Source organism: Amphibalanus amphitrite, unplaced genomic scaffold (assembly GCF_019059575.1).
Source record: "Amphibalanus amphitrite isolate SeventyFive unplaced genomic scaffold, NRLGWU_Aamphi_draft 000874F_arrow, whole genome shotgun sequence".
Lineage (NCBI taxonomy): Eukaryota > Metazoa > Arthropoda > Thecostraca > Balanomorpha > Balanidae > Amphibalanus > Amphibalanus amphitrite.
The window spans coordinates 13,982-153,974 of record NW_024882368.1 but is presented as its reverse complement, the minus strand read 5'-3'; the positions used below and the strand labels follow the sequence as shown (position 1 = coordinate 153,974).

Sequence of the window (139,993 nt, the reverse complement as noted above, 5' to 3'; positions counted from 1 at the left end):
CCTGAAATTAGAGCTGAAGACGCCCCTGGCACACTTCAGCAAACCACGGGTGATAGCCACACTGTGTGTCCAGTGCAGTGCTGGGAGTATTGCGCAGCTCCGTGGGATAGATCGGCGGTTATCTGTGAGATAGTGTTGATCATCTGTGAAATCCCCACGGTTTTTTGTGAGATATTAGCCGGAGGCTACCCTCGAGTCAACGTCTTTATTTCTCCGTCAAAGGAGAACACATTTCCAACTCCCCACTCCGCTGGCGCCGGACCAGTGGAGTGGACAGGCAAGTGCGTTTCCCTCGGCTGTTGGACAGCGTCCTTCTTCTCCGTGCCGTGATGGAGGTGACCAGCGCTGAGCCCGACCTCCCGCCCGAGCTGTCCGGTCCGCCGGACCCCGCCGCGCTCGACTACAGCGGCGTGCCGCAGCCGGTAGCCGCGCTGGTCATACTGCTGGCCAGTCTCTCCCTGCTCGGCGCCGTTCTGCTCGCCCGCTTCCTCGACCTGACCGTGCTCCGGCCGGCCTGGGCCGCGCGCGACCTGCCCTGTGAGAACGCCCTCTGCCTGCTGTTCAGCGTGGCTGTGGCGGACGTGCTCCAGGCCGGGTGTGCACTGGTCGGCGGCCTCCAGCTCGTTATCGGCCACTGGTTCCTGTCGCGGCCACTCTGCCGGCTCTGGGCGCTGCTGGACGCTGTGGCAGGCACGGCGCGGCTGCTGTTCCTACTGGCCATCAACGGCCGCCTGCTGCGCGACGACCACTGGCCGCGCCCGGTCAAGGTGTGGCTCGTCTCGCTCCTGTGGCTGCTGGTAATCGCCGGGTCGTACCTCGCCGTGGGCCCGTTCGGCGTGCGGCACGACCGCACGTGCGGCCTGCGCCACGAGGAGCACGTGCTAGAGGCGTCTCTGTGGCAGTACGTGGTGAGCGATGCGGCCGGCGTGGCGCTGCTGCCGGTGGCAGTTGTCACGTACCTCTGGTACCACGGCCGGACGCCAGGCGGCGCTGACGGCGCGGAGGACGGGCCGGACCGCGGCAGTGCAGAGCAGCTCGACGGAGACGGAGACGAGGGCGCTGAGGACACAGCCGAAGCCGACAAAGAAGAACCTCAGAATGGAGATACAGAAACCCCCAGCCGACCCAAAGGCGATGCAGAGGCGGCCGGAGCCACGGCGGCCGCCGCCAGCCCCCCAGCCAGCCCGATGCCCTACGCCCAGCGAGTGCGAAAACTGGAGCGCTGCGACACCTACACACCCTCCACCTTCACTCTGAAGAAGTTCTGGGGCATGCCGTCGGTGGACGAGTTGTCGTCGAGCTCGGGTTTCACCGGTCTGGGGGAGGAGGACGGGGACGGGGAGGAGGAGGAGGCCGGACGTCACCGCCGGCGCCGGCGCCGGCTCACGCTGCACCAGGTGACGGAGCTGCGCAGCCGCGTCCACCTCTTCATGCTGCTGCTGTCGCTGGCGCACTGCGCCTTCTCGGCGGCGGCGCTGGTGACGCACGTGCTGGCCGACCTGCGGCTGACGAGCGAGGAGGCGTGGCACACCACGGCTCTAGTGCTGGACGTCATGGGCCAGCTGCAGCCGCTGACCACCGTCCTCATATTCAGCTGCATGTTCCTCAGATTCTATAAAGTGCTGTGCAAATAACTTTTGTAAATACCGTATGCATGTAGCAGTTGTGTGCTGGCATCCAGTGCTGTGCAATTGGCCATCGGGACTTTTCGCTACTGAATGCGCATAGAAGGGCTAAAACAAAGCATCGCTACTGACTTTCCTGATACGTGCAGATGCAATTGATAGTAAGCAGGCATTGTTAATGTGTGCTATTGTGTCATGCCGTCGTACAGTTTTGCTGCAATATTTATGATAAGAAGAAAAGACATTTGGTCCAGACTCCAGCACCGTCTAAAATGACATACCTACTCGTATAGTACATAAGTCATTAACGATTCAAAAAGTCCTAAATACTCAACAGAAATACACGAGAAAATAAATAAGTTATCGAATTGATCTTTGATTTACGATGTGAAAGGTCAGGATAGGCTACCTGTTCGCTCAAACGATCATCACGGAAGACCACTTTCCTGTCTCCTCTGATTGCCTGATCGGGTGACGTCAGGGAAATGCAATCAATGATGAGGATGAGAGTACTGATAAGATCCAGACGAGGCCGGTTTGTGCGGTCATCTGCCGGGCACGTGGCGCTGACATCGGGTGAGAAAAGCACAAGTTAAATCCTGGCCAGAGTCAGACTACATACGTGGCTTTCTACATACGTGCGGCAGAGAGGGCCGTTTTTAAGAAATTTGCCGAAATCATATACCAAGTGACCAAGTATATAGAGGATGTTCACTGTTCAAGCACAATCCACCCAGAGCAGGCCCGCAGACCCACTTACTATCACACTTCTATTTCACTCTTTTGCATCCTTTTAAATGAAATCTCAGCTTGAAAGTGGTAAAAATGTGTATGCACTTGCACACTGCAGTGTTTAGCCAGTAAACCACGTGGAATAGCTGATTGTGTGCCCAATCAAAGGGTCAAGACAAGAGGTCAAAGCCACCCGGAAGGCGCTTGACCTCCGGGCCACGCGCCGCAAGGTCGCTCACCCGACTCCCGTGTTACGCACGCTCGTCCAGATGTTGCACTCTGCACAGTGCACAGCTCGTGCACTGACGTCAGAGGCCACGAGTGGTGAGCGGGCAGTGTGTCACGGCGTTTGTTTGATGTGTTGTGGCATTTCCCTGCACGCTGCTAGCTGCACGGGCGTATGTGGAGCAAACGTTCTACATTATGTGAGGCAGCGTTACGCACGTCGCACACTCACATTAGACAAATCACATATGACTATATTGTATTGTATTGAGATAAAGTTCACCTTTTAGATAAAGTAGTTTATTTAGCCGCTTTATCATTTAACCCTAGCGCGTATTGACCTTCTTACATCGTCTAGCGTAACGGGGGGGGGGGGGGGTCCGTTGGACCCCTACCGTCCGGCCCCTGATCGAGCTAGGAGCTTCAAAGAAAACACTAGCGTGCTGCAGTGCACGTGACGAGAAAAGCCGATTATACTCAATTTTAAGGTTCTAGGTCATTGGTTGACCTTCCAGGTAAGGTCAATGACCAAAAGGTCGGGAAAATCGGGACGAGCTAGAACTTTGTTAAGTGAGGTTGTTATTTTTTTCGGGGTCCTGATCACGATTTTCACGTTAGTTTTGATCAAAGATGATGTCTGCATGCATTTGGGGTAAGTCGGGTCAGGTCAGGTCAGGCATAGTAGGTGTCCACCGCAACCGACAGCTTCGAAACATGTCACGCGGGCACCAAAACTTCTTCCCAAATGTACATATGGGTGCCAAATTCAAAATCAGCTCCAAAAACAACCTTTGAAACTTGCAAAATACTAAAGAGTGAATCAAGGTCATCTAAGGTCAATGACCTTGAGCCGACTTTCACTTGACCAACACCCACCATACTGCATGGGTCAAACATCATTCCACATGCTGCAACGTTTACAACAACAGAAATGCTGGAAACGCGCATATAATGTGTGCCGATATACGCCGAATCACGATTCCGGATAAACTTGGTCTCGAGAAACAGGCCACAGGTAGGTCATTTGGGTCAAAGTCGTGACATTTTTGGGTTAGGTGGAAATTGATCAACTCGAGGGAAATGAAATTTCCGTCGCGGCCGACACTGTTTTACCCGAGTTATTCGCGAAAAAAAGCGAGGTAGTACATTCGACCCCCTATAAATGCGAGGGTTATAAATACAGAGATGAATGTAACACGCATGGGTCATTGGGTAGGATAGCACAGGTCTGTTTAAGTGATAAATCCAAAATAAGCTGTTTGGAATCGTCGATTTGTATACAGGCGCTGAGCACCTGCACCCGCCGAGGCGTTCGGCGTCGGGCCGATTCAGTACAGGGTGCTGCTGCGCCGGATGGCAGCCGAGCACTGCGGGTCAGTCTACCTGCCCAGGTAAGCTTCACCGCAGAACGGCCGTCCGAGCCAACATAACGCAACTGCTGTTCTTGTTGAATGCAGTAACGGGCAGACATGTGCATGGATCCAAGTAAAGGATCTATGATCTCAGTGGATCTCAAAGCAAACGGCAAACCTAGGATCTATGATCTCATTGAATCTAACATAGCAAATATATCCTGGATCTACGATCTCAATACGATGTGAAGACAAACCAAAAACAGGGATTTATGCTCCGAGTCGATAATACTACCACAATCCACATGCGACCTGATAAACCATATTCCCATGACGGCTCATGTCAATAAGTGTCACAAAACAATGAATTTTGGTGTGTAATCACATAATATCCCGAAACAGAACCATTGCAAATTGCTACAATTGATTCTTGATCCTGGAATGTTTATAAATCAATTGCAAACAAAAAGTGAGCAATGCTCTTGCTCTGTGATATAATCGCTTCTTAGACAAAAATAGGCTCAAGTCTAAGATCCAAGTGGATCTCCAGACAAATTAGAGAGCTAGCTCTCTGATCCGGGATCCCGTTAATCCAAGATCAAGATCAGTGGGACCAGAGCCGAGTGCGATTTTCACGGATCCGTGCACATGTCTGGAAAGGGACTCTGTATGAGATAGCGAGAGATAAATCAGAAGATCTCTTCATTTGAGGCTGTGACTAGTTACATCAGGTCCCTGATGAATGAGATGCATGGAACCCTCGGTGCAGCAAGGTAAACCCTCGGGCTTTGGTAAATTCATCCAACCGCCCGCACTTAATGTCTGTTCGTCGCTAAGTTCGTTTTTGGAGAACTTTCCTTGGTGTAAAATAAGCCTCCAAAATATACGTGGTAATTGCTTCCTATATGTTGGATGTTTATATTCCGTCTTGCTTAACCCTATTCCTGGCGGGCTCCGCCGGGACAAGAAACTGGCGGGGGGGGGCCGATTCGGCCCCCCCCCTGAGATCTCGAGAACGAAGCAAGATAGCGACAAGCGGTAAACGGCATCGGATACGCACGGTAAAGATCTACAATTTTTACCAAGGTCATTTTCAGGTCATGTCAAAGATGACGTCACAGGGGTCGAAAAAGTCAAAATGGCGGCGCTGGATATGGAGAGTTTTTCTCGAATAACTTTCGAATTAGTCAAGATAGGAACAAACTAAGTGCAGCATCGTGATCCTCTCGTCAATCCGCATCGAATGATATATATGTTGACCTCGAAAGGTCAAGGTCAAAGGTTGACCTCAGGTCACGTGACCTCGAGGTCATCATGTATATCATTCGATGCGTCTTGACGAGCTGACCATCCACGCGTCTGTATCTTGTTCCTGTACGGAGTTATTGGCCAAAAACCTTTGGTGACCTTTGATGACGTCACATGACCTCACAGCTTCCCAACAGCAAAACAGACCTCAAGGTAGTGAAGGTTGATCGTATATGAAGTCATGTATGTTATATGGGGCCATTCCGACCCGTTTTAGTGGTAAAAACAGGGAGTTGATTTTTCCCCGTTGACTTATAATGGGGAGGTCGCGAAACTGACCTGACCTTAGGTCACCGATATCAAAATTCCGAGATATACAAATTGCACATACCGGTACCCTAACTAAAGCCTGAAGAGAAGAAATTGATCAGTCAAAAACTCTAGCTCTGGCGTGATTGCAAACTTTTCTGAGGTAGGGTCACCAAACCGCCTCTGGTGACCTGACCTGAGGTCAGATCAACTCAAAATTTTCAGACATGTTGCGTAGAAGCCTTTTAGGAAAAGTCAGAAAATTTGAGCTTCCTAGCTCAACGCGTTTGGGAGAAATAACCAAAAAACCTCAGGGGGGGCTCCTGAGGCCCCCCGCCAGGAATAGGGTTAAGTATTGGTCGATTTGTTGCATTCCCTTGTATTGTATATAAGCGGCTTGATGAGGATGCCAGATGCCTTATTTCCGAAACGCCAAAAAAAATTGCTTCTAGCTCACAATAAGAAGGTGAAAAATATTCAGTAAGCAGCCACCCATTGATTTTGCTAGCGCTTCTTGCAAGCCTTTTCTGGTTGTTCTGTTTCGTTTGTCCATTTCAAATAAACTTTCTCCGTGAGAAGTTTTGAAAACCTAACTGTTGGCTCTTAAAAATCAAATGTAAAAAGTGTGGTCAAGTGCGAAAATGTGTGCTCCTTATCATGTTTTATCAGTTGACTTCTAGATTACTTCAGTCAAGATAAGTGCACCTGTCTCGCCCCACGCATCACTGCACCTCCGATTGGTCACTTTCACAAACGGTCGTTCAATTCTATTCTAGATTGATGCTAAAAAGCAATCATGTAATAAAATGGATGCACCGGAATGCATGCACCTAAACAGCATAGATGCATGCCCCGCGCTTAAGGAGCACGTGTCATCTCTCTCGTTCCCACCGTATGGCGTAACGTACCCACTCCGCTGCCACACGGGTGAGGCAGCCTGCCAGCAGTTCTCCACGGGTGTTTCACCACCGTGCGCGCGCGTGTGCGTGTGCGTGGTCTCCACGCACCGCCTGGCAGTAACCGACGAGGGAGGCGCCACGTGCAGAGAGTGGGGGAGGGGTGGGTGTCTCTGAGCAGCTGCACGCGCCGTCTGCGGCCGCCCTCCGCACCCTGTCGTCCTCAAATAGACCGGCGCGCGCTCAAATAGCGTCAGTCAGAGGGGAGCAGCGAGAGAAGCAGCAGCGGGAGGCGAGAGAGGAACCGGGAGCACACAGGCACACAGACTAGCGGAAGGACAGACTAGCAGGTAAGGCGGGAGAAGTTCAGGGTCTGGTGGATTGGGTTTCCGTACTTGATACGGCATTTTTAACTGTCCTGTAAGGTTCCATGAATGTTGGGCATTGAGATTCTTCATTTCATAAACTAATATTTCTTATGTCTCCAAACGCAAAGCTTCTGTTGAACAGCTTGCCAATTACCTTCCAGTTTCGCTTTCTTGTAAACAACTGCTCGATTTAAACACGGTTATCCATTACAGTTCAGTGCATTATCAATGGGCACTATCGCGCCGCCATTGAAAAACAACGCCAATCTTGTCTTTCAGCGCACCTTCTAAACTCTCCCTCGTAGCACACCATGAATCTGTTCTTCACTGCCGCCGCGCTGTGCCTCCTCTACACAGCAGGTAAGAAGCCGCTACTTGATACACATGTATAGCGTATTGTTTTGATTTGTGCATTCCTCGACATAAGAATTGAAATTCCTTACGGATGACTGTAGCTCTTACTCGTCGTGGTTTCCAATAAACTTAAATGGAATATATTTTCGAAAATAGCAACAAGCTCCACGACAAAACTGAGTTTAGCTTCTAATCGTTGAATTAAATATGTTACGAAGAAGGTGGTGGTTCCCCGCGGCCCATCTGCCGTGACCAGAGCCGTGACCTGACCGTTGACCGGCCTAGTTTCAGGCTCGGTGTACGGTCGCAGCCAAGACTGTCCATCTGAGGAGGTGGTCACGGGCTGCTTCATCCGCGACGGAGAGTGTGCCTGCGACTCGGGCTGCCCGCCGACCATTTTCCCCTACAGGGATGAGGACGCGTGTCGACGGGCCGTCGAAGGTAAGACGGAAGGAAGGGACCCGTTGACGCGGCGCTTGATGCCCGCCGTTGCTTAGAATTTATGTCAGTAGCTTCATAGGGGGTTATTTCTTTGTATCGCATGCTATGGCTATGTATTGGTATCTTCAGTTGTCTAAAAAAGGCTGGCCCAACTTCTAACCAAAACTCAAGTGTTTCTTTTGGGAGAATAATGGAAATATTCGGGACGCTTTAACATGTTTCTTCAAATGGCTTGACAACTTCAGGATCACTCGACAAACAGCTTTTATTATCAAGAGTTTTAATCCGCGTCTAACGCACGGTGTTTTACGTCACAGTTCGCAACGATGACATGTGCCGAGCGAGGCCGTGCAAGAACAACGGCTACTGCACGCAGAAGCGGGACGGCTACAAGTGCTTCTGTCACGGTACCGGACACTACGGCGAGCACTGCGAACTCCGTGAGTAACACACGGTGCAAACTCGCCAGCACCTCCGTGCGCGCCAGCGATGCGAGATCTTATGTTGTTGGAAAGGCTCTCGAATACGATTTCCTGACTACCTAAAGGTCTGTTTCAGCCGTAGCTCCCTGACAGATTGAAAGCCTTCAGACGATTGCAATTTTGCTTTAAATTGTCATTTTGAACGCACTTATGAATGCAACGTTTCACGATTTACGTCGAATGTGAATAATGTTCTCGCAATGTCAGACAGTTCGCGTCAAGACGACTCAAATCTCCTTGACTGCCGACTAACCCTTGGTGTGCCCGTTTTTCAGCGTGCCTGCGGCCGGCGCGGCAGCGTCTGGTGCGCGACCCTGACTTCCCGTCCGAGTGCATCCTGATGGGTTGAGGAGAGTCCCAGACACAGAACAATCGACGTGTGTCGTCGGAGAGCGGTTCGCTAAACTGCCCCGCGCGGTGTCAGTGATAAAACACTAAGTGTTGAACGGCTGAGAAAGCTGGCGCTATGGAGTGCTGTCCGATATCGAGTGCCAAATGCTGAGGCCAGTTACGTGCTCAGGGGTTCGTGTAAATACCTTGTCGATCTGTCGGTCTGAGGACTGTCAACAGACAGCAGTCCTCGCGCTCACGCCAGCGTCATCAAGAAGGACTTTGGGACCAATGTATAGGAGCAAGTGACAAGTTTCTGAGTCGATGGTGTGCGGACAAAGAAGCAATAGCAAACTAGTGGAAACAAGCAGCCAGCAAATAAGCAGCAGACTCAGAGAAGTGATAACCATCCAGTCATGCTCTAAGTCAATCCTTACGTGTCAACAAACATTACGTCAGCCTTTTTCTTAGGATAGTCTGTACAACAGGAATCCGCCGCGGTATAGTGCTCTTGTTCCTATCAACAATGTGCTTTTTCGTTACAATTCGAGAACTAATGCCTATCTGAGTCGGAGTACCGTACAAAACCTGTATGACTGATTACTGGTTTGTGTGTGTCCTTCAGTGTTTGGGTTTATTTAAATATATGACTTACGTGAACGAAGTTGATCTTTTGCACGGTAACACAATGATAGTGATATTTTGAAAGATATCACTAATGACATAGGTGCGAAGGCAATATACCACACCGTCGCCACGAATGGCACCAATCAACGGTGAAGTAGCTGGACACTGCACGGTCCGTCGAGGCCAACATCACTCGAGAAAGCATCTCCAGCAACAAAGACGGGGAAATTGACATATGAGGCCCAAAAAGAGAGCAGATAGCCTTCTAATCACATGCTAGTCAAGGCCGCTGTCGACCCAGTCTCGTCCTACGCTCTCCACTACGCCACGGGCCCGTCAAACACTATTGCAGTGTCGTACCTACTGACCACAGCCGCAAGGGCTGGTAGATGTGTAGTTCCCATGCATCTCACCGACAGAGGTACATGTGGAACACACCGAGAAGTGAATGTGGAAGTCTCTCTAGTCTCTGCACCACACACCAGAACAGAGCCCAGCGTTTTTACGCCCATATTCGTTTATCTGAACAACGGACATACAGCAGATGGGCGAATGCGACGCAAAAACAGCCTCCAAACTGGGTCGCAGCTGGCGGTGCGAGATTGGAGCGAGACTCTGCGCCAATGTGCAAAAACGGTCACACTGGGAATGTTGGTAACACACAAGGCCGGGCAAACTCGCATGTTGATAAACATCCGGGTTCAATTAACCCGCGCCCGGCTGGGGGTCCTGGATTTCCACGCCCTGCTGGGGGGGGGGGGGTGTCTGAACACCCCCCCCCCCCCTCTAACTCGGCTCCTGGGCCACGTAGCGATACGCCGAAGGCGGCGCTCGGAAAGAGCATCAAAAATAATGACGAAATCACTTCGGTCAATTTTTCGGTCAGGTCAAAGGTCAGGTCACCAGAGGTCATTGAAGGCAAAATTTTGCCGATTTCCAGGTCGAATGTCGACAATTTCCAAGAAGCCAACGCATAACTCGGGAACCAATAGAGCTACAGCGCCGCGGAAAAGCGCATTCGATAGCCCTTTTAACGCCCTTCTGAGTAATTCTCTCAGATTTGACCTAACGTCAACGGTTTTGCCCGCAGGGGACAAAAACTGCAAAAATAGCCGATTTTTTTCGGAAAGTTTTTCTGCAATAAGTTTTGACCCGAGCCTTGTAAGAGCTTACTTTTACCGGCATCGTGTTCCTCTCGTCAAGACGCATCGAATGAACTATAAGTTGACCTTGAAAGGTCAACTTGAAAATTTGACCTCAGGTCAAGGTCATGACCTGACCGGAAAGGGTCATGTTGCATATCAGTCGATCCGTATCGTCGAGCTGAACACATCTAAGGCGTTTTCATCGCTCTAGCATGCCTCTATCAAAAGTTATTTGCGAAAAACTGTTAGATACCATTCGTGACCTAAAATGACCTCAGGGGCATAAACAGGGGTCATGGACACCATTTTCATGTTCAGTGTGTCTAACCCACTTGTAATTCAGTGTTTGGGAGTGTTTATAATGTCTTTCGTCCAAAAGAGGCGCATTTCAATTTTCTCCCATTGACTGGGGAGGTCGCAAAATGGGGAGGTCGCAAAATTGACCAGGTCATCGATATCAAAATTCTGAGATATACATTTTGTGCATGCTATTGCTCTTAGAAATCTCTGAAAGTTTCAAAGCGATCGGTCACTCGGTGTAGCTATGGCAGACATTGAAACTTTTTATGAGGTGAGGTCACTTCAAGTGACCTGGTGACCTGACCTTGAATGACCTTGGTCTGAAATTTTTACAACATGTGTAGAATTGATGTATGATAAGGTGTACCAAAAACGGCGGCGGGAGCGCCGCCGTTTTTGAGATATTCGCGAAAAACCACAAGGGGGGGGGGGTGTTCAAACACCCCCCCCCCCCCCCAGCAGGGCGCGGGTTAACAAGTGGCGGGACAGGATGTGATCGGAGCGCACTTCCCAGCTTTGTGCAATACTGCCGCCTGGTTTCAGACGCTGATCATGATAATTTGTTTTAAGGGCGCCCAGATGGCACCGGCTGTCGGCGCGCAAACATTTTGTCTGAAGTCCGGCCGGTCTCAAATCAGGTGGTCGGGACCACTGCGCCTGGTTAGTGATGGGGCATCCAAAGAGGACGCGTCAGCGATCACTATTCACTGCTGGTCGTAAAACTAGCAATGATCGCTGTTGCTATCCATTGTAATAATAAGTGGCTGTTCACAGTGCCACTCGTCTAGCTGCGAGCAGTCTAAGTTTCGGATCAGTAACAAAGACACCATAAAATATGTGTAGCGTTATAATGTATTCATAAATTCAAGAATTGCTGCCACAAAACGGGCCAAGGAGCTTGCGGTATTTAGTCGTTTGAACCTATATCTTGCTCATGCACACATCGCAACATGTTCATAATGCAGTTCAGATTCGCTATTCTAAAATGTAAGTAATAAGCATATGTTTATACATGGATGAAAATGCGTGAAGATGAGATATGATGATTAATGAACAGCATTCCACAAATATGAAGGCAACTGCTTATCTCTGCACAGTGCACATTGCTACCATTATTATCAATTATGATGATGCTATGCTTTTACAACTACATAGTAAGGTGGAGCGTAGCGATGCAGAACGATCGTTTCATTTAAGCATGGGCTGAACGAAAATGGTTGTGCTTTCTCGGTGTGCCGCGAAAGATGTTGAAATATAACTTCAGTCCTCAACTCGCAAACATATTAAGGAAACGGAAAAAAACTGGCAGTGGTGCCCAAATCCTATGACTGTGCACTTTGAGCAGCGCATGCGACAAAAGCTGCTGAATCAGGGAATGCCGAACAACACAGCTTGGTAACATCTATATGAGGAAAAAACATAAAGCTAGCCTCGCCGGACACTTGCCAGCGTACTGTCAGTGAAAAACAAATGAGGGTTCCAAACCTTGCTCAATAAAACGCATCTTTGGCCCACATCTGAACATCGTATAAGTTATCTGGGCCTTATCTTATTCTATACTACGGTCATTTCCGGCAAAATGTCCATACAAGCTGTTGGTTAGATCTGCTCCCCAGAATTCACTCCGCCTGCCCACCGCGTCGGTAAACCCACCCACAAAGGTTCCCACCCCTCTTTGTGCTACATCAGGCAGTACACTTCATCTCTTGAGACTGCGAGCCTCAACGCTCTGCGCCACACTACGCCTCTCGTTATCAATGTGTTCCTCGCCGTCCCTAGCCGCCTCGCCCTCACCATTCACCTCCCTGTCTGGTGCCCTGGGCTGTTTCTCAGCGGGCTTACCGCCTGAGTCGGCCGCTCCCTCTGCGGGCTTGGAGCCGGTGTCGGCGGCTCCCTCTGCGGGCTTGGAGCCGGGATCGGCGGCTCCATCTGCGGACTTTTCACCTCCGTCGGCGGCTCCCTCTGACGTACCGTCGGCGACTCCCTCTGGCGTACCGTCGGCCGCTCCCTCTGGTGTACCGTCGGCGACTCCCTCTGGCGTGCCGTCGGCGGCTCCTCCTGGCGTGCCGTCGGCGACTCCCTCGGCGGCCAGCGTCCACAGCCGGTTGGTCAGCCGGACGGCCGGCAGAGCGGCCGTGTCCAGACTGAACGTCACCTGGTCGCTGGGCTGCACCGAGACGCAGCCGCGCAGCTCGTCGCCCGCCTCCACAGCGGTGCCCAGACGCACGTGGCCGCAGAGAAGCAGGTACGCAGAGAATGCCGCCCTGCCGCAGCGGTACGTGACGCCGTTAGAAGTCAGGGGACAAGGAGAAACGATCCGCAGCATGTGAAAACTGCGGATACAGATCGTAGAGTGATTGGACATTGTTGGATGACGAATGGGATACCAAGCGCCGAATACACTTGAAGGTATTTGAGCAGAGGGGGCAATAATTGATAACTCAACAACAGTGCAGCCATACTTCTGATAGCAAAACTTCAAAATCAATCAAGCATACGCACCAAAAGTGGCAATCGCTGGGAGAGAAAAAATGAAGCTGTTAACAAAAGGTGAAAATATTTATGCGAAGCGTAGGTATTCCAAGCACACTCACCTTTCACTTTCAAGCCGTTTTTCGACTATCTTCAGCTGCTTCTCACAGTCCCGCTGAGTCGCCCTCAGCTGCTTCTTCAGGTCATCCTCCTCTGCTCTTAAACCATTCAGCTTCTCAGTCGTTCTCGCCTATCGAAGGGAAAATCGAATATGGATAGGTGCCAAGCAGTGCACGGAAGATAAGACTGAATACATTATCAACAGGTATTGATTGCAAGTGACATCTGCAGTGTTGAATATTGGACTTGGGTATACCACGCCTAGAAAATAGGATTATGTTTCCACTTTCCAGCAGTCAGCACTTATATTCAACAGCAATAATGCAAGCTAGATTCTACAGCATGTTAATCATCAGCTTTAACCCGGCAGTTGCTGGGGTATTTCGCCACCCGCCGTTTGCTGGGGGGAGGGGAGGGGGGGGGGGTAAAGGCCCCCAGCCGATAACTCTCGAGAACCAATAGGGGCAGCAAAACGCACGAGGCGGCAAACAAAAGAACGCACGACGAGACTCTTCAGATGAGTATTTGAAAGTTGAATTTCGAGGTCACAGGTTGGGTCAAGCCCGTCAAGGTCAGGTCAAACACCTGAAATCGGGCCCTCAATAACATGGACTTCATAGCCTCGTAATGGGCGCCTCTCGTGATAAACTGTCAAAACTGTGCACAATCCTTCCTAAAAGGCCTAAAGAGGGCCAGATCTATGTAGGGGTCAGTCAAACATAGGCCAGGGTCAACGTCAGGTCAATCAGGTAAGCACATATCCTCGAAAATCAAAACCGGTATTCGCAACATGTTTTATGGGTGATAAAAAGGCTTCAGAAATGTGCTAGTCTCTACTGAACCTACAAAACTGCTATCTCAGTTCAAAGTCCCATCTTAAAAAGGGCATATTTTCTTTAATAATTTCGGTGGTCATTACCTTGTTGATGTCATTTTCATACTTAGCTTTCTGAAATTCTTCCAGACGATTATTGAAACTGCCAATGGTTTTCACGTGCTCTGCTATATTTTTAACATCCAGCAGACCTGTAAAGCAATACCATTGGTTTCATACCCAATAATCATTTGACCATTGTTGACTTTTTCAAGAACAGCATAATATATGAACAAACTCATCAATTAAAAAACAAAAAAGAGCAATGACAGCCTCATAACTGAACTTCCTTATCCATCATGCATAGGTACCAATTGATGCCAAGCAAGACATGATCAAAAGTGGCACCCAAAACAACTATGATGCACCCAGGTCAAAAGCTGACAAGATGGTACTTCATACCATCAACATGCTCCTGCCCAGTTTGCAGGCAATGCCTTGTGGTGATTCGAAGATTATCCAGCAGCTGCTCGATGCTGGATTTGCTCTCTGTTCTCAGTGGCTGGGTCATTTTTCTTAATGCTGTCTCTACAATGTTCATGTCTGCATCCATTTCTGAAAAAATAGAATTGAGTCAAGACTAAGATGGCTTAATATGAAGTGCCCATGTCTCCCGACTCCCTGTACCATGAAATACCTGACTCAGAATGTGAATTGAGAATGTGACCTAACCTGAGAGAATGTGACCTTACTTGAGAATGTGACCTAACCTGAGAATGTGAATTGTGGATGCCCCAGCATAAGCTTTTGCATGAAAGTTTGCATTCTGTATTAATATTTATGCAACGAGCATATGCGCAGGAGCTGGGGGGCACTGGGGGCAGCTTGCCCCCCCCCCCAACCCTGGGGCGGTGGGCCGTGGGGGCGGTGCCATCACAACTTTAAAACGGCATATCACTTTTTTGCAAATGTTTTTTTTTTGCTGAATAAAGCCAGGGGAAGAAAAATAAGTGGCGGTGAGAAAACTAGATTTGGGGGTACCCTATGTTGATCTCTATTATGGTGTGCCCCCCCCCCCCTTCCCCCCGTCGGCCGTCTGAAAGAAGTTCCCGCGCCCCTGCCAAAGAAAATGCAAAAAAGTCCAACTTCTCCTTACAAAGCCATCACTCATACAACCACAGTGATAGCAGCACGAAGACCACCAATACCTAAAAAAAAACGAATATTGATATTGACTGTTGATGAAGCACGATGAAGCAGAAGCATCGTAACAGTACGATCGACCGCTGCATCAACCAATCAATGGAGCACAAGCACAAGGCAATTAACCTAAGACACTAAAGACTAAAGGCACCATTATCAAATAAATCGAAACTTACCGCCCAGCCTTTTTTCTCATTCAAACTAATCTTAAATGAGAACTAGCGCGCCCCTTGCTTTAAAAAAATATAATTCAATAAATTGGCATTCAAATGTTCAAAGGCGACTTGAGTATTTGTAAGTAACGCGCCATAAATGACAACAATAAAAAGAGATGCTACCTATAAATCATTATTGTTTCAAACGCACATTATCACAGCGTCAAAGAGAGGCGGGATCTGCTGTGTTGACTGTTGTGTACTATAGTTTATTATTTATGCACACTGTGGTGTAGTGTTCTGTACAGGGTCTGGCTGGCATAAGTTTTGTCCTATCTGTAAAATGTGCTTTAATTGTTGCTACAAAAACAGCGATGCTCCCACGAAGACGGGAACACGCACGAATGCGTTTTGTCACCCTGGCGGCCGGACTGTGCAGCTCAGACGGCAATTGAGTTTCGATTATTCCCGTTTGAGCTGTGCCTAGGGCCCTAAAGGCTAGAGCAAGAGCATCCAAAGGCTGGCCCAGGCTGGCCGCCAGCTGCTGTTTGTGCAGGTCCTGCTTTATTTCACATTACAGACATGTCCGTGGAAACACGGCTATTCTATGTCCAAGTCGTTGTGCATATACAAATCGAATGGGATATGACAACAGTCACCGCAATCATTCACACATTCACCCTCATCACGTGTGCTAACTAGGACAGCTAAGTGGCTCGCTCGCGGTCAAACAAATGCTCCCTCAGTGCCGGCTTGAATCGAGCCTGACTAAGAGCGCGCAGGTCCGCCGGCAGCTCGTTGTACCCTGACACCGCAGAGTACAGAAAACGGCGACGTCCGGACTCTGACCTGACAGTGGGGGTCACAAGCATGTCATTGTACCTGGTATCCCGCCCGTGTACACTCTGCCGGGTGACTAGACAGGTGGCGAACTGCTGCGGCTCTGACGTGGCCAGCATTTTGTTCACCAGCACGATGGATTGGTACCTGAACAAGCTCTCGGTGTTAAGCCAGCCGAGTTCGTTGATAACATCGCTCACCCGATCATACTTCCTACGGCCTGAGACGACTCGTGCAGCAAACCTAACCAGCTTTTGAAGTCGTTTGCGCTGGGTTACATTGCTAGCACCGTAAACGGACAGACAGTACCTAATAATCGACAAGACGAGCCCCTGCACCAACGTTACCATGACTGTCGCTGGGAGACTGTGTCTACTGTGACTCAGGCCACACAAGGTACCGGTGCACCGCCGCACCACGTCACTGGTATGCGTCACAAACGACATGTCACTGTCAAACCATACTCCCAGGTTCTTGACAGTGTCAGAGCTGGTGATGGTGGAGCCGCAGAAGTTGATGGTAATGGGAGGCAGGCGACGAGTCATCTCCGGCGTGCCGAGGACGATCAGCTGAGTTTTGGCAGCGTTTAACTTGAGGCCGTTCTTGCCATACCAGTTCGACAGAACTGATAGACTGCCTTCCAGTGACCGTTTCAGCTGAACGATGTCTCTCGGCTGTCCGGAAACGTACAGTTGGACGTCGTCCGCGTAGGCGATGATGCCGGTGGAGTTGTCGGTGTAGAGCGGCAGGTCATTAGCATACACATTGTGCAACAATGGCCCGAGCGATGAACCCTGGTAGGTACCGATAGGGTTTAGTAGCGGCTGTGAGAGCGTGTGAGCACGAGACGGTCCGGTAGAGTGAAGCTGCACACGCTGATAATGATTGGCAAGGTAACTCCGGAACCAGCGGGTATCTACACCGTAGAGCTCGAGCTTACGCAGAAGCGAGCTGTGTGGGATACAGTCGAGGCAGCGCGAGCAGTCCAACAGACAGAGAACGGTGACGTCACGCTGGTCCATGCTCCGGAAAACATGATCGGTCAGGGTGAGTAGAGCAGTGTCCGTGGAGTGGTTGGTTCTGAAGCCGTGCTGGTTTGGAGAAAACAGGTGATGAGAAGAGAAATAGGAATAAAGCTGTTCAGAGACGACGCGCTCGGTGATTTTACCAATAGTGGTGAGAATGGAGATAGGCCGGTAGCTGCTAAAGTCGTCGGATTTTGATGCCTTGGGAATAGGATGGACCAGCGTAAGTTTCCACGAGTCAGGTACAGTATGTGAAGCCAGGCTAGTGTTCACAATGTGAGTCAAGACATGGTACAGTGAGAAAAGGCACATTTTAATAAAACGAATGCACAAGCCATCGGCGCCGCAGGCAGACGAACCGTTCATCCGCCCGACAATGGAGAACAGGTACTCAGGCGTGATGGGTGCAACCGTAAACGAGCCAGTCGACACTCGGGGCAGGCGAACCGGCAGCTCGGGTCCGGAGCCGTCTACCGTGCGTGCCGTGTTCATGTAGACCGTGTTGTAACTTCAAAGCGAATGATGCATTGACTTCGCTGTATTGTGAGTGACCCCAAGCAATATCACATCGCGAGCACTGCACAGCTCGACCTGGACAACCGTCCGACACAGCAGTAACCATCAGAATCCCTCCCCAACACTGAGCACTCCCCGCGCCGCCTCGGCAGCGCCCTCGCCCGGGGCGCCGGCCGCCGGCGCGTTCCCGGCCGTAGAGATGCAAACCCGAGCACAGCCCGCGCGCCGCCTCGGTCGCGCCCTCGCCCGGGGCGCCGGCCGCCAGCATGCTCTCGGCCGCAGAGATGCAAATGCGGGCAGAATGGCCCACTCCAACTCCTACACTCTTCCCCTCCGTGAAGACGCAGCTCCCCTGGGGACCAGAAAGAAATAACGTATTAGTGAGGCCAACCACCAACGGTCAGCCTAGACACAAAACAAGGAACGTAATCAGACGGAATGAGGTCCAACGATCGATCACTGTTCAAGTACAGCGCTCAACACCGAGCCATGCGCAACACTGCACTAAAACGAGTCATTAAAAATGTACAAACACAAGCGATCAGGTGGTTTTCGACTCCTAGCAGGCAACGTCCGTTCAGGAAGAGTCTGCCGGACCCCCGAGGAAGACGCCCGAGACCGGGGAGGACGACCCCGAGCCCGACGAGGAGCACCAGATCCCGAAACGCCGGCCCGGTTACCATGATCCCAGACACCCTCCCCCGGGAGACCACCAGAACCCTCGTCGCCGCCACCCCCCGAACCGCCAGGACCCACAAGGTCGTCCGGGGAAGAATCAGGAACATCAACAATGTTCTCCCGGGCATCACTGGGGTCCACAACACCAACACCCGGGGAAGCACCAGCATCCCCACGACCGACACCAGGGGAATCACCAGAGTCCAGAGGGTTCATATTCACATTTGGAAACTGGACAGTTTCCTGATCAGAGTACGTGTCAATCACATGTTCGTCAGGTTCAACAGCTCCCACATCCACAGAGGGGACATCACGTGAACCCTCCAGGTGCTCGGGAAGCGGGTGAACGGACGCAGGGACACCTGACCGCACACTCGGCGCAGCACAGACCAGGTCAGTACTCGCAGAACCAGAAGCTGGTCGGTCAGAAGCTGGCCCAGTATCATCCGAGTCAACATGAGGGTCCGCGCTGGACCCATGAGCAGCCGTCGCAGCATCCTCAGGGTCTGCGCTCGCAGAGTCTGCGATCGACTGGTCATCGACAGCACACACAGGTGTCGATTGCCACGCTCAGTCAAAGGGAGGTCAGTCAGAAAGTCAATCGAGAGGACTTCCCATGGCTCTGACGCGAAGAGCTCGCCCATGGGCGCACGTGGCGTCGGGTTTGGAGCATTACGACCAGTGCAGCGGTCACAATGCGAACAAAACTCGCTTATGTCAGCAGCCATTCCGATCCAAAAGAACCGGATCTGCGCCTGTTTCAGCAGCTTTTCTGGTCCAAAATGTCCACCACAGGGTCCTGCGTGAAGAGACGTCAAAACACCACCCACCAGTCCAGGAGGAATCACCACCTGGAGGCGCTCAGGTTGCCCGGCTCTGCTGCGATACACCCGGAAGAGGGCCCCCTCGATGAGACGAAGACGAGCCCAATGCCGCAGAGCCCCGGGGGAGGGTGTCTGGGATCATGGTAACCGGGCCGGCGTTTCGGGATCTGGTGCTCCTCGTCGGGCTCGGGGTCGTCCTCCCCGGTCTCGGGCGTCTTCCTCGGGGGTCCGGCAGACTCTTCCTGAACGGACGTTGCCTGCTAGGAGTCGAAAACCACCTGATCGCTTGTGTTTGTACATTTTTAATGACTCGTTTTAGTGCAGTGTTGCGCATGGCTCGGTGTTGAGCGCTGTACTTGAACAGTGATCGATCGTTTGGACCATCAATGCATCATTCGCTGTATTGTGAGTGACCCCAAGCAATATCACATCGCGAGCACTGCACAGCTCGACCTGGACAACCGTCCGACACAGCAGTAACCATCAGAATCCCTCCCCAACACTGAGCACTCCCCGCGCCGCCTCGGCAGCGCCCTCGCCCGGGGCGCCGGCCGCCGGCGCGTTCCCGGCCGTAGAGATGCAAACCCGAGCACAGCCCGCGCGCCGCCTCGGTCGCGCCCTCGCCCGGGGCGCCGGCCGCCAGCATGCTCTCGGCCGCAGAGATGCAAATGCGGGCAGAATGGCCCACTCCAACTCCTACATTCACACCGATATTGACAAAATACCGATTCAGTGCGTCGGCGTCCACCTGCTCGGCTGTGATGGGTGGCTTCCCAGCGCTCTTAGAAGCTATGACAGGCTGCACTCCCCTCCACAGGGAGGCCCGTCCGCGCTCTTGAATGTGCCGCTGCACAGCGTCCCTGGTGTCCCGCCGTATGGTAGCCTGCACGCGCCGGTTCAGCTGCCGGTAGTGGTCGCGGTCACCATCCCGCAGCGCCGCGCGCCGCTCCGCCATCAGCTGTTTGGTGGCCTCGGTCACGGGCGGGGCGGTCGGGTTGCGCACTTTGGTCCGTTTCAGGGGTGCCAACTCGTCCAGCACGGGCCGTGTCACGCCGAGGAAGTACTCCCACTGCTGGGCGGAATCCGTGCTGTGGAATACCGGGCTCCAGTCAATGGTCTGTAGCCGCCGGTTCAGCTCCTCGGCGTTAGTACGGCGCCAGCTGCGAGCTGTCACCACGGTCGGTTTAGGTCGGAGTCCGGTCAGACTGAATGTAGCGCGGGCCCAGTTGTGATCGCTGTAGTCACAGTGCAGCGTGCCCTGCCGCTGCAGCGTGCCGTTGCTGCAGATGACGTCGATGGTGGAGCCAGAGCTGCGGAAGGTGGGTCCGGTGATATGCTGCCGCAGGGCGAAGGCATCCATCAGCTGACAGTATCTCCGCTTGGCGGTAGAGTCGCTGGATGCTGCCGCTGGATGATAGCCCAAAGTTCCTCGGGGACTAGGTCCGCATTGTAACCAGGTTCTTCCACAAGCCCGGCATGTCCAATTCGCACCGCCGCACCGCTAGGCCTGGGTACAGCAATGATCTGACGCACCGTCCTGCAGTGGGATGGTGCACACGTAAGTCTGTCCGTCCAATGCCCTATATACCTACCCCAGAAAGATACGGCCTGAGGCTGTCTTAAAAGTACCGTACAGACTGAACATACCTACAAGTGGATGTCAACCGCGGTCTTTTCAGGATGAACACTGACAGCCATGAACGCCAGTGCCGTTACTAAGCGGTGGGCCCACGGCAACAGCCAATCGCCATTCAAGGCTAAACGCTAAACGGCGAGACTATATAGATTATAGAAGTGAACATCACAGTATTGTACTATACCTACACGGCCTTTGGTGAGCTGTATATGGACACATACGGGCTCCAGCCTTGGCTATAAGAAGCTACACGATGCAAGGGGAGGGAGTGGAGAAAGGACATTAACGAAAGGGAGCCAGAAAGGACTGAAGTCAGCGCGGGTGCAAAAGGCTATCTCCGATTGGACAACCATGGACCGGACAGCCACTTCGGCCCAAAAGATCACGATTATTGAACACAAGACGAAAGGGTGTTTTTCTCTCATGACGTCAATGAGCTTCTGAGAAGCGGCCAGCAAAGGCCGAAAGGCTAGGCCTCCTGGAACATTAACGAGGAGCCTGCCATTGGACTATGGACGAGTGATCGGCATTCGGCATGTGATCAAAAGATTCAGTAACACACGTCCGACTATGTCGCGGTATTATCCGTGAGGGGACATTGAATGCAGGCCAATCAGAGTTCATCACCATGTAGATAGCCTTCAAGTCGTAAAACGTAAAACGAAAGCTATATAACGAAAAAAAACTACTACTTCTGTCTATTACGCTTCTCATCGTGTTGAACATAAATTAAAGTACACTTATATTACCAAATCACCAATGTAAGCACAGCGCCTTTCAAGAACAAATGTATAAGCGCAGGTCGGCGACCTGCCGCCGGTCGCACTAGCATCCGAAAGGAGGCTCCCGCCAAAGCACGACACACAGAAGTCCTGAGACGCGATCACTTGACGTTGATCGAGTCGAGGAAGGCGCCACAGCAGCGGAGACACTGCTGGTAGCAGGTCTCGAAACCCTGGTCGCCGTCATCCTGAAACAGCACAGTCGGATTGTGAAGGGAACTCATAAAAAGCAAAAGCGTTTGTCAAGAAGCCTGAAGCCCTACATAGGCAATGCCTACGAACGTTTAGTAAGCAAAAAAAGTGTTCAATCACATAATCGCTAATGAGCGTTATAAGCTCGGAAAGCATTCCTTTTGAGAAAAGGAGAAAAGGTCATTCAGCTATTCTTACCAGGTACCCGGCAAATGAAACACATTAAAAAATCACAGTTCGATTCACAAGCCAGCTTGTTTTGTACAGCTGAACGATATACATTTCCGAAAGCATTAACTCAATGTCTCGCTAAGCCATCTCAATAACAACTTACGTAGTATGGATCCCTGATGATAAGCGCGCCTTCTGGGTCGTATTTGCCTAGCAGCTCAATTTGAGCTGTCGAGTTGGACGGCGCTAGATCCTTCAGCTCTGAGATGTTACTCTCATCCATTCCGAAAATATAATCAAACTCCCTGAAGTCCGAGGTTCTAACCTGTAACGAGATTCGAGAAAATGAGATACCGACTGCCTGACAAACAAGGAGAGGTTTGAAAAGCTTCCTTCCCCTACTTTCAGCGGCAGGGTTGAATGGTGTGCTGTACAGGGCTGCGGAGTCGGAGTCCATCGGAGTCGACAGTTCTGACCGGGGTCAGGGTCTGAGTCGATTTTGGAAACCGAAGTCTGAGTCGAAGCCGGAGTCACCGGAAATTAATAGACTCCGTAGACCTGCCATGGCGGCGGAGTCGGAGTCGGAGTCGGTAGGAGTCGACAGTTCTGCCCGGAGTCGGAGTCAGAGTTCAAGTAACGACCCTGCTCGGTATGACATTCCATCTCACAGCCATGAGCCATCTATTCAACAATTTGGGCATGCTTCTAAAAATACCAAATTATTGACTTAATTATGATAGCTATTATCTAGAATAGCAGGAATTGGCTGTCGAATGTCGATAGGGATAAAATCAATATGTTCATCACAGACAAAATGGAATATGAAGACGTTTTAAGTCTCCCGAAAAAAATCCACCGGTTTCAGCTCGGGCTTGCGGGAAAATGTGCCCGCTCCAAGTTCCAACTGATTCCGATCCGGTGTTGCATCATGCTTCTCCCATCCGTGTCCCGGATTCCGATTTAACCACATCACTTCAACTTACCACCCTGGCTTTGCAGTTCATGGGCACATTGTGTTTCTTCATGGTGGCCTGCGCGCGACGGTCGGGGGCTCGTCCCACGTGCCAGTCGCCCAGAGCGGCGCTGTCCACGCGCCACTGGTCACGGACTCCCCGCTCCTGCAGCGCCTGCGCAAACACCGCCTCAGCGATCGGCGACCGGCAGATGTTTCCTGGAAAAGATAAAACGCTGGTCAATCTGAACAATACATGACATCAACATATGAAGTAATCTTGATACAGGGTGAGTGATTCCAACACTCTGGTTCAGGTTATGGTCACTTCTGGGACTCTGGGGCACAAATGGGATGGGAGGGTTTTGGGGATCCTTATCCTGTCCTTCAGTTATGGGATCAATCTGCTCATTCTGATTCATGATATGTACTGCTCTATTTGTCCTCTTGTTCATTCATTATATTGTAGCTAAGGGTTGTATTTTTCTTTTCTTTTTGAGTTTGCAGCTAGTTCAGGATTCTGATCTTTCAACTAGTAGGTAGGGCATTAGGCAAATTTATGTGTTATGTACCAAAATTAAGAAATTATGTTTAGTTGAGGTGATTTTATGCCTTGAGTCAATGGATTTAAGAAATCATGCACACATATTGTGCAAGGCACAGTATGCAGGGAGGAACAACGCCACACCCATATTACCTATAGGGGACTCGTAATGTGGACAGACATGCCCACCACTCACCAGCCATGATTCGGATTGTGAACAGTGAATGGATGGTAGGTAAAATGTACCTAAAAATTTTGATTCACTTACCCAGACAAACAAATAATGCAGATTTCGTCATTTCCTCTTTTAGTTAGGTTATCAGTGAGACAAATGAATTAAGTGAAATTAGTGAGGTGAGAAAGATATCAATATTGATATTATAGCAAGTCAAAGTCAAAGTACTGGTAGATAGGTACCAAAACTTGAATATGAGACTTATGTTCGTATGAAAACAAAATGTGAATCCAGCCGCTTCATAGATGCGATGATGCGATTAGAAATAGTATAGTAGATTATCTGAGATTATTTCCTTCTCAAACCCAGGAAATTTCGAGCAATCAAATCTAGTATTCTATGACCGTGAATCAAATCCTTGATCAAATCGCTCCTCCTTTGACACGTTTTGTAAGCAGCTCATCACGGTATATGCAGCTCATGAACACTACTTTTCGAATCTTCTGCGGCATATTTGTCGATAGATAAGAAAACGCCTTTGTTTGGCTATGCACCTTGGCTCTTTTTTCAAATTTCAGTGAACTGAGGTGATTTTCTTATAGAAATATCTGTAATTCATCAATTTGTATTTGTAAACATTATCATCCCTTATTTAAGGAGAACTTTTACCGTTTTCGTAAAAACCGTCGAATACTTTATTGGGCTAAAATGTTTGTCTAAATGTACTAGCCAAGTTTCTAGACAAGGATATCGATCAGCTGTTGTTTGGTGTACAAATGGTGCTGTTGATGTCAGTTATGCGCTGCGTTGTCGCTGGGTGGAGAAGTTGAAGTTGCGGTCTGTGTTGGATGGTGGTTGAGTGTTGCTCGTGGTGATTTGTGATAAAGATGTGTACCTATGTTTGATAAGCGTGTATAGCTGAGGCTATCAGCGAAAATAGAGATCATAGTTCAGTGACAATTAAATCGCTTTATTCTGTGGTGTTGGTGTGCGATAAAAGCCGAAAATCACCAGCTTCTGACTGCATGACAGCGTGACATAAAGGTAGGTCATGCCACAGTGTATATAAATAGGTCATGCCATAGGTGTCATCACATTCACAGTTGTAGTGTATTTTTAATTTTTTTAGAAAATGGTTGTTGCTGAATGTCAGATAATGTCCCTCGTAGTGTCACTTGTTTCATCTGTTTTTGCTGAACATTTTTGCCTTGGCTGCTCCGGTAGCCGGTTGGACATGATTAGGCTGTTTGGTGTGTCCCTGCTCTCTTGCCACACACAGTTGCTGAAATTAAAGGCACTTTAATTCAACTTGTTGTGAGGGCAGCACTCGTTACGCTTCACATGTCAATGTTGGTTGATGTAGATGCTCGCTCAGATATTCTGGCTTAAGAAAGAATACAGGGAATAGCCGCAGCCCACAAAGCTGGTGAAAGGGCTGCAAAACAAACCATATGTAGAGAGATTTTCAGAAATCAAGCCAATCACACCTCACCGTGGAGGAAAGACTGTGACAAGCGGACCTGATTGAGTTCAAGATTCTCTCAGGGTATACCAAGATTGACTCAAGGCATCTCTTTTCCAGACAATCAGTTCTGCAGAGTCAATGGATTTTCAGTGACTGACTCCAACTCCAGCTTTCAAAAACCAACTCTGACTGAGCAGAGAACTTACAACTCTGATCAACACCAGCCGACTCTGACTCCACAACCCAGGACCTAATGACATTTTGACAAGAGGGCATGCCAGAAACTAAAGAAAAACAGGTAGAGTGTATGCCAGGTCAAAGTTCTTCTCCAACAGAGTGGTTAGCACATGGAGTCAAACAGATGTTGTGCTCTCTTTTGCATCCTGTATAGACACTTTGGGAAGTTGGTACTAGCTAAACCTTAGTCCAACCCAACCTAACCCACTATCTTTAACCTAAACCTAAACCTCATTGTCATCATCTGAGAATGATGCCAGCTGTCATCCATAATCTGTGCATGTCAATGTAGCCACAAATGCCTTCAAAATTTCCTCTCAAGTCTCAATTCTGCAAAGTGAACCAATATTTCAAGAATACCTACCAGTCCTATCCTCAGTCCTATGTTGAAGAAATTCAGGAAATTTTGGGATGGAATGTCTGGGCAAGGGCATATGTCTGGGTTTTGAAAAAGCATTTCATGTGAGATTGCATGCCTTAGGAAGCATATTGCACCTACAACTTTTGATTTTTGATTTGAAGTTTGTACTCCCTGTGCATCACAATCAAGTGCTGTTTTAGCAAAAATTACTAACAAATACTGCATCATATCAGCTCTTTGGAAGCTGATATGATGCAATATCTGTTAGTAATTTGTGCTAACACTGCATTCGATTGTGAGAAGGTGATAAGGTGTGATATGGGCCAGATAGGACTATAAAAGACAAATCGAAGTGGCTATCATTCATCCTGATTTCCTCACCAAGTGGCTCAGAATGACATCACTTGTAAAGGTATAAGTAGGTAGGTAATCAAGGATTGAGATAGGACATCACTGTATAGGTAATTTTGTGGCGTTTGCCTACTATGGACGTCAAACCCCTTGAGACCCCACTTTTTTGCGATAATTTTTAAATGCGTCAACTCTCGTTGACAATATTCTGGCAATGTGTGTCTCAGAACCTGCCGAAACTTTTATTACTAAGGTATTTTGACGCCAAACGATTATGAAAGGTACTTCTCATTCACTCGTAATGTTAAGGTCAATTCAGGCCCGGGCAGAGGCTTGCGCTCGGCCACACTCGAGCCCCGCCACCAGCGCCATCTGCTCTTAATGTCATCTACCAGCGCCCGCTACCGTTACCAGCTACCGTCCACCATCAAGCCTGAATGGAGCGCGAGACGCGAGTGACCGGTCGCCGGGCAAGGAGCGCCGGAGGGGTAGGGCGGAGTTTAGCGCTGACGTCATTACGTGGCTCCGCCCCACGAGCGCGTAGCCTCTACCCAAACAGCAGATTCGTTCCGTGAAATTTAACATTACGAGTGAATGAGAAGTACCTTTCATAATCGTTTGGCGTTAAAATACCTTAGTAATAAAAGTTTCGGCAGGTTCTGAAACACACATTGCCAGAATATTGTCAACGAGAGTTGACGCATTTAAAAATTATCGCAAAAAAGTGGGGTCTCAAGGGGTTTGACGTTCATAGTAGGCTATTTGAACCATATCCACTATCCAATTTACGACCTACAAGCTGCTAACACACAGGATGTGTAAAAGGCTGTCCTATCAGTTGAACTGTCTTCAACATGGTCCTCTGGACAGGGCTGCGAAGTCGGAGTTGGAGTCGGAGTCGGTCGCAATCGACAATTTTGACCGGAGTCGGTGTCGGAGTCGGAGTCGCCAAAATATTACCGACTCTGACTCCGGGGTCGGAGTAAATTTGGCGTAGCTCAAAGTCATGCCTTACAGCATGTTTGTTTTGGAAATAATACACTCGTTGATGTTTCCATAGCAGATTTTGTCGAAGCTAAGACAATGTTTCTGTTTTGAACGAGCATTTTCAGCGAAAAATCGGAAGACCGGCTGCGCTAGAACTTGCTTATAGCTCTGAATGTCATTTGCAAAGTACCTCTACCTGAGATCTAAGGCCATAGAACGCGCAAATGAATTCAGGGCAATTCAGGGCAAAATTCTGGGCAAGATAAAAAGATCTCTGATAAAATATAAGATAAAAAGAAAACTAAAACTAAACTAGACTAGATAGAAGAAAACTAAACTAGATAAAAAGAAAACTTTTCTATCATAATATGTAAATGTCCGGAGTCGGAGCTGGAGTCGGAGTCGGAGTCGATTTTGGAAGCCGGAGTCGGAGTCACCAAAAAAGTACATCGACACCGCAGCCCTCCTCCTGGATAAATATTTCTAATGTCGTCTCCCAGGGCTCTGTCACTGGACCCGACTTTTTCACAATATTGTTAGCCAGCAATCTTTTCTTGGAGATTTCCCATTCGTCCACACCATTCACAGGTGTGTAAAGCACGACTGCATAGTCTATTGGCGACTCCGACTTTGACTCTGGATTCCTAAAATCGACTCTGACTGACTGGGCAGAGCTCCAATCACTCAGACTTTGCAGCCATGGCAGGCCTGCAGGTCGATTGATTTTCGGTGACTCCGACTCTGAATTTAACTCCGGCTTGAAATCAACGCCAACTCCGACTCGGACTCTGCAGCCCTGGAGCAGAGTGGATGTTGGCGGTAGGAGTGGCTGCTACCTTTTCGTGTCCAAAAGTGTAAAATGATGCACTTCATCTATCGAAAGAATGACGTCACCACCCTGATCGTACATGATTCTGATGCATAAAAGATATATGCAGTGTGTATCACCATACGCACCCGGCACAATATCCACCAGCAGACCGCTGCAGCCGTTTAGTGCTAATACTTACAAATGTGACCGCTGCCCACGCACCAGTAAGTAACACTGCGTTTTGTTTCAGGATCGCCATCGTTCGGCTGAGCCCCGGCACTGCTGAAGCCGTCACACTGCGGGTTCGCTTTGCACCTCCGCCGTCAGAATGACGTCAATTATCAAGAACCAGATTTTGAAACATCTATCCAAGTAAGTTCATCGATAACGGGACACTTTTTTGAGCAACAGGTTTTGTAAATTGTACTACTAAATCAACTGCCTACGGTGTCGTGTAGATAACCAGCATTTTATTGTAGAGGGTCGTCTCCCATCAGTTAGGTATAAAACATTTGCTACTCCTTCCAGACACCGTAGTGACCAATGACGTCATTTGACGCATAGCGCGGCAGTGCTCCTGACAGTGACCGGACGCCGCTGCCGGCGACTGATCGCTGGTGACACAATCCGTCGCTCGCCGACCGAGGGATTGGCGTGCGTGGCGTGCGTTTCCAGTCCGTGTGACGACTGGCTGCGTGGTCACTGGAACAAGCTTGGGGCTCGGGGACGTTGGGTCGCTATGGGCTCACGTCCGGCGAGCTGGCGTGCGCGAGCGTCTTTATACCGTCTCAGCAATGAGGCTTGGTATTGTTTGCTAAAGCGAATAGAGAGACGCTGCACTAGGAGTGATGCAAATTGATAAAAGCCGTTTAAAATCATCATATTGGGTGTTGAATGGATGACTGAGCAAATGTTTTATCATATGGGAACTTTATTCGTGACGTTTGAAATTAAGTGCCTAAAGAGCTTCTCGTTCTTCTGCTTGCGTATGATGGCTCGTCCTGGCGCCTGGCAGCAGCGATATATTGCTCGTGGGAACCATTTGCAGTCGAGGCGCCCTTGGTGCCCGTTGGCGGGTAATATTTATTATTTCTCTCACGTGGAGCCGATCTTCATATCACGAACTTTGCTCCGACCTTTGCAAATCATCTTAGCTGAACATCGAGTGCTCTGGATCCGCCGTTCTTGTGTCGTCATATTTGACATGTCACATTTAGAACTACTCACCTATTCCGTGAAAGTCTCCCTCGGGTTGCTGTGCTCTTCAACTTCGAAGAGGATAGCTCATTGTCACTCTTTCGTAACGCTAAGTTTCTCAACTGCACTGTTAGCATTTTCAGTAACTGCCGTCGACGCTGCAAAGGTTTCTCTAGAATGAGGGATTTTACAAAGGTGAATGGAAATGTAAGTTATTTGTCTAAAGAGCACGCTGAATTGCACGTTGGTGGTTTTCATAGACAGGCTTGAATGACTATTTCATAGCATAACACTACCTATGTGAACATAAAACAATATAATATCACCCTTATCGATGCATATTTATATTTTCGTCTGTAACTCCTGCGACAAATGAAGGAACCCCTTTCCCTACGCCAAGGGAATAGGTATGGGACAACTTACGTGCTGTTCTCTCATTTAAGACACATTTGATTGACTACAGGGTGTTCGGAAATTATTTGCCCCTGGTTCATTTAGCTAAATCCCACCATGCGCTTTAAGAACCGTAAAAATTGCTAAGACCGTGCCTCAGGCTATCCACAGCTGTCCGTTAGACAGATGACATAACCCGGTCACCTGACCTTGACACTTGCGAGGCGCCAGGGGCCAGTGATTGGCAGGCGTGACTCTCACCTGAACGTGCAGTGTCTACTATGACGAAAGAAACTCTTTGACAAAGCGTCTGAAGCGCGCTGAAGTTATGGTGAAGACTGGAATGAAGTGGGAAGTCAAATCGAATCCTCTGTCCTAATCCCAATCGAAAACCTATGGGAAATCATGAAGGAGCTCAGCAAGATTGAACCAGCTCCCACAGAAAACAGACTTTAGGGGAACCTGTGAAAGGTGTGGCTGAACATCAGCGCGGATAATTGGACATCTTGATCTATGAAATGCCAAAGTGGATGAGTGAATGGGTGGACAGAGCAAGGGATAAATCGGTAAATAAACCATGACCCGGGGCTCTTTGTTTATTAATTATGACGGCGAGTTGATGGAGGGGCAAATAATTTCTGGACACCCTGTACGTTCTAGCGCACTTATCACGAGGAACAATATTACAATACCATTGGTCCTGGAATGTTAGTCGTAATCCATTAATTAGACTCAGCAAAGTGTATAAATCGAGTAACTTTCTTATCACACATACCATATGCGTAGTGCGAGAAGGCGTAGCTCACCAATGTTTACGAGCGAGCGAGCGTAGCGAACTCTTTTCAATATAACGGAAAAATCTCAGTATGAGCCGGGCCGGGCCGGCCCGGCCCGGCCTGTAACGCTTTTGAGAGGCTTATATCTCAGCAACCGCTGGACCGATTGGCCTGCGGTCTTTTTTGCTGGGTAGCCCCATTCCTTCTACCCCGTAATTGACTACTTTTGATACATCTCAGTGACCGTCGTGGCACGTGCCACGTGAAAAGTCGAGGGTGTTCAAGCTGTTTTGCAAAAGTAGTTATTTTGAGAAGCTCATATCTTAGCAGCCGCTTGGGCGATTGTTTTGCGGTAATTTTTGTAGGGTAGCTGCATCCTTTCTACCAAAGGTCGGATACTCTTGATCTATGTGAGTGACCCCCACTGCACGTGCAAAATGCAAAAAGAAGAGGCGCCAAATCTGTTCCCATTTCAATAACTCGGTAATTACTAGGGCAATTTCGCTGAAACTTGACCTACAGGTAGGCACCCAGCAGGCAATGCATTCCCATGTGTTGCGGTTAGGGTACTACTGCACGTGCGCACGTGTAGGGGCGCTTCCAGATGTCGAGAACAGCTGGGCCGATTGCGCTCAAATTTGGTACACGGTTGGGGACCGGTTAATAGGGTGCCGTGCAAAAATCAGTTTGGACCCTGTTTGCACGTGCGCTCGTGCAGAATGCCGCTTCTAGATCTCAGGAGTGGCTGGGCCGATTGCGTTCAAATTTGGCACACCGCTAGCGACCGGTTAGAAGGGTGCTTTGCACTAGCCCGTTGAAAGTACCCTCTCGCCCTTCAGCATGTGCAGGGCTCACTATCTCGCTCGCTCGTTCTTCGCCCAAAAGGCGTTATACTGGTATGATAGTGGTGTTCTCACCACCGTCATATACAGCTCTTCTGAATATTGTTTTAGGCTGAAGGCTCGTGTCTGCTGCCTAATTACCTTATATTGTCATCAACAATCGATGCATCTCTATCCAGCTATCTTCTGGTGACCAGTATTGCCTCCGGCCGCCGTCGCAGTGACCATTCTTCAATAACAGGTCACGGGTCATCCATAAATAACGTGTCTCGTGACGGACAGGGCACACGCGGCGGTTGTCCGTTTCGTGGAAATTTATCAAACAAAGCTAATTTGAACACCATCATAGTTAGTACCGTTTTACAGGTGACGGAAGGCATATTGCTGGATTCGTATGTTCGAATCGTTGGCCGCTTACTTCAGGAAAGAGAAACTCGCTACTGATAAGTGAAAACTGATCCCGCGGACGTTTTCCCAACAGCGATGTCTGACCGGGACATTGCGGCACAGCGTGCTTGCAGGCACTCACTCCTGGCGCCATCTATGAAGAGGATTGTCCACCGCGGGACATATGCGCGGGACAACCAATCGATGTGGTTCAATCAGTATCAGTTTCTCATGGCTTTGTGATTGGAAGTTAGAACTCTTGCAGCCAATGTTGCGTCCCATTGGTCCCGGTGAAAGAGATTTGTAAGGCATCTTGTCACTGTTTACGAGCAATTTTATGTCCTTGGCTATGGTCGGGCACCAGAATCAGTTAGAGAAGTTGTTACTGCGCAAATCTGAATGAGCGTAATAATAATCACATAATCACGACCCACATGCGCCAGGAGCATGCGTGTCGTCCTCTTGGTGAAGCTGGCCGGCGTATCACCCCCGGTCGTGACCCAGCCATAGGCACGCAGAGTTCCCAGCCATAGGCATAGGCGCGTGACCCAGCCATAGGCACGCAGAGTTCCGCCACGTGTCAGCTGATATGGGCGCCATACGCGCGACACGAGGGTGCGTCAGCAAACACGCGGATATTGGCGTCCCGAGCGTCCTTCCGCGATTGTTATTGTGGGACTTGCGACATTCTTCTGTTTAATTTCTTTTCAATAAGCCTTCATGTGAACGTTACGGTTCATATGGTTCGATTTGGCTCACCAGTTACGAACGAAACTTTAAAAAGTATTAACACTTGTTCCAGCCATTTTTTTTTTTCTATTTGGATGTCTTTATCTGATTCTAAAGGTATGCTTCCTGGCGATTTGGTACCAACCAATAACTGTACCAAACTTACGGCTTTGCCTAAGCCTGCAGCGATGTTATTTTGCTCGGCGGAAAGCATCCGAAATCGGTTGTTTTGTATTCACGGCATGTCGACTGGCTTGGAGCGGCTGTTCGCTCGGCGTAATGTCGGCGGCGGCTCGACAGATAAATCGATGTTCCTCTCTGGCGCCCAGCCCGTCGTCTCGACGGGCCGTCCTCCGGGCCTGTGAGCGCGTGTCGTCGGTGGTTGAGAGCCAGCGGAGGCGTGTGTCGCGGTCGACAGAGCGGGTACAATGCCGTGAGATGGTCACAGGTGGAGGGAGGGCAGGCACGCGGGCGGTCTTTGATAAAATCTGGAGCGTGCTGGAAGGGGTTGAATGTGGAAAGCGGCGCTTATTTGTGGCTGTTGCGGTGAAATATGCGGGTGACGACACGATGCAGATCGTCGCATGGAGATGTGTGGATCGTTGGCTTTTGAGGGTGGATTGTGCTGAGGTGGGGTGCTCGGGCTCGGTGTAGTGCTGACTGGACTGTCGTGTCGCCGGCTCAGATCGGGAGGCTATCGCAAGTCGGTAGCGCCCGCTCGCTACCGGTCCACTCCCGGGCGGTGTTTAACGGCCGCGCATTGCGGTGCGTTGGGTTTCCATGGAAACATCAACAAACTCGGACGCTCGCAACGCTGAAGCGTCGAGCCGAATTCGTCTCAAACGCCGCACCAATACAGCAGCGCACTGCAGTCTGCAGCGTCGGGCTATGAAACACCGCCCGGGAGACCGTGGGCCGGTGAGGACTGCCGGCCGCGGGCCGACCTCGAGGGTGTCGTAAAACAGCGCTCTCGTGAGACCGGTAATCGGACAGGCGGGATGGCCGCCGCCGAAGGTGCGGGCCGTTCAGGAGGACGCGGAAGGTCGTCAGCTGGTCCGACTTCCGCCGTGATATGGGTATCTTATCACCCAGTGGTGATTCGGCGGCCCTGTGTTACCGGCGGCGCTCAGCAACTGTGATAGCTGGATTATGCGCGGGCACGCTTTTATTTGATGTAAGCTTTGGCAGTGATATTTGGTTATTGTGGCAATGCGTTCACTTTGACTGGGTCCAATTGCTGAGCAGGCACGACCTTTAGACCTGTCTTTGCGAGCCATTCATTCGTCGGGGTAGGTAGGTAGACGATACATGTCCGTATGTTACGTAATCGATAGGCTGCCGCCCACACAGACAGTTGGGAGCTCGCCGCCGCTCAGCGCTGACCACCCACACCACTGTGCCGTCTGCAGTGGCACCGTCGGACCCGCCGCCTACAGCTTCAGAGTTTCAGTAACCGTCCACCGTCCATCTTTTATCGTCCATCGTTTATCGTCCAACGTTTTTCGTCCTCCGTTTATCGTCCATCGTTTCTCGTTCATCGTCCAACGTCCAACGTTTACCGTCCATCGCTCATCGTTTATCTTCCATCGTCTATCTTCAATCGTTTAGGACTTGTCGTCCATCGCTTAACATCCATCATCTATCGTCCAACGTCAACTCGTATTCTCCGGTCCACCATGCACTGCTTGCAACGTCCGCAATCTTCAGCCCCAGGTATTCTTACCTACTCAGTTTCATCTTCCACTCAGCACCTGGGACCGGTTCAGAATCGGTCGTCTGCCTGGTGACGTCACTGTCTCAGTCTGGTGACGTCACTGGTTTAGTCTGGTGACGTCGCACTCTGTCTGGATGGCGGTCGGGCGGCTCGTTGGTTTGCTATTCAGCCTCAGCTGAGCCGGTAATATTTATACTTAGACCTGTTTTGGCGGCACTTATGGTAGTCCCGTCACCGTGACCGCGCTAATACGGTAATTCGTTGTCGCGATTATCTCATTGATTGGACCGGGCAAAAATGCATCCCTCTTGCCGTTATGTCCAGCTTCCAATTGGATAGTTGTAGAATGGTGTCAAAACCGCTTTTGAAACGTGTCTAAAAGCGGGTCTACTGGAAATACAGAGCAATGTTTCGAATTACGTGACATATTAATTCCTTTGGCTGTGGTAATATTATTTGATGAATATTATGCCCTGATACTGATTGGTAGGCATGTGTTAATTTTAACGCTTTTTCCTTTTTACTCTCAACGGAATCCACTCCAAAGTCATAACAATTTTGCAAGAGTCTGACTGCAGCGTGAAAAACAGACTGCAAGAGCTGACTTTTCCTGAAGTGTTGTCCAGATGAAAACACTTTCCAGTAAATCTGAACTCACTTCTCTGCTTTCTGTCCCGGTTGCCAGGCGCCTTTTTGCCGCTCCGACCGCGGCAGGCGGCGGCCTTTTGGGGTCGGGGAGCGGCGGCTTTTTGTTTCTCCGTGTGCATACGGCCTGTTGCTGGAGGCTGGCTGGCATTGATCGGCCCTGGCGCTGACCGGAGCCGGCGGCGGTCTTCGGCCCGCGGCCCGGCCGGGCCCGGTCTGGGATGGACAGTGACCATTCTCGGACCGGGATTTGGCTGAGGATATTTAGGGCTAACGCTTGTCATGGGATGCACTGAAATGTTCTGGAGAAATTAATGTTTTATTCGAAATGTGTATGAGTTGCAATGGAAACTGCTTGGACACATGGTCTTAAACATAACGTGAAATATTTTTCAAGAAATACAAATGATACTTTGTAACTAATCCCGAAATACCATTTTGTGATCGTGTGATGTTTCTAGCAGTATATTTTTCTGCAATAACCCCCCCCCCCCCCCCCCCCGGCTTTGCTCCCGAATGGACAATCAGACCCTTAGGGCCGAGTCAAGCTGTCTGCTTAGCCTCCGATTGCCGTCCGAGCTGCCGCAGCACGGCGTAGAGGCCTTTGCAAATAGAATACAGATCGGTCACAATTCTGCGGAGAGCTTACAACCTGGTATCTCGACATGGTGCAGGAATTTCCATGCTTTGAAAGACATTGGTATGCTCCGTATTCTGGTCCTGGCCGAACAGCTGGGCATCGGAACGTTGTTTGAGATGCTCAGTAGCATACTATGTTTGTTGATTCACATAATCGGGCTGAAGCTATTTAAAATTGTGCGCTTCACTGAGTCCGCTACTTTGCGTAACATCGATTTCTCGGCTGGTTTACCTCGCGTTGTTTCTGGACCACCGAACCTGTCGCCTTGGCTTCGTCGTGCTTCTGAGCTTGGTTTGTCGTGAAGCGTCCCACTGAGTTTTACGGCCTGTTATTGAGACGTCATCCAGGGACGGGTGCGCTAATCGTTTTCTGAACGACTGTCGAGAAGCATCCACAAGACACAAACTGCGATTTTATTTTTCTGCAAAGTGCTTGAGGATTGCTCGTGGTAGTATCATATTCGTGAGCTGCTGAATTCGCGTGATCATAAAACTAGAGGAAGAGCAGCCAGTTCTTGGAAGTAGGATAGGACCTTATCAATAAGGCATGATTAGATGGGATATCAATAGAAAATGTAATTTAGGACTTGGTTGCAACGTTTTGACAAATAAATCTTGTCCTGATCCGGAAGCGCATCAAGATGCCCAGATTTAAAGCTACAAACCGTCACAGCTCGACAGCGGTGAGGACTCGTGGCCTACGGGCCGCAAACAATGCCCTTTCCCACGCAGCTGCCGTTCGCTGTGAGGAAGGCCGTGAGTCTGCTCCGAGCTGAAGGTTAATGGCCAATGCACGTCCACTGGCAGCCGGCTGGGCTGGGCGCAGTCAGAGTCGTGAGGCAGTGAGATCACCGACCCGAGGAAGGTCATGCCGGAGTTCTACAGCCTTGGTCATGCCCTGTTACCAGGTACTCGGCGACCGTGAATATTGGCAACTGGTCACAGCTGGCAGAGGCAGCACAGCCGTCACAAAGCTCGAAACCGTTTACTCCCTTAGCTTAAAATGGCCGCAGTATCAATTACTCATTTTATTTGAATGATTGATGGTGCTAATTTTTATCATGCTGGGAAAATATTCCTCTCTGCATTTTACCCCCAGAGGTGTTGCGTGTCACGCGTATAGGGCATATCTGTGCAGCAGGGACAATATTATCCTCCAAGATGGGGCTAGTTTTACGCTGTGCATACTTTGCGGGCTATGCTGGGATTTTCGGTCGCTGCAGCGGCCGAAAATTGTGGGTACACCAGCCTAGGCTCAACACCGCGCTGTTGAGCCTATAGGCTGGTCTACCCACAAAATATGTTCGTGGCGCGCTACGCTAGGAGCTATTAAAGGCAGCCCTTAAAACAGCCGTACGTAACCACGGGCCAACGACTTGGATAAAAATAGACGGCTGTTGTAAAACGACAAGGCGTGAACCTTGTTCCGTTGGAACATCTGTTGTCCGCTGTAATTTTGTTTGCAGTGTCAGCTATTGATTGCTGAATGCTGATGCCGTAGATAAGATTGTTCATATATAATGCCAGAGCTTGACTTCTGAACTGCTGCATTATGATTTTGATGCATCTATCCGTACGCTAAATTGTTGTGCTTCCTACATTATAATAATCGCAATTATACATTGCTCAAATGTGACAGCGAAAACAAATCCATTTGTTACGCCTCGTATAACGTTGTGTGTTGGCTATCAATGAGCCACATCTAATTCTGTTTGCCACCCGTCTGACACATTTCCGCCCGTTCTTCACTGACAGATTCGCCAAGAACCTGACGGCGGATAAGATCAACATCAGCACGATGCGCGGCGAGGGTGAGATGTCGAACCTGGAGCTGAACGAGGCCGTAATGACCGACCTGCTGGAGCTGCCCGCCTGGATGCGCATCACCCGCGTCTGGTGCAACCGCGTCACCGTGCGCATCCACTGGACCAAGCTCAAGTCGGTGCCCATCTATGTGGTACGTGTAATGGGGGAGCGAGGGAGGGGGAAGAGAGGGAGGAAGGAAGAGAGAGAGAGAGAGGGGGGGAGAGGAAGGAGGGAGCGAGGAAGAGAGAGAGAGAGAGAGAGAGAGAGAGAGAGAGAGAGAGAGAGAGTGAGAGAGAGAGAGAGAGAGAGAGAGAGAGGGAGGGAGGGAGGGAGGGGGAAAAGAGGCTAGCAGGAGATGTGAACCTCGGCGGTGTCGTGTTTTTTTTCCGCAAATAGGGAACACGTGTGCAGGCGTATCGATTAGTGGGTATCTAGTATCGATTTTGTCGGCTCAGGTGTCATATTACCGCTATAGCAGCTCTATCAGGAGCCGTCATTGGAAGCCTAGCTATCAATTCGGGGAGTGCTTTCCGCTGTGGATAATCAATGGATATTGGTTGTTAGCATTCGTGATGTGACGTTATGATTGTTTCGTTATGAAATAGTGTATCCCTTGTTATTCGCTTTATATGTCAGGGCGTGATATGTTTGGTCACTGGTCGAAACAGCTGTGTACTGTGTACCCAACAGTCTAACTAGATTGAATGGACTTAGCTGTAATAGAGCCGTACCTGATAACCTCATCTGGGAATAAATCAGTTAGCTTTATCGAAGGCTTTTATACTCATACTCATACTCATGCTCATATATTTCGGATTACATCCACAAGATGGGTTTTCAGTTATCCACGTCATACAATGGTAATATAGGCACATAGAAGCGATAAAATGGCTCATGATAAAGCAAATACACAATAAAATGCATACACACATATCACTTGTAACACTTACTAAAAGAGCTCAGGTAAAACAAGACAGCGATGTGTGTTCATCAGCATATATCCTCCTCTTAAATACTGCATAAGTAGGCGAACGTCTGATACTTTTAATTTATTTAATTGTTTAAACTCCTCACAGATAGGTACGTTTGATCGGATCAGCTGTGGTGATATTCCCTTGCATCTTTAGCTTCACCTCTGTTTGCACTGTTCGCACTAGCAGCAGAGGATACTAAGCTATGTGTTTATGTGTTCTGTGCGCGTCTGTCGGCAGAGTCTGGACGAGGTGCAGGTTGCCATGGAGACGTGTGACGAGCTGAGGCCCATGGCGGCCGCCCAGCCGGCCTATGCGTCCGGTGGCCGCTACGGCTTCTCCGACAAGGTCATCGACGGCATGACGGTCACCGTCAACTCCTGCTGCGTCATGTTCAAGTCGCACGCCTTCGAGGCCTCCGTGCAGGTGAGTGGGTCAACGGGCCGGGGCTAGTTATTCTGTTTTGGATGTGTGGGAGATGTGAAAAATGGCGGACAAACTTAATGTTAAAAGATATTCACCGAACTTCGAAACTGCCAGTTTTATTCTTAGGAGGTTCAATAAACATGTGCAGTGGACTTCCATGGAACAAGTTGAGCTGCTAACACAGCCGAGCCGATGGATGACAACTTTAAAAAGTATCTCATTTTTCTTCTTTTATGTCGCTATAGTTATTTGTCCTTTCTACCTGTCTTACGCTTTTTGGTTATCGTTAATAAGCCTTCCAAACGTCTTAAACACTAGCAGTTCACTATGTGTTAAACACAGCCGCATCAATCCTACCCTAACCTTCACCCCTCTCCCGCCTCGACAGGTATCCCGGATCGTGCTCGAGTCCAAGTCTCCCTCGTGGCAGCGCAGTGACCTGCGTATGACGCGGCTGCGGGACCCCGACCGCGGCGAGGTGCTCATCTTCAAGGAGCTCCAGTGGCAGACGGTGAAGATGGAGGCGCGCTCGACCCTGGACCAGGGCCTGTCGCCGCTCAGACTCATCACCAACCAGTCTCACTGCCGTATCGTCATCAAAAAGAAAATCAACGGTGAGTGGCGGCTCGGGAGTGGGGTGGATGGGCTGGTGGTCAGCCGTGGGTGCGATTTTCAGATGCAGTTTTTGTGTGGTTGCGAAGTTTTCGTTTGGTGGGGATAATCCCTTGGCCGTCAGACTTATTTGCATTGACTTCAAATGACAAAAAGTGTCTGATCCTCTGTCTCACTTGATAAAAATGATTAAGATGCATTGCCTGAGGTTGAGCTTACTAATTGGATTGGAAAGCCTGGAAAGTTACGTTCGGTCATTTAGTCAACACGAGTTTGTGATGATACCAGCCCGTCCATTGACTTTTGTGGTGATATAGCTCACTTTGGGCTCATACTGCCTCCAACAGGCGGGGCTGAGTGGTCGGCCCGTGTGCCATAGGTCGCCGTACACCGAGTGGTCCATCCCCTCATTACTCTATGTCACGCTACTTCTCATGACGCGATGTCAATGCCGTGCACGTTTCGACGCTAATGCTGCCACAGCGTCACCTATTAGCAAACACAGCTGACGTGGTTAGCTGTTGATGAAGATAGCTCGGCTACTTGCCAGTCCAGCAGCATTCGGAATCCAAGTCGTCTTCAAAGCATCCGATACCATCAATGCGACGCTACAGTAAAGGGCTAATTCGCCGCCAAAACCGACAGCCTTTTATCCCTCACTTCAGTGCCGAAGAACAGTGGTGGCCAGCTTTGCCGGCGGAACTATTCTATCTCATCATAACAGCAGCGGTAGTTGTATATCATAACACAGATCTGTCCGTGCTGCGTCTCCCTTCCTGTTGCGCTCGCGTGCTGAAACGGACACGCGTCGTGACACAGCCAACATGTCAGCTGGCTGTCCGCTCGCGGCTCCCATCACCTGAGCTTATCGCGCTCCCCTCCCCGCTCGGCCAACACGGGGGTGAGCTGGGGCGCGGGCGTCGCTGGCCGGCGATGGGGAGGGTTATCGCCCTTAGGCGAAAGTAGAGTTCCTTCAGAGAGGTCTCCTGGGAGAGCTTTCGGAAGATACGGGCGGTCTTTGGCGGCGCTATGTCTTTTGTTTGGCTTTATCAGTTCGGTTTTGTTGGATGGCGTGGGTCTGTTCGTGAGAGGAGAGGAGACGGCCGGGCACAAAGGGCTGGCAGAGGTGAGCCGGCTATTTTTAGCACCGCCGACCGAGGCGCGGTCATCAGACCACTATTAGAGCCCGTATAGGTGGGTCTAATACCAGCAACGGTAACTGGCTCCGGGCGGTAATAACCATCGTGCTCCGTAAAAACGGCAGCGATACCTCGTTACAGAGAACTCAGGATTCCCGACGCGTCGGAGTGCGCTGTAGTGGCACGAACCGGCTGCCTAACAGCCGCTGGGTAACACGGGCCTCCCAAGTGTGCCGATGGCTGCTAATGGCCGCTCGCCCAGCGCTGTGTCCGCAGCGGATCGGCCCGGCGGGACCTCCCGGCCTCGAGTGGACGCGCCTGGGCGGCGACGTGTCCGCTCCGCCGCCGAAAAGTTTCCGTTGTCAGGAAAGTTTTATGGTCGGGCTGAGCGATTTAGTATGATTGCTAAGCGATTGCCCGCGTGGCGTGCAATCCTTTCCGCGCTGTTTCGCTGGTGAATGGCTGACCTGGCGCTAACGCGCGACACTGCTGGGCCCACTGGTCTGTTGGGTGTGGATAAGGACCTATGTAACTTCAATACTAATCGTGTGTCTGTGCTCGTCAGCCGTGCCATCCGCGTCGTATGCGCAGGACAGGCCGTGTGACCGGTCGCGGTCCGCCGCGCCGCGCCGTCGATTATCTATTTCCGGTAATTGACCAGTGTGTGAGCACGGGAGCCAGCGGTAATGGCCGCAGTTGCCCGGCTATTGGGCGGAACAAGGACAACGCACGGAGGAGTTTAGAGAGAGGCAGAGCGAATACGGGCAAAATATTTAGAAGAGAGTAACTGTGCCTACGGCCTACGCCTCATAGTTCCGTAGATCTTACGTCTTCTTAGTTGACCATGATCTGTCTCGCATAGCCCGGTTTTATTGAAATGAATAATATTATATGTACGTTTGATCATGGCTTTGAGCAGACCATCCCATGGTCAGTTCTTCGGAATAGCAGCTAAGTAGCTTTTGCATTCCATGAAAGGCTTCAGTGACTCATGGTTTATTTTGTTATGCTAAGCGGCTTCCCTCATACCGTCTGCCACCAGCAGTTTGCATCGTAGCTAGAATCTGGTCGATCTGTTCCAAACTTGTTGAACTGTAGATTGGGGCACTGTCATGCAGTTGATGGTGCATGGTTTATGCATATTTGGAGAGCTGGAATTCAGCGACGCCATTTCCGCGCGGACGAATAACGGCTGATGAAAAATGGAGACCCTGGCCTGTGTGATTCATCTTATGAAAGGAAGTATGATTGATATGCTGCATAGATATAGAGCATATACTTTTCAGCTACCTCAGCGTGTGACTGCTTTATTTGGACTTGCCTTATCCGTATTTACTTTGAGCTCATTTATTGTAGATGTGTTTTCGTTACCCAGTTTCCTTAGCCATAAGAGGCCCACTTGACTTAAAGTAAAACTCATCATGAATTACTCTCTCAGAATTGCAGAGGACTTTACCACAAGACACCACCTGTGTTGTAAATATGTCAGATTCACCTCGGTGGTTTGCACCTCAGCTCAAACACTGGCGTCAGCTCTCACTCGCTGGGGCGGCCGTCAGTGAAGGGTATTTTCTGGCAGCCGTCTCAGTCCTCGGCTCAACACAAACACTGGCCCTGGACACGTCACCGTGCGGACACCCTTGTGTCGACACCCTCGCGATGGACTCGGGTCGAGACAGCGCGCTCTGCTGCTGCGTCCCGTGAAATACCCGCGTGACTCACGACCCCTCGAGCGGCACCGGCCGCCATCTGTGCATCATCTGACGATCTGGTCACGTCCTCCGCCTGTCCGGGGATCCGGAGCCGGTCCTGGACCCGGATCCGGAGCCGGTTCCGGACCCGGATCCGGAGCCGGACCGGCGCCACACGGCATCTTCAGAGCTCTTATCCTGTCGGGTTCGGGGAATCGTGTCTCGGCGTCATGTGACTGAGATATTACGTTTTTGTGACGGAGGTGGAAGGTCCACTGTTTTTAGTTACCCAAAAACATCAACTTTTTTCTGTATGGCGCAGCCCGTTGGCCTCAGCATTGCTCTTCCTGGCCCGGATCTCAGTGTTTAAGGCGTCACCCTCACCAAAGTTATTCCTTAGAGAAATTATTCCCTGTGCCGGCCTTCTGTCCGCCGTGCTATGGCGATAAACGTTCGTGGACTGAATACCTCTCTGCGCGGCAGCCTGATACGGCTTCACCCGCGTCACAGCGGCTCACAGCTTCCTCGAGGCGATGGCAGTTTTCCCCGAGCTGCCGCAGCTCGGGCCGCCACTATCAGCTTCCCCAGCCCGCCGGTCGTGTTTTGACAAGGCCAAGTAATCCCACGGCACTCAGGAGCTTCAGCGGGCGAGGTCGCGAGAAGCGAAAGCTTCGACGGAGCCTTTGCAGCTCGGCGGCCATAGTCTACAGAGCTGTGAGCTCAGCGAGCTTTGGTGGCGAGCACAACAACGCCAACCTATCAGCGCTATTGTCGAGGCTGCTCTGGGGAATCCGGGTATTGGCTGGAACGTTGGGCGGTTGAAATGGAGCCTCCGCCACTATTGGTTTGTAGAAATAGACTGGGTTTGCTCAGACGGATTTATATACTCTAGAAGCTTCAGCTATGATGGTGGAAAGAGCACTGGGATTGGTGTTTGATACCATCGGCACCATTGTGGATTCGGCGGAAATATGGCTGCATTGTGTGCCCGGACCGGCGTGAAGTGATTCTGTGCGGTATATCAGCACACAATTGTTCAGAATAGGCGGAGCGGATCGTCGGCGCCGGCCCAGCGCCTCCGAATACGGCCGGCACTGGGGGGTTATGAGATACATGACTTTTGCATACACTGCAGCGCCAACACGAGTCTGAAGTCATCGCGTGTGAATGATAGTGTCTTTGGGCGCGCTCTCAGCCTATGTGACGAGAGTTCTGCCTTGTTGCTGAATGCTGGACCGAAAACTGTCTCAGTCCTCTGGTCCAAACAAATGGATTGAAAATTCAAAACCGAAAATGTGCTCTATCGGGATATATTTATAGTGATAAAATTGGCTATCTTTGTCATCTTCTACGGTCCGGCTGTCGCTCGATTTCCTTCATTTGGCGTATCTAGCGCTCCTGTCCGGCCCAATCTGTCGTGCCTGGCGTGTCTGAACTAACGCTGCTGTCCAATGTCCCGCCCCTGTCGTGTCTGGTCGTGCACCGGCGCCTTTCTCTGGGCGCGCCGTGTGGGGTGTTATAGCCCTGTTGGCTCACCCCCGCCCGACGAGCCTGCCCTAACTGCCCGGCGGCAGGCACGGGTCTCTGCCGGCGGTAGCGTGACTATAACACTTGGCACCTGCCGGCTGCCGTGGCTTCACGACACTGAGTCGCTGACTGAATTAGTAGATATCCCGCGGGGCTAATGTGAGGCGGCTGTGCAGTGTGCACTGCACATGTCTGTTCGGTGACCGGACATATGCAAGGAGGTGTTTTACTTGAATAGCCGAAGTTTGGGACTTTTCCATTAAGAACAGTCACTATTCTTTAGAATTGTGATTTTCTATTGAAAATCCCAACCTGAGCTACCTCTCTAGGGGGACATATTGATGTGTTGAGTGAACTGCGGTGAAATGTTAGGCAACAGTAACGTCCAAATACTAGCTCTCACACAAGATTCTGTCTACCTAATACCCACCTACCACCAGTCACAGTCCACACCTTCAGCCTCTGCGTTGGTCGGCTCTTACCGCTGCCTATTTTGACCTCCCCCGCTTGGACTCCACTTCCTGTTGATTGTTTCCCATTCTGACTCAGCTCCGTGTTCCCGCCTCTGCATACTGTTCTTTGCTGGCCGTTGACCAAGTTTCTGACCCTGTTCTTTGTCCCGCCCCCTTCACTTCTGGCTGTATAAGAGTTCAGTGATGGAGTGTGACCGGGTTTCTGGCCCTGTTTTTCCGCAGACTGTTCGGTGATGGGGTGCCGGTTGGTGCTCATCCTCGACGACCTGCTCTGGGTGCTGACTGATGAACAGATGAAGGCGGCACTCCATTTCCTCGACTCACTATCGGGACTTATTCAGAAGGCCACTGAACACAGCCATCAGGTCAAGGCCGTCCGGAAACTGGAGGTGAGTCCTGCGGCCGCCAGGATGGCGTGGGCCCTGCGTCTTAGCCTGTGGTTACCAGGCCCCTGCCCTACACCCGCCCGTCAAGCCTGTAGGCTGGCCTTACAGGCTGTATTTCTCGGCGTGGTTTATCAGTGCACCGTCTTTTCCGCCTCTCATTCGCCGCACGTCGTCGTCACCCGTTCCCCGTCCGTCCATGACGACAGCGGGGCTCATTGGAACTCACTTGGCCGGCGATAGTGGTGATCGAGCACCGATCGAAAACCACTTAGCCATCGTCACAATGCCGGACGTCGCCGCCACCGCTGACGAACGAGCCCGGTCGGCCGATCTGACCACCAGGGGGGGGGGGGGGGGGCTGTTATCGGGACAGAGGGCTGACTGCATGGGAATACCATGACTGGGTTGATCGGCATGCTTTTTTACTTCTTTTATTGAGTGAAAAATGAATCTTTTTTGTTTGGCTTGGGGTGACTGTAGTCTTTTCCTGGTGACTGCAGGAGCATTGAGCGTTGTTCGCCCGCCATTTTTGTTTTGTTCATTCCCAAGTGATCGCAGCTAGCCGCTGTGCTAAGAAGTGCAATGATAGCGAGAGCGACCTTCATCATACAACCTCAATGTCCCAGTGTCCTATCGAATGACAAGCATCCGCAAATCACTCTAGTTGAGTCCGACGAAGGTCGGCTATTTGTTTCCGGGGGCGAATTTGTGTACCTTATGTGTGTTGGCATAATGGCGGCATTTTCTCTTGACTCTGAGTTGTCAGAGTGATGCAGTGATCGATTCATTTTGACGTTGCCCTGGTCTATGGTGTAGTAATTACCATGTGGCATATACATCGTGCTTTTAAGTACAAGCGTGGTGCTAGTCAGCTACCTACGCTAGCTTTGTTCCATTCCAACCAATGCTGCACTTCGTGTCCGAAGCCGGACTTCGCCTGATGTCTGTCTGTATAGCTACGTTGAAAGGCTGTATGCCGTTCCTTTCATGGCGTCAGGTTTCAGTTGCGGCGTGGGCATAAAACTACACTTTCTGATCGATAGCAAACGACACAGTCCCCTGGTTTGAACCCCGCTCCGCACCCCTCCTGCCCTAACGTCCGGGCACTGATGGAGTCAATATCAAACGAATGACCGGGTCATCGGTGGAGCGCACTATGGTTGGAAACGGCCTCACGGATGGCCGGGGGTCAACGCGAAAAAATGTTTTGCCCATAACTTGTTAATGCGTAGACCGACTGCGATGAAACTTTGCATAGGTATACCAGTGTCTTTCGTGCATCATACAGTAACTCAGAAATGACGAGGTCACGTCACGTCACGCATGTGTGACGTCATCATTGCAAGTATGTTATAAGTCGCCTATGTCTTTCGTTATGTTATCGATATCGCGAGGCATTTTGAACATGTTTTGAATACTGCTATTACTGAATGGATATTGTTGTTATGCTTTAGGGCGAGAAATATCAACGTAGTGACGCACAGTGTCTTACTATTGGTCATAAAGGGTCAAAAATTTGGAGAAAGAGTATTTATGATTTTTTTTAGATTGGGCAAAAAAGTAAGAAATAAAATGACGATCAAATGACAAAACATGCGTCAGATTAACCCGGCAGTTGCTGGGGTATTTCCCCATCCGCCGTTTGCCGGGGGGGGGGGGGGGCGTTCAACGCCCCCAGCCGATAACTCGCGAACAAATAGGCGCAGCGAAACGCACGAAGCGCGGCAAACGAAAGAAGAACGCGACGAGACGATTCACATGAATACTTTAAAGCTGAATTTCGAGGTCACAGGTCGGGTCAAAGTCAGGTCAAACACTTGAAATCGGGCTTTCAGTAGCATGGACTTTAGAACCTCGCAATCGGTGCCTCGCGTTTCGCGTTTCGATTATATCGTCATCAGTTGGTCCTAAGTAAATTCAGTCATCAGTTGGTCCTAAACAATCTGTCACAACTGTCACAACTGTCACAACCCTTCATATAAGTGCTAAAAGAGTGTCAGATCAATGTAGGGGTCAGTCAAATATAGGCCACTGGCCAGGGTCAAAGTCAGGTCAATCAGGTAAGAACATAACCCCGAAAATTAAAACTGGTACCTATTCGCAGCCCATGCATGACACATGTTTTATGGGTACTTTTGGGCGTAGAACACGATGGTGACATTCATTTTATCATACGAGTACCTGGCTGGTTGAAAAAAGATCAATTTCAGAAATGCATGCGTCATGGTCGTGAAGTAGTCACGAGAAATTGCCAACATTCAGTTCAAGATTTTGGAAAATGTAGAACGATGATCAAAAACCATAGATAGCAATTTGATTTGCCATGGTATTGGCAGTGTAATGGCGTTTACAGCATGTCTGTATGTCTGCTCTGTCGGTGGATATCCATATCCATACTCCAGGATATCCATACACGTTTGCACGATATCCATACTCCAGGTGCAGGGGCGAGCAGTTACTTCTTACGAGGGGTGCGGAGTCGAAGTCAGAGTCGGAGTCAGAGTCGGAGTCGGAGTCAGAGTCGCCCAGAGTCGTGGCAACGAGCCAGGAGTCGGAGTCGGAGTCGGGGTCGGTCAGGAGCCCGCAGTGGAAGTCGGAATCGGTCCGAATCGGAACAGCTCCATCACGACTCCGAAACACTGGCAGGGGTCCGGAGTCGGAGACAGAGTCGGCCGGAGTCAAGGCAACGAGTCAGGAGTCGGAGTCGTAGTCGGAGTCGGATTTGGCGCCACCACGACTCCGCAACCCTGCTTCTTACCATCATTTATAAGGATAAGCGATTGCAAGACTGACGCGCCGACCTGGTGCTAACGAAGCGACGGGTAGGTACGCCTCGGGAGATGAAGCTTCACGGACGATTTTGCGCACAAGTGCGCAGTCTGGTTTTACGTTCCCCTTACGCAGAATTGAACAGAGATTTATTCTGCCAAAAAGCTCAATGGAGGTCGATGGAGAACTTTTTGTATGTCCAATGAAACATAAACGTAATTTTGCAAATATTGCTGTGGTGACACTGCAAACAGAATGCAATGCCGTTCCTGATTTTGAACACGCATGGTAAAAAGAGTCACTCCACTCGATAGCCAACATAACAAGGATTATTTTGATATATAATAATCCAGTTTTACAACGTCATGGAGGTACTCCACATGCTATCAACAGCGCGGTTGTTTAAACCTTTGACGGCGCACTAAAAAAGTCACTATCAGAAACTCCCGATTCCACGTACAATAATGGAGAATAAATGCGCAACTAAATAATTTTTGCTGCCCAATTCAAAACATTTCATCAATTTCCAACAGAATGACACCCCAAATATACATATATTCCGAAATTGCCCACGGCCATCCGTGAGGCCGTTTCCAACCATAGTGGAGCGGTCTGGTCAATTGGGCCGCCGTTCAGATGCTTGGTCAGCAATCGGTCACCAGGGCGAACAGTGGCGCCGGCTGTGGCTGCTGGGATGGCAGGCCGGACGATTGTTGAAAAATATATTTAGGAATGCTGACCTGCTGTCGTGCCGCTGAAACCACTGGATTGAGGGATTCAAATGATATTACTACAGGAGAGCGTGGAAAACGTTTGTTGATCCGATGTAACATGAATATTGCCAGTAAAATCAAATGATTTCAGCGGCATCATTTTGATGGCTAGTTATGTCATGTACTGATACACATTCGATAAGCTTCACATACCACAAGATGCAAAAAAAAAAAACGCTTCACATACCATAAGATATCACAACCAAGTTTATATATTTAGGAATGTTGACATGTTGTCGTGCCATTGAAACCTCCAACATCCTCACAACCTCACCGCTAATGTGTGACTCGCTGCCATAAATCGTTGGTATCAAATCTTAGCTCTCATAGAACCGGCTATTTCGCCATGACTGGCTACGGACTTAAAAAGTTTAAAACGATCCTTTTCGTGTGGTCTAACGTCTGTGAATTGTCGACAAAGTACTGTGTTCGTTAGAGTTACTTCGATTTCATGGACAGACTGAGTATGAGTCAGAACTCCGGACGAAGTTGACACGATGTTCTTGCGGCTTTCGGCCCCTGTCACGCATGTCTTTATACAACCTTCTGGGATGTTCGGCAGAAATCTGCTCGATAAAGTTCACTTTCCTGGAACAGCATGAAGCTAGTGCGTGTCGCCTTCCACAACTTGAAGTCCCTGTCACGCTTAGCGAACTGTTTCACCAAGGCGCGCACAACTGTACTGTACCTATGTACTGTACGCGGCCGTCCTGAGTTCGGGACTGATCGGAAATGTGACGTCGGGACGCATAACCTCGTAATGTCTTCTGGTTCATGTCAACACCGTTGTTGTTTGTCCACCAAAGTCGCTTGACGCTCTGGTTTAGTAGGTGTCCCAGCTGGAAGGTTGACCGTTGACCTATGTGCTTCAGATGACCTCAGGCGTGGCACAGTGGCTGTAACAATACAGACTGGATGTTCATGTGAAGTGGTTGTAAGATTTCACTAATAGCTGGAAAGTTGCAAATAATGAGACTGCAGGGCATATGTCCTCTTTCTCTCCCCTCTCTCTCTTTTTCCCTCTTTCTTACTATTCAGTATTCATTCCTCCCTTCTTTCCTCCGTCGCTTCTTTTGCTTTCCTCCCAGCGCTCTCCCCTTCCGTTCATCGTTCGTTGCCGGGCAGCCATAGCTGTCTGCGCGGCTACCCCTTTTATCGCCACTTCCGCCGCCCCCGCTGCCGTCGCTCCCGTCGGCGCCTGTTGACCTTCCCTCAAAGGTCACAGGTCGTCGGTGCGTGTGTGGTGACCCGCTCCACCGACGGACGATGCCGGGAGAGTTGGGGGACAGGGTGTTCGATAGAGCGGCACACTGAGACGATATAGATCGGAAGGGTGAGAGTGGGTTTGGAGGAGACAAAGACAACAATCGCGTAGGGCCTCGGGGCTCACATAGAAGAGGTCTGCCTCTCGATGCGGTTTGAGAGACGCTGGATAGCTTTCGTAGCATACCTATTGGATGCGTCTTCACGGTCATGACATATTGGAAAGGTGTGTGGTGGTTGCACGATGAGATAAGGTGTTTTTTTTTGTCACGTCCAAGACCGTCAGTGGCCACTACTAACTCACTACATCCGTTCACGCTTCATTCTCACTTTTTACTTAAAACATATACCTTAGCATTCGCATTTTAGTTGAACCCGTTATCGTAAGAAGCAGTCTTTTTCAAATACTTCAATTGTAAACCGAAGGCAGTTTTATTATTTCTACTTGGGCAGTGTTATAAATAAAACGCATTCACTTTGTGATTGTGATGAACGATGATGGATCAGAATCTAGGGGAGCTGTAGGCTGTAATCCCTGTAAGAACGTTGACCGCAAATATATTGTGTAATCCAGGGTAGCGTACTGATCTGAGCATCCGGTGACGACCGTCTTGGGACGACCACGAGGTGGTCGATTTGTTAGATGCGCTCTCAGGATCAGTCACTCTCGGCTGCTGGGCGGCCAGGCGGCTGCTTCGTCAGAGGATACTATTACTCACATCCCAATGTTATAAAATGCCGTACCACAGATAACAGTAGTACTACTGTTATCTGTGGCCGTACTATTCCATTTACGGCATTTGGTAACATTGACAGTGATACCATTGCCGACAAATGGTGATCCGAGTCGACAAAATGATTCTTTGGACTGTCAACATACGATGGACTGAGATGCGTGAAAACCATCTTGCATTTAATAGCCGTTTTCTGCAGCTTAACTTCAGCCAGTGCTGCCATATCCATTCCACGACGTTTATAAGATTGAGCGCAACGCTCAATCTTATAAACGTGCTAACCTGGGTGGCTTTTGCAAGACAGACTATCGTCAGAGGCTGTTCACAGGACCAGTCATTCTGGAAGTCTATTCGCAGCGCTAGATTCTGAGCCGGCACACGTCTCGTTGCTGCTCGCTAACAGGCGAAGGTTCCATTTGTGCCGGCGATGATTCAGCGTTTAACGGGCTTCGGGAGACGGCAGCGTTCCTAAGAGTCGTTCGGGAGCAGGAATCGGCACAGAGGACTTGAAGCTGTCAACTGTCGGCATTACCGGTGGATTGAGCAAGACTGTGAACTGTGGAATGGACCAACTGTGGACTGAGTTACAGGGAAGGGTTTATTATTAAACTGGACACTTGGACAGCTGTAGACCCGTCTGGAGTAACCCGAGAAGTCAGCAGGCCTGTGGTTCGGTCTGCTTGTAGCTACGCTTTAGCTTTAATTCCACGCCAGCTTCTCCTCTCGTCTGGTGGAAATCCGTTGAATAACATTAGCACTGGGAGCTGTTGGAGACAGAGACAGCGTCAAAATGGAGCGGCGCAGCTAATTGGACTGACGGTAGCTGCGGGGCTGACAGTGTGCAACTGAAGTGAGAAGAGAAGCAGGTCGTCACACAGTCGTTTGAGTGAGCGTTGTGTGCGTTAAAATAATAATTACTTTCTTCACATTGTGCCGTTAGCTTTGGCAATTCATGGTTAGACCGATCCTTTTGGACAGACTGATATTCGTCCTGGTGAAACGGCAAGTTATAGGTTTTTTTCAAGCCTTTACCGTTAATTCTGTTAAACCAATAAAGCTATTTTCTACGATGCAATTCATTCTTTGACATACACTACAGGGCTGCAATCGGTCTATGCATGTTTGAAGTAAGTATGAATGAAGCACATTGGTTTTGTCAATAACTCAATAGGGTTGGTATTTTATTATTTTTCGCAATCCGCATTACATAACGAGACACTACAAAATGTGCGATGTCTTACGCTGCCAATGGGTGATGTCTGTCGATACCATTCCAGTAGCAACCTCAATGCTCCTTGATTGACAACCCACTCGACCGATTTGAAGCTAAGACCTTCCTTAAGCACATGGAGTGATTGCTCAATTTACTTTATTTCTATCCTCAGGCCAGTATTAATCTTTAGAGCAGCACCAGCCCTCTGCAGTTATTTGTCATGGTTGGACCTCTAACATTTCAGCCAATAATCCACTGTAGCGGTTATGAATTATGGGGCAATGTGGAGCGACGATCTGTTTTGGATTGTTTCATTCGTTGCATTTCACTGTATGCATTGTGAATGGCGTGGGCGCGGGGGCGTCAGGGCGGCATTAGTGTAGGTGGTCATCGGTCCGCTTGGTGGGCGTGGTAAGCGGGCGGTGTGCCTATGATTTCCCACGGGTAGAACCGCCGCGCCAGATCGCCCTTTGTGACCCGTGTCACCGCGGAGACGTGCTGGGGAGATACGCCGGGGAGACATGCTGGCAGCTGGGTAGACACGTTGGGGGGAATAGCCGCAGAGCCTCGCCGAGGAGACGGTGGTTCAGATACACCGGAGAGACAGTGAGACACGCCGGGGAGACATTAGGAGAGGCTTGCTGAGGACTGAGGAGACATGGCTGAGAGACAGGGGAAAGGCATGCCACTCTGTCCCAGTCTAGAACCGCTCGTTCGTGAGGCACGGCTGTGAGACACGTCCTACGACGTGTCTCACAATTGTCGCGAGCTGCCCGTGAGTGAAGACCGCGTAATCTTTCAACGATGAGTTCACTTGAGAAAGGGCCGTGCCCGTTTCAATGTCCGTCGACCCTGACACATTCGCCAGACAGCGCTGGTATATTTTGGTTGAACATTTGTCATGTTCAACGACGGTAAAAGCGAGCAACACGTAGTTTTATGGCTCGGGCTGCCAGCAGTTATGCGCGAGTTTTCCATCAGGCACAGGGATGTAAAGCTGATACGCTAGCAATGGGCGATGGCGGACTTGACTGAAACCCTTTTGATGTGCCTTTGATGAGTATCGGTCGTTGATTAGTTCCAAATTAGTTTGTGCAATTAAAGGGACACTCCCACCTTAACATTAGTTTTGAGTTGAGATAGCCAAATTGGTGGCCATGGCCTGCAAATACCGGTTTGGGCACTCACAACATCGAAAAATGCTTTAATTCGAAGATATGGAATTTCAAACTTGCAGTTTTCGGATTCTAAGGGGCTAATGCATTGGAATGCCCCCTTAGAATTTGTGACGTCAGCGGAGATCTAACGATTTTTAAATCTTAGACTAAAACCATCGTTAACACGTGGTGGTATACGCTGCTTTGCGCGCAACGTCTGCCGCACTTTAAGGCTGCCAAATTATTGCTTCCAAATAAAGTCGCTAGTAACAGGGGAGATCCCAAAAAGTAAACAAAAGTAAAAGCCTAATATCTTGAAAACCAGTGAGTATTTTTCGGTGAAATTTGGTAGATATTCGTTTTCGCTCTTTCTGAACCAAGGGACATCACTTCCATGCCAATTCATTAACTTTTTTGAAGGTGGGAGGGTCCCTTTAAGATTCAACAGAACCTAATGAGGATGTCACTGCCATCACCATCGACTATTTAATTTCGCCCTGACTATGCCTCGCTCACCTCTCAAACAGAAGTTCCCCCAATACTGAATACACTGTGCGTAGAACGAAGTGACACACGGACCTGGGGCCTTCCACGGTCAGTTCCCAATGGTGTAACAAGCAGCTATCTGGGCTCCCTGGGCGCCTTTCTGGATTCCCCCACGCATTACAGCATTGATATGGCTTTGTGGGTGGACCATGTAGATAACCACTGTTCCTTGTCTCTCTCTCTCTCTCTCTCTCTCTCTCTCTCTCTCTCTCTCTCTCTCTCTCTCTCTCTCTCTCTCTCTCTCTCTCTCTCTCTCTCTCTCTCTCTCCTCTCTCTCTCTCTCTCTCTCTCTCTCTCTCTCTCCCTCTCCCTCTCCCTCTCCCTCTCCCTCTCCCTCTCCCTCTCCCTCTCCCTCTCCCTCTCCCTCTCCCTCTCCCTCTCCCTCTCCCTCTCCCTCTCCCTCTCCCTCTCCCTCTCCCTCTCCCTCTCCCTCTCCCTCTTCCTCTCCCTCTCCCTCTCCCTCTCCCTCTCCCTCTCCCTCTCTGTCTCTCTCCTTCCCTCCCTCTCTCACTCACCTTCTTTCTCCCTTTCACTCTTTCCCTTCCTTCCCTCCCATTTCCCTCCCTGCCAGTACGGCTTCCACACACCTCCATGTTTGTAGTGTGTGGTCAGGTAACCCCAGCCGTGTGTGCTGTATGTGCACACGTGTGCGTGTTTGTGCGTGATAAACACCTTTTCATCCCAGTCGCGCTGCCCTCAAAGACATCTCTTGGTCCGAAAACTGATCAGCGAATGGCTGCGATGCCTTTCCTCTCGCCGTGGTCCGTGCCCTGCGCACTTTTAAGTGAGCGAAGAACCATCAGCGCTGTTGGCTGTCCAATAAAGCGAGGAAAGCTGATGAAACAGAGCTATCTCTCAGTGGACGAAGCCTGCTCCGGGAAAGTTATTGAGCGATGGCTAGGAAGGAAATCTGGTTTTCAAATAGCAACGACATTTTTGTAGGGTGTCTACTTTGGTTTTGGTAGCTAACAAACGATATCACGAGCGTGCTGGTCTGAGCCGTTCACCATTGAGCAGTAGGTACTGAGCGGCTTCCCTCTGCCGGCTGTCGTCCGGCATTAGCCTATGCTCTGGGTTACATGAGCAGAGAACGGACTACAATGGTGAGCGAATAGGAAAATCCGTTCCTGATACGCATTTACTTGCTCATGTAACCCCGGTATATGTCGCCGGTCCGTCCGACGCCAGGCAGGGACGGGCCGCACAGCCTGCCGCCGGGGCGGGGCGGAGGTGGCAGCTATTGACCCGGCACGCCTGTCGTTATGGCGCAGCGTTACGTACGCGGCGTTATTGGCGCAGAGGGGCGACCACACGACGGGGGACGCTCCACGGGGCGCTGGGGAGCCGCTGGGACACAGGTGGGGTGCGATGGGGACACAGGTGGGGACTGTTGGGGACGACTGAGATGGGAACGATGGACGGTCCCTAATCCTATCAACGCGTTAGTGGGGACTGTTAAGACACAGGGGGAACCGGTGGGACTCGTTAGGGATCTGTAAGGGACCGCTGGGACTCAGGTGGGAAGAGGCGGGACCATTGGATTACCGGCGAGTCAGTGAAGCTGGGACGGGTGACAACCGACAATCCTTTGGTCAGCCATCGAGCGGGCGGCGCCGACCACCATTGTAGGCCTGCCGTCACCTATAGACTGCCGTGGTCCCATCGCCTGTCGTCGCCCATGGACCGGCCTGGTCCCATCAGCAGCGGTCGTCGCCAATAGACTGGCCTGGCCCCTGTCGCACTAACTGGCTGGGACAGAAGGCTGCCCGGTCGGCGACTACTAGGGCGTGGTCGGAATGTTTGGTTGCGACGCCATTGACTTGTTGCGAATCGTCGGGTGGGAATGATGGGCACTCAGCGAAAACTCCTGTCTGTGGCATTATGGTGTAAAATGGAAGTGCGTCTTCAGTCACTGAAATCTGTCTTCGTGGGAATCAGATGTATTTTAGCCACATAAAATCTAAAGCATTCTGTGATATTTTATAAATTTTTTGGAATTGGCTTCATAAATATTACGGTGGCGTGCTCTTGATGATTTCCTACGTCCACACACAATGCCTCTCCCGTGGTATTTTCGCTTTCATGACCCGCCTTACCCGTAATACCCCATAGCCTTCTTCTCGACACCGCGGTGGCTATAGCCGCTCGTTCCACGCGGTCCACCACAATGAGGAGCCGCGCCGTTACGTAAAGCTGAGGCCTCTGGTCTGATTCCATTGACCCAGCTCCTCTAATATACAGGAACAGGCATGTGATGCTAAATCTCCATTGCGGGTATGGTGTCCGGCCGCCTGACGTTCACTCGGTGGTTGGTGCACTCCGACCTATCTCGTCTTCCCGGACATGCCTGACTGAGAGTTTGGGATAGCGGGCTGTGAGTGAAAAGTTCACGGTCATTCATATATTGAAGACCACCTCCTTGGACATCGATTTTTGCAACTCTTTTAGTCGCATCATTAGTCTTCGTTTACCTATAGTTTAGGTGCAATTATGGGATTCTCACCGGCATTTTCCCATCGATATCCTCTCAACAGTTTTCAACAAGTCTTCAACAGATCAACTGTTCTCTAATAACCTTGCTGATTGCTCCTCACCGACCCTCGTCCTTTCGTGTCCCCCTCCTCGCCGCATGCTCAGGAATTCCTCATCAGCTGGTTGTGATGAGGTCACGTCTAATATCGTGTCCGGCCGTCCGTTTTGTCCTCAGTCACCGCGTCCATCGTGATGAACTTGGTCGTCGGCTCTCTCCATTTCTGTGGTCACGGCACAGGCCTCCACATACGGTTTATCAGCTCATAAAATAACGTCTGCGGTATACTCTCACATAGGTGGGTTCTTACCTATCTGAAAGCCCTGTCATCAGATCCCTTATCCAACTCTCACTCCCCATCTGCCTTTCCTTCACTGTAAAAAAAGTTTAGCACCATAGAGGTACTTTTCAATTGACTAATTTTCAGTACCCTAGCGGTGCTAAGCTAAGCACATTATTCGTACTTAACTGAGATCTAGTTTAGTATCAAGGTGCTAATATAAGTACCCATATTTGTTTAGCACCCGTGTACTAAATGTAGTACCCTACACCTGCTAGACCAATTTTCAGTACCCTAGCGGTGCTAAACTTTAAAAGGTGCTAAGAATAGCATGCAGTTAGTACCTTCCGTACTCACATATGAACCGTTTTAGCGCTATTGTTACCCCACGACAAGTAGAATAATGCTAACGAAAGCATTGGGGCTGAAAGTAGAATATCTATACTAGTTAAAGCTGCTGCATGAAAAGTTCGCAAAAACTGCTTTCTTTAGCAGCACATACTTTCACCAGTTACTGCAAAAAGGACTAATCAATTACCAAAAAGGAAATTTTGTAAGGCCGAAAAGACGTGCAAAAAAGGTTATATCCTAGATAAGTGATAACTACAAGTCTCAATGATTGTGTTTTGCATTCTGCAATATTCCCGTGTAAGTGCATCTTTCAAGCATCCAACACATCATAAAATTAAAAAATAATAATGGAACATTTATTAACACTTCATATCATCTGCATGAAAAACAAATGTAAATATATACACAAACAAACGCACGGGAAATAACGAAAGGTCGCTCATATACCTGCACACTCGCAGTGACCGACGATTAACGCGAGATCGACTGGGGGAGGCGGGGGGGGGGGTCGTTGAAACGACGTTCCGTTCATGGTCATAAGTTCGACCTCATCCACGACCAGACGGCGTTTAGTGATAGACGGAACCGGAGACCCCGTGTTGTTGTCGTAGTTGTCCTCCATTGTAAGTGGTAGTCGACGGAAGAACTGACCAGGCCCCATGCCTGGAGCAAAAAAAAAATTGGATCAGTTCCAAGATTTTTTTCTGTTGGGAGCTATTTTCGCAAACAACACAACTTTCCTTCAGACCAAGAAGCGCGATTTGCCAAAGTCGGAATATGAAACACTTAAACAATATAAGATAATGTCAAAAGATACAACGTGTCAGACTCACCAAAGTCGATCAACGTCGGTGTCGGTGGCATGTGTCGGTGGCAAATGCTCATGTACCACCCGGCCCCGGAGCACTTCACTTCACTTCACTGCACTGCTGCACTGCACTTCCCTCCACCTCACTGCCTCCCGGAGCAGGGGCACGCACTCCCATGCCACGCACGACGGATTCCACCGATAATAGCTGATTTAAGCTATCATTCCAGAGCTATCACTCGGTGGCATGTGCCCGGAGCACTTCACTTCACTTCATTTCACTTCATATACCGGAGCACGTGCACACACTCCCACCACGACCAACGGACTCCACTAAAATGGCGCAACACGTGGCCGGAAACAGCTGGCACGCGCATGCGCATATCGCTCTGCGCCGTCAAAACGTGCTAAAGGGCTGGTGATAAGACTCCCAGAGATTTGTAAAGCAGGGCTTAGCTACTTTCTTTGGCGCCAATTTCAAATTTGTTTCCTCTGTAAGCATGTCCGGTTCTATTGTGATACTAACGTAAGCACCATATTCAGCATTACCAACTTCTAAAACACTTAAAATGGTTCTAATTAGAAATCCAGCTTGAAAGAGCACTCACTGATGGACTGGGTACTAGCAGAAGTAGACGTTAAGCTCAGTAGAAGAATAGGTGATCTAAACTTATAATATTTGATGGGAATGTTAGCTATCATTAGCACAGTATTAGCACCATGCTTCTTTGTTAATACGTCGTAGGGTTCTTTTGACGCTAAAAGGTGCTACGAATAGCAGCCGTTAGTACCCCAAATGCTAAACTTTTTTTTACAGTGTTGCCGGTGGTGCTGAATGCTTATTCAAGTAACTAGGACTGCTGATCTTTTTAGTAATTTTTCCATCGTTCTCATGATCACTTTACCCAGCCTGGAGCCCTCTAAGTCAGTACCCTTCCGGGCCTCTTCCCGTATCATGTACGCGGCTATCGTGCGAGCTGTTTCACTCGTACCATCCTGCTCCTCTTCCCACCACTATTTCCCCTCCTATCTCCCCCCGTTTCGACCTCTGAGCGTCGCTCCGGTCGGCTGCTGCAGCTCCACTAACGAGGCGGTGGGGTGGGGAGTGTGCAGCGCACCTCCCCGCGACCTGCGACTGCTAATGACCTCCCTCTCCCCCTGGGTCTCTCCTCTCCATCCCTCCAACACACACCCGGCGGGCAAAGTCGTCACGGGGGCTCCGACCCAACGCAGCGGCGCTGGATGGGATGGGTGGAAAGCTCGGTCCGTCTGCCCGTCTGCCTGATCTGACTGATGGTAGAGTGGCTTTTGTGTGGCTGCAGAGTGCTGAGAGCGATGGCCGTTCAGTAAAAGTGCTGCAGGAGTACTGCAGGAGATGAGTCAATTTATCACGAACGGCACTGTGTGGAAAATATTTCCCTCCATCCGTCTGACGGGGTAAAGAAATTTGCCAGTATGAGAGCCGCTCCGTTCCGTCTGCCTCGCTGTCCGTGCCCTTTCCGTTCGCCCTGCCGTCTTGCCCAGGCTCTGTCGGTGCCTGGAGAAATAAACAACTGCTCGGTCCGCGATACTGCTGCTGACTCATATACCCTGTGACCCCCAGGACTCGGATGAACTGACGGTATGAGTGTGAACTCTGAGCCAGTTCCGGTTGACTAAATACCGTTGGGTGTTGTCAGTGGTAAAATTTGTCTCCTTCAGGGAGCTAACTGGCCGCGTTTTCAAGGCACGTTTAGCTGTTTAGCTCCTGTGGAATAAATGAGTCCGATGTTAGAAGCTCCCAAACGCCGTAGCTGTACACTGTACAGGGTGTCTCAAAAGTTCGCTTACAGGTACCAGCCATGCTTTTTTGTCAATAATTCTGAATCAACATGAAATTAACGGTCGAAATTTTGCATGGGCATTGGTAACAACCTTCCTCAAGCAGCTTCATTGTTTTCAAGCGCATTCGACCCTTCATGAGCACACAAAAAGGGTTCACCTCTGACCATGGATCAGGCATGAAAATGGAGGTCGCATACTCGGGTCGGCTGAGAAACTCTCTGCTTCACGAGTAATGGGAATGGTTAGGTCGGAAATGACACATGGCAAAGTGTCGGCGAGGATGAGTACAACATGATGGTCATCTAATAAAAACGGTGGCTAAAATTTTTGAAGGACAAAACCATGCGAGACTAACAGCGCTTTGAACGACCCTTGTACCGCAGCAGACTCGTGCTCCGGAAAGCAGCTGAAAATGCAGTCCTAACTATTGAAAACTGAATAGAAGCTCACAGACAGAGGTTACCCAGTTTCAAAAATTGCAGGTCATCATAAAATAAAGACAAAATATCATTTAAAATTGTTTATAATATCTATAACGCTAAATTTTGAGGGAAAATAATGCGAAAATCGTCAATGCCGAGGACAAGTGACCCTCCAAAAGTGTCAATTAATGTAAAGTTTTATCTAACGAAGTTTCAAGAGGCAGATCTGGAGCAAATAGCTTTCTTTTACACACAAAATCCGGACAAAACCGCACGATGGACAGGTTTTGGCCGTTTACAAAGCAGAATCTCTCCTGAGGAAAACACTCCGGAACCCAGCGAAGGTCTTGGCATTGGGAATGACGAGCGTTCGGGATTTGCAAATTTTGCAAAATGTGTCTAAGAAACAGATAGCCGACACATTCTGCTACGATATGCTGCGAAAAATTTGCCCCTGGCACTTCCCATTTGTTCAGGAATGGGGTTGTTTTGAAAAGGAAAATGGTGCTTGGGAGGTCGGCGCCAGTCATTCATGAAGGAGTTAGCGCCAGAGAAGACCTACAAAATACTCACGGATGGTGTCGATGCAAGCTATCGGCTTTCAGGGAGAAGCGGATGTTGCCGGGGAGCTCGTCAAACCTAAATCCGACGCAGAAACTGCGGGGGATTCCCCTACAAGAGCTTGAAAGCTGGTAACCTTTTATCAGCCTCCGGCAGCTGACGGAGTGACTAAAATCGGTATGGGCAAATATTTTTGGAGATACAGCAAAGGGTTTGGTTTCCAACCTTCCGAATCAGTTGTCAAAGCATGCATATTTGTCTAGTGTACACATGGACACCAAAACCTTAGATTTTTGGCCGGTTCTTATATGCTTTATTGACATGGGAAATGTGTAAGCGAACTTTTGAGACACCCTGTACACTGTACAGGATTTAGACACTCACGCCCATGCCGTCTTCTACTTAGCCCTTAGTACGTGGTGGGACTCGTGGATCCTTCTTATGAGTCACGCACTCAGCGAAAAGTCAATAAGTCGTAACTAACGTAACTAATAAGTTAGTTGATCCATTAAGCTATAAATTATCATTCTCTGCTGCCATTGCTTGACGGCCGAAGTCGTCGCCTCAACGTGCAGGGCATTTTAGGGAGCCAATGTAGTCGCTTTAGTTTGCATTTATGCGAGCGGAACTCTCATTCAGCGCTCGCCAGCTCACGGCTTGGTCGTTCCGCGGAAAGGTCAATCATTTTGACGGGCTCGCCGGTCTGTAGGGTGCCTCGGGGTGTCATGGGCCGTCGTAGGCGCGGCGCGCGCCCCTCCCTCGGCTGTCGTTCGACCCTCTATCGGTGATGAGCGGGTGTCAGTCGTCCACGGGAGAGACGCCACCGGCTGCCGGCAGCAGTCTGAACTCGGTGGCACGGGCGTGATGCGATGAATATCCAAACGGCCTGTTCAGATGCACATTCAATCTGCATATGGATAGCTGCAGGCTGAGCCCCGCGGGCTGAACCCGTCTGCAATATGGCAGAAGGCACGTCTGAGAGTGGGCACCGTAGCGGGGCTGCTGCTCTGACGTGCGTAGTCGTAATTAAGCTCAGGGTACGGCAGTGGCAGTGACTAAACCTCGCTTGGGCGTCGTACACTGAGCCGGCCTAATCCAGTGGCATTTGCCGGTGATCCATCGGTGATGCGCTGATCTCTGCCGTGGCAGTGTAACGCGTTATTACTGATCCAGGTGGCCCGGTGTAGGTACTGTGAATGACCTGATGTGACCCTGTTGCGCTGTGATGCCATCTGTTTTCCCCCATCTCGAGCTGCCAGCCTGTATGGAGTCGTTTTGTGATAGTCAGCGCCGATGCATGGAATGACCCTGAGTGATAGTGTTTGAAGGTGTCAGAAGCTATGTCGTTAGAAGTTTCTCAATTACAGCATAAACAGCAGCCCCTTTCTCATTCCCAGGACCCTTGTTGCCCGCAGTAGCCCCCTGTGACCGTTCCTGACCGCCTGCTCTCTCTCCCTCGGCAGAGTCTGCCCGAGTACCAGGCACAGCAGAACCAGTCGACCCGCCGCAGTCAGGGCAACACGGCGCTGTCGCGAGTCTTTGCCAAGTACGACGTGGTCGAGACGTCGTACCACCTCTACTCGGACAGAATCGACCTGCACCTCTGCGACGACCCGGGAGGTCAGTGACGACCGACCTATATTATATTTTTTAATGGAAAAGACCAGCAGCTTTTGATTTGATTTGGTTGAAGTAAACCACCTTTTTTAACTCTAGCATGTCCAGAAGCACTGAGGTCTGAGCATTACATTACAAGCAATTTTGTGCACGTCAAAATGAATTATGCTGATGAAATTATGCTGATGAGGGAAAATGTGGCTCTACGAAATGTCACGGAACGTTTTCTGGAAACAGCTTTTCTTAAATCCAGAAAAGGCCTTGCTTTGCAACAGCTCACAAGGCTGTTGATAATGAGAACTGTGCTTTGTTTATTATTTATTCCCGGTGCTGTTCTCAGTTAGCTTATGAAAATGCGGCTCAGCTGCCCACGTAAATGAACCTTACTGCCCATAATTTCATTGCATATGACAAGCACTTTCTCATTTATGAAACTGTGTGTTGCAGTGAATTTTAGTTGGTTTCCCTTTTCTTTATTTTTTTTTTTTTTGCAGAAGCAGACATGCCACAGCATTTTGTCTGTATTGGTCCTCTGTGGAGGAAAAGACATACCGTTTTTCTCATCTGTGAACCCGTCTTATGCTGCTGTCCATGGTCATTGCTTATACACGCTCATCTGCTGTCTGTCCCTCTGGTTAGTCCCCTTGTTCTTTATTTCCCCTTTGTTCCTCTCTGCTCTCCACTCCTCTCCTCCTTTCTCCCCTCTCCTTCTTTCCTCTTCTCTCTGCTCATCTCTTCTCCTTTCCTTTCGTATCCGCTCCAGCTCTCCCGTTGTCTTTTCTCTCCTATCTGCTTCACCTCTCCTTTCCTCTTATCTCCTCTCCCCATCAATTCGTCGCCTGTTGCCGTTTTCACCGTGTGCACCAAATGTCAGACGACGATAACGCTCCCGCTCCTTCTCCCCGCACTGCGGTGAGCCTGGAGCCGAGTCGCGCCCCACCGACCCAGCAGACACTACGCCATAGCTGTCTGGGACTAAATTCCACTGATAGCTGGAAAACTGCTGTCTCGCCGGCGGCTGGCCAGGCGCCAGAGTTTACCTTGTGGGGCTTTGAACTGGTCTGGGCGTAGTCAACAATAAATGCAGGGTGGTGTTAATATGCTGACTTTGCAGACTGAATCAAGCTTTTTGACACCTCTGTGTTAAAATGATAACCAAAGAAGAAAACGGAGCAAACTGGCTAAAGTTTGGCTGCAGTGTTTAGTGGGAGCATGTGAATCCCAACCACAGATTTTATTTTGGGAGTCACGTTTGGCATTGTTTACCGGTCTTTCTGAGCTGCACAAGATCAGAGAGCTGCGACACCGGCCGTATCATAGATGTGATCTCACATCCACTGTCTGACCTGTGATTGGGTTAGTCGGTTCCCGTATCTGGTCCGACACAGATTAGATTTCCTCTCTTCCCGAGACGCCATTATATAGGTCGATAACGACGTTACCTGTCGTCATTCGATTTGTGATCGACAAGAGTTGCAGTGTTATAAACGGTGTATGTATAGATGTTGCCGTTGAGGCGTTCCAAAAGTTGTAAACGACCTGCGGGTTCGAGTGATGCAATCATCTAACGAGACGTCGGACCAAGACAGTTACGGAAGATCTTCCAGCCCTTTCCACTCAGAGGACTTCCAGACCCTCAGAGGACCATCCAGCCAATCCATGGAGGGCTAGATTGCGAAGTTTTGACCTATGAAGTACCATCCGAATCACTCCACCCCTGGGCTGCTCATATTTTTGCTAACCCTTTCTCCCTCCGCTTCACAAAGGGCCGGTCGTGCGCGCCGGAGCTTGAGGCCGTTGGACCGGAGTACGCCGTTCTATCGGTGCCCTTACCTTCCCCCAGTGTCCCTACCAGTCCACTAACCCCATCCCTCCGCTCCGCAGAGGGCCGCTCGTGCGCGCCGGAGCTGGAGGCCGGTGTACCAGCGGCGCACTGTTCGGTGCCCCTACCCTCCTCCAATACTCTCGCCACTTCACTAACCCCCTCTCTCTGTTCCCACAGAGGGCCGCTCGTGCGCGCCGGAGCTGGAGGCCGGCGGCGCGCTGCAGGTGACGTTCAAACAGCTCGAGCTCGACTACTACCCGTACCACCTGGCGTACGGCGACCGGCGCCACTGGGTGCGCTACGGCGAGTCGATCCCGGCCCAGTGGCTGGATCAGGCGCTCAGCGAGTTCCGCTCTCGGCTGACGTCGCTTCTGCTCAACGGCGGGCCGCACCACACCCGGCTGGCGCGCGCGCCGCCACACCTCAATAACACGGTGGGTAGATAACTGGACCGCGCGCCGCCACACCTCAATAACGCGGTGGGTAGTGTTGGAGTAAGATGGGTTTAAATAAAAATGTGAAAAACGTGCGATGCGCGTAGTTACTGCGTTGGTGCACGCATGCATAAAACGCGCTGACAGGAAGCGTCATTGCAATAAAGTCTTTCCTAATTTTAGCATAAGTGTATTTTACTTTCAATTTGTCTCTGCTGGCTGGTGTGGTTTTACCTAAGCCTGATTCATTTCAATTGAAGTGGGCTGTACCTGGTTATTCAATCAGTACCATATGAGGCTTTGTTGGTCAATGTCGAGTCTGAGCAGGCCATTCCCTGAATGAATGAACTCAATTTCGCCGATCCTATTCGTTTGCCGGAGAGCGTTTGAATATGGAGGACTTAAATAAGTGTTTCAGTTACGTGGTGGTTGAAATTCAGTGCTCTCAGTCTCAATTGTAGACTTCGTGTAGGGTTCTAGTCTTGAATAATTCCTGTTGATTTGATATGAATGATGGTGCTTCAAGCAATCGAGATATTTCAAAGCCGAGCGTTTCGGGTGTCGTTTATTCAGTGCATAGACGCTTTGCTGAAACTGTTGAAAAATGTGTGAATCACAACATATGTTTGAATTTGACTTTGCAAGCGTCAGCCTTTACCCGTTCATAACATTTGTATCTACACCATGAATGGCTAGAGCATTTCTAATCTATGCTATTTGGTTTGGCTATTATTTGCCTTATCCACCATTTGAAAGTAACATTGTTTGTTCCTATCTTCCTTCAACCTCAATTATGTTCGGTACCATGATATACTTCAGCGGTCTCTTAGTAAGTCTCGTACGTCTCGGTATGGTCTCTGTATTGTTCTGCCGTCGCTCTGACCCCAGTTCCCTCCGCTCCGTCAGTCACCCGCGGCGGGCGGCGGCGGCGGCGGCGGCGCGGCGGCCGGGCCGGCGGCAGGTCCGCCCCCGCCGTCACCCCACCGCTCCTTCGTCATGAACCAGCTGCGGAAGCTCATGTCGGCCGCGCTGGTGGTGCGCATCAACGACTTCGTCATCTACCGCGTGTCCACCTCACAGCGGAAGACGGTGCTGAAGGAGTTTGTCATGGGTGAGTGCCCGCCGGCCGGCCGGCGCCGCGCCCCGTGGATGGCACAGAATGTCCGCCTGTCCGCCGCAGTTCTCACTGTCTCTCTCTCTCTCTCTGACACCGACTCCGGCGCTGTCTCTGCCCCTCTCTCTATCTGTCTGCGTGTGCGCGTCCGTGTACCGGCTCTGCCAGCTCCGGATCCGCCTGGCGTTTTGCGTGTGTGTGTGTGCGCGTGTGTGTTTTTGTATTGGGGAACATGAAGGGGGAGCTATAGGGAAGGCCATGCTGGAAGATGCCATTTGTGAAACTGAGTGATCTTTACATCACTGGTGGCCATATTGATTTAAAACATTGTGAAATTTTAATCGAATTCATAGTTGCCGGAAAGTTATAGTTTGAATGATGCATGCTCTCGGTACCCAATGTACTGAGCAAATCTCAAGCTGATATTGCATTTGGACTCGAAGACGGAATGGCAGTTCAGTAATGTAACTCGGACATATGCCAGAATTACTTAGCTTATTAACATTTCATCTGCTTGTAACATGCAACGGTCGCCCATTCGAGCGAAGACGGAATGAAATTGAATATGCCCTCGGGAGGAAGCTTGAAGTAAATGGCGCGCTTGTTAATGGACCAAGTCTTTTCAACTGTGATAAATGTTCCCTGCAAATCAAGTTAACTCATTTTCGTAAGACGCAAAAGGCTGCTTCTCTCTAAATACGCTAACTGTAAATTAAACTTACGACAAAAGCTGGTTATGTTACCAGCTGGGTTAGGCGCTGTTTTTCGTAGATCTAGCCGGCGTCCTGGTGCCCCAGTGGACCGTTGGGCGGGTGTAGTTGGGGTGGGGTGGGCGGGGTGCTGCATGCCCCCTCTCACCACCACCCTGTAGTCACAGCGCACCCATCTGCCTTTCAGGAAGACGCGCCAAGAGAAGTCTGGGACCGCGGCCTTCTAACCTAATCTTCTGCTCTCCACGTAACATGGCCGTTGTCGTTTGCACAAGCTTGCAGCCGCGCTTTCTCTAGTTGTGTAGCGTTTGCCAGCCTGACGCAGCGCCGCCCCCGCCCACGCGCGGTCTCCGCCGCCGCCCCCTGCCGTCTCCCTCTGAGGCTTTGGTGGCCCATATTTTTCTATTTGTGTCTGAACTATCGACAATGGGTGGGGGTTCACGCAGACGAACCCTCTTTGCTGTTTCTTACCTCGGCCGGACTCGGTTAGAGCGGGGCGGCGGCGGCGGCGGCGGAGGCACGGACCGAGGCTTCTATTCTTTCTGCCTGTCTGGTGATGTGGTGGTGTATCTCTTGCTAGCGACCTGCCAACCCCGGCCGACCCGACCTCTCCCGAATCTCACTAGATGTCCTATACTCATCCATGAGATGCTTCAAAAACAGCGCAGTCCGGTGTTCCGCAGTTCATGAGGCATACCGGTTGACTGTGTCAAATGCCAGAATATTATTCCTGCTCTAATGCCCTAATTATCTGGCCAGTCTTACCATACCATTCACCCGCTAAAGACATACGTCAGCCAGCGTTGTTCTAATGCTGACAATTCTCTCGCTCTGTCCCAATCCTTCCTCTCCTCTCTCTGGCCCCTTTACCGGACCACCGTGACCCAACCTGCTCGCCAGCGCTGCGTTTTGCGGTAGGCAAGTGCCATTCGGTATTAGCACATTACCTAGAGCAGGGCCCGTATGCCAGTGGTTCCGTACCGATCGTGTCTGTGCAGTGTGCGCTGTCCCCCAGTCCACGCTGGTCCTGCGCTACGTACTATCAGGTCAACAGTTTGAAGTGAAAGTACACTATCTTCTCACAGTAATGGATTGTTTCTCATGAGTTTGTATTGTATTTATTTCTGCATACTCATGGTAGATGACGTTTTCTCCAATAGTGTGTTTCTGTTCTGCCTGATACCGGTTTCCTCTCAGGGATGTCTAAAGTTGAAGCCCCCCTTGATAACAACACTGTAATTGTCTATCTCGTTTTTCAGATCCGGATTCCTTCACCGGCGACTTTCCCGAACCCGTTGAATCCAAAAGGATCATTTCAATTTTCCATGTACGTCTTGACTGTTCTCTTACACGATGATCTATTTTCAGAGCTCTGTTCCGTTTGTCCGTTTCAAGGATGGTTTTTGGATAGAAGAGATAGCTTTACTTTGATATTATTTCAACAGTAGGGATATTTTTACTTCTTCCCTTCACTGGCTTGTTCTTTGCTGAAAGAAAAGGAAAGAGATTTTTCCCGAAAACACTGCGGCTTTTGAAGAACGCTGCAAGATTGTTTTATCAGTTGGAAATGGCATGTCAAATGTGAGCCATTTCCACTAACTACCACAGCCCCGTACCTCGGCGACCGAGCTACTTCTCCGTAACTGTCCAACCCGCGCTAGTGGCCGTCCAATAGCTGTCGTTCTCTCGTCGTCAGCACGGCTCCGAGATCTCCAACTGTTCCGTAATGTCCGCGCTGATTCGGGCTCCGTTTAGCCGTCGTCCAAAGCCGCTCAGAAACTTTCGACACCTTGGTCACGCTCCCGGCCCGAAATACTGGCACAGGCCACACTGGTCGCGGCGCTCAACATGGCCACTTTACTAATGACGCTGAGCTTGCCAAGACCGTTTGTCCGACTTAGTGATAATTGGTGGAGCTAACGACATTAGTTACATACCCCCCGACGGCGGTATTATCGGGTTCGGAGAACGCCCGGCCAGACTGTGTGGCTGCCATTGTCTGGGTGATGGTAGATCAGCTCAGTTGGATGGACGGGAAAACTGTGCCACATTCTGAGTGTGAAGCAGAGTGGTGTTTTGGTGGCTGTTGGCAGACGAACGAGGCTCTGACACTAGCAACTTGTGTCAGGTGTCAGTCCAGTAACAGGTGACAGACAGACGGATGGCTGTCTCATTTCGTCCGGTGTCACATGCCATTGTGTTTCCTTTGCCAGATGGCCGGTTCGATTAGATCAAGTGTACCGTCTTGGCTGTCTGGTGTGCCGGATATGTGCCATTGGCGGGTCACCACCACACCACGTTCCTTCGCATCGATCCGTGTGATCATGCGACTCAAATATCGGTGGTCTGTCGGTTCATACGTGGACCGTCATTGGGTGTCACTATTCGTAAAAAAGAACTGAGGGTGGCGTAAGATTCCCCCTCAGCGAGGGTCAGGTCTGCTCCTGTGGCTGGGTTTGGAACTGGTCCCTGGCGTGCGGTCCGTGTTCCCTCAGCAAGTAGGCGCTTCTGTGCGCGTGCATTGGACACACCGGCCTGAGAGGCTCTATCCATCTCCGTCCACCCCGTGAGAGGCTGGCCTGGCCGGGCTATAACTCTGTCCACCGGTCACTGCGCGTGGATCGACCGAGCGGGACGGCCACTGTGCGCTGCGGTGGTGTGGTGTCAGCCTGGCCACACCAACTCGCCGCCTCCCCGGCGCACAGTGATCCAATTTGTGGCACGAGTGGGATCAGGGGGAGGAGTGCGGTGTGTCAGACGCGTCCCCGGGAGAAAATGTGCTCATGGAAATGGCACACAGACAGTTCTCTTCAAGGGGATTTGGATTGTGGTCTGTGGCGGAAAGCAAGATATAGACGCATGTAGAATTAGATGTTACAGTTAGCTTGCGAAGTCCGTTAGTTTGCAACGTAACCAGTTACGCTGCAAATTAACGGATTTCGCATGCTAACTGTAGCATGCATAGATGCCATAGCAGAGGTTTAGTGATTAGTCTAGATGCTCAGTAGCTAGTGTAGAATATATAGATAGGAAAGTCGCATAGAATCACCGATGTTTGTGATAGTGATTATGCTATGAGATGAGTAGCTTCGATAAGTACTAGAGCGTATTACATTGCACTTGATCAAGTTTAATAAAGCATTCCTTCGAGTATTCTGGACGCCGTTCTGTATCTTTTTAGTGTATTATCCTGTAAAAGCTGGTTTGGAAGCCTTTGTAACCCTGTTAGTGGGAGCCTTTAAAGATATTCCGTTCTATGAATTTCCCTTCTTGTTAACAACAAGCTCACTGCTTATTCTCTCGCCAGTCCTCTTACCTCGCGAGACACCTTTACTTAAGCCTTCCTGAGAACTCGTCATCCTCTCATTTTAGCGTTTCCACAGCACCTGGCCGCCTCATCCTTCTCACAAATGTCCGTCCGGCTGCTCTGAGAGCGGATTGAAGCCGCGGCGCGCCCGGCAACTCGTCATTAAACCACGCCCGGCCGCTCGCCGCCGGACACGGCCGAGAAAATCCGTCCCGAATGGAGCACTTGGCCGCCTGGCTACGACCTCACGGAGACGAAGAACGCGTCCGAACCTCCATCAGACCGAGCGGAGGGGCCTAACGGGGAGAGGCGCAGTCCAGTGCCGGTCGCCGACTGACATTTCCACACTCTGCACGGCAGCAGCTGCTGCATAATTCCAGAGTTGGCATCACTGATATATCGTGTTTCGCCCACTCAGGTTCCCTTCCCGACCACGCCCACTGGTGCTACCAAGACCCTAGCTCGATTGCCGCCTCTCTACCTTCTTGCCCTCTTTCCCTCTGTCCCGGTGCCCCTACATACGTGACTGTCAGTCCCCAGAATAAACCACCCCATGTGCCGGTCCAGCGCCCCTCGTACGACCGACGTGCCGCGTGGACTGACCGCCGTCCGGCCGGCCGACAGGGGACCGAGAGAGGACGAGCGTGCCGGGCCAGTCGTCCAGCGTGCACGTGGAGATGACGTATTTCTACTACCCGGGCAATGTGCGATTTCCAGGTGAGTGGTAGGGGAACGTTGGAGAGGGAAGAAGAGAAGAACGAGAGGGAAGAGACTGAAATAGTAGTGTTTTGCATGTTTGCGGTGCATTTTTATGGAAGGAGACCTTTTATTGTCAACGGAAGACCATTATTGGAGGTCTTTCGCTGACTGCGGTCTTCTTACTTTATTAAACAGTTCCTGCTCGACACCATTTGCAGTTTGCACCGTCTCCAACATATGCAAAATTGTCAGGGAACTCAGATTTGTTTTTCAATAGAAAAACACAATTCTAACAAATAGTGATTTAACTATTGACAACAAAACTTCGATTATTCATGTATTCAACATATGTAGTCACGCATTCAACTGTTTGACAACAAGCCCCTCAGCGTGCGGTATTGTGGTGCTCTGAGGCACTTGGTCACTTCAGTTTTCTGTTCACCATTTGTCACGTCTGCTTTTGGGCGTGTCCGCTAGTGAGTCGTCCACGACCAGCGATATTTCTCACGTCGAGTGGACGATGTTTCTTCGATCGCCTAGGCTGCGTCTGGAACGCTCTGTCAGTTTACATCAGTATGCAGTGGCGGGGTCATCCGCGAGCAAGTTTTCTCACCAAACACTTATTTGGAGAGGAGAGAGGGAGTGGAACGAGAGAGAGAGAGAGAGAGAGAGAGAGAGAGAGAGAGAGAGAGAGAGAGAGAGGGAGAGAGAGAGAGAGAGAGGGCAGAGGGAGGAGGGATGGCACAAAGCAAAATCTCGCAGTCTTCCGTTGGGGATAATGTGAGCAGCGAGGCGACTATGTTTACTGAGACCGGTTTTATCATTTCCTTTCAGCGAACTAGAATAGAGTGTTGCATTCCTGTTGTTCGCAATGTTCCTGTATTATTCTCGGGGGCTTTTCTAAAACCATAACATCAGTCTTTGGAACCAGTCTTGCCTTGCGGTGTAATATCGGTCAGCATTTAACAAAAATGGTCTGCGGTTGGCAGCTCTTTCCCAGTAACGCCTCAATTGAACTTTGCCCTCTCGGCGTAATAGCGCTGCTGGGCTGGAGTCGTTAATCACAAACTCACAGTGATCCGCTGCTCCGGGCCGTCTTATTGGTTTGATTTCGGCCGTGCTGAAACTAACAAACTACAGCCAACAGCTCACAAACTATGTCGTCTGAAGCACAGAGGGAACCGTGAGACAGTCTGACGCGCTGAAAACACTTTTTCGTCGTCAAACGGGGTGCTCCAAACGAGGAAAGAGAGTATTTGTGTCTGCTGTCAACTGGACGTTAGTTCGTGCCACCTATGTTTTAGGGCCTTGGTGCCACCAAATGATGGGAGTGACTGGGGTGGAATCTCATCCCCTTCTGTATGGTTGGTATGGTGTTCTCAGCTAGTAGAGTAGCTATTAGAGAATTCCCCAAAGAAATTCCGTACGTGTTTTACATTCGTTCGCACCATACAGTAGTTATTTTGGGAACGGCTTTTGTCTGCATCATATATTCATGCATGATAACGGCTTGTTGGTAGAAAATTAAGACTTTGCAGATGCAATGTAATCCTGCCATGTGTCTTAAATAATAATTTTTGTTTGTTGTTTGTTTAACGACTGCAAATTTCATTTTGCGCCCATAAAATATTAATTTTTGAAGCGTCGTTTAGCATCAAATACTATAATTATTATGGTGACCCATGCAGTCCATGTCGAATAGAAGAATGGTGAATACACACCCAAAGAGGTTCTGTAACCATGAATAACAACTAACAGTCTCGTTCGTCACCGTCACCGTCTCGGTAATAGCATTAGGTCAATCGTTATATTTAACTCGAACTAGGTCTTCCGAAACCGCAATCAGCCCAATGATTCTCTTAAGATGTCATGAACCATGCCAAACAAACATCAAATATATGCACATTGTAGGTACACCATGGGCTGAATGGTTTGTTTTGGTCCTTTAACCCATTTTTACTTATTGGCCCTCTCATCACGCACGTCCCCTTCCAAATTCCACCATGCGTTCCTCCGACTGCAGCTGTCCATCCACATGGTTTGGATTCCCCGGTGCCTGGTTTAATTTCTTATCCAGATGATTCTAACTCCCCTCCCTCTGACATGTGTCCGTGTCTGTTTTTCAGTGCCGCCCCCGAAGGCGATGGTGCACGTGAACCCGGTGCAAGTGATTGTCGACCCGGTCACCGTTCTCTGGCTGAACGCGTTCGCCTGCAACCTGACCAAGTCGCTGACGGCCTCGGGCGGCTCGGCGTCGCCGCCCTACCTGGACCTGCGGCTGGAGGCCATCATGCCGAGACTGGTGCTGGAGACGGCGCAGGACTACCCGCTCCAGAGGGACCGGCCCAGCACGCTGCACATGCAGACCACGCGACTGCTGATCTGCAACTACCGGTCGCCAGACCCCACCGCGCCGGGGTGGGTTAAAAGAGGCGACAGGACTTAGAGGGTTTTTTTTTAATTTTCAAGGTATTTCGGGGTTGCGTTTCGCCCAGAGGCCAGAACATCGTTGAACATTTGGTAGTCTTACTGTAAATACCAGTAAAACGCCTTTTGGGCGAAGAACGAGCGAGCCAGATAGTGAGCCCTGCACGTGCGGAATTGCGAGAGGGTACTTCCAACGGGCTTGTGCAAAGCACCCTTCTAACCGGTCGCTAGCGGTGTGCCAAATTTGAACGCAATCGGCCCAGCCGTTCCTGAGATCTGGAAGCGGCATTCTGCACGTGCGCACGTGCAAACGGGGTCCAAAATGACTTTTGCACGGGACCCTACTAACCGGTCCCCAACCGTGTACCAAATTTGAGCGCAATCGGCCCAGCCGTTCTCGAGATCTGGAAACGCCCCCTGCACGTGCGCACGTGCAGTAGCACCCTAACCGCAACACATGGGAATGCATTGCCTGGTGGGTGCCTACCTTTATGCCAAGTTTCAGCGAAATCGCCCCAGTAATTACTGAGTTACTGAAATGGGAACAAATTTGGCACCTCTTCTTTTTGTATTTTGCACGTGCAGTGGGGGTCACTCACATAGATCAAGAGTATCCGACCTTTGGTAGAAGGGATGCAGCTACCCTATACAAATTACCGCAAGACAATCGCTCATGCCGCTGCTGAGATATGGGCCTCTCAAAATCACTACTTTTGCAAAACTGCTTGAACACCCTTGACTTTTCACGTGGCACGTGCCACGACGGTCACTGAGATGTATCAGAAGTAGTCAATTACGGGGTAGAAGGGATGGGGCTACCCAGCAAAAAAGACCGCAGGCCAGTCGGTCCAGCGGTTGCTGAGATATAAGCCTCTCAAAAGCGTTACAGGCCGGGCCGCTCATACTGAGATTTTTCCGTTATATTGAAAAGACTTCGCTTCGCTCGCTGCGCTCGCTCGCTCGTAATTACACCCAGCACTGTTCCCATAACTCCGTATCTTTTAACCAATTCGAGCTGCCATGAATGAGTCGCCCCGAGTTCGCTCTCACGCGTTCACTGGTCCGTGGTCGGCCCACTCAGGTCTCTGGCCGGCCTGACCACCTGTCTGGAGCGGCTGCAGGCCGGTGAACTGGTGTTCAGCAGAGTTTACCCTCACTTGGTACTGATTGTTCGCTATTCGTTCCACGCAGGTCTCTGGCCGGTCTGACCACCTGTCTGGAGCGGCTGCAGGCCAGATAGCAGAGTTTACCCTCACTTGGTACTGATTATTTGCTATTTATTCCACGCAGGTCTCTGGCCGGTCTGACCACCTGTCTGGAGCGGCTGCAGGCCGGCGAGATGGCGTTCGGCTCAGAGTTCCCGGCGCGAGACTCAGACTTCCAGATGGTGCCCGACCGGCTGGTGCAGCACACGTTAGGTAAGGAGCACCACCGTCACTGTCACTAGTGGCACTGACACGGCTGGTTGGTCAGCCGAGTGGTGGTATTTTGGTGAGGTGTCCCAGTCCGATCGGTGAGCGATGAATCAACGATGTGTTAACGTTTGCCAACAGTAACTCTCCAATCACCCTCCGTTGAACTGCGTCTTTCCTTTATGCCCTTGTACCGTACCCGTGTGTTTTCGCTTCATTCGTTTTATATTTGTCATTTGCTGGGTAGCCTGGGTTCATTGTAACTGTCTCATGATGCCACACATAGTCCATCAGCGATAGCTTTCCCGTGAGCTTGTCTCACACTGAGCCTGCCGATCCTCTGTCGTACCGTCCACCGGTTGTTCTGTCCTAAAACGCTCAGCCCTAGCCGGCCACCCTGTCAAGAAGACACCCGAGGACGACAGGCTAGCCGGCCCTAGCCTGTCGGCTTTCCACCTATTCACTATCATGATAGACACCCAGTGTAATGCGCGAGCGGCGCTGAAAAGGAACGAAGATTAGTTCACCGTGCTATCGCTTTTGATAGAGCGCCGGCGATGAAATAAGACCAACTTTGATCGTTAGTTATTCATAGGCCCGGCTGTATATTAATGGTCGGCGTGGGAAAATATAGGCGTAATAACGTGTCTGGAAAGTGAATATTAACTTGGTTTGGCCTCTCAACTTCGCTCGTCAGTGTCAATTCCAAATGGCCCTAGCTGTAACCTACTCTGATGTTCTACGGTATTTTTAACGGAAAGAAACTTCTGTCAAACTGGTGTTTCCCATCTTCCATCGTCTGCAATAAAGCGATAAGAACGCATCGCCTCGTGTATTTGTTTAGCTCGCTCATACGGCCCAAGTTAGTTTAACCTGTTTACGCTGTCTGGCTCCCAACAAGTTCCCAAGAAGCGTCAACAAACACTTGATTCTAATGTGATTGTTTCACTGTTTACCGTCTCGGTCCTGTTTGTCGTGTCTCTGCAGTTGTTCCGGGCTGTTGCCGGGACCTTCATCATAGCTGCTCTTGCGTGCGCTGCACGATCGTCCTGACATCTAGCGGTTGATAAATTGACTACTGCACCCGTCTCCACACCGCGGCGCCCAAGATTACTTTACTACTCGCGGTCCCGCGGCGCCTTCTGACCAGCTCTCTCCCTCCCCGCAGGAAAGGACCACGTGCAGCCCTGTCCGGCCGACGTGGTGGCCTCTGTGGCCGACTTCCGCCACGGCCTGCCCTCCGACCTGCTCTGGGAGGAGCCGCGTGACGTGCTCTTCCTGCACATGGACCCGTTCTGGGCCGACTTTTACGGCACCTCAGCGGTGCGCCACCGGCCGGTACCGCTGGTGGACGCCATCCCTGTGTCGGTCTGGGTGTACCAGAACCGTAACAAGGTGGCCAGCGCGCGCGAGGGCCGCGTGGCCGAACAGAGCGCGCTGCTGCACGTGCCGAGCCTGGTGTCGGTGCAGCTGAACCACTTCCAGTACCTGTTCCTGCTGCGACAGCTGGAGCGGCTGACGGAGATGTCGGCCTTTCTGACGATGGACGCCGAGCGGCTGCTGGGCGCCGCCGGCTCCGGCAGCGTCTGCGTCAGCGGCGCGCTGCCGCAGGTGGACGTCAGCCTGCTGATGCCCTGCCTGCTCTCCAGCAAGGACTCGTCGGGCGGCGACCTGTCCGTGTTCCCCGACTCGTCCAGTGTCACCAGCTTTCAGGAGGCGTCGCTGATGCAGATGCGGGTCGACTCGCTGACTGAGGTGACGGGTTCCATCACCCTCCCGCCTGACGAGCCGCCGCTCTCCGCCCCCTCCCCGGCCGTCGCCGGAATCATGGGCACCTCCCCGTCAGCCAACCACACCGGTCACAACTCACACAACTCGACCAACCACGTGCGACCGACGACGGGCACACCGAACGCCACGCCGCCGCGCAACCGCACCGTGCCGATGACGCTCATCAGTCAGGCGAGCGTGGCTGCCGGCAGCTCACCAGTCGGCCAGCTCTCCGATCTCGGCGCCGGCTTCAGCCAGGTGAAGAAGGGCTTCAACAGCTTCCTCTCGTCCATCGACTCGGCGCTGAAGAGCCCGGATGATCAGAGCGACACGATGTCTGTGATGTCGGATATGAGCTCTGACTCCGATAGCTACGTGCTGCTCAATCTGGAGATGGACAGGGCCGGATCAGGTCAGTTATGTTGTGACAGTGGTCGGTGTTGTGTTGCTTTTGGGGGTGGGTTCGTGTGATATGTGAACTTGCAGAGAAGTTATATCATGTGCGAACTTTGTTATTCCTCTGTAGCTGTAAATTGGCCGAAAGTTTACTGTCATGCAAAAGTATTTGGAACCATGTTGCTATCTTCTCGTTGTTATGTTTCATTTTAGAGTTTCCTCTACTTGACGCCCTTGCTCCCCCACAGAGTCGGTGGACCCGCTGTTTGTTGTGGAGGCTCCCTTTTTGTGTTTGGTGTCTGCTTCTGACTTCTCTATGACCCTTTACAGAGTCCGTGGACCCGTTATTTGTGGTCGAGGGGGCGCTGAAGCGGGTGCCCTCAGTCGAGATCGCCAGCGAAGTCACCGAGGACACCCATAGCGAGGTGTCGCTCTCCTCGGCTATGCGGAAACGGGATGTGGTGAGTGCACTTCAACCTACTCCCACCGGCTCTAGCAGTCTGATGTCATTGGGGGGCCTCAGTGGTAACGACTAACGAGGGTCTGTTCGATCCATATACCCGGCGCCGAAACCTGCAGCAAGTCAGGCTACCAATGATTACGCAGTGTGGTGGATCTCATCTTGAGCATCTCCTCTAATGAACTGCTATGCTTCGTATGGCGGCGAACGATGTAGTGTTTGGTATTTTCAGTTTTGCCATTTCATTGTGCGTCTGATGGTACCAGTAAACTACCTCTTATGTGTGAACTATAAGAACAAATGGTGAAAACGTCATGATCCTTCATTTAATGACGCAAGGTACATACTGAGAAACTATGGCCAAGTTGCTTCGTGGTTTGAGAATCCAACCATTTTCTGACACAAACTGTCCCACGCGTAAGGGCTGTGAGTGAGTCTAATCTGTCCATGTTTCGACTGTCTGTACCCTGGCTCATGGCTGTGCCGTCCCTTCTCATGACGACGTACTTACATATATCGGCCCTGACGCTGCGCCAGCCCCCTGTAACTATTGTATGGCGTCTCTCAGCGCTCTGACCGCCCATCCCTCTCCGGCAGATATCGGCTCTGACGCGCCTGTCCCTCATATCGTCTCTCAGCGCTCTGACAGCCCCGTCCCTCTCCGACAGATCTCGGCTCTGACACTGCGCCTGGGCCGTGTGGAGTTTGTGCAGCAGGGCGCCGGTTTCGACAGCTCGGTGAAGGTGCTGCTGCGACATCTGTCGGCCGAACAGTGCGCCGCAATCGGCTGGGACGAGTTCCAGGTGAGGGGATGCACCACGGTGCCGCCGGTCGGGGTAGACGTCCTTGGCCGTCAATATAGGTTACATTGGCCTGATGCGGGAGGTCAGACAGGACATGCCAAAGTTCAGCATGGCGCGTGGTCGCACTCTGCTGTGCAGATGGGGCTCCATTATAATTCGTGGCTTTTTAGCCCGTGCACCGTGACCTAGGTAAAACTATGGTTGTTTTTACATATAACCTTTTTGTTGTGCGAGCTACACGAGCAATTTTGATAAACAATTAATTCATTTTGATGTTGTAGCGTAATATCTGTGTCCGGTTTACTTGCTTCTGAGCTCGCTTCGTTTGTTTGCTTCCTTCGCTGCACCTATGTCTCACCTAGTTAATCGCTCTCTCCACTCTCCCCATAGGCCAAGTTCCAGCTGCGCACCAAGGGCTGGCAGGGACTGGACGTGGCCACCGAGCCGTGTAACATCCGAATGAGGATGGACAGCACGTTTGTACCGGTGGCCGGACAGAGGCACCACAAGGTCAGGGTCGGGCGGGCTAGCTGTGGAATAGAGGCAGACTGTTGAACTTCGGGCTGAGTTGATTTACTTTTAGCGGATGACGTGCGAGGGCTCGGTCGTCATGCGTTTTCATTAATATTGTTCAAGCAACGGTCGATGATTTGGGTTCGCTGACTGATCGGGGCTACTCTCTGAACATTCCGCTGCAATCTTAGGCACGGTGAAGCCTTTTCGCTCGGGTACGATTGTGGATGCATAATGGATGTTGCAATGCCACGCACCTACAATCTTTTCTGCTAGACCGTGTCTGGTCCGCCTTGTAACGGATGCTCAGCTCTGTACATACTTTGTATCGTCTGTGATTGTTCACGCCTCACCGTACTTACCCCTGTGCGGCAGATCAACGTTCGGGAACAGGTGAAAAGCGAGCTCGAGGTGCGGGCCAGCGACCTGGACCTGGGGCTGATGATGAGCACCGTCGCCAACCTGACCGACTTCATCGAGGACGAAATCCTGCCGGCGCCGCTGCCTATGGAGGTGAGTTGTAGGACGAGATCCTACCCGTGTTAGGACGAGGTCCTGTCCGCGCCGCTGCCTAGTGAGGTTAGTTATAGGACGAGATCCTGCCCGTGCCTAGTGACTAGTGAGGTTAATTGTAGGACGAGATCCTGCCGGCGCCGCTGCCGATGGAGGTTAGTTTAGACGTGATCCTGTCCGTGGGAGCTAGTTATAGGACGAGGTCCTGCCCGTGCCGTTGCCGATGGAGGTCACTTATTAGGCGGGAGTCAGCCACTGATGGTGTGGAAGAGAATGGTCCGTTCACTGGGCGATATGTGTCCAGATGATTTGTCCACATGAGGGTTGCGTTGTATGAGATTGGTTTGGAAATGAAACTGGCGTGTATTGGTCAAGTTATGGTCCTTATCCGTTCTATGCACCCATGTGGATAGCCCGCACATACAATTTTAGTCCGACCTTATGCGTATATTTATCAAGTACTTGTTTCAGGCATATGCTAATTAGACATCGGAAAATAAAAGATTAACCGTTATTTTGCTCCCAGCTGTATCATGCGAACTCGTGTAACAAGAGGTAGCTCCCAGGGCTCACTTGATCTATTTAGCTGGGCCAACTTTCGCTTGCTGTGTACCATCGACTCCAGCCGCCCTACGATCCACTAGTGGCACCTGAGGCGCCGCGCCTGGGTAAGTCCATTGCTGTTCGTTCCTCTGACGATCCCTTGCTCCCCTCAGCTGCACCTTGAGCGTCTGAAGGTGCGTCTGACCGAGGACCGGCCCCCGAACAACATCACTAGCCCGGGCGTGGTGCCGCTCGACCTGTCCATCCCCTCGCTGAGGGTCACCAGGGACAAGGAGGGCGTATTCACCGTGCATCAGACCGCGGACGCAGGTTAGTAGGGGTCACAGGGTGGGTCGGGGCGAGTCATTGCCACCGGGTCAGTTTAGATCGCAGCTGGACTAGCACAGTTCACTGGTGTGTCATGGGTTCTACCTAAGTGCTGCTTTGGGAATTGTCGTCATACCGATTAATACCGATCGCTAACCTTCGTGTTCTGCCTAAATACCGATAACTTCCAACCAAATTTCATTCGCCCACGAAGCTATCATATTCCTCACGTGCTGGGAGTCGACAGTGCTTGTAACATGAGCGCCTTTTGTCCCATCGCTAACCACCCTCCCTGCTCGGCCCACAGGCAACCCGTGTCGACCTGGTGACGCCGGCAGCTCCGCCTCTCGAGTCGACGTCACCAGTTCGTTTAACAACCCCGGCGGAGGTGGAGGTGGAGGCTGTCCGCCGGCGGTGGTCAGTGAGCTGGTCCGCCTGAGACAGCGCTGTCAGCTGCTGGAGAACCAGCTGGAACAGCGGCGGGGCGCCGAGGAGCGGCTACAGTACCTGTCGCTGATGGAAACCAGGTGGGTGACGCGGGAAGGAGATGGGGAGCGGGACCTCTGCCTGGTCGCCGTGAAAAAAAAAAACGTACCGCAGAGAGGATGCAAAGATGTCAGCTGAAGTGGCAAGGTCATCGGTGTTGCCCGAAGTGGAATAGTTTTTTATGTCGACGACTATTTCCGTAGGTTTAGTGTGTGCTGATTCAGATGTTCTTCTGGTAAAAATGACGGCATGTATTGTGTCTTGGTGCGCGCCGCCCACCTTTTAACCTGGAGCCATCCCCTGTCACTGTGGCCTCGTCGGACCAGTGACCACCCCCTCTCTATCTGAGCCGCTGCCCTTCCCCTCTGTTCAGGTGTCTTTTGGTAGTGCCATCTGTCCGTTCAGGTGTCGAGAGAACGGGGTGCAAGCTCTCGGGAGGTTGGAGTGGCGTGTGGCCCTATCCCTCTGTCTATGCTGGAGTTATGTGTAACCTTCTCCACGCTCTTTCTTTTCAGGTGTCGGGAGGCAGAGGACGAGGCACAAGGCCTCCGCGAGGAGAAGGAGTCACTGATGAAGACGCTGCGCTATCTCCAAGAGGAGTTTCTCCGGCTGGACCGGGCGCAGAACCGGCGCGCCGACCCCAAGTAGCCCCATCACCCCCTCAGCTGCCCCCGGTCCTCCCGCCGGCCAGTCCTCTACCTCTCGGCCAGTCATGTGAGAATCAGTCATGAAGAGAGTCAGTCGCGAAGAGCAGGTGGAGATGCGGAGACCGCCAGTGCAATGCTGCGTGTTCAGGTTTATCATCTCGCCGTTAATCTCGCGTTCGTTTTTATCCCGGGAACGCGTACTTTGCCCTTGTGATATGTTGGGCGTCGGATGGTGTGTTCAGGTACCGTTTCAGTGACTATGTGTGTGTGGGTAGGTAGAAGGACGAGCGCGCGCCCGCTCTGCACGTGCAATATGACCCCAGGATGCCGGGTGAGCTCTGCGAGGACCCGTCTTCCGCCCGGACCTCGGCCGTCTCGGCTGACCGTCTGTAGGAGATCTGGAGGCCAGTTCTGCCCGTGTGGCGCTCTCAGAGTCGTGGCGTGCTCCGGGCACCGGCCGCCCCCGCCCCCGGCCCCGCCGCTGCCCGGGGCCGCCCGACTCCTGCTCTGTGATATTGCTGCGTTTAAGCTGTACTGCCCCCAGGGGCGCAGTGAGCGGTGGATCTGCCTTGTTGGCGAACAGACCGCTGTTTGGTTGACAACAGCTGACATGTTGTCATGGCAACGCTGCCGGTGCGCCTGAGGCGCCCCTATGCAACATTGTCTTGTTTCCATCTCACAGGTTTTCGGTGGCGCCGACCGCCGCGTTATGCTTGATTGTCGTACACTGTGCCTGCCATCATATCACGGTATTGTCTTGTTGTCGTGTGTGCCGCTGTATTTATCCATTATCGAATAAAGTGCTTGTGGTCTTGTTCTGCAATCTGTAAGTAGATTTCGAAACTGCGATAAGTTGCATTCCATCCTTGGTTACAGCAGGGATGTGAATGAGTGTTGAGAAGAGAACGCCAAGGATAAAAGACAATGGAACGTAATTCATTTTTCACACCCGTTAACACTTGGTCGCATCTAGGCTCTTTGCAATTGCATCATAATAGCAAAACCCTTGACGAACGTTAATTTTTTAACCTTAATTTTTTCAGCAAAGACAACTATTTCACCTGTAGCACATGCAAGAAGAAACAAACCACGCCCGACACGAATCATAACATCAAGCCATCGTCACGCAGTGCGGGGCATCAATCTTTCCATGATTCAAAGCACGGCACTGGAGGCTGTCAAGTGAGCAAATCAGGCCTTCGGGGTCCACCTGGCCGCCTCCAGCTCCGCCAGCCGAGTGTAGCGGTCCCGTAGGACGTAGGCGGCCAGCTTGGGCTTCCGCTCCCTGGTGAACATCCCCTTCATACAGAACTGCGGCCGGATGTACTCGCGCGGCACGGCGAAGTCGGCAAAGTTCCACACCATCTCTCCAGCGAACCACGTCTCCGTGCTGATGAGCTTGTCGAACGCCTTGTGGTACTGGCGCAGGAACTCAGCCTGGTAGTCCTCCGTCCAGATGAAGGCGGGGAGGTCGCGGAGACCCGCCACACTGCCGGCGCCGTATTCCGAGACGACCAGGGGTTTCCCGAACGTCCAGTGCCAGGCAGCTGCTTCGGTCAGCATTTGACGCTCGATGACCTCGGCCCGGCCGCTGTCCGAGTACCAGCCGAAGTAGCGGTTGATGAGGACGAGGTCCATCGATGCCGACGCCTGGTCCTTGTCGGCACCGACAGACACCACCGTGGTGATGGCCCGGGTCGGGTCGAGCGCCCGTGTGTGATCGTACACGGCTTTGAAGTACGGCCCGGCGGCCTCCTCGGCCGATTGAGGCTCGTTACCCAGCGACCAGACCAGTACCGAGGGGCGGTTCTTGTCGCGAGCCACCAGCTCCTCCATCACACGCTTGTGCTTGGCGAGCAGCGTCGCGCCGAAGCCCTCCAGGCCGATGGCGGGGCTTTCGTCTATGACGACGATGCCAGCGGCGTCGGTTTGGTCGAGCAGCTCCTCGGCGTACGGGTAGTGGGAGGTGCGGAACGAGTTGGCGCCGCTCCAGAGGATGAGGTTGATGTCGCGCATGATGAGGGGCAGGCTCAGACCTCGGCCCACGATGTTGGCGTCCTCGTGTTTACCGAAGCCACGGAAGTAGAACGGACGGTTGTTGACGTAGAGCCGGTTCGAATCCCAGGTTACCGTCCGCACGCCGAACAGCTGACGGTAGACGTCCACCTCTGCGGCGGCGCCGCGTCTGGTGGCAGTGTCGGCAGTTTCGACGACCTCGAGTGTATACTGGAACCCTGGGGTCTCTCCCATCCCCACGGGCCACCAGAGGGTAGCGTTCGGGATTGTGACCATCCCTCGGATACGGCCGTACTTTGGCAAAAGTGGAAGGCTTTTGAAGTGCACCGCTCGTCCGCGCTGGTCCCGGATTTTGACCAGGCTCGACCTGGCCGAGGCCTTCGCTGACCTCACCACATCGACCTCGTAGCTGACGAAAGCGGTCCGCAGACCGCTGGGGTCCGTAGAGAAGTTGGTCGTGATGGTAATGTCCTTGATGTGGACCGCCAGCGGCGTGGTGAACAGCTGCACGGAGCGGTGGATGCCGGCGTAATGGAAGTACTCGAAGTTGTACGATTGCTCGAAGAAGCCATCCGGGTAGCGTGTTGTGTCATTCTTGAAGGTGATCTTTCCCTGGGGGATAGTCTCCAGGTCCAGTGTATTGTTCACGGCCACCGTCAGCCAGTTGGCAGCTCCCATGTTCAGCAGAGACGTCACCTCGAGCTCGAACGGCAGGTGGCCGCCCTCGTGGGAGCCGGCCGAGTGGCCGTTCACCCAGACCACGGCGTTGTAGTTGACGCTGCCGAACCTGAGCACGACGCGCCGGTCCGACCAGGCGGACGGCACGTACAGCTCGCGGTCGTACCACGCCCAGCCGATGTAGTTGCGGATCTCGTCGTCGGCAGTGATGTCGTTGAAGCTGCAGGGCACCGGCATCGGGATGGTCGTGCCGCTCTCGGACAGGCGCGCCGAGTACCAGGCCTCGCGGAAGCCGGCGTTCGGGTCTCCCGGCGGAGAGACCCTGAACTGCCAGATGCCGTCTAAGGAGACCAGGTCACGGGACTCGGACGCGCGGGGATAGAGGAGAGACGAGGCGGGAGAGAGCAGAGCCAGACAGAGTGAGAGGGTGGCCAGAGAGGGCGACATGGTCGGACGATAGTTTGGCACAGAACAGACGATAGTTTGGCAGCCAGGTAGCGAACTCGATGCTGAGCTTTCACAGGTGCGATTCTTACTTCACACAACTGACTCAATAATCCGGCCACTTCACCTTCCCAATTCACTTTCTGCACTATCCGTCGTCACTACATCCGTGAATTACGTCTTCATATCACATCCAGTCCAGCTCGGCCCTGGCACGACCGTTCCCGTTGAACACCTCGTCAACAGTAGCGGCCACGCGACATCCACACCGGCCCCGACTGGCGACACCCCTCAGCCCTCCCTCCAGGCACGGCGACGGACCACCACGACGCCGCGCCACAAAACACAACGGCATCGACCGACGGCGCCAGGTGGAAAGGGAAGTAAAGCTCCTGGCGGGTGGGGAGCACGGCTCCTTGCGGGAGGCGGGAACGGATGAAACCGGACCGTCTCTTCCCGACAGTTGACTTGACACGCGCTGACTGTTGTAGACCGCGGCGATGGGCCTCCTTTTGTCAACACCCTCCTTGACTTGAGATAAACCGATGAGCGGTAGATAGCGCTGATACAGTGCGGCAACACCGGTCCCACACGGCGAACGGACACTCTCGGTACAGTCGGGCCCCGCCGGGCCATAAACTCGATGGATTCGGTATCGTATCGCGCCGGTTTGGCATAGCGCCAGGTCGAAATTGAGAGCGTGTTGAACTCTGAGCGCAATACGGTCATAAGTTTGACCGTCAATTGAACGATGGTATGTTAGCACAAGTGTCATTGTTATTTGTTGCGGTGAATGAATTATATGAAAATTTCCATAAGTTAACATACAGTGAGCGCCAGTACCTAAAATATGAGGCTGTCATAGGCGTATCGGGTAGGTAGGCGTATACTACAGGTCAGCGTTGAGCGTATACTAAGGTGGAGAGAAATTAATGCTTATAAAAACAAATTCAGTGTCCGTCTGTTGCATTTATACAGCACATATCAATAGCGAATTCTTATAAATAAGTGACTGTTCGTATCTGGTTAAAATCGACACGAAACATTACAAACGGTCCCGCTCCTGTGTAGGTACATACACGGTATTGATCCCATGGCACCACTGTGCACCGGGCTCGTCGATCAGACCGGCTGGCCTGCTTTGTTGGCCGTCACCCCGGCTCCGGGCGTCGGGTGGTGCGCAGTTTCATGGACTATGTGCACACGGTGACAGGGTGTACACTGTGCAGATAGACGGCCGGCTGCAGGGCGCTGCAGCGCTCAATACCGGTGGCATTGCTGGCAGTGAAACAGTGAATTCAGAGACACGGGCTGTGTCAGACGCCAGACGTGCGGATGGAAGCGTGAACGAGGTTTTGTGAGACGACTGTTTGTGAGACGGCTTTCGTCCATAGCACCGTGGCGCCTCGTTAGTGACAGCCACGGACGACGCGTCATCAGCGATCCATCACCAGAGATTAATCGCCAGCGGTCAGTCACCAGGCGCCTCCAACAGTGGTGTGGTCAGTCACCATGCTGTGGGCGCTGCTGGTGCTGGCGGTGAGCTGGCTGGTGCCGGAGGTCGCCCAGGGCCGCTATCAGCCCACCTGGGCGTCTCTGGACACCCGGCCACTCCCACAGTGGTACGATGAGGCCAAGTTCGGCATCTTCCTCCACTGGGGCGTCTACTCGGTGCCGAGCTTCGGTGACGCCTGGTTCTGGAAACAGTGGCACGACGGCGATCCGGCGCACGTGAACTTCATGAAGAGGAACTTCCGGCCCGGGTTCACGTACGCCGACTTCGCGCCGAAGTTTACGGCTGAGTTCTTCGACCCTGCGCAGTGGGCGAAGCTATTCAAGGCGGCGGGAGCAAAGTACGTCGTGCTCACCACCAAGCATCACGAGGGCTTCACGCTGTGGCCAAGCAAGTACGCCTGGAACTGGAACGCCAAGGACGTCGGACCGAGGCGTGATCTTGTTCAGGACCTGGCCGACGCCGTTCGTAACAACACTGATATCCACTTCGGCGTCTACCACTCGCTGTTCGAGTTCTTCAACCCGTTCTGGCTGTCGGACCAGGCGAGCAACTTCACGCAGGTGACTTTCCCGGCCGCCAAGACGATCCCCGAGCTGTATGAGCTGGTGAGACGCTACAACCCTGACGTGATCTGGTCGGACGGCAGCATCGAGGCAACCAACTCGGACTACTGGGGAAGCAAGGAGTTCATTGCCTGGCTATACAACGACTCGCCCATTAAGGACCGCGTGGTCGTCAACGATCGCTGGGGCAAGGATGCCGGCTGCGCGCACGGTGACTTCATCACCTGCCGGGACCATTACAACCCGGGCGTGCTGCAGAAGCGCAAGTGGGAGAACTGCTTGACGGTGGACCGCGGCTCGTGGGGGTTCCGGCGCGACGTGTCGCTCGCCGACATCCGATCCATGGAGGAGCTGACCGCCGAGCTGGTGGAAACGGTCAGCTGCGGCGGCAACCTGCTGCTCAACGTCGGGCCCACGCACGACGGACGCATCGTGCCCATCTTCGAGGAGCGGCTCCGGCAGATGGGCGAGTGGCTCGGCATCAACGGCGAGGCCATCTACAGCTCCCGGCCGTGGGTACATCAGAACGACTCCAGCACGCCAGGAGTGTGGTACACACAACGAGACAGCTACGTCTACGTCCTGCTCCTCAAGTGGCCCGCCGACAGGAGCCTGAAGCTGGGGAGTCTGAGGCTGAAGCCGTCCGTGGGGAAACTCACTCTGCTCGGAGGCAACAAAAAGAATCTGAAGTGGATCCAGAAGCCCGGGGAGAAGCTGCTGATTCGACTGCCTCCCCTGGAACAGGTGACATCTCGGTGGGCCTGGGTCATCCGAGCGGAGAACGCCTTCGCTGCAACAAAAAGGCGACACTCTCTTGCCCCCCTCGGTCCGAAAGGCAGACGAGGTCACAAGAAGGTCAGCCAAGGGACGAGAAAGATGAAGCTGCCTCCCAGAGAACGTCTCACTCTGAAAATTGATGCTGTGTTCGGAAAGATTCCGAGGGAGGACGCTGCTTATTGGATGAATTCCATCGATACCGAAGGTCTGCATCCCTAGAAGAAGGGGCTTTGTTCCGTGTGGTTTAATGTGTTGAGCCGCATGGTCTTTAACTCATTATCAATTTGGCTATGCGTTATATCGAATACGTTATCCATTGCGTCTTGCGCGCACGAAACGGTCCGTTTGAAAAGTGTCTATGAAATGTCCTATGAACGCCATCAGATTGACTCACAGTGAAATATATTTCCACTTCACAATCAGTTGTTTTAGTTTTGGGCGTTAACCTCTTGATACCGACGAGCATATAACATTTAGGAGTGGTATCGTATGGGCTATGACTTCAACGAGCCACCGTTTCATTTCCTTTATCTATCCCCTGTGCGTGTTGTGTGATTACATCCGGTGACTGGGTATTAGATCAGGGTTGATCAGGGCGGCACTACACGCTCAGACATTCTTCAATCACGTGACATAGGGGAGAGTGGGGAAAGATGCCCAGGGTTTTACTATGGCATATATTATTCGAAAATGACGATCGGAAAGCAAAAACTTGGAGTTTCAACGGAAGCCGACATCATTTTTCTCCAAAAATATCACTCTTTCGTGCCTGAAATATGATAACTCTTTTTGCTATTCAGCATTTTCCTGAAGAAGTGAAAGGGGGCATCTTACCCCACAGGGTGGGAAAGACGCCCCCTGGCGTTGGGGAAGATGCCCCCTGCACTATAAGTGACATAAATGGGCACGTGAATCGCCTGAACGAATCAGTAGTCCCTTCGAGCCTCCAGTAGACACCAAACGTCATCGTAAGGGCCCTCAAAAGTAGTCGTAAGGGGCTTCAGAGGTCATCGTTAGGGCCATCATAGTCCAGCGCGGCCAAACAAGCCTCCGTGGTGGCGTTCGGAGACCACTGTGGGGCCCTTATAGATCTTCATGATGCTTGAGGGCCCTCGAGCCCATCGTGGGGACCTCAGATGCCTGCGCGGCCCGTTGAGCCAACGTGGGAGCCTTCAAAGGATGTCGTGAGGGGCCCTGGAGCCAATAATGGGACCCACAGAGGCCGTCGTGAGGGCTCTCAGAGTCAGATGCCGCCCAAAAAGTCGCTGTTTGTGCCGAGAGACCGGCATGGGGAGCACCCGACCGTACTGGACTCTCAATAGTCCCAGATCGGCTTATTGTCTTTCATCACAAGTATGTAATAAATGATTTGACGGGCTGCTTGAAGGACAACCTACGGATTTAGGGGGGCGTCTTTCCCCATCAGGACAGGGGGCATCTTACCCCGAGGTACCGAAGTAACATTAAATCAGTACAATTTGTTAGCCATAAAACTACACCTTGAAACAAACTGTTTGGGACACAGCATACGCATGCTAATGTATCACGACTATAGCAAGGGACGCAAAAATTATCTACTTTCTTTGATATTTACAATGTTTTGACACCAAAATATTTTTTGAAAGCAGCAAATAAAAAACATGCAATCACCAGTCAGCCGTTGCCCAACTGAGCTTCGCAAATTTTTGTGCAGTTAACAAGGCAGGCTTCCGCTTTACGCTAAGAGCATAAATTTCCAGGTTCGATTCTTTGTTTCGCCGCTAGAGGGGGTGGGGCGTCTTTCCCACCCTGGGCATCTTACCCCACTCTCCCCTACAGCACGAAACGACGCAAAGACAAATGGAGGCGAGGTGACGGGACTGGGGAGCAAACGCGCAACTGACAAATTAAAGGCTCGGAAAATGTGCTATATCCACCTTTGCTCTTTGTGAATTACGATATAAAATCGCACAAACCATACATAAATGCCGCTATAGGTATCCAACATTCAACCGAAGTGGTAAAAATACACCTTTTGATAACACTGGTCTGCGTGATTTATAAGGTAAATGGTTTCTCACCTGTTTATAGGTCAGTTTTTCACGCTGATTCCGGAAATGGAATCCGTTTTGCTCGATTAGCTCGATTTTTTAACACGCGCAGTGGAAGGGTTGCGAGTACTACGCCCAGTGGAAGGGGGGGGGCGGATGTCGCCCCCCCCCCCTAAGATCTCAGCTCCCACTGGAGCTAGAAAGACGAAATTTGGAGGGTAGGTGGGGGCCATGGGGAACTCTGTTTTGTGTGAATTTCATGACCCTAGGTCAATATCTTCAAGGTCAAATGAGGTCAAATGTGGTCAAATCTGCCATATTAGCGACTTTTTTGCGTTTACACGCCGATAACTCAAAAAATTACCGGCCGATTTTCTTTTTTCTTTCACTATACGAAAGAACAAACATTTGTGAGTATGTATGGTGAATTTCTAGATAATCCAACAATAAATATGGCAGTTAGAAGCCTGCTAAGTGTAAGATGTCGCCGGCTGAAGCGGGATCGGCCGACGCGGGAAACGCGGCAATCACAATTTTGTGTTTACACACTCATAACTCAAATTATTACCGGCCGATTTTCAAAATTCTTTGACCATATGATTGCCTGTACATTTCTCAGTCTTCTCACCGAATTTGACGCGAATCTGATATAATCAGCGGTAAGGAGCGCGATGTAAAGAAGGAACCGTCCCGCCCCGGCACAGTCTACAATTCAGGCGGCGCGTAACGGCTAGCGCTGGCCGCCGCGCCGCCGCGCCGCCGCGGCGGCAGGATGTTTGACTTTAGACCGCTATTACTAGAAAAGTTGTGAACCGATTTTCTTATTTCTTGCACGAGAAGATCCGCAATTCAATTTTGGGCAGGTAGCCGAAATTTCACATTAATATTATGTTCGCGACGCGAGTTATTGGTGAAAAACAGGAGGGGTGGGCGAAATCCGCCCCCCCTTCCACTGCGCGTGTTAAAGGAAAAGGGCCACCTTTAACATGGGGATTGAAACTGAGATAGCCATCTTGTAGCCCGTGTCCGAAAACCTAGCTGTCTACCTCCTTACGGCCGATTTCGGCCTCCATTCGTAGTTATCGGCAATTTTAAAAGAAAATACGCCAGGAATGCGTCCTTATCCCAGGAATGCGTTCTTATCCGACAATACAGCCACCCGCGGCGAGGCTTTGGTTTTTTACCAATCAGCTCCAACCAGCTCAGCTTTAACCAATCAGCTTATCTGACACAATCCGACGAGTCTGTCTTCTGAACGCTGATTGGCTTGAGTGTGACGTCATCGCTATGCCATCATACAGTAGGTGCCGTAGAGAGTATCAACATAGTACCAATATGTTAAATAGTTTTAAATACTTTTTAGCGAATTGTGCACTTCTGGCACCAGTTTTAAAAAGAAAATGAAAAATAATAATGTCAAAATGAAAAACAACGATATCTTCATATTTCACGAAGGTGGCCCTTTTCCTTTAAGATAGGTACGTTGTGTTGCCTATATGAACAAAGCCATGCTGATTGGCTTAGTATAGTTAATTACACAGAAGCATATATATGTTTAAACTGCAAACTGACCCACTATAAGTGAATTCCGATCACACTACACACGCACTGCTGCGACACAAATCGCCTTTTCACGGATTTCCGACCGTGTTGAGCACATGGGACGTCCTTCTTCAAGCAACAGCAATAGTCCGCCAGGAAGTTGACACTTGCCGTCCCACCGACCGGACCCTCGTACCGTTTTTCCATCAAGCGTATATCTTTGTTGAAACATTCTACCTGCTCTTCACTATAATCACCAGCTTTCTGGGAAATAATCGGGATGGGACTTAAAAAAGCTCAAAATGTATCAGTATGCCCACTCCAATATGCATAGGTATTAATGCATCGGTGTGTATCCTTGACATAGTGTGGAAACTCGAGCTAATCGAGAAAAATGGATACCTTTTCCGAATTCGGCACACAAAACTTGCATTAGAACGGTTGAAAAGTCTTCAATCTTGGAGGAAAATGTGTCAGTATGCCCACTCCAATATGCATATTAATACATCAGTGTGTGAGCTGTTATCCTTGACATAGTGTGCAAACTGGAGCCAATCGAGAAAAATGGATAGCTTTTTTGGATTCAGCATACGAAACTTGTATTATAGAACAGCTGAGAAATATCCAACTTTGGGGAACAATGTATCAGTATGCCCACTCCAATGTGCATATAAATACACCAGTGTGTGAGCTTTTATCATTGACATAGTGTGAAAACTCGAGCTAATCGAGAAAAATGGATAGCTTTTTTGAATTCAGCACACGAAACTTGTATTAGAACAGCTGAGAAATATCCAACCTTGGTGAAAATATATCAGCATGCCCATTGCCCACTCCAATGTGCATATTAATGCATCAGTGTGTGAATTTTTATCCTTGACATAGTGTGAAAACTCGAGCTAATCGAGAAAAATGGATAGCTTTTTCGGATTCAGCACACAAGACTTGTATAAAAACAGCTGAGAACACTGGCGGTCCCAGGGGGGGCCACGGGGGCCATGGCCCCCCCTTTGGTGCTGAAAGGTGGGGCCATACTATCTTTTGGCCCCACCTTTCAGATCGAACAAAAGTCCTAGAAAAGCTTTTCGTATGTTTCATTTTCTTTCTTGCGCCATCAAAGGACGTAAATTTCACTTATGAGTGGGCTCAGTTTCGCATTCTGTCAATGCACCGGTTCACGAGTATGGCCGGATCTTATATGGAATATCAGCGTGGGTTTACTTGAGGTTCTCGTAGGCCCAGCAATGGCTGGCATGAGACCCTCTTCGGTAGTGGTGGGTGGGCCCTGCTAAAGGAGATTGGCTCCAAGACACTAAAGTAAGACCTCATGGGTTGGTGCTGTGCACCTCAGAAGCCCGGTGGTGACGCCGTATGCCGGCTTGGTTTCTTAAGGATTAGCGTGGGAACTCCGGGGCATGCATAGAGTTTGCATGAGCTAGTATATAATATCAGAGGCATATGTGTGTAATGTGTACATAGTGGCGGTCGCGGGGGGGGGGGGCATCAGGGCCATGCCCCCCCCAAAGGTCAATTAAGGGGGCCATCATATCATTTGCCCCCCCCCCTCAAACAACCAATGGGCCCCCATATAGGTGTATGGGGCCCTGGCAATTATTCGATCGTCACGAGGCTCAAAAAACCCACGCCCAGCTATTAATATAGCTCCCACACCGGTCTTTGAGCGTCCTACACTGACCTCTGAGGGAACTTCAGTGGCGGTCAAGCGCCCACGCTGACCGCTAAGAACCTACATCAACCTCTGAGACCCCATATCTGGCCTATGAGGGCCCCTAACCGGCCTCAGGGGTCCCAACCGGCGTCTGAGGGTCTCACACCGGTCTCTGGTGGCCTTATTTTTGTCTGTGGTGTCCCAAGACGAACCTTTAGGTGCCAATGAGGGCCCCACACTGGCTGCTGAAGACCCGATGCCGGCCTCTAAGGGCCTGCATTATCCTCTGAGGAGGGCCCCATCTTGGCCTTTGAGGGCCCTCTGCTGGCCTCTGGGGTCCAACGACGGCTCATGCCGGTCTTTTAGGGCCCCACGCTGACCGCTGAGGGCCCATGTTGGCCTGTAATGACCCACATTAGCCTCTGAGAGCCCAACTCGGTCACTGATTGTCTCAAACTACTGGCCTTTGTAGTTTGCAGGCCCTGTACTGGTCTCTGAGGGCCCTAAACTGCCCTCTACGTGAAAACATACATGGGTGGGTTTCTGAAGATCAGAGGGCTCACGCAGTCTCCGGCACAGCCTTACGTTGGTCCTGATCGAGATTACTTTACGTCCTGATGGTCCCGCGCAGATTCCCTCATATTTCGACGTCGGGACCCCATGAGCCGGTGTGGGTCCTGGGGCTGGCAGAGACTGATGAAGTCCTTAGGGCTCAGGGCCAGTCTTTTTAGCAGTAAGACTAGGCAGGTTGAGTGAGCCCCAATAGAGCCGTTGCGAAGCCCCGCAGGAGTCGCGCGCGGCCCGCAGATGCCAATTTTGAAAGCTCGGAACCTGTGGGGGGTCTCCAGAGGTCGGTGTGCCTACTCTCTCCCGCCGCCACACAACTAGGTATGTTGCCTATATGGGTAAATGTCATAGTCTGAAAATGCTCTCTGGGTTTCACATGCTTGTTCAAAGCAAGAGGTATCTGTACTATTCCGAATTGTTTTATAGTGGTAAGGTCATGAATCCGCGTGCCTGACCTTCCAGTATACCTATGCTACACCGATCCGTCGTCATGGTGCAGTGGGCCGACCGGTGGAAGCACCGTGGGACGGGAAATGGAACTGGTGATTTTGCCTTAAATTGAGCTTAAAGATTTCACGCAAGAATCAGATGGATGAAGCATAAGTAATGCCAACTGCGGGGCACCTCGTGGACGTAAAAAATTAGCCGATCACTTCCCCCCCTCCCGGTGACGGATAAATGTTGTGTCCCGCGAGTGTGACTTTGGCCCCCCCTTTTGCTAGCGGCTGCGACCGCCAGTGGCTGAGAAACCTCAGACCTTTTGAAAAAAGTCTTGAAACGCAGGCCAGTGTAATGCATTATACCTTTTGAAAATGCTAAATGAGTGGGTACCAATCTACAAATACATAACACACTGCAGCACACTATTATGTGTTAGTTAGGTCTTGGCGAAATAAAGGGTCACCGTCCACCGATTTATATTATTTAAATAATTTGCTTATAACTTGTAAGGCTTACGCAGCTTGGTGTCCTTGTTCGATAGGGTTTTGAACGTTTCCGTCTTTTGTCTTCTTAGCCACAGTTGAGCACTACACCTTTTGCCCGCTTTCAGCGAGCGGCAGGGCCGTTAGCGCGGCGGCATACTTCTCGGCGCTGCGGTACAGCATAACTGCAGGCGCTTACCACTGGCGCCATCTATGAACGAAATCGGAAATACATCGGTTGCACCTCCGAATGGCGAACAGCAGCCGTCGTTTAGGTGACACTGAGTGATGTTCCCTAAAAGAGGACTGCATCCATCGGTAGGCACTTGAATAGAACATCACGTCATCACATATAAAGCGACTTATTATTTACAATTAACGGTTTATTTTCATCATCCACCTCTTTTACCACTGACCGGCGGCACGGCCACAGCTTACCCTCCGTGGAATTGTCGATCCAGCTCGATAACAAGTCTCATTACTAGTTCACGTGACCATACGGGTTCACGGAGCGCCAAATGACGGGTGGGGCTCTGAGCCGGCCGCTAAGCTCGCGACCGCCGTGATGAATCCCTCCTTGCCTCTGAGGAGCCCCGGGGGTCGTCCCAGTGCAGGCCCAGGCCCCGTCACGGCAGGAGCAGAGGAGTGCCGGGGAAGGAGGAGGGCACCAGCGGCGGCAGCAGCATGGAGAGGGCGCCCGAGCAGCACCGGCTGACGCCTAACAGCCATACAGGTCGCGTACACAGGGGTGAGAGCTCGAGAGCGGGTACTTGTGGGTGGGGTCAGAGCGCCTGTATCCTAAAATGAGTTTTAAATTGGGCATATCAAGTAATGCTGTCAAAAAGCGACGTCCGACGTCAAACCGTCAACATAGCTTACATATTGAGTGATGTATAGACAAATAGATATATATTGAGTAGGAAAAACATACAGCACATGGGTGGACGCGTTTCGTCAGAGACTTTTTCAACACCCGAATATCGACAAAACAATACGAACACACAAGAACAAAGCTAGCAAGCACAGTTTCATACCTGTTGATATATCGCGTGTACATATTATGAGAATGTGCCTAAATGCAAAAATGCAAGAATGTGCATTTTTGAATGCAAGAATGTGTCCTAAATGCAAGAATGTGCCTAAATGCTTTTGCATTTAGGCACATTCTCATAATATGTACACGCGATATATCAACAGGTATGAAACTGTGCTTGCTAGCTTTGTTCTTGTGTGTTCGTATTGTTTTGTCGATATTCGGGTGTTGAAAAAGTCTCTGACGAAACGCGTCCACCCATGTGCTGTATGTTTTTCCTACTCAATATATATCATAGCTTACATAGCGGCTAAAATAGTATAGGGGGAATTTACATAAAAATCCTTTCACTAGCGAGTGTTTCAATCGCGTATTTTAAATTCGAGACAAAATTTGTTAATACAGTGCCTAAACCAATGATGATGGCACAATATTAGTATAGAGTAGTTACGTTTGTCTCCAACACTAATATCAGAATGTAGGTATGTTACGTTTGTCTCCCCCTCCCCGCAGAGCCGGACACGATGTCCACCCGCAGCAGGAAGTCGTTCAGCACCACATCCATCACCGAGTCCCAGTACAGCTTCGAGATGTACCGAGGATGCACGTTCAACCCCAACACGCGCCAGGGACGCCGGTTCTACGTGGTCCAGGTTAGAGACTTTTAAAACAGCCCATGTTGCCCAAAACGATTACAATATATTGCAGAAATACAGGAGAGGGAGGGAAGACTGACCTCCCAGAAGAGCGAATGCTACGTTTCTAGACAATTTGGCATTGATAAAAACTAAAACATTGCTCAGTCTGAAATGTGACTGTTGATATTTTGTCAGATGCTGGTGCTCCACTTTATTCCGGTGATGGCACTGATTGTGCAGAACTGCTACATCCTGGGATCGGCCATCTACCGGCAGAGGCAGATGGTCCGCCTCACTCGCACGGTGAGATACATCGACAGTTCCCAGCAAGAACACCCCAAGTGTCAAATTTTCAAAATTGAGATTTGTATACCATTCGGCCCAGCTGGTCGAGCCGACATTTGACAAGAATTAAGATGTTCTTGCAGGGAACTGCCGATATTTTCTGAGGATAATGGTCCACCTGACTCGCAAGGTGAGACATAACAACTAGCATTATAACTGCCGGTAGAGGCAAATTGTCCGTCTGACCTGCACGGCGAGAAATAACATCGAGCGAAAGAGGCAAATGGTCCGTTTAACTCGAACTATGAGACGTGATAGCTACCGTCAAAGGCATCACATCTAACGCGCAGACAAATGACGCACTCGAATCGTACCGTGATGCGTTGAAACTACCGGCAGAGGCAAATGGTCCACCTCAATCGTGCGGTGGGAGAGGAAAATGGTCCGTCTCGCACATACAGGCATTAACCCTCGCCCGCACATGGGGGGGGGGGGTGGTTGCCACCCCCCCCCCCAGGTAGTCTTTCTGCTCTGCACTCAACATTTTTAGAGCTAGAAGGCTGATTTTTCGTATAGCTGCTCCTCTATCCTTTCTTGATGTCCACTGAAAATTTCAAGTTTCTGTAATGTTTGGTTTCGGAGATATGACCTTATTTTTCAGGTCATGTCATGACCCAAATGGCCAATTCTCAACATCTTGCGCTTGCCATGGGCCTTGTGAGCTTTTGACACCCTGATTTCGGCCTTTTTTTGCCAGTCTTACCTCCCACCTATCATGGAACATGTTGTTCGACGATGTACAGGGGTCAAGGTGAGGGTCAAGGTCAACCTAGGTCATCTAAGATAATTGCGTTTTAGGCAAGCTGAATTTACTTTTTGTGAAGTTTTTTGACTGCATTTTTGGTAAAAGCTTCTCAGATCATGATTTCATGTAATATGGACCCAAAAACAATCGGTGCACACATCAGTATACACACAGACACACACAGACATACAAACACATATAATTGACCTTGACCTAACTTGACCTGAAATGACCTCAGCAGCAAAATTCTGGTTGGGTAGTGTGACAAAGAGGTTCTAGCTAGCTTGGCACCAGAAAACAGCATCGTCATCGGTATTTGATAAGCAGCGCACTTGATATCCAACGGTGACCCAAAACAGCAATATTTTTTAGTTTGACCTGACCTGGAAGGTCAATGACTGACCTGAGAAGGTAAAACTGGGTATCATTGGATTCGTCTCTTCCCAAAGAATCTTTTTGGTCTTTACCGCTAAGCTCTATCTCCAACAGGAACGAAATGGCGCGGGGGGGGGGTGGCAACCCCCCCCCCCCCATGTGCGTTCTAGGATGGGAAAATGGCATGTGCGGGCGAGGGTTAAGTCTAGCACCAGAGACAGATGTCAGAGTCCTGACGGGCACGGTGAGACAACAGGACTGACCGAGAGCTCAGAAACTCTGCTCCTATGTGACACTTTGTCACCGAATTCCTGGTATATGTTGTGTGACGCTGCCTGTGGAACCCCGGCAGATCGAGGAGACCACGGACGTCGGCCTTCTCTTGGCCTCCATGCAGACGGAACGCTCCGAGATGGCCTACCACGTGTTCGGCATCAACGTCTCCGGCACGTGGACCGCCGGTAAAACGTACAACAGGGGCACGGACAGACGGTAAAACGTTCAATGGATCGCCGGTAAAACGTACAGCAAGGACAATGACAGCCGGTAAAACGTACAGTCACCGGTCAAACCTACCACAGGGACATGGACCACTGTTAAAACGTGCGTGCAGGGACATTAACAGCCGGTAAAACGTACAACAGGGCATGGAGAAGACCGCCGGTAAAACGTACAGGTCTCGCGGGTTTTAGCGGTAGGTTTTGCACCTATAAAGTTAAGTGTACTTCAGGCTATATCTTCGTCGTCCTAAGCTTTTAAGTGTTGAAGATGCGATCGTCTTGTTGGTTCACAAGCCGGCCATGATCGTTTAAAATGGCTTCATCGTAGATCGATTAGTTTCTGAGATATAACCGGAAATGTAAAAGTGCAAAACCTACCGCTTCATCTCTCGAGAGCCGTACAACAGGGGCACGAATCATCAAGGACGTGAAACGCCGCTAAAACAGGGATATGGATCACCACGGTAAAACGTACAACAGGGCATGGTCCGCCGGTAAAGCGTAGAGCATACTTGAAATGTACAGAACTGCTGGATTGTCATTTTTTAAGTTGTTAATGCGTTAAATAACACAGGAATGGGATAACGTAATACGTCACCTTAATTTCAGTACCTAATACGATGCTCGGAGACACTGCACTGGCGTTGCATTGCACTGCACTGCACCCAGTGCGTTGGGATTAACAATACTGTCCTTCCCCCTCTCTTCTTTATCTCTTTCTCACTCCTCTGACCCTCTCCTCTCACCCTTCCGCCCTCAGAGGACGGTTTCGCCGTGTACGACCGTGAACACAGTCTGAGGCAGGTGTTTGACCGCACCGACCTGGCGCTGGACAAGCTGGTCGACTGGAGGGCGATCGCCGGGGAGGCGGGCCTTCAGTGGCAGGACCGCATGTTCGCCTCCAAGGGCCGCTTCCAGACCTACCTCGGAGACATCAGGTCAGGCGGAAATTATACAGGCGTATCATGTGCAGGAACACCCACGTCAATATTATTCGAAAAATTTGCTTACACAAATATGTAGCAATGCTTACGCGCAAAAATGCTAGGAACGAGAGCAACGCAAGTGTGGAAGTTCATGATGTTCAATGTGTGCTGCGAAGTGTGAAATAGTACACAGCGACTGGCAACATAACTTTTTGAAAACAGAGTATAGCCCCAACCCTCGCCGCCTCCAGACGGATGGTTCTGGAAGGTCGCACCCCGTCCCGCTCCGAGATGCTCTGGTACAACCGCACCACGGCTCTGCTCCTGCGCGTGTTGGTACGACACATCTCCGACCGAAAACTTAGCTCGGGAGACGTCAGGTGAGATTAAAGATCAGCCAGCAGACGTCAGCTAAGCTATGGATATGCCCAGGCCTGGAGCCGAAAGACAAAACTTCGCTCCTGTCAGATAATTTAGCTCCTATACTCGGGTCAATCGTTTCAGCATGTTCAGATGGGGAATGTAATACTTTGATTCTTAGGACAGATCAATCATGGTTACAGATCAATCAGATGAGCTGAAAACTCGCCACGTTCTATATTTCAGGAAAAGCCGAAGACGATTGTATGTAGGATTATCATGTGATCACAAATCCTCTGGGCACATAAGACAGGAATATAAGAATTGGATAGCAGAATTCGGGGAATATCCAGTTACATAAATAGCAGATACCCTTCATCCGTCACCGGTCACTGAATCATCCTTCCTCTCTGTCCCACAGTAGCCCGTTTCTGGCGTACATCAACATCATGCGCGCCGTGGAGCACCTGGGTCTGCTGCTGACACTGGGACTGCGGTACCTCTCCACCGGCACGTCGCCGCTGCTGGTCGCCCAGACGGCCCTCTCCGACACCCTGTTCTGGGAGTACATCGGCAACACGCGCACGTTCGCCTCCGGCATCGCCGACAACATGAGTGACATCCTTGAGGAGGGCGACGGCATGGGCACCTTCATGGTCGTGTGAGTGTGGTGCGGAACTGCGGGCAATGGTCGAGAATAAAACTCACCCGTCTTCGTAAAACCCAAAGCTTTATTGAATAGCTTATTGAAAGGTGAATATGGAATCGCTAAAATATGGGGTTTGCCTACAGAGATAAGGCAAACCACGTGAAATTGCGAACTCTATTGCACTATCCAGTGCCTATCAATAGCATGAACCTAATTAGTTACGCACAGTAGGCGTACTCTCTTTTGCTTATAAGTGAACAAACACATACGAACGAACGTGTTTTGCCGCAGGAGGGACGGCATAATCAACGACGTGCCTCGAGCGTCCCTGAATGTCAGCGCCACAGAGTTCTTCCACAACAACAGCCGCCTGCTGAACCGACTGCAGCAAGTGCAGCGTCAGCTCAAGGAGAACATCGAGTAAGGAAACATGTCCGCTGCTGCACTAAAGATGTCAACCATTCGATAGTTTTCGAAGACTTCCGTTAAGAAACGACTTTCAGGTTAAATCAAAACACGCTACCATAAAAGTGAATAATGTTCGTAGAAAAAAGGCGGAAAAATCATCCAACTTCTTCGCAAATTATTCTCTCGTCAACAGAGCGTGCATGTATCTGCCGCAGGTCTCTGACTAGTGACGAGGTGCTGGTCTCTAGGCTGTAGCAAATAAGCCCTATGTCTGCCCTGCTCCAGGTCTCTGACCAGTGACGAGGTGCTGGTCTCGAGGCTGTAGCAGCTAAGCCCTATGTCTGCCATAATCCTATGTCTGCCCTGCTCCAGATCTCTGACCAGCGACGAGGTGCTGGTCTCCAAGCGGCAGCAGATGTGGACGGCTGGCCTGCTGGGGTTCGTCGTCATCCTCTCGCTGATTGGCATCCTGATGACGCGCAAGGCCGCGACTGAAATGGAGGTGAGACGGCTGAAAGGAAACGGATGCATTACGGAAAAACAATCTTTTTGAAGAGGAGAGAAATATTCAGGAATATAATTGCCTCGCAGAGAAAACAAATAATCGTATTTGTGAGCACCTCTCATGGCGTCGCTGTAATAGGACTGGGACATGAGAATCGTATTTTACAAAGTTACTTTTTTTTTTGCTTGCGTTCAGTTTTTAGTAAACAGGTGGCCATCAGGGCATATTTTAAGGATTTTTCACTGCGTCCCAAAGGTGGCATAGGGCACATGCTTTGATCGGAAAGGGCACATTGCAAGCGAAATAGTATATAATGCAAGTGAGATAATGTACAGATACATTGTGTACTGTGCTGGTGGAGGGGCACTGCAAGCGGGATATTGGGAGCGGGCTGTGATTGCTTTTGGCCAGTCTCGAAATTCGCCCAGTCGTAGTGCGTTCTTTATCCGCATTCAAAGGGCGGACCGGCGATTTAAAATGACATTTACATTGTTGTTAGTCACTCGTTTTCCTGAACGGCGTTGGGCGTGTTTGACCTCCCTTGACGCACCAAATTGTAGGGGAAGTTGGGGGAACGCCGAATACTTTTTTTCTGACGCCCGTAGCACGCAAGGTAGACAACATAAGCTATTCTTGTTGGCGTCATTCGAGAGGCCAGTCTTTTGTCTTTCAAACATACCAGGCGCATTTGATGAATTCGCATACCGTTAAGCGCACAAACTAAAAACATCAAAGAAGTGACTTTTTCGGCGTTGCCCCGGACTGCGGGGAAAGCCGAAAATGGGAGAAATGATCTACGTGGAATGCCGACATTGATGTTTTGCCACTTTATCTCAAACTTTATCCAGAATTTATCAAAGCTGACACGCGTTTTAAGAGCTTGAGGACGCTTGGTGCACACTGGAACAGGCGCGGATACAAGGGGGGGGGGGCCATGGGGGCCATGGCCCCCCCCCCCCTTGGCCGATTTTTTTCAAAAATAAAATAAAAAGTTAAAAAGTTAAAAAGCTGAAAAGGGGGCCTCCTGAAAATAAAGTGGCCGAAATCCGATGAGTTTTTTTTAACCTACCCACTTAGTTATTTCTTAGAAGACTAGCTGAGAAGACTTCTTTGTTAGAAGATTGGTAAAGCTTTTCATAACTTGGAGGTCTCTTATACTCACAGAGATGACCACTTTTACAGGGCCTCCTAACCTGCACAGAGGGCCTCCAAGCCTGCACAGATGTTGAGATGTTGCCTGAACAGCTAGATAAGCTCAATAGACGCAGTTTTTTTGGGGGGGGGGCCAACAAGTGGGAAGATGGGGCCTCCAACAGGTGGGATTATGGGGGGGGCCTCCTGGTTTCTAATGGCCCCTCCCTTGGAGATTTTCTGGATCCGCCCCTGCACTGGAAGTTATAATTGTGTGATATAATAAGAAAATGCTAGGTAAATAATTCCTTATAGGTAACAGGCCGTTGTGTCGGTTGAAAGTGTAATTTGTGTGACTAAAAATTCGCGTTGCTATTCTACAGCAGTTAAGTCCACGTAGCGTGCTTTAACGTGCGTAATTGCACGTTTTCGGCATTACCCCAGCCAGCCATACTTTCATTTGCAGGCCCATAACTTTTCAACGTGCCGTATAAATTTCAAATAGGCAGCACACTTATGCAAAGACATGCTGAAGATTACTTGACCGAATTGGCCAGACAAACGGTAGCATAATGAGTAAGAAATGCAGCTTCAAAGGCGCATGTAGTACAAGGAACGCGTACCTTGAAAACGCTCTTGGCGCCCTCACAGCCGAAGTATTCCGAATGACGACTCGTAACAAACATGCGATAATTGTAGTCACTTAAGCTTCAGAGCATCACTGACAGGTGGCATCCATGTCTTACGGTTTTCGAAATATCTCGAATTTCGGCTTTGCCCCAACTCCGGCATTGCCCCAACTTCCCCTACCTATGCTTAGAGAATAAATATGAATATGCACATGATAAAAATGTGATACATACGTCTCTTCATGCGTTTTTCACCCTTATCAATTGATTCAAAATAGAGGTTGACGTGTGAAACATGGCCAATTTGCATTGAAGATACTATGTGTTTGAAATAATTAGATGACGTAAGGTCAAACAGTACCCACCTAAGTTGTGACAAAAAATCATCGGATTTTAAAGCTACATAAAAAATCCATCATAGATTAATGCTTTGGATGAACGGATGCTTTGGATGCTTCGGATTTCGCTTCCTTACTGCCTATCATGTAATATAACCCAAACTTTTCCCAATGGAAGTTCCTTTGTTTAATTATTATGCCCAGAAATGTGTCGATTTTGTGCCATTTCCGGGCGCTTTGGGGGGGGGGGAGCATGGCCCCGTGGCCCCCTCTATATCCTCCTATGGCCAGACGGCCATGACGGCCCTGAGCTGACCGTATGCCATCAAATGTCAAACTTCGCAATGATGCGATATTTTTTTTCGGAAAACGTGCCGGTATCTCAAAAACTATGATAGCTAGGAGGGCGCAATCGATAGGAGAAAAGCAATTGATATATCTTGAACAGCTCTTTCGTCAATATTTCGTCAGGATTGAGTTCAGATCAACGGTTAAGGCTCCATAGCCAAAAACGGGTAAAATTACAATTTTTGTCAATATTGGTTTCATGAAAAGCTTTTGAACTAAAAAAAGGTAGAGAATTTTCGTTTGCACGATCGTTCTTCTCTCATTTTTACCTCGACATGTCAAGGTCAGAACTTGAGCTCACATTACGGTCATTTCGTGACCAAGATAGATCATGTCGCATATCAGTCGATGCGTTTCGATGAGGTACCTCAAAACAATGATACAATCCACTGTGCATGCAAAAGCCCTGTAGGGCCGGATTTTGGGCCAGGCTCCGGGCCTGCGGGCTCCAACTTGACATCTCTAAACAGGACTTTAGGGAAGGACAGGACACAGAGTCTGAGCCCTAAGGACAGAGCAGGCACAGGCCATGAAGCTAAGCTAAGACGGATACTTGAGGGCTGGGTAGGATGCAGGGTCCGAGGGCAAGGCAAGGCGCGGGTCTGAGGCTATCATTACACAAGGCCGGAGAGTAGTGCAAGACACAGGGCCTTAGAACACCTGATGATCAACACACCTGATGGCAGGGCAACACGCAGGATCTTAGAGCAGGGCAAGAAATAGTACCTAAAGGTAGAGCAAGACATAAGACACAGGTATGACACAAGGCCCGAAACACCGCCCACGTCTTGTCATACCTTCGGGCCCCGAAGGTATGACAAGACGTGGGCAGTGTTTCACGGACGTCGGACGCTGCTATCAAATTCCGCGAGCTGACGTCATACTTGTGGTAGTGTTTGAGCAATGGGTCTGTTGATGTCTCCATGGAAACCCAATTTGACACGTGTAATAGCAGCGTGCTGCTATCACCGGTGAAACAGGGCCAGGGTATGGGGCCTGAGGGCAGGGCAAGGCTCAGGGCATGGAGGCAGAACAAAGCACGGGTTCTGAGGACAGGTAAGGGCACGGGGCATGAGGACGGGAAACGGCACGGGACCTGAGGGCGGGAGACACCACAGGGCCTGATGACAGGGCAGGGCACAGCGCCTGAGAGCGGGCATGGGACACGAGACCTTAGGGCAATGCAGAATACAGGGCTTGAGGGCAGAGTAGGACACAAGGTCTGATGGCATGGGACGGCACAAGGCCTGACGACAGGGCAGAGCACAGCAACTTAGGGCGAGGCCGGGCACGGGCCTGAGGGCGATACAACGCATAAGGCTTAATGGCAGAATAGGGCACAGGGTCTAAGGGCAGGGCAATGCACATGAGGCCTGGAAGCAGAACATGACAGGACAGGGCCTGAGGCAGGGCAAGGCATTAAGGGCAGGGCACAAGGACTGGAGAGGGCATGTATGTGCTTAGGTACATAGTAAATCAGGGCACAAAGCAATCGGAAAGCCAACATCTTTTACACAGTAAAAGACCGAGGCATGTTACTTATTTTTGCTCGCACTTTTCGGCTGAAACCGTGGCATTTCAGTGTGGGACGCAGTGGTCCAAATTTCGCGAGGGCTACGTCCCAAAGGCAGGGGGCTGCGTCCCAAAATGGGACGCAGTCAGTATGTTAAAATATGCCCTGGTGGCCATTCGCCTACAGCTCAGAATCGCTATAACTATTTGCGCCCAGACGCTCATATTGTCGGTGTAACTGTCTCTGAAAAGGTATTCACAGTCTCTGTACCGTTTCTGAACAGATATTCACCGAGTCTCTGGCGGCCAAGACTGCCGAGGTGCGCCGGGAGCGTCGCCGCGCGGACCGCCTGCTCTGCCAGATGCTGCCCACCTCGGTGGCCCTCCAGCTGAAGAGCATGCACAAGGTGTCGGCAGAGTCCTTCCAGGCGGTCACCGTGCTCTTCAGCGACATTGTCGACTTCTCCAGCATCGCCGCACAGAGCACCCCCATCCAGGTCGGTGGTGATGTGACCTCGAATGGGATCATAGAATAACATGAAATGTTGAAAGATAATACTTGAACTCCAGCTTTTCATTAAAAAATATCCGCTTGCGTAGCTACGGTCTGCGGAGGATTCGGCTACGGCGGAGCAAAATGCTCACTATCCTGCGATGAGCAGTTCAGCCCCAAACTATGCAGACTAGCCTCGTAAAAAATGTAAGACGTTGACGGCAGCAAAAGTTTTTTAAAATAATTAATTGCACAGGACACGACAGCTACCATTCTCTTCCCAGGTGATGGCCTTCCTGAACCGGCTGTTCAAGACGTTCGACAACCGCATCGACCGGTTTGACGTGTACAAGGTGGAGGCGGTGGAGACGGTCTACATGTGCGCCTCCGGCCTGCCGCATAAAAACGGTACGCGGCTCAGCACTAAACACGAGTAGACATAATTGCCGCTACTTCGAATGTTCACTGAGCAGTGATCACTGATGCAGCGACCAGACGCGCGTTCCTTACCAGTCTGTCCTCAAAGCGGGTCATTGGAGTCAGTCTATCAAAAAGTGGTTGAGCGCGGAACAGCCAGCACAGGCGGTGCAAAGCTACAACAGCTAAATTACAGCGATCGTGAGATGTCTCCATGTCATCATACACGCCACTGGATGGACTGCTGATTAAAGTCCTCGAATTATGACCATCAAAGTGACTTTGACTCAACTTCTGACGCCCTTAGCGACCTTCACATGACCTGTGACCTGTGACCTCTGTTCCCTCAGGTGACCGTCACGTGACCGAGGTGGCTGACCTGGCGCTGGAGCTGCTGACCACCTCACGTCGGTTTGAGGTGCCGCACCTCCCGGACCATCCGTTACAGATTCGGCTGGGGATCAACACCGGGCCCTGCGTGGCAGGTATAGACGGGGAACGAGCCCGTCGACCGTTTAACAATAGCCTTAAACTTTGCTACGAATTATAGCGATGCTTTGTGTGGTGACTCTCAATAATAAAACGTAGGTATACAAAAATACTTACATTTACTTTGTAAAAAAACGCTTCATATAACCGCAGAATTTAATTGATTCTGCACGTCCTGGCAACCGGCAGGAGTGGTCGGCACCAAGATGCCTCGCTACTGCCTCTTCGGAGACACGGTCAACACGGCCGCCAGAATGGAGCAGAACGGCCTGCGTGAGTTCAACTCCCACCGGAGACATATTTTTTGCGAGTGCAAAACAGTCTACTGACAATAAACCTAATTCGAAATAACCGGTTCACTTAAATGTCAGTTACATGTAGCTATGCCAATGTTTGACGTGTCAATGACTTGGAGGATGGCTGCTCGTCCCCAATTTGAAGATTTCCTTTCTACAAAATCCGATATGAAGCTGACTAACCGCTAACAGATCCCATGCTAACACCAACAACCCTTTTCAGCGATGAAGATCCACCTGACGCAGAGGACGTGTGACCTCCTGCAGCGGATGGGAGGGTACCAGATCGAGTTCAGGGGTCACATCCAGGTGGAGGTAATCTGATATAACGCTTCGTTTTTAATGAACTTAGAAATGTTAACGCCTTAACGTTGTAAGTTATGGACGTGGCCACGACACGTCCTTTCACATATTTCGCTAACGCGTCGCTAATAGCATATTAAAGCATTTTCAGACAAAACACACGCCTCTCGTAAACTGCGGTGTGGAGTCACCAGACCTACAAAAATAGTAGATCCGAACTTGTAAGAGCGAAGTCCAGTGTGTGGTAATAGCAGCTGGACTGAGAGCAGACTCTCATTCATATAAACCGTTTTTGTGCTGCAGGGAAAAGGAACGATGGAGACATACTGGCTTGTCAGCAAGAATGAAGACACGTCCTCAAGAAATGTCGGTATATCAATATCAGATGAATGACGCCAGCCTCTGTTAAACCTGCTTCACAAAGCCGCGAACAATAGGATCCCTCATACACTTAATTAGAGAGTGTTTGCTGTATCGGCCTCTCATTTCGAGCATACACTTTCAGTGTACACACGACACGAGAATGTGTACCGGGAGGCGGGAACAGCTAAGTGTTTACTGCCGGGTGTAAGAATGACGCGAGGTGTCTTTGAGCCGCTTTTAATTCTGCCACAGTTTTGTGCTAGGTACCTGGGAATAATTCGCAGTGAATGTGTTGTCATAGCTTCACGTTTCAACACATCTTTGTCCGTTTTTTTATTGGTGTTCTGTTACAGTTGCTATGGACTGTATGGTAGGTTTGGTTCGTTGGCTGTGCCGCCGTTCGTGGCACTCCATTCTATTGTGGGGCCAAACTTTTTTCATTTCATGTTTGAATACTTAAATAAACAAGAAATGGACTGAATACATTTTATATCAAAATAATATCGTAGTTATCCGCGTTTCTACATATAGGTACTACTTGTGGAACCAAATTGTGATTAGAGGCCACTTTATGCCTAGGTAGTGCGTGCCACTGACCAGGGAGCCAGGGTGTAGTGCTTGCCCACTTCCCAGCAACCATATCTGAGATCGCATCATGGTGCGGTTGAATTGAATTCTAGGCGGTGAAACACTGAGGCCGCCTACCTATTTACATGAAACATATACACATTGACCAGCAGACGTGGTCCGTGGGTCGGGCTGTCCAGTGCAATATTTATAGCAGCGACCAGACAGATTGGTTATCATCAGTAGACAAACAGAGCAGAGCTGTCATTGACTGAGGCGTATGGCGTATGAAAGAAAAAGCATCCAATTATCAAAAATCCAAAAAGGACTAAGTATAACTTTTGGCAGGTTGAACTTCAGCAAAGATAGGGGCCTTTGATGCAAAGTATATCCAACTGAATTGGCGATACGTGCATTGTGCACTTGTGCAGTGTCCAGTGAACCGTTCTGACTGAGTCACTTCGGAACAAGTCCAAATGAGGATTAGATAATTCGAAGATTATCTTTTAAAGGAGTAAGATGAAAGAGGAAGAATCAGCTTTTACCGATAAGGTATAGCAACTTTCAAATGAAGCAGCCACAAAAGTTAAAAAAAACTTATATAGCGCCTGGCAAAAACTATCAAAAAAGACTTCCTTTGTTACATCAATTCAGTTTAGGCAAAAATCATTTCCAAAGATTTGGGATTAAACTTCAACGATCGACAAATATAGTCACAGTTTTCAGTCCGATGATATCGTCCCGACATTGCAACAAAATCTACAGAATCTTACGACTAATGAGTTGGAATAAGCACCAGCAGGTAGCAAACACGATAGTTTTAAAAAGACAGTAAACGATGAGAACTACGACAGCTAATAAAGATAATAATTTCCAATCATCTACCCTTCAATATAACCTTTAGTCGATACCTTTCTGTACTATATCAGTGCTCCTATTTTTCCATTCCTTTACGTTCATATGTTTTGTAGTGAGTGGAAACAGCGCCTACGCACGAGACTAACATACATACACTATATTGGGTTTCGTACGGTCTGAAATCCCTGCGTCCAGTTCAGCAGAAGTACGCCGAGCGTCACAGTCACTCAACAGAGTAAATATTATGGCCTGCAGGACCACTGCAGGGCTTCAAGAACGCGTGGAGACGCCGCCTGGGTGAACCTGTGCTCAAGAACGATCGGAAGGATTACCAAAATTTCCAGTCTGGTAATAAAAAATATTGTTATATGTGTTTTATGCTTAGTAACCTAGTAGTTGATCAGGAACATAGGTAAAAACGATGAAAAGTTGACATAAGACAACCGTTGCAAAGCACAGGTTACTCAAAACCAAAGTTTATCGCAATTCGGAAAATTCCTTTATTATTTATTCCAACGATTTTCAATGAGCGAATGATGAAGTAAATGGCTGCCCAGCAGAGCTTACTGCCGCGAGGATTCTGATCTTGGTCGTCCTATATCGAGAAATTCCCCCTTTTCCTGTCGTGAGAATTAGGAGGCGTGAACATACTCTCAGAGCCTGATTGGCCCGTCACCCTCCCACAGTGCTCTACGCCATGCGAGCTATCGGGCGGACCACAAAAATGTTTCTCCGTTTTCGGCTTTTTGATTAACCTGCGCCCACTGGGGGGGGGGGGGGGTGGCTATTCATAGCCCCCTCCCGTTTTTCTGCAATAACTTCCAAACCACTTGACGTATCGACGCCAAACTTTCAGTACCTTCGGCTGCATCAATTTGACACCTTGTGTCACAATTTGAACTTCGTAGCTACCATAGGTCGGCCGGAAATGACGTCAGAGTGACGTCATGTTCGGCCGATTTCGACGCAAAACATTGAACCACGGCAATCGCTTCCAAGGGCTCAGTTTTTAAGCTAGATCCAATTTTTTTTGCATGAGAGGACTCAGAATAGACTGCGCTATCAAACTGCTATCTCGGATTTTCGAAATTTTGAAAATTTCGAAAATTTTATATAATAAAATTCACAATTTACATTTTTACATTTTTTTTCAAAAAGTTTTTGACTTTTCAAAAAAAGGAATATATGTGATAGAACGCGTTATTATGACTAACTCTAGCAAGTTTTAGCTAAATATCTTCAAAAATGGCCAAGATATACGCATTATTGCAAAAAATTCACAACTATTAATTTTTCAAATCAATTTTTCACCACGTATTTGACATCGTACGCCAATATAAATAGCACCATCGTGTTGCTGAGCTCAAACTGCATCCATTAGACACCTTTTCTGTTGAAAAATTATAACTTCAAAATTTGACCTTTTTTGACATGAAAGTGACCTGACCTAAGCTAAATTCGACCCAAAATGACCTCGAATGACACAGACGACATCAAATTCGAAATCTTTGGCCTAAATGGACCATAAAACATGTGTCACGTGACCGACGATGATATAATATTTTCGTGACCTGTGATGACCTGACCTTGACCTGAAAATCAAAGTACAAGTTTGGTACCCTCGGGGTATCTAGAGCATCTGTTCACGAGTGTGTGAACCAAAAATGAGCCTGATCTGACTTGTAAGACGGCGGCCAGAGTCCAAAACGTGAACAAGCCAAAATGCTAATAATTTTTACTTTGACCTGACCTGTGACGTCATCGGTGACCTCAAGGTTAATAAAATTAGGGTTCTTTCGACAGTTTTTCCGGGGCTATCAGAAGCCGTTTGAATTTTGACGATCGGCCCAGTAGTTTCGGAGTTAGGAGGGGGGGCTATGAATAGCCCCCCCCCCCCCCCAGTAGGGCGTGTTAACCCCAGTGGGGCGCGGGTTAAGTGGACTCTCGACTGGAATGTTTAACCCCAAAAAGGATTTTGCTCGTCTTAGTTTAAACTGCGATCGGAAGCAATGTCAGGAACAGCCCGTCGTGCCCATCCCTTAATTAATTGCCTGAAGTGCGTTACCGACATTCACTCCTCCAATCCGCTTCCGCTTTAGTGGACATTTTCCCTCGCCCAAAGAAATCAGCAAAGCTCAGCATTTAGTGATAGGCATTGGTCAAGGCGTCTTTACACCTAGTACACCATACATTTGTTGATGACTGAACCCAAACACTTTTAATGATAACTTTACACGACTCTTTGAAATTAAAATAAGATTGTTTGATTTTTTATTGAGACTCGGTCATCACTTATCACTTATCAGTCATCTCGATATTGTATGAGAATGCTGCACAACCAAAGTTTGCATTCCGGAGCTAATTTTTGCATGTTCTATTAAAAAAGTCACGGGACTCTCCTTGAGAAGGCCACAGACTAGTGACAAAAAGTTTGTGTACTCTCCACTCCGTACGACCTAGCAAAGTTCACTGCCAATTCTATGTCTAGACTTATAATAACGATCATTTTAGCACAACTCCACTTGAGCATCGATATGCACGTTTCGCAAGGAAGAACGGCCATACCTACATTACTCGCTCAAACCAACCAAATTAATGACTAACGACCCACAATCACACAGCCCGGTTAATTTTAATCTCAGACCCGCCTCCCAATCTGTTACCCTCCCTCCCCACACACCACACATACACACTCACACTGGATCCAAAGAGCAGCCGGTGGCGGGCAGACACCGGTCACTCGGCCGTAAACACAGCTGGAGCCGATATAAGGGCGCGTCCGGCGACTCAGCGCGGACATCGCGACAGGCCCCGTGCACTGGGGCTGCACTGTCACGCCCTCTCAGCGTCTCACACACAGAGAAACAGGTAAGAAGCGAGTCGGATCATGCCAGGACTTATAGCGACGACCGTTGTGCTTGATCGGCAGTAGGACGAAATGGTGGCATTAAAACTTTGGTGAAAATAGAGAGAAACGAACAAGGAGAAATATTGGGGAGCCAGCAATATTCCAGAAATTCAATTAACTTACTCGTACTTGAAAGCAATTAATTAAAAAATTGGCTGAGCGTAAGCTAGCGGCAACGTCGTCAGATGTCATTGTGCAATCCAGCAGCACTTCGCGAATTGGAGGTTAAAATATAGCTAGACGTCGCTATAATGCCTATTATGCATGACGTCCCCCTTGTTACTTGTGCGACACACAATCCGGTAGGTAGATGTTCACAAGTTAGAAAGAAAACTTGGAGGGAACAATTCTTTATCGGTTTAGAGCCATCAACTCGAGCCTTTGACAACGGCAGGACCATTTTATAGATTGCAGGTTGCACCTTTAATGACGTTTTCACTGCGTTCTTATTTGAATATATTATTACGTTGTCTCAAAATTAGCCCCTTACGACTCCAGTTAAAAGATGAAAGACCCGCCGGTTGATAACCCAACGGTTGATAAAGGCGCAAAGCCGAAAGCTCCCGAAACTGTATTTTGTCTTTTTGAAATTTTATATCTTTTGGCTAATATGAGAGTAAGGTTAAGGTTGAGAGTAATCTCTTATTAAAAGATGAAAGCTTCAATTTCTGAAAATAGAACTATATGGATCGGACATAATTTCAAGAAATATTACCCTCGGTCATCAGATTTTTTACTGGTTGGAAGCTTCCCTTTTTATCAGTTTCGAACACATATTTATGTTAACCCTCGCATGTGTAGGGGGGGTCGGATGGACCCCCCCATGTTTTTTCGCGAATAACTCGCGTAAAAAGCGGCCGATCGCGACGAAACTTTCAGTTCCCTCACATTGATCAATTTTACACCTACCCTGAAAATTTCATGACCCTGACCCAAATGACCTTTGACCTGTGACCTCTTTTCCGAGAACATGTTTGGCCGGAATCGCGATTCTGCGTACGTCGGCTCGCATTAGCCGCGCGTTTGCAAGCTTTTCGTGATTTCAAACGTTCAAGCATGTGATTTGATGTTGCTTCCATGCATTAGGGTGGGTGTCAAGGTCACCTGAAGGTCAGGTCAGGTCATTGACCTTTGGTGACCTCGGGTGACCTCGGTTCACTTTTTCGAGCTGTACATGTTTCTAGGCTAGTTTTTGGAGCTGAATTCGAATTTAGCAACCATTTGAACATTTACGAAGTAGTTTTGGTGCCTTCGTAACATGTTACGAAGCTGTCAGAGGCGGTTGACACGTACTACGAATACCCGTCACGACGCCTACTGGTTGACCTGACCTGCCCTGACCCGACCTGGTCTAAATGCTTAAAGACATCATCTGTGATCAAAACTAACACGATATTCGTGATCAGCACCCCGAAAAACCCCTCAGCAGCCACACTTTACGACTTTCTAACAGGTCCCGATTTTCCCGACTTTGGGTCATTGACCTGACCTGGAAGGTCAACCAATGACGTAGGACCTTAAAATTGGGTATCATCGGCTTCCTCTCCTCACGGGCAACACGCTCGCTTTTTCCGCGAAGCTCTAGCTCGATCAGGGGCCAAACGGCAAGGGGGGGGTCCAACCGACCCCCCCCCCCTACACATTAGAAGCTGGCAAACGCCGCACACATGCGAGGGTTAATCATTCCATGGGTTGAGCTAACCAAACCTTCGTTCGAGTGGGGTCAATTTGACAAAATTATCTAGCTTTTTTGGAGGTGTAGGTAAATGAGCCGGGGCACCTCTCGCTTCGAAAAGACGTATACATTTATGCTATGAAAAAAACGTGCGTGCTGCATATGCCAAAAAATATTTTTTTTAGAATAATGTCATTTCTAACCAAACCAGCTTCAATGACTAGGGCACAGTTAATTACCGGCGGTCACCTGAAGGGTCAAATGAGATCATCTGAATTCTGAGGTCATCAACAATTTTTATAAAATCTATATTGATTGAGATAAGTTAGAAAGTCATGGATAGTCTCGATGTATTTGTCTCGGTTACACGCATCGACTGATAGGCAATATGACCCACTTGGGTCACGAGGTCACCATAACCTGACCTAAGGTGAAAACGCAACATCGACGAGAGCAACGAAGAAATTTCCATTAGAATTATTTATGTTAATCTTTCTTATTTTATATGCCCATGGTATGATTTTTTTAAGCAGTTGCTACGATAAGCGGTAGGCACTCGTCGAAATTGGTTCTTTTTGCATTTAACCCTCGCCCTGGCAGGGCATTTCTCATAACACGGCCTGGCAGGGGGGGGGGGTGGTCGATGCGACCCCCCCTCGCGATTGGCTCCTATGGCACCTAGAAACACCAAATTTGGTAGGTAGGTGGACCCCCTGGAGTTCTCGCCCCTGTGCAAATTTGGTTGCTCTAGGTTAATATTTAGGGGGGTTTTGACTTTTGGGGGGTATAAATGTAAAAATTTCGCTAAAAACAGGTCAAAAGTTTTCGCTTATAACTTTTGATCTAATTAAGATAGAGCAAAAAGAAAAGCACCAGTAAACTCAGCACGTCAAGGCGCGTCGAATGATATACTTTTTAGCTTGCTTAAGTGTACTTAAAGTTTTTCTTAAATTTCAAGTGAACTTAAATTAATAAATTAAGTTAAAGTTAACCAAATTGCATCATATCGCATATCATTCGATTCGGCTGATCACCAGGAGCACAATGATACCATTTTCTAAGCTCTAGCGTCATTATGTGCCAAGTTATTGGCAAAAACGTCATTTGACCTCAGTTGACCTCATTTGACCTGACCCATGGATAAGTACACCAAACAAAGAAGCACCAAGTGACCTGCTGTTAAGTACTGTGGTTTCAAAGCACAAAAGTGATAGAACGAAGCGGATATCTTCAGTATTTTCCGAATTTAGTATTTTCCCATAGGCTTAACATTACGACGTAATGACCTCTAACTGACCTCAGGTCAGTGACCTCAAAAAACCCGAACTATATGTTATACAACTCGGTGAACTTAGCACATCCTGAAAGTTTGAAGGAAATCAGTGCAAAACTGCGAGTTGGACAGGTGCAAAAAGAAAATTGAAATTTGACCATGACCTTGTACCGGTTTTTCTGACCTGGTGACCTGACCCAAGGTCACCCGGACCTGAAATTTTCAGGTCATATGTAGAAAGGTTGCCCCAAAAGCTGTGCCAAATTTGGCGGCGTTGCGCGCCGCCGTTTTTACGCTATCTTCGAAAAACCTTAGGGGGGTCGCATCGACCCCCCCTGCCAGGGCAAGGGTTAATCACCTCTCGGATGGCTTAAATGTTATCCTTGAGTTGATTTTCATGTAAAATCACTGGAGATATGATTGGGGATGATTATCACTGGGGATAATCTATGGGGATATTTTGAGATATCAACTATCAACAAAACATATTTCGTAAACAGTTTTTGTTTCCAATATAGTTATGGCAATTTAGGTACCCTTTAACCCTATTAGTGGCAGGGGGGGTTGTTTTTATCCACCCCTCAGGTTTTTCGGGAATATCTCCGAAACCGCTGAAGCTACGATGCTGAAATTTTCTGACTTTTCCTAAAACTAAATTGGGCACATTCCCTGATAATTTCAAGTTCATAACTGTACCAGGGGCGGCTCCAGAGCACTGGGAATTGGGGGGTCCTATTCGTGAAGCGAGTCATTTGGGCGAAGATCACGATGCTGCACCAGTTTTACGAACAGTGAATGAAAGGTATCATGTGATAACATATACAAAGTTATTGTGCATCCTCTTGACACGTTTTTGCTATAATAGGCGGATCCAGGCGTCCAAAAAGGGGGGTTATTTTTTACCTCCCAACATAGGTGCCCTGACACCGCCTATGCATGACCAATACAATTTTAGTCGTTCTCTCATAAGAAAATTGTAACATAACAAGACCATTGCCACCCTTTTTAGAAACAGTACCAACAAAAACCTTATTTACTATACTTTTTGTGTGCCCCCAATCTCAATGATCTGTATCCGCCTATGATTTTTGAAAATGCATATTTTTAGGATCCATAAGAATTCCTGGTTCATTCTCTATCGATCGGCAAAAGTTGCGTTAAGATTGGTTCAGAAACCTGGCCGTGATAAACAGTCTAAAATGTATCTGCAATTTGCCCTTTTTTACCCCCCTCTACCCCCCTATTGACATTTTTAATTTTTTTTAGAAATGTAGATCTCGTTGAGCCAAATCGAATGCCGTTTGAATTTTGAAAATCGGCCGGTTAGATCTCGAGATATCAAGGGGGGGGGGGGTCGTAAACAGCCCCCCTGCCACTAATATGGGGTAGCCAGGAGCCTGCCACTAATAGGGTTAACCCTCGCTGGCCGAGGGAGGGTCGGGTGCCCCCGTCATAGTTTTTTTTTTCGCGATAGCTCCGAACACGCTGTCGATGGAGAGCTGAAACCTGGCAAACCTGGTTGATTCAAGCCGGATCTTCTGACACCAACGGCATTTTCGGGTCAGGTCAGGTCGCTGACCTATATGACGTCATAAGTGAACCTCTGCACAGTCTTCAGATGTCGCAACTCGCAACTTCGCAACGCCCTCACTGCCAGAGGAGATTTCACAGGGAGATAAAACTTTCAAGACTTAGTATCCATAAGGAATCTCACAAGTTGCATATCTCGGATTTTTCCTTAACCCGCGACCTGGTGGGGGGGGGGCTATTTCCCCCCCCCCTCCAGACTTTTCGATATATCTCCAGAACCGCTGCGCCGATCGTCATCAAAATTTCAGTACCCTCCAGGACATCAATTTTACACATGGTGACCAAACATTTTTCCAAAGGTTATGATAGGTTGGGCGGAAATGACGTCAGAGTGATGTCATGTTCTGCCGTTTTCGACCCAAAAAAGGGTTTCGCGGGAAGAGCTGTCAGGCCTATAGCTTTGCAAATACAGAAAAATGATAATAACACAAAAGCTGTAGAATTGACAGGGCTACAAAACTGCTATCTCGGATTTTTGAAATTTTTGGATTTTGACCCACAAAAAAATAGATTTTTTGGATATAATGATCGAAAAATCCAAAAAGTTTTTTGAACTTCGCAAAAACCGGAATATATGTGATAGTCTTTACCGCCTTCCATCCACATACCAAATTTGAGATTGATACCTCTTTTTTTGGCGAAGTTATAGCGAAAAAACTGTTCAAAATTGACGACGTCAAATTTTCAAACTCAATTTTTAGCAATTCTAGACCCCGTAGCGCAAAACAAAGACCACCATTAGACTCCCCGTGACGAGCTGCATCGAATCAATACCCATTTTATGCAAAACTATCAACTTTAAAATTTGACCTTTTTTGGCCTGACCTTGACCTGACCTTGACCTGAACTTCACCAGAAAGTGACCTAAGCCGTTTCTGATAGTCTTATAACCAACACCATTGAGTTGGAAATGAAAAATTGGCCATAAAACATGCATCACACAACCTTAGTAAAGTTTGGCTCATGTGACCTGACCTGTGACCCTTGGTGACCTGACCTGTGACGTGACCTGGTATTGTCAGTGACCTCTAATAGCAACATATCTACTAGGCAACTGACGCCCTATCGCTGATTCTCGACAAAATGCGTTTTTCTCGGTGTTATAGCGCATTCCCTAGAAGACCCGTGAACGGTGAAACATTTCATCTTTGACCTGACCTGTGACGTCATCGGTGACCCCGAGGTCAATGAAATTTGGTTTCCTTCAACAAATTTGACAGGCCTTTCGAACGCCGTTTGAATTTTGCGGATCCGTCCAGTAGTTTCGGAGATACGAGGGGGGGGGGGGCAAAAAATAGCCCCCCCCCCACCAGGTCGCGTTATAAACAGACCCCACCAGGGCGCGGGTTAAGGTCATATGAGGTCAGGTCATTTTTGTGACCTCACCATTATGAGTCAATGGGAAAATGAAAACTGCTTTTTGGCGCCGGGGACGATCTCAAACTATCTCAACCACACGGAATTGTGATTTCATGCAATCCTTGCAAGTTTCGATGCTTCATTTTTGCATTGTTGTCACTAGGGTCATAAAAGTTTTTCGTCAATAACTACTGATCAAATTGAGCTGGCGAGTCGGGAAAGCCAAGCCACTAATGGACTCAGGAACACCTGCCGAATTGAATAATATGCGACATGACCTCCTTCAACCAAGCTCGTGACCTGGGGGCTCTGACCTTACCGTGACTCGAGGCCAACACCAAAAGTTGACCTCACCCAAACAAAAAGTATACCATTCGATGCGCCTGAACAAGACGAGCACGATGCGGTCAAAATCGCGGCGCTCTATGATCATTTTTTTTTTGCGAAGTTATTCGCCAAAAACCGAGCCCGTACCTTGGGCCACTTGACCTAACCTCAGATGTTACCGGTTAAACTGAGACCTTAAAATCAGCTACCAATCGCTGCGTCTCGTAACGGCGCACACGCTCTTTTTTCCGCGACGCTCTAGCTCCAATAGGGGCGAAACAGCGAGGAGTTTTGCCATCTATCGGACACCGACCGTCAGTCAGGCACACTGGCGAGTAGCGACAAACACTAATAGTGACCGTTGTTTGGACGCTACCAACTGTTTAGCTGACACATTCAACCAGATATCAGACACTACCGATTGACCACCGGCCACTGCCGGACCGCACCGCTCTAACCACCCACTGGCCCGTGTCGCCAGGTCCGCCATGATGCGGTGGGTGCTGCTGGCCTCCCTGGCCGCCCTGGCCAGCTCGGTCTCCCCGCCAGACATTCCCACCGACATCGCCAAGTACGCCATCTTCCTGGCCAACAGCAGCGCACAGGAGACGACCACCTTCACGCTGCAGCACACGGTCATCAAGATCACCAAACACTCGGCCGCAGAGTCGTCGGCGCTTGCCAAGAGCCGCGCGCCCAGGATTATCGTCACTGACGCGGCCGCCAAGGGCCTCGTATGCGTGGGTGCTGGTCGCGTGCAGCTCACCCCTGCCGGTAAGGTTGTTGAGGCCGGCGAGGTGTCCACCGGTGCCGCAGCGAGCAGCGCTTCCGCGGCCGCGGGAGGCGACGAGTCGCACAAGGCCGAGGAGCTGATTGTCGGTCAGGGTGACGGCGTCGTGGCGTCCGTGAGCTCCGCCGCCTCCGCGTCGGCGTCCGGTGGCGCTGCCTCGGCGTCCGCAGCTAGTGGAGGTGCCGCAGCCTCGTCCGCCGCGGGTGGAGGCGGTGCTGCCTCCTCGGCCGCAGCCGGTGAGGGAAGTGCTGCCTCTTCAGCTGCTGGTGAGGGAAGCGCTGCCTCTTCAGCTGCTGGTGAGGGAAGCGCTGCCTCTTCTGCTGCTGGCGAGGGAAGCGCTGCTTCTTCTGCTGCTGGTGAGGGAAGCGCTGCTTCCTCCGCGGCCAGCGAAGGCGGTGCTGCCTCTTCTGCCTCGGGCGAGGGAAGCCAGGCGACCGCGACTGGTGACAGCACTAGCACCAGCGCCGTCGGTACGGAGGGTGGCATCAGCGTGGACGTCAGCGGCCAGGGCGAGGCGGCCGCCTACGGGGGCGGCGAGGGCGTCCACCTCAGCGGCAGCGGCAAGATCACGCACATCGATGAGCGGTTCTGCACGTGCGTGCCCGACTACCTGTGTGACGACGAGGGCTACATCAACACGGCCGGCGCCGGCCTCATCGACATCCGCTCCTTCTCCAAGACGAAGAAGACGAGGGCGTACGCCTCCAAGTGCAAGGAGACGGAGACGTGCTGCAAGCACCGCGACAACGAACAGATCGGCTGGTTCCCGAGCGGCTGCGGTGACCGCTCCCCCATCCCGCTCGACAGGCGCGTCGTCGGCGGAGAGGTAAGAGAATGCTGACCGGCGTCTGCGTTTGAGGGAAAAAGTCCGCTGGGTCCATAATTTGAGGTTCACATTGCATCTGTCACTCATTCAGAATATCCTGCGTTGCAAAACAGACGGTTAAACAAAAAAAAAAAATTCAGGACAACGGGATAACACGTCTGATGCTTTCCTGTGTCCTTTTCTTCGATTGTAACGTCATACTTTGTTGATATGATTAAATGAGCACCTGTGCGTGTGTCTAAGCTTGGCAAGATTCGTTTTTTTTTAATGAAATGATGACCTGTTACGCAATATGATACCAAACGCATACGGAGTCCGAGTTCATGGTCGAATCCCACAGCACACATTATCACATTGTACCAGCTTTGCAAGCAGGCCCAAACGTTCCACTTCTCGACGTCCGCAGGCTTCTGGTCTGGGCAGGTTCCCATGGATGGTGGCCATTATCCGCTCGATCGCCAACGGACCCGACGAATACGTGTGCGGCGGCTCCCTCATCAGGGAAGATGTCGTCCTCACCGGCGCCCACTGCGTCAACAAGTGAGTAAGCACCTTCGTGAACGATGGCCGTAAAACATGTGCTGAGAATGGTGCCAACGTGGTGATGTTGAAGTTGAAGACCCAGTTGATCATGAGTTCGTTTCCAAAGAATTCCATGGTGTTGTTGACCAAAGCAAGGTCCTTGGCCTGGACCAATGCTTCCTGACATCTGTAACTAACAACTGCATCAGCAGTTGAGCCATGCGAAACGTCCACAATGTCACACCCCTATAAATATCGCCCTACCCTCAGCCCGTTCTGACAACGCCCCATCCGCCCCGGCACCTCCAGGCTGAAGGGCGAGCGTCTGATCGTGCGCGCCGGAGAGTGGGACACGTGCAACGACGACGAGCTGTACCCGCACATCGACATCGAGGTGGCCAGCGTGATCCAGCACGAGGGCTTCAACGCGGCGACGCTCTACAACGACGTGGCACTGCTGCAGCTGGTCCACGGCGTCGAGGTGCAGCAGCACATCAACACCATCTGCCTGCCGGACCCCCAGTTCAGCGTGGACATCCACCTGGACGAGTGTGTGGCCACCGGATGGGGCAAGGAGTCCTTCGGTGAGTCGACCGCCTCGGGGACTTCGGGATATCCGTGTCAGGATGTTAAACTGCGGGACTATGGGTCAGCGCGTCTAGCCCCGGGATATCCAGATCAGGGTGCCAGCTCAGCACATCCGGTTCCCGGTGTCAACTCCAGGACTTTCGGATGAGGGTGTCTTACTTCTGTGCGCTTAAGTGGCAGCGTTAGACAGTAAAATATTTTCCCAGAGGACGTTTTCTTCAAGTTAAAAAGACACTTAAGATCGATTGCAACTATTTTGTAGAAAATCAAAAGCAGTCAGCGAGACGGTTTTCCAAACGGAGGGTCTTGTCAGACGCTGAGGCACTCAAAACACTCTCGAGGACAGCCTCTAAAGTATACATCGATGTGCAAACCTTATCGCCTCTCAGTTCAATGTATACTTTGAGACATCTACAGTCCGTCGGTCTGGCTAGCAACAAGCCCAGCCTGCACAGTGCACATGCCAGGCGGCGGGGGGATGGGGAGGGGCGACCCTGGGGTGAGTGGTGTGAATCATGTCTCAAAGGCCCCCGACTAGGGCAGCCATTCACTGAACTCTTTCAAACTTCAGCTTACAAAGTTATCAAGTTACAAGAGCAGCGCACTAGACATACCGAGACGCATGTTTGGTCGCACATTGTTTTGGTCTATTGTCCAGCAGTTAATGTGCAATTCAACTTCAGCCTCTTAGCCGACAGTATGAGTAAACTATTGCGGCGATAGAAATACCAGATCTCACGAAGTCTAACGGAGACTTCACATTCTGCATCAGGTCACCTTGCACTCTCAATGTTTACCGCAAGCAGATCCTAGGACCTAGGTAGAGCATCAACACCCGCTCATGTTCGACTCTGAACGTGCCGTTCTTTTTGCCCGCCTGCAGAGAACAGCCAGTACACCAACATCCTGAAGGAGGTGCCGCTGCGCGTGGTGGGTCACGACGCCTGCCAGGAGGCTCTGCGCACCACGCGCCTCGGCAAGTGGTTCAAGCTCCACGATACGTTCACATGCGCCGGCGGAGAGCCTCATGTGGACACGTGCAAGGGCGACGGCGGCTCCCCACTCGTCTGCCGGATCCCCTCAGAGTTCCCCGGGGAGGACAAGTTCGTCCAGGTCGGCATTGTTGCCTGGTGAGTATCGGGGAATCACTGAAGTTAAGTCGGCATTGAGGGGAACAAGCACAGGATGATGAATCCATTCCGGCTAACGGCTTGTCTCCCCATGCTCAATCAAATCAAAGGCCCATGATAGACCATTGTGTCAGTGATGATGATGCCTCAGCAATCACAGATGTGAGTATGGACGAAACATACGTCAACCTTGCCATCTGTTTCGAATCAGCGAAGATGCCGCCATATACAGGGTGTCCAGAAAAAAAGATACTACGGAAATTAAGTCGCATTCATTAACGCACGTGCCGATTTTGTTCCAACTTCATGTGCTTATAGTGCAAGATTTGGCAAAACTCATGAGCACTGTAATGCGTCGTTGGAAAGTTGTCTGCTTGCCCTCCGAGATGGTCAACATGACTATCAGTCACCTGCAGACTGTGCTAGTGCTGGAGCTGATCCGCCGTAAGGCCGCTCACATTGAGTATCTGCTTTGAGGAGCTGCCGCAACTAACCAAGGATTTTACATGCCATGTGGCACCTGCTGTCTGTTTTGCCATATTTTGGCGAATACAAGCATGTGCCATTTTAAAATGTAAGGTGTTTATTTTCGGAATTACAGCAAAAAATAATAGTATCCGTTTTTTTCTGGACACCCTGTAGTTTTCCACCAATGAGTTCCGCGGCACCCTCAGACAGCTGCCATCTCTGAGTTACGTAGCGGCCGTGCTCTGACCCTCGTCCCCCGCTCCGCAGGGGCATCGGCTGCGGCAAGGACGGCATCCCGGGAGTGTACGCCGACGTCCAAAAGCTGCTGCCCTGGATCCACGAGCACATGCCGCACTCGGACGAGTACCCGTGATCGGCCGCCGGTCGCCCCACGCGCCCAGTTGCCCACCATCGCGTCGGCCAGTGTTTACCGATCGCTCAGCGCCTGGCCGGTCGGACGGGGGCCCGAGCCGGGGACGGCAGACGGTCACCGCCGCGGTCTGGGAATAAACACTGGGCAGCCGACCGACCGATTTGGGCCCAAATGTGACCCGGTGTTCGTATACAGCTTGCGACACGGCGACGAGGAGCGGGCGATGGCCGCTGGACGGCTTAGACAAAAAACGGCAACTGGCGCGATAGGGAGTTCCAGCCGGCCGCAGCGAGTCGTTTTGTTTTTCTTCCAGAGATGTGTGAAATGTGCTCAGAAATACATGCAGAACTGTCATCTAACTTTAAAAGTTCACAAACGGGACCGAACCGCCTACAGTTTGTGGGCGTCAGACATTCGTATTTCGTAATGACTTTCCAGGTCTCAATTGACCAATTGAAAAGTGGCTGATGTGGATCACCTGAATACAAGTACGAATCATTGACGTCGACAAAAAGAGACAAAGACAACCCAGCTCTCCAGCAAACTGGTGCACCCCCCAAGAAGTTAAACTGATCCACCGTCAAGAAGTTAAAATGCGACCACTTCTCGGTGTATTCATTTGCACAGCACAATGACGCTAACAATGACATTACATTACACACATAATTCACTCAACCTGTTGGCCAGAGCACACATGGAGACTGTCGCCCATCGTTTCGCTCTTGTACTCATATAAGTGAAGAGAACAAAATATACACACTGGTTGACCTTACATTCCACGCTTAACGACATCTCGGTTGAAAAGAGTGCACGAAGTCAGCAATGAACTTCCATAACATCCACGCATTGCAGCAAGTACATAAAAGCAAATTTCATTTTCATTCGTAGTTACTTTCGGCGCGACTAGGTAATTCAAAGAACTTTTCGAAGCATGAAATACCCCTCTCCCTCCCACACCAGCCCTGCCAACAACACATCAAAACACTTTCTTGTTTGACGACAAATCGAAATCCACCCTACTGTAAGCAACCTTTCAAGTAGCAAGAGCAAAAGGGTGTGGAGATCGGCTTAATAATTCATGGTCTGATCAGGATTTAAATCATCCTCTGCGTATCAGACGAGGCCACACGAAACAGTGTTCAAGCACATTCCCTTTCAATCAGAGTCCGTCGACTTATCGTGCTCCATCAGACACAGCACCCTTGGGTACACAGAGCGGGTACGGTGCCACCCACCAACACAGACCTGGACTCGGAGCCGCAGCACGGCCCCGACTGATTCAACGTTCAGTATCACGAATCCGCTCAGGCCAGCAGGCTGCTCAGACTCTGGCAGCCTGTGCCACGAACTTCAAGCCGAACCAGGTCTGCACCCCTATCCACTTCAGACCTGTACCACAAACCACGGGTCGCCTCAGACCTGCGCTCTAGGCCAGCTCAGACCCACGTCACGGGCTACCTCAGACCAGCACCACAGACCATGCGCCTCATAGCACCGCCTCAGACCAGCTCACACTTGCGCCACGGGCCGGGCGCCCTTGGCGGCCAGCTGGTCGTTGGTGCCGGAGAAACCAGTGCCGCCCATCTGCAGCGGGATGATGTCGGACTCTGCCAGCGGCACACCCGTCACCGGGTGGCGCATGTCCTTTCTGATCAGCTTCTCCACGCATTCCATCGTCACCACGTCGCCGCTGTGGGGGGGAGATGGGGTAACGGGGTAATAACGGGGGAGCATAACGGGGAACACTCCATCGTCACCACGTCGCCGCTTTGGGGGAGAGGACGGGGACACGGGGTAATAACGGGAAACCCTTCACCATCACCACATCCCCAATGTGGGAGAATGGAGGGACAACGGGGTAATAACGGTGCACTGCTGCAAGCCTGCAAGTAGCTGCGGCGGTCCATATAACTTTTTTTATCTACCTAATATAACTACAACCGGCACCACATATTGATTCGTCATCAGAAGAAAGTCCCTCATTGAAAAAAAAACTTCACAGCATCTTATAACCGAGCTTTTGCAGACCTACCCAAAATTCCCAATCACGATTCTGCAAAAATGTAAATATTTACCAGACTAGTTCCAAACAGACCCCCTCCAAAGCACCCCAGAACATATTCACAAATGCAATTGAACTATAAACAGACTGAATTCGAATTAACGTACTAGAGTCTAAGCAAAAAAAAAAAAACGATGATAATCGCCGGGTAACAAAGTCGCACCTCACAGCCACTCACACCTGGTCCCCGGCAACTCACGTGGGTTTGAGGACGGCCGCCGGCACGGTGTTGCCCAGGATGTCGTGCGTCACACGACACATGAACCGGTTGCGTTTGGAGATGAGCGCCGCCTTGTCGTCGGGATCGGAGACCGGTGTGAACACCACGGGAATCAAGTCCTTGACCCTCAGCGGCTTACCGCTCATCGGACAGAAGATGGTCTTGTCGGGCTTCTTGATGGTGGATTTCTTGGCGGCCGGCGTGAGGCTAGGGATCCAGAAGGAGGGAAGCTTGCGCGCCTTATCCGTGGTCATGTTGGACACGGAGCCGGCCTCGCTGGGACCTGCGGGGGTGGCGCCCGTGGTAAAGGGGCTGCTGAGTGCTGACTATAATGACTAAGCCTATCTATGGACAAGGAGCCGCATCGCTGGGACCTAAAGGGTGACCGGCCTACTGCCCATACTATGCCTATGGAGCAATATAAGAACATGGACTCTACTAGAGTAACGGAAGTTAAATATGAGCTGTGCTATTCGGGCAAATAGGTAACTATCGCCATTCATTAATGTCAAAAGCGTGTTAACCGTACCTAGACTACGGTTAAAGGGGAAAAGTTTTTTTTTAATAGCAAGCGTGTAAAAGAGCATTATAAAGACTAACTACAACTTTCAGCAGCTTTAACATTGATGCCTATGCAATTTACGGACTAAAAGAGACAAACATGCGTCACACATGGTTTTTATTTGCCGTTGTCGGACGATGGCGATACGCTTTGGCAATCAAACAAAGCCAGTTATAGGCTTCAAACATTACCTGAGAGGATGGAAACACACGCGCACGTCGAAACCGTTAGAATTCCATCACCACACAATACATGTCAAATGTTTATAGTGTCCGCTGTAACCATAACATCCACAGTCAGAGTTGTGTGTCTTACAAAAGCCCATTCGTCATGCCCCACATCTATCATTTACATTGAATAGCGAGGTTTATGTTCTAAAATCTCAGGAATACAAATGCTAAAATGATAGAGAATCAAAAATGAAAAATTCTTGAAAGAAAATAGATCAAGTTGATAATCGTGGTTGAAAGTGCATGCCCCAACGAGCATCACCAATAAACGCCATACACGCGACATGCATATTGCATATGCTTTTGATTGAACAGCTAACAAAGTCCGCTACCTATTTGTCTAATCTATCAAATAATTGGCTTCCAGTAAGAGCCCAACCATACCGCTACTGCAAAAGTCAGCTCACTCGCTCCAAACCAGACCCTGGACACCAAGCGTCACCAAGGCAAACACAGTGGCCGTTTTTAAACAAGTCCTTCAGATTTTCCGGCGCGCTCGGTTCAGCGAACGTCACTGACACAGACGACTGGGAAACCTCCGTCCCTGGTCAATGTCCTACAATGTCCAATGTGATTGGAACGGGAGACCTCTGGCCACTCAACAGAGATAGTTATTAAACAGCCAACTTTGACGTCATCTAAAAAAGTGGAGACAGTAATTCCACAGCACCACTTTTTAAACTTAAAACAAACTGCACACAACAGTTAAACAGTTTTATGTAGATGAATGACACCCAAAACATACAATATCATCAAGCCAGGAAATAATAAAAATGCCAACGTAACATAAAAATGCGGCATCTAATGCATAAGATCGCAGGTCTGCTGTCGAGTGGTTGTGGAATACGGAGGCTCCCAAAAATAGCAACGGGTTGGATTGGACACAACTGACCAAAGTGATCTTTCAGTGCACATGTCTTTGCACTCCATGATTAACCCTCGCCGGCACAGGGGGGTTAATGCACCCCCCCCCTAAGGTTTTTCGCGAATAACTCGCGTAAAAAGCGGCCGATCGCGACAAAACTTTCAGTACCCTCGCATTGATCAATTTTACACCTACCCTGAAAATTTCATGACCCTGACCCAAATGACCTTTGACCTGTGACCTCTTTTCCGAGACCATGTTTGGCCGGAATCGCGATTCGGCGTATGTCGGCTCGCATTAGCCGCGCGTTTGCAAGCTTTTCGTGGTTTCAAACGTTCAAACATGTGATTCGATGTTGCTCCCATGCATTAGGGTGGGCGTCAAGGTCACTTGAAGGTCAGGTCAGGTCATTGACCTTTGGTGACCTCGGGTGACCTCGGTTCACTTTTTCGAGTTTTACATGTTTCCAGGCTAGTTTTTGGAGCTGAATTCGAATTTAGCAACCATTTGAACATTTACGAAGTAGTTTTGGTGCCTCCGTAACATGTAACAAAGCTGTCCGAGGCGGTTGACACGTATTACGAATACCCGTCACAACCCCTACCGGTTGACCTGACCTGACCTGACCCGACCTGGTCTAACTAAATGCTTAAAGACATCATCTTTGATCAAAACTAACACGATATTCGTGATCAGCACCCCGGAAAACCACATAGCAGCCACACTTTATGACTTTCTAACAGGTCCCGATTTTCCCGGTAATCGGGTCATTGACCTGACCTGGAAGGTCACCCGATGACCTAGGACCTTAAAATTGGGTATCATCGGCTTCCTCTCGTGACGGGCAACACGCTCGTTTTTTTCCACGAAGCTCTAGCTCGATCAGGGGCCAAACGCGAGGGGGGGTCGTACCCCCCCCCCCTTGTGCCGTCGAAGTACGCAAAATGGCCTGTGCCGGCGAGGGTTAACCCTCGCCCATGTAGGGGGGGGGTTGGTGCAACCCCCCCCCCCTGAGGATTTTCGGAAATAGTGCAAAAACGGCGGCGCGCAGCGCCGCCAAATTTTGGGTACCTTATGGGGCAAACCTTGCGCATCTTTTGATAAAAAAATTTGACCGAGTCATGTCAGGTCACGGAGTTATGACGTCACAAAGGGAACAGCCTCCGGCCGGATTTTCACAAACTGAGTGCCAACGCCCGAGGTTTCCTGCCGGTGGTACGGACATCGGTTGATGGATCGTGATGAAACTTCCCATGCATGTTAGGGCAAGTATTGGCTATCATATGGTATAAGAAACTTGACCGGGTCAGGTCAGGTCACGGAGCTATGACGTCACAAGAGGAACAGCGTCCGGTACTATTTTTGAAAAGCGCCCGAACCACTATTTTGCTAATTCTTGTCACCTCAATGAGAATATGCAGCAATATTAGCTTCTATAGGGAGCAAATGGACCTCCCAAGTCCAAAAATACAATCATATTTCAAAAATTTAAATTTTGATTTTTCGAATTTCTGCCGCCGACCGTGACCTTGCCGACTTCCGGCGCTCCCAACGCGCCATTTTTAGAGCTAGGGAAACGAAATACATACCTAACGATAGAGAATTGATCAAGGAACACGATAGTGAAGGTTTCAAGTCGATATCTCCCACCGTTTTGCCGCAATCGCCGCGGAAAGTTGAAAAAAGTCTATTTTTCCGAAAATTTGACCTTTGACCGGTCAAAAGTAGGTCAAATGTTGACCTAGGACCAAAAAATATACCACCAATCGCGAGATCTCGGCGAGAGCAATCCGTTGGTCTTTTCCGCTAAGCTCTACGACGCTCCGTTTTCAAACGCCAAGAGGGGGGTCGCACCAACCCCCCCCCCCCCCCTGCATGGGCGAAGGTGGCAGATCGCCGTTTACGGGCGAGGGTTAAGACATCGAGATTAAAAATCAGCATCCTGAGCGGACTGCGTAGCTATATAAAGCTCCTGGGAGAAGGAGCTTCATATGCTACCTGGCGCGAGAAGGCCGCATAGGACTCCAGAGGACCGTGCCGCCATCTATCGCGGTACACCAAAGTTCGGTCCAATTCATGCCGGTGAACCGGCCGCAGGCAGACGAAGTGGTCAGGGTGGGCCTGTGGTGCTGCGTAAAAGCTCTGCTTAGCGGACACCCGGGCCTGTAAGCGACTATTTACCCTGCATCTATTTCAAAGAAATGCTGGCATACTTTTTTGGACTAGACATATGCAATGACTCGCTGTAAATGACATGAAATCATCCGATTTTGTCACACCAAAATACGATCGAGCCGATCGCTCAGAATGATCGGTTACAAAAGGAGCAATTATCTCCCCAGCCTTACTGTGCTAGCGAGATTAGTTTATCAGCAAAATTTTCTATGCAAATTAGCCCGTGTCAGGGTGACAGGCCTAAATAAGCTGCGCTCTGAATGATGCCCGTTGAATGGTGGTACTCATGAGTGACGCTAATACTGGCTTGTACGAGATACATTTAGACACGCCCCGATGGTCTGTCTCGGCAGGGCGCCGGGCTGACCTGCCCCGGCTCTTCTCCGGACTGACATGCCACGGCTCCCACTCCGGACTGTCCACCCGGCCCCACTCCGGACTGACCTACCCCGGCTCCCCTCCAGACTTCCCACCCGACCCCACTCCGGACTGTCCACCCGGCCCCACTCCGGACTGACCTACCCCGGCTCCCCTCCAGACTTCCCACCCGACCCCACTCCGGACTGTCCACCCGGCCCCACTCCGGACTGACCTACCCCGGCTCCCCTCCAGACTTCCCACCCGACCCCACTCCGGACTGTCCACCCGGCCCCACTCCGGACTGACCTACCCCGGCTCCCCTCCAGACTTCCCACCCGACCCCACTCCGGACTGTCCACCCGGCCCCACTCCGGACTGACCTACCCCGGCTCCCCTCCAGACTTCCCACCCGACCCCACTCCGGACTGTCCACCCGGCCCCACTCCGGACTGACCTGCCCCGGCTCCGCTGCGTTTACTGATGATGCTCGACTCCTGGCCCTCGAACTTCCTCAGCTCGGAGCGCTGCTCGGCGGCCGCCAGCTCCTCCAGCTCCAGCTGACGACAGACGGCAGAGCGGTTACGGCAGATCGAGTCAGAGTTAGGGTCACAGGAGTCTCATCACGGCAGGTCGGGTCAGGGTAGGTCGAGTCAGGGCAGGCTGAGTCACAGTTCAGGCCAGGGCACATCAGGTCAGGGCAGGTCGGGTCAGGGCAGGTCGGGAGAATCATTTTACACTCACCTCCAATCTTGAAGAGCTATCCCCTCCCCAATTTTCCCAAGAAAAACATTTGCGCGGATTCCTTACGTGTATTTCTTGCCTTACACCCTACACTACACCACTAAATACCAATCACCATTGTGTATGAAGTAATGCTGCTGATACTTTTCTCCTTTTTTGCCTGATCTGACCGGCAATTTTCCACTCTCATCGTCCTTTTTTGGTAGGGATTACCCTCCCTGGCAGCCAAGCCTGTCCCAAGCCACAACATAATTTTGGGACACTGGGACGGGGTCACGGTAGATAGATTGCAGACACGAGAGATCAAGTGACGGTAGGCCCGTCACGGCACGTCAGGTCACGGCAGTTTGGTCACGACAGGTCGGGTCACGGTAAGTCGGGTAACGGCAGAGAATATTACATTTAATCAATGGTTGGCCTAACTGGACTACACCCAAGGCCAAGTTAACTGGCTATAAGTCGTACGGAGATATCAGAAAAAGGTAGAATTGGGTGACACACTGTAAACGGACTCTTGATTTCTTACCTCCTCTTGTTTCTTTTCTTTTTCATACTGCTTCATTTTGCGACTGATTTCATTCTTCTTGGAGATAATATACTCCAAAATGGCCTCTTTGTCAAACAACCAGCCATCAGGTCTAGAGAAAGAGAGCAAATAAAGAGTCGGAATTAACAGACAATGAATTCCCACTACTATAAAAAACGAACACGAAATAGCAGCTTCATGGAATACACAATAAGAAAGCGAAAATACCATTCAAGCGACAAGAACACCTGATAACAACACGAATCAGCCACCCGCGCCCGGATCACCGGTGATAATTTTAATTGAAAGTTTAGCTTATCCCAGGTAGATGGCGACACGGTCCTCCCAGGTCTAGCGTGGCCTTCCCCCGCCTGTTGGCAGCTGGCTGAATATTGGCATAGAAACGAGGCCCAAACGACATGGAGCTCCCAGGCCGCAAATTCGCTGCCACAAAGTTATAACTTACAAGACCTCATTCATTAGGCTACAAAGAAGACCGCAGTTCACATAATCTCCAAAAATATAAGAAGATAAGTGTGGGGGCCTGCGGCTTCTCAGTCTCTCCCATCGACCTCGACACGCTGACGATCGCGCTGTACAGCATGAGGAACTCGCCTGCGTGCGGATCTGATGGTTTGTGTGCTCGTGCTCTGAAGGCTGGCTTCCCCGCCGTCGGCTATGTCATCCTAATATCATTAACGCATGTCTCACCCAATCCGACTACCCTCCAACCTGGAAACATTCGCTCATTCACCCCATCTTCAAGACCGGCGACCCATCCGATCCTTCCAACTTCCGTCCTATTTCCATCATCCCCACCATCGCCAAACTAGTAGAGCGCGTTGTCCAGCGGCAACTTTACCATTACCTAATACCTATCCTCTAACCACCTCCTATCCCCCAGCCAGCACGGTTTCCGTCCGCGCCATTCGACGGAAACCGCGCTGGCTACCGTAACCGACCAAATCCTCACAGCTGCCGACGGCGGGGAGATCACCCTCTTATGTCTTATTGACCTGAGCAAGTGTTTTGATATTATCGACCATGACATTTTACTTCGGAAACTCGAGCTGCACGGTGTGGATGTTCAGTGGTTTAAAGCTTACCTGACCGGCCATACCCAGAGTGTGTCACTCAGAGACCACACTGGAGCTGCCAGAGTCTCCCCGCCGATGCCGAACTCGATGGGGGTTTTCCAGGGGTCTGCCCTGGGCCCCCTCTTGTTTACCGTGTTTGCAAATGACATGTCACTGTTCGCTGCGGGTGCAGGTGTCGTGCAGTACGCTGACGACACCCAGGTGATTGTCTGATTGGCAAAAGGTGATTGGCAAAAGAACGAACTTTCGGCTGTTATTCATAGCATGGAAAACTCATTGACTGCTTTAGATCAGTGGTTCTGCGCAAACGCCCTTAAAGTAAACGCAAACAAAACACAGCTCATCACTCTCGGAACAGGTCAAAATTTGCGCGGCCTTCCAGACATCAAAATTGCCTTCCGCAACACTGACCTCGTACCTTGCCGCGAGGTAAAAAATCTTGGCGTTATTTTCGACCAGAAATTATCATGGGACAGTCACGTGGGTGTCGTCGGCAGGCGATGCAGCGGTACTCTTGTCGCGCTGTCACATGTCCGTCACGTCCTGCCTGTCGGTGTCATCAAGACACTTGTAGCCGCCTTGGTTCTCTCGCAGGTCACATACTGCCTTTCCGTCTACGGCAACGGCACTAAGAAAAACATTGACAGAATTCAAAAGGTACTGAACTTTGCTGCACGAGTCATTTTTGGAAAGAGAAAATTTGATCATGTTAGTGACCTGCGCGGGAAACTTGGCTGGCTGCCCGCTCAGCACATGGCCGACCACCGTACACTGTGTCTGGCGCACAAGGTGATTGCTGGTGGCGAGCCCGAGTCACTGGCGGCTGCATTCGTGTGCAACGGTGACCGGCGGTCCCGGCGCACGAGGCAGGACGGGCAGCTCTACGTGCCGAGGTCCAACACCGAGACCGGCAAGAGACGCTTTTGCTCGAGGGCACCTGCCCTCTACAACCGGCTGTCGAGTGACCTGACACCGCTTAGCCAGCAGCGTTTTTCACGTACCGTGAAGAGACGCCTGCTGGATCTCCACCGAACGTGACCGTTCCGACAGCCGTGGCCGCCACAGCACAGGGGTAGCCCTGTGTACCGTGTATGAGTGCGTGTGTGTGTGTGTGTGTGTGTGTGTGTGTTTTTTTTTATCCATGACAGCGACCATGTTTGACTCGGAGCTTAATAGCCACACTTTGAGTGGACCGCTCTACGATGGCAAATACAAATACAAATACAAGCATGTCTAATCATTCACAGCCCTCTGGCATACCCCACCCCCTTGGCCAGGCTTCACCCCTTGCATTACGTGATGACGGGGTTGCGGCACGGCTGCAGGGTGAGGCAGCAGCAGTCGAACTCCTTCACAGAGTCCTTGCTGGTGCGGATCTTGTCGGTACCGTAGCCCGACTGGCGGGCATCTTTTTGACGCTCGGCGTAGGTGTACACCATGCCGGCCGTGCAGTTCTTCCCGTGACGCGTCATGGCGGCTGGAGGAGGGGTGCTCGCGGTCTGAAATCAACTGCGGTGGGGAAGAGAGGTGACAGCTAAGTTAAAAAGCTGTTGCATGGGCGTTTTGCAAAGTTAGCAGCATAGCACTCTTGGTCAGAGAGTGACTCATCACCAGAACAAATTTCACTTGATTCCTATAATATTGATATAATTTGATAGGAATCAGGAAACCTTCTAGTAGTGTGGCATGGATACAAGCTAATCCTTGCCATATTCATATCCAATATTATCATAAACACCAATTATCACTACTGCCCAAATTATGCCACAATGTGCCCACTGGTTACCTAGGTATTTATGATTGCCAGATGTAGAACCAGTATAGCGCCTTTTGGGGCGACTAACGGAGCGAGCGAGAGGGTGAGCCTTGCACGTGCGAAATTTCGAGGGGGTACCTCCAACTGACTTGTGCACGGCACCCTACTGACCGGTTTCTAGCGATGTGCCAAATTTGAGCACAATCGGCCCAGCCGTTCTCGAGATCTGGGAGCGGCACCCTGCACGTGCGCACGTGCAAAATGGGTCCCGACTGGCTTTTGCACGGCACCCTACTAACCGGTCCCTAACTGTGTACCAAATTTGAGCGCAATCGGTCCAGCCGTTCTCGAGATCTGGAAACGACCCCTGCACGTGCGCACGTGCAGCAGCACCCCAACTCTGGCACATGGATATGCAGTGCCTAGTGGGTGCCTACCTACATGCCAACTTTCAGCGCAATCGGCCAAGTAGTTACCGAAATATTGCAACAATTGCAAAACTGACACCTCTTCGTTTTGCACGTGGCACGTGCATAAGGGGTCACCCACATGCATCGGGAATAGTCCAATACTTGGTAGAAGGAATGAAGCTACCCTATAAAAATTACCGCGTGTAAATCGGTCAAGTGGTTGCTGAGATATAAGCCTCGCAAAAGCGTCCGCACGGCCGGCCGGCCGGCCGGCCGGCCGGCCGGCCGGCCGCTCATACTCAGAAATTTCCGTTATTCTACGTAAGACTCCGCTCGCTTCGCTCGCTCCGTAATAATGTGCTTTCAATCAGCGATGTCATCCCACCTTCCAGTGGATGAAGTGCAAACCTTGGTTGTTGTATTGTAAGCATCCAACAAATGTGTAATGGTGTGGCCCGTGGCCGTAACGGTGGCTTGCGTTTACAGCTTTGCAATGCTTTGTGAGTGACCTTTTAAGTTTTGTGGACAGATGCTAGTGGAATGATTCTAAACCACTCAACAATATAAAGATGCTTCATCCCGAGAGGCTGTGCACCCTACTCCAAGACAAGACTTGTGTTGTGTACATTCCATAAGCTATTACAGAAAACCCAACCCATAAAGGTGGGTTTTTGCTGGGGAAGTATATCAGATTTTGTATCTTGAAGTGCATTTCTAGGAAATCTGAGAAATCAATTCCAGCCATAACAGTCATTCGGATTCAGTATGTGAATTGTCACAGAATTAACTTGTCTGAGGCCAGTTTTACCAACAGAAAAAATAGCCGCCTGCCAGAATTTTTGCCTTCACATACAGAGTGTAACAGAGATGGGCATGTAAGCGGATGCCGGATAGGGCATTACCGTTTACGCCCCATGTGTGACACGATCCATGGGCAAAAGATTCCAGCAGGTGCCTATTCTTCTGTTGGTAAAGCTGACCCCTGAACCAGGCATTGACCATCGTCAGCATCTGTGACCACTGACCGGTGATGTGGGTCAGAAAGCATTGTGAACTAAACAGAGGGCTGTTCACAGGCCCTGTGTGCAGTCGGACCGTACACAGCAGCTCCAAGCTCTGCCCACTGCGTCCCTACGTCAGCCTTCTGTCACTGCACACAACGGCCGCTGTGGCCGGCCGAGACTGGCCACAGCGGACTGGTCACAGCGGACCGTCCACGGCACACAGCTGTGACGTCAGAACTGCCTACCCATCCCCTGACCCCTACCCCCACGCCTGAGGGCTGTTCACGGGCACCACACACTGCTGAGTGCGGTGTGTGCGGTGGGTCCAGCAGGCGTCGGGGTAGGGGATGGGTAGGCAGTTCTGACGTCACTGCTGCGTGCGGCGGATGGTTTCCTGTGGCTGGTCCCGACCGGCCACAGCGGTCGCTGTGTGCAGTGACGGGTCGGAAGGCTGACATAAGGGCCCTGTTTCACCCGTGATAGCAGCACGCTGCTTTTACACGTGTCAAATTGGGTTTCCATGGAAACATCAACAGGCCCATTGCTCCAACACTACCACAAGTGTGACGTCAGCTCGCGCAATTTGATAGCAGCGTGGTAGCAGCGTCCCGTGAAACACCGCCAGGGACACAGTGGGCAGAGCTTGGAGGCTGTGTGCTGTCCGACCGCACACAGGGCCCGTGAACAGCCCTCTGCTGCACACACTGCACACACCACACTCAGCAGTGTGCGGTGCAGTGCCCATGAACACCCCTCAGGTTTCAGGTTATTGGACAGTGCTACGCCTTATCCACAAAACACATATCACACATCACCATTAGGGGTACCCATTTTTGGGTCAATTTTTCAAATTTTAGGTGGGGGTGGATTTTCCCATTATTTGGTCTATTCTGATTGCATCTGTGCCAAAAATAGCGAAATCAAACGATTTTTAGGGGTCGCGAAATCAAAATGAAAATGCCAGTTTTAGCGAAAAATCGACCAAATTAATGCTAGTTTATTTTGGAACAAGGTTACCATGCCAACAAGTTGGAGTCAATTTTCCCATTATTTGGTCTATTCTGATTCCATCTGTGCCAAAAATAACGAAAACAAACGATTTCTAGAGGTCACGTATCCAAATGAAAAGGTCAATTTTAGCGGAAAATCGACAAAATTAACATTATTTTATGTTGGGACAAAGTTACCATGCCAACGGTTTGGGATCGATTTTATCATTATTTGCTCCGTTCTGGATCTAGCAGTGACAGAAATATCATTTTGGTCAATGAACAGCATATGCTCATTTACACTCACTGTGGCTTAGACCTTCATGTACCTACCTTGGTACCTACCTACACAAGGCCGTAACTCACGGTCGTCAAGTTAGATGTAAGTGAATCCTAATCTATAATCTAAGATTCGGAATCAGGTGAGCCCCTACGATTTGGACCAAACTTGGTCAGTGGATAGTACGTAACGTCCTGATTACGATGCACCCAAAATCTAAGCTCGGCCCGCCATATTTACGAAGTTACGGATGTTTGAATTTCAAGGTCATTCGGGAGAGCCCCTGCGATTTCCGTCAAAATTTGTGTACGGACACTCTAGATGCTCCTCATTACGAATATCACAAAATTTAAGCTCGGCCCGCCATATTTACGAAGTTACGGAGGTTTGAATTTCAAGGTCATTTGGGTGAGCCCCTACGATTTAGGGAGCATATTTACGTCTGGACAACGAGTTGCGTTGGAGAGGCCGGAAATAGTGGCGATTTCAGGACCGCAAGAATGGACCGTCATTGGAATGATTCTTTTTTAAACCGTGCACTGTTTTCGGCCGGAATTTAATAGTTACTACAAAATATTTTGTAATTACGTTTCCACCAAGAATGAATGCCATCAGGGCTAAATTTTTAATACTATTGCATTTTGTCAAGAAGCATATAGTGCTGTTATATTGCACTTTTAGCGCGTTTGTTACAAAACATGAAGCGAATAAGCGTCCAGGGTATATAGAACAACTAAGCGTCAGTGTAATTCATCAACAGTGCCAGAAGTTAACTTGAGGGAAAGCTATGCTAATTGCTCTTGTCCATCCACTAAAATTTATTAAATATTTTGCTTTGTGTATTCCAAAAGGAGAGGGAACTATTTTGATTTCATTTGTGCGTTCATGTCAGAATTGAAGGTGGATCATTAAATTTTCAACGCAGTTTACAAACAAGCATTTGGTCTTTCTCGTTTATAAGCAGTGGCTAAGATAAGGTTGATCAATCCTGAAGTTCGGTCATCGTACCTCAACTTGGCAGCAAGATCCCCCAAGGACAGAGGATGTATTGTATTCATGTCCTGTAAATCAAAACAAACAAGCATTTGGTCTTTCTCGTATATAAGCAGTGGCTAAGAAAAGGGTGATCAATCCTGAAGTTCAGTCATCATATCTCAACTTGGCAGCAAGATCCCCCAAGGACAGAGGATGTATTATAAACCTGTCCTGTTAATCAAAACATTTTTGTGCCTTCAAAGGCTTAAGTTATCTATGGTGTGTTCGGAGTTAGGCTATATGGCCGTTTTTGTTGTATGTTTATGTGGAGATTGAATATAACTGTGATCCTGTGCTTGTTTGTATACTTACGGTCAAACAGGGAACAGCACATTCACATAAGTCATAACATACTCACCTAGCACCTAACTCATAGCTGTACCCTGCAGGATCTGTACTTGTTCATGTCTCGAGCATTAACAAAGCACTAAAGTAGCTTAGTAATCATTTCCTACATTTTCTGAGCATCTAACATGACATACAGCAGTGCAGAGCAGCTTCAGAGAAGAAACACTTTAAATGCACAGACTCACACCAGCCACCCGATGAGCCAGTTCCTCAATTGACTGTTTCCCTGGACACAGCTTGGCAATGTGAGCTAACTTTTGGCAAGTTGAAGGTTAGCAGGTAAGATTGAGTTAGGGTGAGTACCTACCTGTAACTGGGTGCCACTGCCATGCAGGTCTTGGGTAGGCTGCAAATATGTGTGATGATTGACATTGAGGTTAGGTCAGCTGTCAGGTTAGTCAGGTTCAGGTATGCTCATTGCTCAGGTCACATTTTTATGGACATTTGGCAAATTAAAAAACTAACAATCTGATCTATTCTAAGCTAACCCGACTAAACATACACAACTACTGACTATAGGAACTGAGCACCTAGGTACCTACTTGTGCCTACATCTCATACCATGTCAAAGTAGAGTTCCTTGGTGGAAGATTACCCTCAGTACTTTTTATCCCAGCCCTGTGAAGAAAACTAATACTTCTAAGCTCTGAGTACCTGCTGGCCATCCACAGGAAGACATGCTGAGACTGAGAGCTTTGCCATTGTATATTGGACCAATAATGACTATCACAAATGACTATGAACACATATGATCACATCGTTGCATGGATTGTCGCATTGACAATTTTACTACAATCCTTTTTTCAAGAAATACAGTGATGATGATTAACATCAAAATCAACATAAAGTGATCCAAGCTTTCTCCTCCAGTAGCAATGGAATGATCGCATGTTTCATTTGCCAGACACTGAGTACCTGATGCACATTACAATCTGCATAGCATCTAAGCATAGTAAAACTGCCCAAGTCCATTCATTCTAAATTTCAACTTGATAGTTAGAACTAATTTATCTTGCTGTTGTAAGTTATCATTCAATATTCATACCAATACATCAATATGCGCTCATCAGTCAACATTTTCTGGCATGATCCTGCTCAACGTGCTCTTCAGTATTGCTCCAAGGTCTGCAATATTATAGCTTGTTTTTGGACAATAAGCTCTTTTAATTTTACTTTTTCTTGCTGATATATGAGCCCGATCAACTTGCGTTTAGCAACCAAAATTTCATAACTTGTTCAACTTGATATTGATATTGCTCAGTAGTCAAGACCTCTGTCAGCCTCCTGGATACTTCAGATTGTTTTCAGTCAACATGCTTCTTAAATATGATATAACTCAATCTTAAGGGATTCAAAACATCCAACAAAACGACGTACAAGAGCAAGAAAACCACCAGATAAACTAAAAATGGCCTTGGAACAGAGCCAAGTGGTGCTCCATTTGTTTGTTTACAATGATTGTAGTGCTGATGTATTTTTAGGACTCTGAACGTCGGCTTATAAAAAATGAAACGTTTTTACAAAAGTTGTAAGGCAAGTAATATTTATCTGAAAGAACTAAAATATTCAAATGCCAAACACTATGAAATACATGAATCGGAACGAAAAAGTAACCCAAAAATCCAGCCAAATCACCGGCTCCTAAAACTGCAACACAATCAGCACTTTTCCCCGCAACTCGTTGTCCAGACGTAAATATGCCCTACACAAGGCCGTAACTCACGGTCGTCAAGTTAGATGTAAGTGAATCCTAATCTATAATCTAAGATTCGGAATCAGGTGAGCCCCTACGATTTGGACCAAACTTGGTCAGTGGATAGTACGTAACGTCCTGATTACGATGCACCCAAAATCTAAGCTCGGCCCGCCATATTTACGAAGTTACGGATGTTTGAATTTCAAGGTCATTCGGGAGAGCCCCTGCGATTTCCGTCAAAATTTGTGTACGGACACTCTAGATGCTCCTCATTACGAATATCACAAAATTTAAGCTCGGCCCGCCATATTTACGAAGTTACGGAGGTTTGAATTTCAAGGTCATTTGGGTGAGCCCCTACGATTTCCGTCAAAATTTGTGTACGGACACTCCAGACGCTCCTCATTAAGAATATCGCAAAATTTAAGCTCGGCCCGCCATATTTACGAAGTTACGGAGTCACAAAGTTACGGAATTTCAAGGTCATTGGGAGAGCCCCTCCGATTTTCGTCAAAATTTGTATGCGGACACAGTACATGCTCCTCATTACGAATATCGTAAAAGCTAAGCTCGGCCCGCACTATTTCAAAAGTTAGAGATGTTTGAATTTCAGTGAGTTTCAAACGTCAGTAACTTTTGAAATAGTGCGGGCCGAGCTTAGCTTTTACGATATTCGTAATGAGGAGCATGTACTGTGTCCGCATACAAATTTTGACGAAAATCGGAGGGGCTCTCCCAATGACCTTGAAATTCCGTAACTTTGTGACTCCGTAACTTCGTAAATATGGCGGGCCGAGCTTAAATTTTGCGATATTCGTAATGAGGAGCGTCTGGAGTGTCCGTACACAAATTTTGACGGAAATCGTAGGGGCTCACCCAAATGACCTTGAAATTCAAACCTCCGTAACTTCGTAAATATGGCGGGCCGAGCTTAAATTTTGTGATATTCGTAATGAGGAGCATCTAGAGTGTCCGTACACAAATTTTGACGGATATCGCAGGGGCTCTCCCGAATGACCTTGAAATTCAAACATCCGTAACTTCGTAAATATGGCGGGCCGAGCTTAGATTTTGGGTGCATCGTAATCAGGACGTTACGTACTATCCACTGACCAAGTTTGGTCCAAATCGTAGGGGCTCACCTGATTCCGAATCTTAGATTATAGATTAGGATTCACTTACATCTAACTTGACGACCGTCCGTAACTCTTAGAACGACTGGCTATGTAGTCAGATGGCTAAAATCAGTGATCGAAGCTTTCTCATTAGGACCATTTAGTTTTCAATGAGTCGTCTTATTCAGCAAAAGAAATGACTGAACCCCAGGACGTAAACGATGAATATTGACACAATCTGGGTGGGAGGGGCATTAAAAGCCGTTACGGATGTGACGATATAACTCGTGTGTCGTATTGTACCGGTAATATGGCATGAAGTAGATAAATAAGTTGCTGATGGCCTATTTATATCTATAACGAGATGAAAGCAGCACCGAAGCTATGCCGGTATGCATGACCTATTGCCAATTCGCTAGCCGACCTCCCTTAGTCCCGGAGTTGTAGACACGGCTGAGGGAGGGGCGCAAGCTTTACACCACCGCGCCGTTGGGTGACTGCTGTATGAGTGTAGCTTTGCCCCTCCCCCACAAACACCCACACCCACATACAGACTTTTGTTGAGACTGTTGACATAACTATTGTTGACTTGAGACGGGTGCAGATATCATATCATGGAACTAGTGCCTGGTGATGGCCGCTGCCACTTGCGCTGCCAGCAGCATCCTTGCAAGATAACGGACCTTACGCTGCACTCTACAGGCCCAGTCAAAACCCTCAGATAGTGCTGATCTGAACTCGAATGGCATTGGCTAAAGCTGGAAATTAGGAAGGTGCCGAGTCTAAACGATTCAGCCAACTCCGAGGCAGATCCGTTTACTGACTCCTGGCATTGCCTGGGGGCCGACACAGTGGGTGGGCCATGGACCTTAGGCGGCGGACCTGATTCTCCTCCTCTTCAGCCTTTGCATGCACACTCATGATGCGTCTTGGTGCCACCATACGGCCCATGCAGGATGGAAATCTGCTACATTAGGTTCTTCAGATTCAGACGCCAATTACCTCAGATCACAAGTGATCTGTGCAAGGAGCTGTGAAAGGTCTTCGTCACGTATCAGCTATGCACGTATCAGCGCATGGCTAGTCGCCCGTGGTCGAAAACGCAAAGTCGTAAATGATGTGCAGTTGTATCGGAAACTCTACTCGTATCTGTCCCCACTGAAGAAATGGAATAGTAGGTACATGGTTGGTAGGCATGGAAAGAGTCGACGCTTTGGAGTTTATGTTTTTTGATTAGAAGTTGATATTTTTGGGTAGAACACCCAGATTTATTTTACCTTGTCTCATAGGTGTATTACATCGTAGCCGTCAGCGACAGTAGCGTTGGAACACCTTCAATTAAGGGGGCACTGGCGACTTTTGGTCCCATTCTTTCCATGCAACGCCCCTAGGGCTAATGTTAAAATGCCAAAATCAAAGGGGGGCACGGTGCCCCGGTGCCCTCCCCGTTCCGCCGCCTGTGGTCAGCGATCAGGACGGCGTTTCTTGTGGAAATATACGGTCAAAATGGTTTGCTCGTTTTTGAAATACATGGTTTGAAATCCATTCGGAGCCATGATCTGTGAGATGTATCCTGAGCTAATTTGCGGAAACTTTAATTGTATGGACACAAAAAGCCTGTCATGAACTGAGATGTGGCAACTGAAACGTAACATTTAAGTTTGACCTCGCAGGTCATCAAAGGTCACCAATACCAAAGGTCACCAATACCAAAGGTCACCAAAGGTCACAAGATATCAAAAATGATTACACGCCTGCCAGAATGATACCAACAACAGGAGCAAAACATCATGGCGCTTTTCACCAAATGTTGCAATATCGACTTGTATTGATCGCTATAAAGTAAAGCATTTAACCGGAATCACGTGATGGAGCACATCGATCTGGATGAAAAAGCGTTCAATGACCCCTCTGCCCGACTTTCGGAACAAAAAGTTTGCCTTTGGTGCGATTTACTATCAGCGTAAAATAGACATATTTCTAGGTAAATACGCAAATTTCAATTTCAATTCGCGACCCCTAAACTACCTTTGATTTCAATATTTTTGGCATCATTGGAATCAGGAGCCGCGAAATAATGGGAAAACGGTATATGTCAAGTTTAGGTCCTAACTATAATTGTGGCCAGGGTTACCAACGGGAATTTTTCTAAATCCCAAGATCGCCGCGCGAATTTCCCAAAATTGAGCTCCATATCCCAAGGTCGACAGGATCAAAGCCCAGTGTGCATCCCAAGGTCTATAGAAACCAAATATAGAGCAAATAAAGTGTATTTGACGTATTTTCAAATCTTTGGTTGACTAAATAAATCAATATCGTTAACATAACTTGCATTCGGCACAGTTACACACGCAGGCATAGGTACAGAGACACAGCAAGTTACCTGTCTGGGTTTTACGAGTTGAAGC

General features: G+C 50.0%; 10 protein-coding genes across 15 annotated transcripts; 6 read left to right on the top strand and 4 right to left on the bottom strand.

Annotated features, from left to right (window-relative positions):
* Nucleotides 1–6,605: 6,605 nt before the first annotated feature.
* On the top strand, nucleotides 6,606–9,022 carry LOC122367508 (protein crumbs homolog 1-like). Of its 2 annotated transcripts, none has more exons than XM_043340624.1 (5): nucleotides 6,606–6,737; nucleotides 7,035–7,115; nucleotides 7,401–7,550; nucleotides 7,868–7,990; nucleotides 8,308–9,022. In XM_043340624.1, the coding sequence occupies exons 2-5, from the start codon at nucleotides 7,067–7,069 to the stop codon at nucleotides 8,379–8,381; spliced, it is 396 nt and encodes a 131-aa protein (XP_043196559.1). In that variant the 5' UTR covers nucleotides 6,606–6,737; nucleotides 7,035–7,066; the 3' UTR covers nucleotides 8,382–9,022. The 2 variants fall into 2 exon arrangements, with proteins under 2 accessions (XP_043196559.1, XP_043196558.1); XM_043340623.1 differs by having other exon boundaries at nucleotides 7,395–7,550.
* Nucleotides 9,023–11,268: 2,246 nt separating this feature from the next.
* Nucleotides 11,269–15,552, bottom strand: LOC122367507. Of its 4 annotated transcripts, none has more exons than XM_043340620.1 (5): nucleotides 15,220–15,552; nucleotides 14,303–14,455; nucleotides 13,946–14,052; nucleotides 13,029–13,156; nucleotides 11,269–12,698 (listed from the first exon to the last, which is right to left on the bottom strand). In XM_043340620.1, exons 2-5 carry the CDS (start codon nucleotides 14,451–14,453, stop codon nucleotides 12,134–12,136), a joined length of 951 nt encoding a protein of 316 aa, XP_043196555.1. In that variant the 5' UTR covers nucleotides 14,454–14,455; nucleotides 15,220–15,552; the 3' UTR covers nucleotides 11,269–12,133. The 4 variants fall into 4 exon arrangements, with proteins under 4 accessions (XP_043196555.1, XP_043196556.1, XP_043196554.1 ...); XM_043340621.1 differs by lacking the exon at nucleotides 15,220–15,552 and adding an exon at nucleotides 15,118–15,124; XM_043340619.1 differs by lacking the exon at nucleotides 15,220–15,552 and adding an exon at nucleotides 15,049–15,105.
* Nucleotides 15,553–21,441: 5,889 nt separating this feature from the next.
* Nucleotides 21,442–24,010, bottom strand: LOC122367504 (low molecular weight phosphotyrosine protein phosphatase-like). The gene is made up of 4 exons (XM_043340616.1): nucleotides 23,627–24,010; nucleotides 22,846–23,033; nucleotides 22,026–22,187; nucleotides 21,442–21,687 (listed from the first exon to the last, which is right to left on the bottom strand). Exons 1-4 carry the CDS (start codon nucleotides 23,655–23,657, stop codon nucleotides 21,601–21,603), a joined length of 468 nt encoding a protein of 155 aa, XP_043196551.1. The 5' UTR covers nucleotides 23,658–24,010; the 3' UTR covers nucleotides 21,442–21,600.
* Nucleotides 24,011–24,329: 319 nt separating this feature from the next.
* On the top strand, nucleotides 24,330–80,146 carry LOC122367502 (UHRF1-binding protein 1-like). Of its 2 annotated transcripts, XM_043340613.1 has the most exons (21): nucleotides 24,346–24,577; nucleotides 25,116–25,296; nucleotides 27,996–28,117; nucleotides 36,823–37,024; nucleotides 38,085–38,270; nucleotides 38,659–38,884; nucleotides 43,935–44,101; nucleotides 60,793–60,949; nucleotides 62,949–63,205; nucleotides 64,112–64,316; nucleotides 68,961–69,053; nucleotides 71,162–71,453; nucleotides 72,753–72,880; nucleotides 74,043–75,056; nucleotides 75,371–75,501; nucleotides 76,169–76,303; nucleotides 76,694–76,813; nucleotides 77,192–77,329; nucleotides 78,046–78,202; nucleotides 78,507–78,726; nucleotides 79,201–80,146. In XM_043340613.1, the coding sequence occupies exons 3-21, from the start codon at nucleotides 28,074–28,076 to the stop codon at nucleotides 79,331–79,333; spliced, it is 4,005 nt and encodes a 1,334-aa protein (XP_043196548.1). In that variant the 5' UTR covers nucleotides 24,346–24,577; nucleotides 25,116–25,296; nucleotides 27,996–28,073; the 3' UTR covers nucleotides 79,334–80,146. The 2 variants fall into 2 exon arrangements, with proteins under 2 accessions (XP_043196547.1, XP_043196548.1); XM_043340612.1 differs by lacking the exon at nucleotides 25,116–25,296 and having other exon boundaries at nucleotides 24,330–24,577.
* A 39-nt stretch (nucleotides 80,147–80,185) lies between these two features.
* LOC122367503 (beta-glucuronidase-like) lies at nucleotides 80,186–82,954 on the bottom strand. The gene has a single exon (XM_043340614.1). It carries the CDS (start codon nucleotides 82,471–82,473, stop codon nucleotides 80,524–80,526), a length of 1,950 nt encoding a protein of 649 aa, XP_043196549.1. The 5' UTR covers nucleotides 82,474–82,954; the 3' UTR covers nucleotides 80,186–80,523.
* A 773-nt stretch (nucleotides 82,955–83,727) lies between these two features.
* LOC122367500 (alpha-L-fucosidase-like) lies at nucleotides 83,728–85,745 on the top strand. Its single transcript, XM_043340610.1, has one exon. The coding sequence runs from the start codon at nucleotides 83,983–83,985 to the stop codon at nucleotides 85,543–85,545; it is 1,563 nt and encodes a 520-aa protein (XP_043196545.1). The 5' UTR covers nucleotides 83,728–83,982; the 3' UTR covers nucleotides 85,546–85,745.
* An 8,205-nt stretch (nucleotides 85,746–93,950) lies between these two features.
* On the top strand, nucleotides 93,951–98,361 carry LOC122367506. The gene is made up of 7 exons (XM_043340618.1): nucleotides 93,951–94,031; nucleotides 95,546–95,654; nucleotides 96,454–96,631; nucleotides 96,871–96,999; nucleotides 97,401–97,640; nucleotides 97,920–98,048; nucleotides 98,322–98,361. Exons 1-7 carry the CDS (start codon nucleotides 93,951–93,953, stop codon nucleotides 98,359–98,361), a joined length of 906 nt encoding a protein of 301 aa, XP_043196553.1.
* A 4,536-nt stretch (nucleotides 98,362–102,897) lies between these two features.
* Nucleotides 102,898–105,006, top strand: LOC122367501 (atrial natriuretic peptide receptor 2-like). Its single transcript, XM_043340611.1, has 6 exons — nucleotides 102,898–102,996; nucleotides 103,277–103,400; nucleotides 103,760–103,894; nucleotides 104,088–104,171; nucleotides 104,418–104,509; nucleotides 104,801–105,006. Exons 1-6 carry the CDS (start codon nucleotides 102,898–102,900, stop codon nucleotides 104,888–104,890), a joined length of 624 nt encoding a protein of 207 aa, XP_043196546.1. The 3' UTR covers nucleotides 104,891–105,006.
* Nucleotides 105,007–108,986: 3,980 nt separating this feature from the next.
* Nucleotides 108,987–120,468, top strand: LOC122367505 (phenoloxidase-activating factor 2-like). The gene is made up of 6 exons (XM_043340617.1): nucleotides 108,987–109,153; nucleotides 115,899–117,033; nucleotides 117,440–117,573; nucleotides 117,865–118,139; nucleotides 119,027–119,273; nucleotides 120,009–120,468. Exons 2-6 carry the CDS (start codon nucleotides 115,906–115,908, stop codon nucleotides 120,112–120,114), a joined length of 1,890 nt encoding a protein of 629 aa, XP_043196552.1. The 5' UTR covers nucleotides 108,987–109,153; nucleotides 115,899–115,905; the 3' UTR covers nucleotides 120,115–120,468.
* A 233-nt stretch (nucleotides 120,469–120,701) lies between these two features.
* Nucleotides 120,702–131,610, bottom strand: LOC122367510 (nitric oxide synthase-interacting protein-like). Its single transcript, XM_043340625.1, has 7 exons — nucleotides 131,472–131,610; nucleotides 130,739–130,767; nucleotides 130,249–130,461; nucleotides 127,856–127,967; nucleotides 127,043–127,145; nucleotides 122,376–122,679; nucleotides 120,702–121,804 (listed from the first exon to the last, which is right to left on the bottom strand). Exons 3-7 carry the CDS (start codon nucleotides 130,422–130,424, stop codon nucleotides 121,624–121,626), a joined length of 876 nt encoding a protein of 291 aa, XP_043196560.1. The 5' UTR covers nucleotides 130,425–130,461; nucleotides 130,739–130,767; nucleotides 131,472–131,610; the 3' UTR covers nucleotides 120,702–121,623.
* Nucleotides 131,611–139,993: the final 8,383 nt, after the last annotated feature.

Excerpts from the sequence above, each read along its gene's own strand:
- LOC122367508 (XM_043340623.1), top strand. The coding sequence starts at position 7,067 with ATGAATCTGTTCTTCACTGCCGCCGCGCTGTGCCTCCTCTACACAGCA. Across the intron at positions 7,116-7,394 it reads GTGCCTCCTCTACACAGCAG|TTTCAGGCTCGGTGTACGGT; the intron begins GTAAGAAGCCGC and ends TGACCGGCCTAG. Across the intron at positions 7,991-8,307 it reads CGGCGAGCACTGCGAACTCC|CGTGCCTGCGGCCGGCGCGG; the intron begins GTGAGTAACACA and ends CCCGTTTTTCAG.
- LOC122367507 (XM_043340620.1), bottom strand. The coding sequence starts at position 14,453 with ATGGATGCAGACATGAACATTGTAGAGACAGCATTAAGAAAAATGACC. Across the intron at positions 13,157-13,945 it reads ATGAAAATGACATCAACAAG|GCGAGAACGACTGAGAAGCT; the intron begins GTAATGACCACC and ends TCCCTTCGATAG. Across the intron at positions 12,699-13,028 it reads AAACGGCTTGAAAGTGAAAG|GGCGGCATTCTCTGCGTACC; the intron begins GTGAGTGTGCTT and ends CCGCTGCGGCAG.
- LOC122367504 (XM_043340616.1), bottom strand. The coding sequence starts at position 23,657 with ATGACGAAATCTGCATTATTTGTTTGTCTGG. Across the intron at positions 23,034-23,626 it reads TGCATTATTTGTTTGTCTGG|GAAACATCTGCCGGTCGCCG; the intron begins GTAAGTGAATCA and ends TATCTTTTCCAG. Across the intron at positions 21,688-22,025 it reads TCATCAGGGATCCATACTAC|GATGACGGCGACCAGGGTTT; the intron begins GTAAGTTGTTAT and ends GTGCTGTTTCAG.
- LOC122367502 (XM_043340612.1), top strand. The coding sequence starts at position 28,074 with ATGACGTCAATTATCAAGAACCAGATTTTGAAACATCTATCCAA. Across the intron at positions 60,950-62,948 it reads CCTCTGCGACGACCCGGGAG|AGGGCCGCTCGTGCGCGCCG; the intron begins GTCAGTGACGAC and ends CTGTTCCCACAG. Across the intron at positions 78,203-78,506 it reads GCATCAGACCGCGGACGCAG|GCAACCCGTGTCGACCTGGT; the intron begins GTTAGTAGGGGT and ends CTCGGCCCACAG.
- LOC122367503 (XM_043340614.1), bottom strand. The coding sequence starts at position 82,473 with ATGTCGCCCTCTCTGGCCACCCTCTCACTCTGTCTGGCTCTGCTCTCT.
- LOC122367500 (XM_043340610.1), top strand. The coding sequence starts at position 83,983 with ATGCTGTGGGCGCTGCTGGTGCTGGCGGTGAGCTGGCTGGTGCCGGAG.
- LOC122367506 (XM_043340618.1), top strand. The coding sequence starts at position 93,951 with ATGGCACTGATTGTGCAGAACTGCTACATCCTGGGATCGGCCATCTAC. Across the intron at positions 96,632-96,870 it reads ACCTACCTCGGAGACATCAG|ACGGATGGTTCTGGAAGGTC; the intron begins GTCAGGCGGAAA and ends CGCCGCCTCCAG. Across the intron at positions 98,049-98,321 it reads CAGCTCAAGGAGAACATCGA|GTCTCTGACCAGTGACGAGG; the intron begins GTAAGGAAACAT and ends GCCCTGCTCCAG.
- LOC122367501 (XM_043340611.1), top strand. The coding sequence starts at position 102,898 with ATGCACAAGGTGTCGGCAGAGTCCTTCCAGGCGGTCACCGTGCTCTTC. Across the intron at positions 103,401-103,759 it reads CGGCCTGCCGCATAAAAACG|GTGACCGTCACGTGACCGAG; the intron begins GTACGCGGCTCA and ends CTGTTCCCTCAG. Across the intron at positions 104,172-104,417 it reads AATGGAGCAGAACGGCCTGC|CGATGAAGATCCACCTGACG; the intron begins GTGAGTTCAACT and ends AACCCTTTTCAG.
- LOC122367505 (XM_043340617.1), top strand. The coding sequence starts at position 115,906 with ATGATGCGGTGGGTGCTGCTGGCCTCCCTGGCCGCCCTGGCCAGCTCG. Across the intron at positions 117,034-117,439 it reads GGCGCGTCGTCGGCGGAGAG|GCTTCTGGTCTGGGCAGGTT; the intron begins GTAAGAGAATGC and ends CGACGTCCGCAG. Across the intron at positions 118,140-119,026 it reads ATGGGGCAAGGAGTCCTTCG|AGAACAGCCAGTACACCAAC; the intron begins GTGAGTCGACCG and ends GCCCGCCTGCAG.
- LOC122367510 (XM_043340625.1), bottom strand. The coding sequence starts at position 130,424 with ATGACGCGTCACGGGAAGAACTGCACGGCCGGCATGGTGTACACCTAC. Across the intron at positions 127,968-130,248 it reads TGCCGCAACCCCGTCATCAC|ACCTGATGGCTGGTTGTTTG; the intron begins GTAATGCAAGGG and ends CTCTTTCTCTAG. Across the intron at positions 121,805-122,375 it reads GCGGCCGTCCTCAAACCCAC|CGGCGACGTGGTGACGATGG; the intron begins GTGAGTTGCCGG and ends TCCCCCCCACAG.